The 121,896-nt window shown below is 44.0% G+C and overlaps 1 protein-coding gene across 9 annotated transcripts; it reads right to left on the bottom strand.

Moving 5' to 3' along the window:
• Nucleotides 1-23,762: 23,762 nt before the first annotated feature.
• On the bottom strand, nucleotides 23,763-62,604 carry FMR1 (fragile X messenger ribonucleoprotein 1). Of its 9 annotated transcripts, none has more exons than XM_056130197.1 (17): nucleotides 62,504-62,604; nucleotides 57,278-57,330; nucleotides 53,448-53,541; nucleotides 46,275-46,346; nucleotides 45,860-46,008; nucleotides 44,033-44,126; nucleotides 43,539-43,655; nucleotides 41,250-41,420; nucleotides 41,077-41,155; nucleotides 38,649-38,758; nucleotides 37,878-38,012; nucleotides 37,322-37,384; nucleotides 33,750-33,836; nucleotides 31,181-31,376; nucleotides 29,495-29,680; nucleotides 28,240-28,322; nucleotides 23,763-26,100 (listed from the first exon to the last, which is right to left on the bottom strand). In XM_056130197.1, the coding sequence occupies exons 1-17, from the start codon at nucleotides 62,552-62,554 to the stop codon at nucleotides 25,939-25,941; spliced, it is 1,902 nt and encodes a 633-aa protein (XP_055986172.1). In that variant the 5' UTR covers nucleotides 62,555-62,604; the 3' UTR covers nucleotides 23,763-25,938. The 9 variants fall into 9 exon arrangements, with proteins under 9 accessions (XP_055986172.1, XP_055986174.1, XP_055986173.1 ...); XM_056130199.1 differs by having other exon boundaries at nucleotides 23,763-26,049; XM_056130198.1 differs by having other exon boundaries at nucleotides 29,495-29,644.
• Between the last annotated feature and the right edge of the window lie 59,292 nt (nucleotides 62,605-121,896).

The following is a 121,896-nucleotide window of genomic DNA, read 5'->3' as shown; positions in this document are numbered from 1 at the left end:
CATGTCCTGAAAGATAGTACTCCAAACTCATAGGATATTTTCACCTACCTGGAGTTATTACTAGGTGTTCAATAGGCCAAAAGTTTTTCCAACTTCATGATAAATAAAGTTGTAAGAGAAAGTATACAATATGATGATCTGATATAAATATGCATTGTGAAATAATTCCCACCAATTCACTCCCTAGAACTAAACTCTAAGTCTATCCCAAGAACTCAAAAACACTAAATCAAAGAGATGTATCAACACACCTATATTCATTGGAACACTATTTACAACAGCCAAGATGTGAAAACAGCCCAAATGCCCAAATAAGGATGAAGGTATATAGAAATCATGGTAAATAGCCAATGGAATACTACTCAGCTATTAGATAAAATCTTGCATTTTCCAGATGGCTCTAAAGGGGGTCACGTTAAGTGATATAAATCAAAAACATAAAAAGGGCAGAGCAGTAGTATAGTGGGTAGGACTCTTACCTTGCATGTGCACAACCCAGACTAGATCCTTGGTACCTCATATGGTCCCCCAAGCCCTACCAGGAGTGATCCCTGAGCACAAAACTAGGAGTAAGCCCTGATCACAGCTGGATGTGCTCCTGGCTGGAGTGTTCACAGCGAGTAGGGCATTTGCCTTGCAATGGTCAACCCGGGTCCAATTCCCAGCATCCCATATGGTCCCCTGAGCACTGCCAGGAGTAATTCCTGAGTGTAGAGCCAGGAATAATCCCTGGGAATCACCATATGCGACCCAAAAAGCAAAAAAAAAAAAGGAGTATAAATGAAACACCTGATGATCTCACTCGTGTGGTATTTAAAGGGAAAAAATCAAGGAATTAATAAATGTGCAGTGAAAACAATCCTTTAGACTCTGCCCACAGATTACCAGATAGTTAGAGTGGACAGAAAGGGTCCTATGGATTTCGTGAGGGAATGTTGGCACTTTTGTGGTGAATGTTGTATAGCATCACTGTATCACTGTATCACTGTCATCCCGTTGTTCATCGATTTGCTCGAGTGGATGCCAGTAACATATCCATTCGTCCTTGTCACGTGCTAGTGTAGCCCAATGGCATATTGGGGGAACTTTCAGGGTCGGGGAATGAGGACCATCATTGTTACTGTTTTTGACATATCGAGTATGCCATGGGTAGCTTGCCAGGCTCTACCGTACAGGCGGGATACTCAGTAGCTTGCCGTTCTCTCCAACAGGGACGGAGGCTTTTGGGGCAGCCTCTAATCACCTTTACAGGTGATCCCAGTCAGGCATATATGTGGGCAGGATACTTTTGGTAGCCTGCCGGGTTCTCTGAGAGCAAAAACTAGACAATAAGAGGTCACGCGCTTCTGGGAGCTTGGCTGTATAGTCTCTGGATCTTGGTCATTAGTGGGGTTACACGGCAGTTGGTGGGTGTAACAGTCTAGCTACTAGAAGATGGGGTATCTGGGTGTATCTGGGTGGAGGAGGCCCAGTCCCAATCCAAGCAGGCTTGGAGATCTCAGCTCAGGGTCCCGCAGACCTGGGTTACTCTGCCGGTTCCTTCATGTATGGGGCTAGAGTCTGAGCATGTGGAGAGTGGTCTTAGCATGGCTGTGGCTGGGTTCCAGAGGTCTTCAGCTGCCAGGGCTCTGCTCAGGGCAGGGAAGGAAACTCAACCTAAATAGCATCACATAGCATAACTCCCCTAAATTGTGTAAATACACCGATATTACCTCGATTTTTTAAAATAGAAAAAAAATAAATGAACTTCCCTCTTTGCCTGAAGGTAATCTTTTCCCCTACAGAAGTACAAGCTCTATGTGAGCGGGGATCTTGTTTGCTTGCTTATTTATGCATTTAGTGCCTAAACGAGTAGCACAGAGCAGCAATCCAATTCATTTGGCTTAATGGTTAGTTTCTATTTCAAAACACGGTTCTTGTGTCCTAATCTTCATTGACTTCATAGAAGCTTCCCCTCCCCTGAAGATTTAGCCTACACCGCTGGTTATTTTTACTTTTATTTTTTATTTTTACTTTTTTTTCCTCCCGAGTGATAAACATATTTCAGGTTTTTTTTCCTCCTGAGTGATGAACATACTTCAGTTTTCTTTCCTCCTGAGTTATGAACATACTATAGCTTTTTTCCTCCTGAGTGATGAACATACTTTAGTTTCTTAGCAACTACCTCTATGTAAGTTAAGTATCTATCTTTATTTATCTAGCATTGCCTCTGTCCCAAGTTCAAGCTGAATATATTTGCAGAACCTGATGGAATTAAGTCAGAGGCCCTGGACTCTGCAAGTGCCAGTCTCGTGAGGGAAACTGGCATGTGAAATACAATTATAACACAATATTAATGTTCTTAAAACAAAGGTCAAAACATAGTTCTATAGAAACAACACTGAAGGTACAATTAGCTTCATCTTCATACAACAATTTTATTTTCTCTTCATTGATTCATTGAGATTTCCACCTCCTAGTTTTCCTATTTGCCTGACAGTTGATTTTCATTAAATCTGTAGGAACGTTTTCTTCTAGGTCCTCTTCTCGACCTTCTTTTCTGCTCTTCCCCATTAAATCTAGCTCTACAAATGGTCACAAGTACTTCTACACTTGACTTACCTTAAATACTGATTATTTACAAATTTAGGGTTTGGCTATCTCTTTGTATTTAGTTTTTTTCTAAAGTTTCAACTGACCTTTGCTTGGATTAGTCACAAGCTCTTCAAACTACTCATACTCAGAGTGAAATGATGGTCTACTACAGCCTTGTACTTTTTTCACTGTTCTCTACTCATTCAGCCCTTCCTTCCAAAAGCACAAGTGAGAAATTCGGAAGTCTTCTTTCTTTCCTCCATCTTCTTCAACCCACATTCCTTCAATCAACAAAAGCTCCCTAATATATTTCTAAAACTGTATCTGAAGGTTACTTTTATGAGTTAACTTGGTCAGAGCAGAAACAGCCTAATTTTTAGCCAAAAACTAATCTAAGTGCTACTTTGAAGAGATGTTATAGTTGTGATTAACATCAATATTCAATTGACTTCAAAGGAAAAGGTAAAGGTAAAGGTAAAGGCCCTCCCGTTGATCGTCGATTTGCTCGAGCGGGCCCAGTAACGTCTCCATTGGAGACTTTGTTGTTACTGTGTCTGGCATATCAAATACTCTCGGTAGCTTGCTGGGCTCTCCGAGAGGGGTGGAGGAATCGAACTCGGGTCGGCCATATTGGCCGCATGCAAGGCAAACGCCCTACCCGCTGTGCTATCGCTCCAGCCAAAGGAAAAAATAAACTTAAAATCTGAGTAAATATTATTCAAGGTGTAAGATCAAAACTGAATTTTCCCTGAAGTAGTTCAACCTCAACAACAACAAAACAAACCATAAGAAATTCAAGTCCCTTGCCCTGCCAAGACAACGAGTTGCCCCCCACGAGCGACTCTCCAGCACGGCCATGGCCCCAGAGGCACACGGACCTAATTTGGAACCCAGAAGCTTCTGGCAGAAGTGTGAGTTCATTAAGCTACAGCACTGTGCCCCCCTCCCTGGGAGGGAAAGGGTGTCTGTCTCTTCTGCCAGCCCTCCCACCCACCCATTGGTATGGTGGCTGTCACCCCAGAGCTTATTGGACAGTCAGGTATGAGCCTGCAGTGACAGGGCAAATGTGGCCTCATGGGATGGGGGGTGGAACCAGCACGTCCTTCTTGCCCTGCCGAGATGAGGAGTTGCTCCCCACTGAGCGGCTCTCCGGCACAGCCATGGATCCAGAGGCACACAAACCAATCTCGGAACTATTCGGCTTTTGGCAGAAATCCCTCCAGACTTAATTAGTAAAATATCAGAAATCCAAAATCACACGGCTGCTACCGTGGCCACGCGACACCATATGGTCTTCATAACCAGCAATAGAAAAATTATTTCATGATGCCTTTTTAGCAGGTTTGATTGTTGGAGGGAAATTCCAAATAATAATGGTGCATCTTTTGTCCAAATAATGAATGTAATCAAAGTAGAGAGAGAGTTAAGTGGAAATCATCTGCCTCACAGGCACGGGGAGGGGTGGCATGGGGTATATTGGGGTTTTGGTGGTGTAAAATACGGTGAAGGGATGGGTGTTTGATCATTGTATGACCAAGACTTAAACCTGAAAGCTTTGTAACTGTTCTCATGGTGATTGAACAAATAAATTTAAAAAATAATAAGAAGAAGAAATATCCATTATCCACTAGCTGCAGAAAAAATAGAAAATCAGTATACAACAAACTTAGAATTATTCATATTTTTAAAATTATGTAATTTTATTACATGTTTAATAAAATTCAGAAACATATTTTAACAACATTATGCATTCAAATATAGGCTATTTATTCCCTCTTTTCAAGGACTTTGTTTTATAGTAAAAAACTTCTAACCTTTTAGATATTGATCTTATTCAGTTTTTCTATAACAAATACATATACATTTTAATTACAAATAGGTCATGTTATATATGCAGTTCTTTCTTTCATAAACAAAATATGTAACCATCTTCTTCAAGTATTGAATATGCTTCCACATTTTTATAAATGTATGGTATATTCCATTTTGTGTATCAATAGTAATCAATCTAATTATTCTAATTAAAAAAAAAGAAATTCAATTCCAAGATGGCAGCCTCAACTCCAACCTGAGGTTTTAGACTCAGCCTATTTTAGCAGTTTTAAACTTACCAGCATCTAGTAAACAATGAATTATGTCCTTAAAATCTATCTATCTATTGATTGAAACTGGGGAAACAGTTCAAAGGGTTGAAGCATTTCTTTGCATGCAGGAACCCTACGTTTGGTTTTTGATACTCCTGCTCTCCTGGAGCACAGAACTAGGAGTAGCTCCCAAACACTGCAGAGTGAGGCCTGCCTAAAATATAGAACTGTAGCACTGTCCTCCCATAGTTCATCGATTTGCTCGAGTGGGCACCAGTAACGTCTCACAACAAATTGTGAGACTTGTTGATACTGTTTTTGGCATATTGAATACATCATGGGTAGCTTGCCAGGCTTTGCCATGCGGACAGAATACTCTCAGTAGCTTGCCAGGCTCTCCGAAAGGGTTGGATGCATGCAAGGCAAATGCCCTACCTGCTATGCTATTGCTCCGGCCATATATATATATATATATATGTATATATATATATATCATGGTCACGGTCCTCCCATTGTTCATCGATTTGCTCGAGCGGGCCCAGTAACATCTCTATCATGAGACTTGTTGTTACTGTGTTTGGCATATTGAATACATCACGGGTAGCTTGCCAGGCTCTGCCATGCGGGCGAGATACTCTCGGTAGCTTGCCGGGCTCTCCGAGAGGGGCGGAGGAATCGAACTCGCATTGGCCATGTTGGTTGGGTGCAAGGCAAATGCCCTACCCGCTGTGCTATCGCTCCAGCTCCGTGTGTGTGTGTGTGTGTGTGTGTGTTTTACATATCTGGAGAACCCTGTTTGATATACTAGGTCTCTACTACATTCATGGATCTCTGTTTCTCCTATCTCCATCATTATCTCTGGAGTATTGGGGAAATCTCACCTTATCTCTTACATGTGTCTTGCACACTTCAATCTGTTCACCACACTGTGACCATTATATAATTGTAAATCCCGAAAGTTCATCATGTCACTATCCTGCTTAACAGTTGTTACTTGATCTGACAACTCAAATCCTCAACAGTTGTTACTTGATCTGACAACTCAAATCCCTTAGTTCTTGAGAGTTCACCTGCCCTACCATCACCTACCAGCCCAGACTCAAGTCCGACCATCTATTTGTCACTCACAGGTTATGATAATATCCATAATGTCTCCAAATTTGATATATAGTAAGGACTGTACTTTGGATCCCATCACTGTTCGCTTATCACACCAAAAGGAGAGGATAAGCTACTTTGGCCTTGAACAGAGGATCTTATAGGGATGCAGAGGGAAGATATTTAACCGGACAGAAGGAACAAGATTAATCCAGCTTCTGCTAAGATGGAGCCATGTTTTGACTTTTCACTGACCATCCCTTCTCATAATATTAACACTCAAGCCCAGGAGTGGTGGCAAAGAATACTCCATCATGTGCTTTGTGTCTGTGCCCTGAGCCTGCACACCCAACCCACTTTCTCCCACCTGGTAAGCTTCAAAAACATTTCTTTCCCACCTTTACCCCTTAAAAATCTTCGCAGGGCCTAAATGAAAATTTAAGTTTTAAAAACCTAACTAAAATCAAAGCTAAAGTCCTATGTTGCTTGAAAAAAAACACTGCAATTAATCATAAAAAAGTTTTAAAATAAGGCCATCTCAAAGCACATTTATTTTAATAATATTTCAGCAGGAACAGTTTTCTTTTCACTATATCTAAGCCAAAAATATTTATTAAGGAATTATCCATTAAATATATATATATAGCCCATCTGGACGTGTGGAGAGTGGTCCCAGCATGGCCGTGGCTGGCTCCGGAGGTCCTCAGTCCCCGCGCCTGGCTGTCCTCATTGGGGCCCCTTGGAGGGGAGAGGGTTGAGTTTCTCTCCCCCCTTCCCGCCCCGAGCAGAGCGCCAGCAGCTGACGACCTCCTCCGGAGTCAGTCACGGCCATGCTGGGACCACTTTCCACATGTCTGGACGGGCCTCATGCATGAAAGAACTGGCAGAGGAACCCAGGCATGCGGGTCCCGGGGCTGAGGTCTCCAAGCCTACTTTACTTGGATTGGGGCTGGGCCTTCTCCACCCAGACCCCCCTAATCTTCCAGTAGATAGGCGTTACACCCACCAGCCGCAACCAGCGCCAGGTTGGTCCCATAAACAGCCAAGATGCAGAGACTAAAAAGCTCAGCTCTTGGAAGCACGCAGCCACGCGACATCTTATTGTTTTCCTTTGGAGAACCTGGCAGGCACCAAAAGTATCCTGCCCACACGGCAGAGTTTGGCAAACTTTCGTGTTGTACTCAATATGCCAAATACCAGTAACAATCATGAGTCTCATTCTCCAATTCCTGAAAGAGCATTGAAATGGCTCTTTTAAAATCTCAGGACTAGGAAGAAGGAGACGTTACTGGTGCCTGCTCGAGGAAATCTACGAACAACAGGGTGATCGTGATATATATTATATATATATGTATATATATATATATATATATATCCGATTCCTGGGTGGTTGGTGGAAGCAGACAGGGCAGGGTAGGGTGGGGCTCCTGATTAGAATCCCTTTGTCACCTGTGGTTGGTGGGAGCAAGCAGAGAATCTCTGTCCCTGGGTCCGCCGAGCCTGGAGTCCACGGTCTCAGAGAGTTCCGCTTATCTTGTTCTGTGGGTCTTCAGTCGTGCGTGAGTCTCGGCCGTAGTTGCCACGCGGGTCTGGTAAGCGTCCTGGAGTGTGGCGGCGGCTGGGTAGTGGAGGTAGTGTCGGTAGTGTCTGCCAGTGGGGTATTTATCTGGTCCGACACGCCATTTCGTCAGTAAAGAAACGAATAGCACCCGGCCCAGACAAGGTCAGACCTGAACACCTGAAGAACCTGCCGTCAGTACTCATCAATACACTGGCTCGGCTCTTCACACGCTACCTGTCTGAATGCAAGGTTCCGTCCCAATGGAAAACCAGCAGGACCGTACTACTGTTCAAGAAGGGAGACATCCATGACATTGGCAACTATCACCCGATCTGCCTATTGTCTGTCATCTACAAGTTGTTCACTCGAGTCATCCTAAATAGGATTGGCAGAACACTAGATGAAGGACAACCATGTGAGCAAGCAGGGTTCCGCAAAGGATTCAGCACCATCGACCATATGCACACGATAACCAAGCTCATTGAGGTTTCTCGGGAGTTCAAGATGCCACTCTGTTTAACGTTCATTGATTTAAAGAAGGCCTTTGATTCTGTTGAGACGGAAGCAGTCATTGAAGCCCTAGCCAATCAGGGCATTCAAGCCCAATACATCAAGATCCTCCATGAGCTGTATTACGGATTCACTACCAGGATCTCACCATTCTACAAAGAAGTAATCATTGATGTCAAGAGAGGGGTGCGGCAGGGTGATACCATTTCACCGAAACTCTTCAGTGCCACCCTCGAGAACATCATGCGATGACTGGAATGGGAAGGAATGGGAGTGAAGATAGATGGTCGGCAACTACACCACCTCTGCTTTGCTGATGACATTGTTTTAATAACACCAAACATCAGCCAAGCGGCACAAATGCTGGCCGACTTTGACCGTGAGTGTGGAAAGGTCGGACTACAGCTGAATCTTACGAAGACAATGTTTATGAGAAACAGCCTCGTTCCTGATGCCCCATTCGCTCTCAACGGAAGGACCATCTCCGAATGCAACAGCTATGAGTACCTAGGTCGAGAAGTCAACATGACAAATGACCTGGCATCCGAGCTACGCAGGAGGAAGAGAGCAGCTTGGAACGCCTTCAAGAACATTGAAGAAATAGCTAAGAGGACGAAGAACCTCCGGCTCTGGGCACATCTCTTTGATTCCACTGTTCTTCCTGCATTAACATATGCCTCAGAGACCTGGGCCCTACACAAACAGGATGAGAACGCTATTCAGGTCTCCCAAAGAAGAATAGAAAGAGCTATGCTTGGAATATCACGTTTCACTTAAATGAGAGAAAGAATCCAGAGTTCCAATATCCGTCGATGATCAAGAATCAGGGACGCTGTCTCATTTTCCAAAAATCAGATGGGCTGGTCACGTAATGAGATTTAAAGACGACTGCTGGACTATAGCTGTTACCAACTGGATTCCACGGGATGTCAAAAGACCGCATGCCCGCCCACCTACCAGATGGTCAGACTTCTTCGTCAAGATCATGAACAATCGGTTTGAGGCTCTTCATGTTCCCAGAGCAAACAGATGCCATTGGGCTACACTAGCACGCAACAGGAACAAATGGAGACATTACTGGCGCCCACTCGAGCAAATTGACGACTAAGCGGAAGTTAAGTGATTAAGTGATATATATATATATACATATTAAGGAAGGATAAACTTCCTGGGCAAGGTTTTCAATGCTGTTGTCCTTGAGCATAAGCTTATAGGTCACAAATGCTGCCTTAATATCTCCTTGTTAATGCCAAGTCAAATATCCTTGGGGCCCACGGCATATTTTGCAACAACATAGGAACCTGGGAGAGGACCCCTTGAGTACCAGAGGCTCTGGAGCCAGAAGATGGAGTTTCCCTCTCATGGATGACAAGCAGTTGCCTTAATTCACATTGTCTAAAGGAAGTAACTGACTTCATCTTGACACAAATGAATAGTTCATTACATGTCTATTATTTGACTGAAGTATTTCTGAATGTATATCAGGTTTTTGTAAGGTAAGTTATGAAGGGAAGGTATTTTGTTAGTTTTTTGTCTCGGAGTACAACTGTCTGTGAAATGAAATTTTCAGGGAAGACAGAATGTTACGGAAAGCAATCAAAGGAAAATTTGACCTTCACGCTAAACTCATCCAATCTAAGGATTTTCATTTCTTTTTTTCTCAATTGTTATTCTTAGAACTCTGTTACTTTGAGGATATAATCTCAAAACGTGTATTATGATACTTTATGATGATGATCTGGACTGTATATGTGACTGAAAAGAACAAAAGCTTCCACAAAACTTTAATTTACATAGGAAATATGAAAAAGTACTTCTCTTGCAGCTGCACAAAATAAAATGTAACTGACCTTGACTGTGGATAGCGTGACTGAATAGGAAGGCCCAATTAGTCACAAATGGGAAAAATGAGAGCAGAATCACTTGAATAGCACAGACTTTGGGCTGCAGAGATAGTACAGCAGGTAAGGAGTTTGCCTTGTACGTGTCCCACCTGGCGTCAGCATTCCATCTGGTCTATAGAGCACCCCCCAGGAGTATTTCCTGTGTGCCCAGTCAGGCGTAACACCTGGGCATCACCAGGTGTGGCCTAAACACTAAGTAAATAAACACAGACTTCTACAAATTTACTTGTTTTTGCTTTGGGGGGTCACACGCAGCAACGCTCAGGGCTTCCTCCTGGCTCTGCACTCAGGAATTCCTCCTGGAGGTGCTTAGAGGACCATATGGAATGCCGGGGATCGAACCTGGGTCAGCCGCGTGCAAGGCAAACGCCCTACCCACTGTACTATCACTCCAGCCCCGAAACACCGACTTCTAGAAACACAGACCTTGACTTTAAATGTTCATTGGAAATTAAGCAGTCTAAGTAATGAAAAAAAACTCAACATACGTGGGGAAAATGTAAGAAAAACAGAATTCTGTAGGTATAAAGGACATAAACCTCAAATTGAAAGGGGGAAAAGAAAATCATTTGTGAAAGATATAACAAAACTCGTTGACCCTGATAAGTACAAGAAGATCCACGTGCTGGCAGAAGTTATAGGAGAAACAGAAAGGGCTCCAGACCCCGCCAACCTTGGCAGAGAAAAGCCTTCGAAGCCTTTCATTGCCAGGACTAGGCAGAAAAGGATGAGAAGGGATCAAAGGGCAGGAAGGAAAATGCAGCTGTTGCCTGCCTCGTTGGAAGCTACTCAAGGCTAAGTCCAAGAAACCCTAAGGAAGGAGAGCAACCCCAGAGGACCTGCCATTAGTGTGAAGGCAGATTTTCCTGTGCTGGTGGGTTTTTGAGAGTTGTACATAAGATTTGCATACAAAACTCGAAGAATGAAATTGTTTATTGTACAGTTTAAGTAGATGGGTCCGGGTCTCTCCCAGATATGTAGACCTCGCCCTCACCCCTGATCAACATCATCAGTACTGTCCCTGATGTGGCCTGGCCCGTGAACAACCTCCCTGCCTCGTCCCCCAGAGTCCACTGGCATCCAGTGTTTGACAGCCAGGTTCCTCTCCTCTCTGTCTTGTGTACACTTTCCCCTGTCTCTGTCCATGGCCAAATGCCTGTCACTGGGCCTCCAACTGCACCCTAGTCGTTTCTCTCATCCTGTCTCAGTTTTCCTCATCTCTGGATAAGACTACTGTGCTCAGCACTCTCTCACTTCCTGGGGGTCCAAGCTCTGCCCGAGTCTGGGCTCTCCTGCTTCTATCCTGAACTTCTGGGCTTCCAAGCACTGCCCACATTCTGCCCCTGTCTGGGCACATGTGGCCTTGTTGTACCGGGACATCAGTACAGGCGCGTAGCCCTACCTGGTCCTGCAGGAGATCAGGACAGGAAGGTGCTGGTCCAAGACAAGAAAGAGAGAGAGAGAGAGCAGCAAGAGAGAGTGAATAGATCAGTAGGTCGGGATCAGGGAGATGCTGGTTTAGGAAGGAGGAAGAGTGAGAGCAGTGAGAGAGAGCAAGATGGAGCTTGGGACTTCCTTTTATCTCATGCCATATCTCCTCACCTCCAGTCTATCCCATAACCTACTCTGATTGGCTACTTGTTTCATGGGTGAGATTTAAAGTGATGACTAAGTCTACCTGGTGCTCCACCCTTCAGCTCCTGCTGTGTCATACATATCATATATATCATCTCATCCAGATGGGAACGTGTTGACCCAGGGATTGAGAATAGGTTTCGGCAAGCACCAATGGGCATCCTTCTAGAGACAGGGACCATGGCAAAGGGGCTGTCCCTGCCAGCCTGAGTGGGGCGACAGAGTGGCAGCCTCTCAGATGCGAGAGTCACTCCTACTGGTCTGGGGACCTACCAAGGTCCTCCACCATTAGAGTCCATCGCCATCATGCCAGCAGGGCCTAGGCATGGCAGGTGAGAAATCTTAGAGCTTATTGGATACTGATGTCACCTAGTGCCTGTGGGTCCTCGTCCCAACGGAGACTGATGACTAGAATAGACGAACGATCCAAGTAGGATATTTTGCCTTTCCCTTCCCTAAGCGGTCAGGCAGAGTAATCCTGTGCCCTTTCCACCTTGACTAGATAAAACTATGAAGGTCAGCAGACTTTCCTTAAAGAAAACAAAATGTCAAGTGGCCTTCCTTGGTGGCCAGATTTACTCAAAGCCTTATAAAAATCTTGAGAATAAGTTATAAACTGTGCATATCCTGTTACCCTCAGAGATCTAGAAAGGTCGGGGGGTTGAACCAGACTATCATAAAGGCGATAGTAAATGTTGCGAAAAACAACCTTGACAAGAGCCTTGGTTAAAAATGTGTCCCATGGGGCTGGAGTGATAGCACAGCAGGTAAGGCATTTGCCTTGCACATGGCCGACCTGGGTTTGGTTCCCAGCATCCCATATGGTCTCCTGAGCACTGCCAGGAGTAATTCCTGAGTGCATGAACCAGGAGTAACCCCTGTGCATCACCGGGTGTGACCCAAAAAGCGAAAAAAGAAAAATGTATCCCATGGTCCACCCCAGAATTCAGAGTACCCAGTAACCACCTCAGTCCTAGTGTGGACACTCAGCAAACCCTTTCTCCCAACAAGGACTTCTGCTAGATGGAGAGACAAATGAAAAGCTAATGCCCTTATTAACTTGGGACAAGTTCAGAGGCTTGTCTTAGAATATGGTAAAAAAATATTACCTTCCCCCAGAACTGACGTGATCACTGCCTGACTGCATCTACAAGAAGACTTACTTAATAGTTGGAAGGAGAGCTCCCCAGAGGATTATCACCCCAAGGAAAGAACCCTAAGAGTGGTCTTGGCCACCCCAGTGACTGGGAAACTACATGTGATTCCTCTTGGGATGGTCCTCTCTAGAATAAATCCTCTTCCCCATGAAACTTTCCAGTTGCAGGTGGAGAGATATTATTAGTCCTGCAAAAGGCCCTCAAATATTTGCTCGAGCGGGCCCAGTAACGTCTCCATTGGAGACTTTGTTGTTACTGTGTCTGGCATATCGAATACTCTCGGTAGCTTGCCGGGCTCTCCGAGAGGGGCGGAGGAATCGAACTCGGGTCGACCATGTTGGCCGCTTGTAAGGTGAACGCCCTACCACTGTGCTATCGCTCCAGCCCCGGCAAGCTACCGAGAGTATTTGATATGCCAGACACAGTAACAACAAAGTCTCCAATGGAGACGTTACTGGGCCCTCAAATATTTGTTCAAAAAAAATCAACTGATAATGTGGTGAATGGACTTGAGAGTTTCCCTCACAATACCTGGCATCTTATTGCTCATCTGACAGTTTCCTCGGTCTTCTCCCTCAGAAAGGCATCTCTCGTGCCTCTTATCCCTTATTTCTGTTGTTGGAGATGGTCAGAGGTCCATGAAAAGGTGCCATCCGTAAGAACTGTCTAGCACTAGGCCATCTCCTAGACGAACAGGGATTCATTTACACAGTAACTAATACTTCTTACTAAATCTGGATTAATACCACCGGGTATGGCAAAGTGAATATAAAAGCATCTATAAACAGGCAGAATGGTGCCATTCTCTTGGCCAAGGAACTGTCTCAGCATCTTCCGATGGGCGGCAATCAAAACTGCCATTCCTTCCACTAGTAACCCGTTCCCTTTGATCTTTGACCCCTGCCCTTTAGCCTCTTGGGAAAATTGCTTCCTAAACACTTAACAGGCTACAACAGTTCCATGTTTAAGATTGCAATTCATGCTTCAGAAGAAAAACCTGGGTCCCTACAGTATAGTATTGACCCTTCAGTCGAACGATCAGGGAAATTCCCACCTGGAGGGTAGGTTCCAAGGTGATTCCTATTCAGGAGAATGTAGCTTGAAGAGAGACCCTTGGCCCTTTAGATCCTTAAACATAGATAGTTTACAATAGAAACCAAGAAAATCCACCGGGATAATACATGGCTATTTCAAACCATTCAATCACAATCACAACCATCCTGTTATTCGTCGATTGCCTCGAGCAGGCCCCAGTAATGTCTCCTTCGTCCTATCCCTGAGACTTTTTTTAAAAAGTGCCATATTCAAGGCTCTTTCAGAGTTAGGAGAATGAGACCCTTCATTGTTACTGGTATTTGGCATATTGGGTACACCACGGGGAGTTTGCCAGACTCTGCCGTGTGGGCAGGTTACATTCGGTAGCCTGCCAGTTTGTCCAAAGTAGGAATGAGATGATAAGATGTCGCTTCCGGGAGCTGGGATTTATAGTCTCTGAGTCTTGGCCGCTGATGGGATTACACGGCACCAGGGGGCCAGTTGGTGGGTGTGACCCCCGCCTACTGGAATTTGGAGGATCTGGGTGGAGGATGTTCAGACCCGATCCGAGTAGGCTTGGAGATCTCAGCCCCGGGACCCGCGTGCCTTTGTTCCTCTGTCGGTACCTTCATGTGTGCAGAGAGTGGTCTCAGCATGGTGGTGGCTGGTTCTGGAGGTCTTCGGCTGCTGGGGCCCTGGTCGGGGCAGGGAGGAAAACTCAACCCGCTCCCCTCCAAGGGGCCCCGGCGAGAACAGCCAGGCACGGGGGCATTGTGTGTTGCAAAAGTTTCCGAGCAATGATGGGAGACATAGCAAACACTGAGCAGATCTTTCCCAATTTCCCTTATTAGCCGAGAATCCGATTTTTCATACTCAAGCACCACAGGATGGATCGTTTTATAAGTAACCGTATAGTAAAGTACCTTTCCAATAAAAGGCCACTAAAGCGGCATTGAAATCCCCACCGTCATCAGTGATCTGAGCTGCATCTTCTGCTGCACTTGCTGCAGCTTCTCTATCAGCACGGACTGTTGCCGTTGTCTGCTGCCAGGAAAAGGGGCTGTGTTCCTTTCACCCTGAGAACCAGGCTGCCTCGTCTTCCCGCAGATGCCTTGCTTTTCTCGCGATGTGTTCCTTTGTAGGAAACACAGACAACTGTGACTTATTAGTTTGTGGGCAAGTTGCAATTGTTTCCATGGGCAGCAGCAGATGAGTAAGACTTTAATAGTCTCATCCTGGGTGACCTAATGGCCAGTGTGGGGAAACCGCAGTAAAGGACACTGACCACTCCTCAGCCTCTTGGGTGGGAAGGCCAGGCTGTATTAGCTGCAGCTGTCTTGGCCCATCTCATCTTCCTCAAGGTCGTATTGCACACACCTGTTTGTCCTTAAGCTAGAATGTGTCTATAATGGCCCCTGCTATTACTGAGGCACAGAATTGAGGCTGGCCCACTGCCACCAGTGCCTCTGTAAGTCACGGCTCACCCAAGTCCTTCACCGCTAGCCCTCCAAGAGCTTATTTTATTTGCATGTCGGTGATTATTATACACAGCCTCTCCGTGATCTGGGTCTATTGCGAAAGAGCCTGATTGAACAGCACCGTTATTAACAGCAGCCCATGAGTCTGTGTAAAGGTCTTTCTCATGCATACTGCTTTGGGGTCACAAGCACCACTTGGAGTTCCACCCATTGTGCAGGGCAGTCAACGCCTTCGGCTGTCAGGACTAAAGTGCTCGCCCTCAGAATAACAGTTAACTTAGTGTCCACTGAACTCCAGCCTCATATGCTTCCCAAGTTTGAAATGGAGCCACCAGTTGGGCCAGGAGCTGTTGCAAAGCAGGCAGTAGGGGCATCTAAGGACCTAGTGTTTGGGCAGCCACCTGTTCTTGCAAATACTTGGCCAATTGGACACACCCATTTCACTTTGTTTCAGCGTCTTGCACTTTGCCCATGGTTACCCTACTGTCTCTCGGTTGCAAACCATCTTTCTGCACTGAGAAACGGGGGCGGGGAGGGAGAGTACTCTGCACATCACATTTCTCTGTTGCCAGTGTTGACTGGCAGGTTCTTCTGAGATTCTAAAAGGAAACTGGGAGGGCAGGTTCTTCCGGCCAGAGGGAAGGCTTGGCTTCAGGAGCAGCATCTGAATCCAATGTCCACTTCCCTGTGTCCTGCTCTCACAGTCTGTGACATTGTTTCTCTTAGATGCCAGCTGGCCAGCAGAGTCCCAACCCCTGAGCAGTCTAAGGACAAGCACCATGCATTCTGCTTCTGAGTGACTAAGGTGTCAGTACTAACCAAGAATGCCGCTTGCTGAGTGGTCTGGGTTTTAATTCGGGGGGCATCTCCTTCGGACTTTGGGGTTCTCGTCCTCCCAGCTGCACCCTTCCATTTCCCCAGATCCCAGGATGGTAGGGATTTCCTGCAGATCCCACCTCTGGGCTGGGATGGCTGGGACGTTCATGTTTCTCTTTTGCAGTTTCATTTCCTTGAATGTGTTCAACCAATCCCTCTATTGCATCCTGTTAATAGTCCTGTTTTATTTTTGCTTATTAGACTCACTGTGTGCCCATCTGATGGAATTTGATTCAGTGACAACACATGGAAGGCTATTGGATGTGATGGTCCCACTTTTCCCTTCAGTAAAACAAGCGGGAAATATATTTGTTCTAAAGGCTTGGCCCACGCCCAGTATGGCAGTCTTGCTGCTATGGGCACCCGCCTTTCCTTCCACACTTCATAAGGTCATCAGAAGCTGGAGCAGGTGCACACTTGTCATTTTCCTGCTGCCTGGATTGTTTCTTTACAGACCCCAACCCAATTCGGCTTGCATTCTGTGCAGTTTCTAATAACATTGCTAAGAATGAGATGCACTGACTATAGAGGCCTGGAGAGATACACAGACTGAGCCCTTGCTTTGTACGCAGCTAACCTGGATTCAACCTCTTGCACCCCAGAAAGTTCCATGAGTTCCTCCCAGAGGTGATTCATGAGCATAGAACCAAAAAAATCCCTGAGCACCCCAGATGTTTCCTCCCCACAACAACCCAAAAAAATGTTAATTTTCACAGTTTTTTTTTTCTTTTATGGGTCACACCCAGGGATGCTCATGGGTTACTCCTGGCTCGGCACTCAGAAATTACTACTGGCGGTTCTTGCGGGACCATATGGGATGCCAGGGATTGAAGTCGGGTCAGCCGTGTGCAAGGCAAACACCCTACCTCCTGTACTATCTCTCTGGCCCTATTTTCAAAGATTTTTTTAAAAAAATTTTATTAGTGGGGGGCTGGAGCGATAGTACAGCGGGTAGGGCATTTGCCTTGCATGCAGCTGACCCGGGTTCGATTCCCAGCATCCCATATGGTTTCCTGAGCACCGCAGGAGTAACTCCTGAGTGCAGAACCAGGACTAACCCCTGTGTATTGCCGGGTGTGACCCCCCCAAAAAAGCAAAAAAAATTTTATTAGTGAAACACCATGAAGTACAGTTGTAGACTTTCAAATTTTTGTGCTTGGGTTTCAGTTATACAATGACAGAATACCCATCCCTCCACCAGTGCCCATTCTCCCACCCCCCCATCCCACCCATCCCACCCTACCTCTGTGGCAGGGCATTTTAAAAGAGGCCCAACATGCAATCAGGGTCCCTTTTGATTTACAAGGACTGTCTCTTTGATCTGCTACTAATATAGCATTAAGATTCTTCAGTAGCATTAACATGGTGTCTATCCTCATTCAAGGCTTGGCCACTTACGGACAGCTGTGTTCAGAGAGCTCGCTTTGTGGTGATAATGGTATCCATTCTGAAAGCAGCCATCGAAACACTGTCCTAAACACCCCGAGTGTCCAAACACATGACTGGCTAAATAAACTGTGTTCTATATACACAATGGAATACTACTTGGCAGTAAGAAAAGATGAAACCACGCAGTTTGCTGCCACATGGATGGAATTAGAAGGTCTTCTGTGTGAAGTCAGAAGGAGGACAGATACAGCACGATCTCTGTCATGTGTGAGATATGAAGAAACGTAGTACAGAAACAACATATGGCCAAAGGCCACAGAACCTGCGGACCGATCAGCAAAACTGAGCTTACTAAGGATGGGCATTGGAGTGGAACAGATGAGAAGGAACCCTTGAAACACTGGAGGGCGCAGAAGCTCTGGTAGAGGATTTGGTTGTGGTTTGGGACTGTTGTACACATGAAACCCTGTCATCAACAGTGTTGTAAATTGTGCTGCCTCAAACGGAAAAAATGCTATGTCTTGGTTATGAGGGAAAAACATGTCCTATAGTGGACTTGCCAGCGTCTTACTGATAGCCATCAGTGAGTAAGTATTGCTGGAGAAGTTCAAGGAAGGACAATAAAATTGAATTTCATGTTCTGTATGGTGAAAAGAAAGGGGCATTTGTTTTCTTCCAAGAGAAATCTGGAGTCCAGGGAGATTCTATACAGCAGTTATCTGATGCTTATTTAAACATTTTAAGTATAGGAGCCAGAAAGATAATACAGTGGGTAGAGTGTTTGCCATGCATACCTCTGACCCAGGGTGGATCCCTGGCACCCCATACGGTCCTCCAAGCCCCACCATGAGTGATCCCTGAGTGCAGAGCCAGGAATAAGCCCTGATCATTACCAGGTGTGGCCCCAAAACTGAAAAACTTTAGAATAAGATTGCAAGTATGAACAACTATGTTAAGGCTATAGAAGAAAGATATCGCTAATTTGAGTAAAATATTTTTGTTATGATTAAATATTATGTATACATTTATATAGAGATAAAACTATATATAAATGTTATGATTAAATATTATTTACAATAGATTAAAATATTAGCAATTCAATGTGGAAGTAAATTTTTCCTTCAAATTGACACTTCAAAATCCATTAATGTGTAATCACCACGTGACTAGGAATCCCGTGGCTCTCTCTTGCAGCCTCCGTCCAGTGGTCCCGGGACACTTCCCCACTCGGGATGGCCAATGCCATGGGCGGACAAAGGAGGAAACGAAGGCCAGGCTGGCTGGTGATCAGTTGTCATTTATGCCATTCTCCTCGGGTGCCTGTTCCAGTCTCACTACTAAGCTCCCCATTCCCGGCTCCTCCTATCCCCCTCGCTAGTCTCTCCACGCTCAGACTCGCCACCTTGGTCTCTCTCTCACCTTTCATCAACTCCCCGCATCGGGAGTAGCAACCGTACACCCAGATCTCTTAGCACAATCAACATATAAAAGTCCTCCACTCAAGGGCAAAATACCACCTAGGGTTTTTTCTCCTTAGTCTAGTAATTAACATCTTAGTTAACATCTTAATTCTACTACTTCTTAATATTAGTTATTTTGTATGGATACAGTAAGAGATACATTAAGCTTGTAAGGTGGCTCTCCTGGAGGCATCTCACTATAGATCTCAGACTACAGTGCTCAGGCCAGATTAATCTTTCCTAACCCTAGCAGGGTCCTAATCCAGTTATTACTCTTTGGATCATGACAAAATTTGTCCATGACCTTGCTCTTAATTTATAGTTAAGTATTTTGGCACTAGGCCTGACCTATTTCAATGCCAGGATAGCTCAGTGCTTGCCCTGGGTCCATCCAGTCCCTCGTCGAGACCCAGCTTTTGGGGTGCTAGGAAGTAAAGGCAACTGAGGCTTGAGAGAACAGATGCCCAGGAGTGAATATCATTCAGTCAATTAACTCCCAAGTTACAGAAGCATAGCATTAACTGTCATCCTGTGTCTATACAAAAAAGACATTGCTCTGAAATAACTATGCAAAGGACTTAAGGAGAAGAGAAAAGCAATATTTACAAGTTAACAGAGTCTGATTAGGAGATAAAGGTAATTGACCTGCTGGAGAAGCAGAGCACAAAGAAAGAGGTTACAAATAAACACAGAGGAATGAGAGCACTATGATGGGAGTAACCCAATAAACCTAAAAAAGCTCCCTGTGGCAAGGCAGAAAGGACAAACCAATGTTATCCTACACATTAAGGTATTCTACTCTTCGCCCTTTGTTATTTGGCATGTCGCAGTTTGGTCCAGTGGGGTTTCCAGTGCCCTGTCACTGAGAATGACTCGGTAACTGGAAGAAGCTCTAGGGTCCCCAGGGGCTAGCAATGGCTGCCCTCAGTGTTGGTACGTCGGCATGGAGAGTGTCATGGTACTACTCTCAGGGCCTGGATGTTTCATCGCTGGGGGCCACAGACACTGAATTCAGCCACTGGCTAAACTGGCTTATGGAGTTAGAAGATAATGTGGCCTATACCTGCCTCTAGACAGTGAGGTAAGCCGTGTTGAAGTGTGTTAGAGGAACTCTGAGTGAACTGGGTTGGGATCAGCATGTCCCAATGCAGCCACTTTCTGTTATAGATTAACTGAGCTATGATTGGATGGATGTTAAACAAATATTTCACTGGGTTACTGTGTAGACTTGCATAGATTCTGATGTGGAATATATGGGCAGTGGGATGTAAAAATTTACAAGGAGGTCTGACTTACTTCACCAAGAACTTTGTGCGTCATTGGGCTACAAAATAATATGTTCTTTAAGATGTTTTGATCCTATGTATTTTGATCTTATGTACTCTAATGTATGATGGATGTTTTGATCGCAAACCCAATAAATAGGGGCTGGAAAAGCCAGTCAGTGCTAAATGGCCTTAGTGAGCTTCACCCCTCCATTTTCCAACATTCCACACACCTTTCTTATCTCTGCGCTCCCAACCCACCACTCAACCGAGAACTAACTAGAAGTGTTTCTTTCCTCCCCCGCTTATATGTGACCGTCTTTGAACTTCATCCCCTGGCAGGCACTGGAAACACAGAGACACTTCATTTGCCCAGGGGGTGGCGGAGCTTACCACAGGCGCGTTTTGATCAGGCCCTAACTGTATGCAAGGACAGGTCCTTGGGTTCCTTTGCCTGGTAGGTGTGGCTTGGCTAAGCCTTCCTTGCACGAATATTCTAGGCTCCGCAAACTAGGGCAGGGGGTCCTGAATCTCCTTGAGGAGGGCAGATGAGGGAACAAGGCCAAGCTTGGTTTTCATTGGAACAGACTCAAATCTGGACTCAAGGGGCACCCCAGCCGTTGGACTGGAAATTTGGTAACATGGATGGTGCTGTATTGTGGCTTACTACTTAGCTTCCTCCCTGGACCCTTCTCAAAGGGCAGGTGGCCTTGGAGATTTGCTAGCCAGGAAATGGGGAAAATCAGAGCCTCCCATCACAAAGGCAATCGCCCGCCTGTGATACATCTGCAGCAGCTGTCTCCTTGCCAAATAATCCGTTTGTTCAAGATCCAGAGCCTGATGGAAGCTCAGAAACCGGGGACATGTGTGTGTGTGTGTGTGTGTGTGTGTGTGTGTGTGTGTGTGTGTGTGTTTCCACTCCCTTTTCATTTTCCCTGAGGCGCGATCCCTCACAGGGGCCCTGATCTGCCCTTTGGGATGCTGGTAAACCAGCCCTAAAGAAATGGCATCCCTACTTCCCAGCAAGAACAAAGGAAGGGCTTGCCTCATATGAGCCCATCAACTTTTTTTTTAAATTGAATCACCATGACATACAGTTACAAAGCTTTCACGTTTGAGTTTCAGTCATACAATGATCTGATGCCCATCCCTCCACAAGTGCACATTTTCCACCACCAGTGTCCCCAGTGTTCCCCTCTCCATCCCATCCCTCCCCCTGCCTCTATGGCAGAAAATTTCCCCCATACTCTCTCTCTACTTTTGGGCATTATGGTTTGCACCTCTTCGTTGACCAACAGCTCAACAATCCCAGCCATTCCTTCCGGCTAACGCCTCCAACCTGTCCCGTCTTCCAGAATGCACTTTCCCCGAGAAGCCCTCAACTACACACATCGGGGGGCCGACCTCGATTTAGGTTGAGCTTCTCAGAGGTGCTGCCTGTTCAACTCTGCATCTTAGCACTTCACCCAGCAGATACCGAACCACTGACTCAGACAGCTCCCTGCACCGGACACAAAGCCCGAAGGCCTAAACTAGTAAGTGCTCGCCATAGAGTTCAGTAAATACTTGAGAGCAGGATGAAGTCACATGGATGGTCCGTTAACACTTGTTCTCTGTAACCTTCTGCCTACAAATATACAAACACCTTTTTGCAGTTAGGATAGCTTAGCAACTCTTTAACCCAAGAAGAAACAAACTGGTGAGATCAAGTGTCTTATGCAGTGCCAGAGATATTTTCTGCCCTGACCGTTTAACGCCTTTGGATTGTTCAGTATCTATATTGCATTTCTAATTTGTCTCGGGGTCACAACCAGAGGTGCTCAATGCTCTTCGCTTGGAGATCATGCTGGCAGGGTGGGGAACCCTATGTTGTTCGGGGAACCACGACACGCAAGGCGCTGTTCCCAGTCCCTCCATTTGTAATTTTAAATGACACTCTTGGAACACTAATGTTCTTGGTGCAACTCTATAGGATCAGGCCTCCAGGACAACCGAAAAGCTTTTATACTTACGAAAAGCACTTTGTACTTAAAAAATAATTGCACTTTTTCCTGTTTTAGCCGATTCTGAATTTTACTCCAATCCCTGGGATTCTTGTAACCTTGTTAGCCAACTTCTTGTGGACACTTTACAGTCCTCTCTACGTTCAACTTTGCCCTGAATGATTGTGTGGTATACACAGGTTGGAGAGACTCAATATTTAAGTTAATATTTAACACAATATTGAAGTGGGGTGGTCTTTACATATGTCAGGGGGGCCACATCTAGTACATTTCAAGACTTGCATGATTCTACCTCTAAACATCCTTGGCGTTTGAAAAATAAATTCCCATTTATGGAAAATTCTGGAAACTGGAAAGATTTTTAAATAACCCCAAATGGAAATTTCCAACAGTCCCAAATAAGCATGTAGCGGGAAAGATGCTCAAGATTAAAATCCTGGTACCTGGTAAGCCTTTCAAGTCAATCAAGCTAGCACGTGGTAATAATGGTTACCCGAGAATCACCAGCCATTATGGTAAGGATGCTGATTGTGGTCACGCATGAAAATGCCTCAGCAGAGATCAAGAAAGAATGCGAACCTGAGGACCACATGTCTGGAGAATGTCCAAGTGAACCTCCAGCTCTGCCACTATCGCTGTCACTGTGTGCCCTGGACACTTGCAGAACCAAGACCATCCGGTCAAAGTCCTGGAGAATCGATCGCTTCAGCCCCCACCTGTAACAGACTGTCGCTCAGCACTTTGGGCTCTGAGAGGCAGAGCAGTTAGCAGAAGCAGAAAAATACCAGAGTGAAAAATCATAACAGAAAACAAAGGTGGATTTTCCTGAAAAAGTTAACAGCGCTGAAAAAGGGAATGCCCTGCCACAGAGTCAGGGTGGGATGGGTGGGATATACTGGGACCCGTGGTGGTGGAAAATGGGCATTGGTGGAGGGATGGGTACTCGATCATTGTATAATTGAAACTCAAGCACAAAAATTTCTAAGTCTACAACTGTACCTCATGGTGTTTCACTAATAAAAATTTAAAAAAAAAAGAAAGAAAAAAGTATCAGCATTGAAAAAACTCAAGCCCCGGAGCCATCCTGGATCCTGATGCCAGCTTTAAACAGTCACCGATTCCTTTGTTTGCTCTGGGCCACATTGGGTGGGGGGGCTTGGAAGGACCAAGCTCAGGGGCTGAACACGGAGCTCCAGGCTGAACCACCTGCCCAACCCCGTTACTATCTTTTTCCCCCCCAAGGTCCCATAAGTCAATGTAGAGGATAAATTACTGCACTCATTTTCCCCAACTGACAGGGTGTGTGAACATCGAGACAAAAGTACGTTTTCAGAGCAATTTGTGGCATCGCTGAACTATCTGCCTTGCCCTGTTTATGTTCTTTTATTCATGGTACTTAAGTTGATACAAACACAATTTAAATAAAAAGTCACTGTATTTCCTTTCTCCCAAATGGCAGGGTGTGTGTCCATGAAAATTCTATCTTCAGTGCAGTTCTGTGGCATCCCATGCCACTGAGCTGCTGGGGGTTTAGGAACTGGAAACATGGACAATTTCCAAACTTCGCCATGTTTTCCTTTCAAATGTGCACAGATTATGCTCTGCATAATTCCCCCGTATCACTTCTGATGTATTTAGAAACTGAAAATCAGGAGCAAACATCTGTCAGACTAATTTTTTGCTTTTTCATAAGTGCAACTTTTTAATAAAAATTTACATCTAGATAAACAATCTTTAGATTTTCGAAACTTTAATAAGATTTTAAAAACATGACTTTGAACTGAAAAACATACACGTTTAGTACACAAATATTGCAATATGAATCAACTCCAACTCCATTTGAAAACGTGAATCAAATTACAGTTTTAGAAGTTAGTAATTCACATTTAAGCAAGTTAGCGCCTTGCTGAATTCAGCCTTTGTAAAAAAAGAGACTTAGTGCATATTGTAATGGTACAATGTGCTTTTGTACCATTTTAGATTTCTCACCTTATTAAATATGATCAAGTTTTCAAAGTTGGTAATATCAGCTAACTTCCTATTACAAGTGTAATTTCCAATGGTAACAGTTACTTTTGTAACAGAACACTTTCTATAGATTTCGTCTACCTTAATTTTTTTCAAAGCAATCATTTGTAAGGATTGCATCAACATCAATGTAGCAGAGGAAGATCAAACTTTATTGAAACTGCTTGCATACAAAATATATTGCACTATAACCAAACAAATGTTAACATAAAATCCAATCTGTTGTCGCTAATATGTACAGAGAATATTGCCCAAGAGCAGTTACATTACAAGGTCATTCTACCTTGGTTAATTATCTACAGTATTTTAAACCAAACAGCTTACAGATGATGTGTGTGCAAGGTACCAATTTCTGTTTCAAATACTATACATTCCCAGAATAAATAACTAGAAATCAACATTAATGTTTGGCAATACTTTTAAGACTTTTTAATATTCTTGGAATCGTGTGCAGCTTGTTGCCCTTTTTTATGCTTGTTTGTATGCAAGGAAATGTAACTGTAAAATGAAAACTCAGAGAAACTTACAAAATACATCAGAGGCAGAACTTCGGTTTGTACGGCTCTGTGCAGATTCAGTGGTACCCCGGGAGTTATTTGTTAAGAAAAATATAACATCTTAGAGAGTGAAGGTCCTTCACGTAACTTTCCTCGGTAAATTTTCTTTTTTGAAAACAAAAGCCAAAATAATCTGAACCCAACGCATCAAAAAAAATTTGAGGGGTGGAAAAGTATTTGTCAATCCCAGTCTGCTTTCCAATTCTGCTTATACATTAGACCTAGTACTTCCAAGTTTACAGAACGTTTATTACCTGCTCCCAATGTTTCTTACACAAAGCACCTGTACTTCACAGGATTATTATGCACACATGAAAATGACCTTCCTATCTCCCCAAAATCAATTTGAAATGAAAAAAATGAAAAACTTCACAAAACTTGGGGAGGACAAAATAAAGGCTCTAAGTTAAAACTGGTCATCAGGCCAAAGAGCAGGCATACCCTACCAACTTTCAGCCAGGAAGATTCGTTCCCCGCCGAAACAGTTTAGCCTCTCTCCAATGAAAAGATAATTATTTCTTCTCCTGTCTATACAGAAAAATGACACATCTTTCTCAATAACACTATTTGTCAAACTTCAGTGCAACGAAACGAAAACAAAAACAAGTCCTATTCTTCACACTGCCTAACCTGATGTTATGTTAAGGAAAAGAATACGGAAAGCATGCATTTCTCTATAAAGTACTAATGTTTGACAGGGTTTGCTACATCTTTAACATTTAGTGTTTCCAACTTATCTTCCCTGAACTCTGCATCCAAATATAATATTCCTACCTGCCAAGATATAAAAAAGGCACAGATCATACAACTTTTTTTAGTTTTTTGCTAATGAAAATGACAAATGTCACGTCACATACATCCCAGGGTCCACTAAAATACTGAAAAAGTGGACCGAAACAGAAACTGACAGAGGACATGAAATGGCATAGTATTTCATGGAAGACTTCTATATGAGATCGACAACCGAAGTCTGATCATGATAAATATTTAGAAAAAGTGAGATGTTCTGGTGACTTATCACCCAATGCAGGAGGAGTCCAAATTAACAAGGAATATCACTGCTCAGTACTTCAGAAAAGAAAACAAACTGAAATTCTGCTGTGAGGTGCTGAGTATGCTTTAAAATTTTCAAGGTTATCTTTTTGTGCGATCTGGAAATTGTTGCTTATGGCCAATACCAAAAAAAGGGAACATTCTTAACGGATTTGTGTTCATTTCATGCCCTGTGCCATCTTGCCTACTATTTGTCTTTGGCCTAACAAAGTTTTCTAATATGGAAGAATTCCGGAAATGTATTGGAAATATAACTTCAGGATTATGCAGTTTAGGGGACTCCGTTCACAAGTGGTTGCTGCCCGTCCACGGCGTCTGGCTTTTCCTTCTTCTGGTTGCGATCTTTGCCCGTGCGCAGCCGGCTACCTTCACTGGAGGTATTCTGTAATGTTTTAGTGTGGACACTCCTTTCATTATTGCAGTCAACTCTGATCTAAAACAAGTTATAGTTGTTATATACACAAACCACAGCCTACTTCAATGTGTGATGGGCCTCCTGACAAGAAATTTCAGTCTCAACATTTGTAAGGTACAAATGTTAAGAGGGGAAATGGAGGTGGAGAAAATACAGGAAGTTCAAGAAATTATGGTCAAGGATTGGTTCTTTATTGGTGTGGCTTAGGGTTTTTAAAAACACTCTTCTTCTTTAACTGGAACACTGCTCATCATTGCTCCCAATGTTAGATAACAACTCACAATCCTACAGTGTCTTCTTCTAAGCAGAACAAAACAGTGAGAGACAAATGGTTAAAGTGAATTACTATCATTGCTTACCAAAAGATACACTTATGCCTACTAGTGTTTTTAATACTATTCTTCACAGACTGTGAAACACTAAGACATAAATTAATATCTATTCTGATTTTACCAAGGCATCAATGATTTCAACTAACTCACATATCAATCTCTCATTTACACATTACAATCTAATCCTGTGGATAATTATGTTTTATTTTTCTCTAATGACTTATTCCATTGAAAAGTGAGCGTTTTACTTTCTAGTAGCTTATGTTATCAGTAAGGCAAGGAAGAAGGTCGTACAACTTGAATTCTGTCCGAAGAACAAGGATGATACATAGGGAAATTCTGAAGCTACTTGTTGAAATGTCTGGAATTCTAAGATAAAAGTAAATCCAATAAAAATAAAAGTATAAGGCTTCCTAGTATTTTTAAACCTCAACAATACTTAAAATTCTGGCTAAGGGACTTCTAGATACTGGGAAAAGGAAGAGAACATTGAATAATGGAGCAAAAGCAACTGTAAGTATTGATGTGTTTCAAGTACAAATGCTAAATGAATAGACATGCATATCCCAAACTGGCTAGCCATATAATTTTAGTGTGTTTAAGTGGTGGGTATGGTTGTATGTTTTAAATGTTTGTCAATGGTTCTGAATCAACCCTCACGCTCGGAGTAAATCACTTCTGATGTGGTGTTCCACTTTGCTTCTGAACAAGAAATATGCAGCCTTTTTGGATTTACATGGCGAGCAGACTTCCCCGGTTCATTCAGCTCAACAGTTTAAGTAGGGAACTACAAAACTGGTACATAAATGCCTTCTATTTCTGCAAATCAGTGAATATATGTTATTTCATTCATCTTTATCTAGGTCAAAGTTCTTTCTTATTCTAGTCCTTAACACAGCAAACTTAACACCTACTTAGAACTTCTATGACTTCTGTTGGAGAGCTGCTGTTCCTTAAGTATCTCTCACTGAACTTAGATGCTGATCCCAAAATAACCCATACTACAGAAGAAACTCTGACTGGGCTGAAGCGATAGGACAGCGGGTAGGACATTTGCCTTACACTCGGCCGACCCGTGTTCCATTCCCAGCATCCCACATGGTCCCCTGAGCACCGCCAGGAGTAACTCCTGAGTGCAGAGACAGGAGTAGCCCCTGTGCATAGCTGGGTGTGACCCAAAAAGAAAAGAAAACCAAAAAACCCTGATTTAAGCGTTCAAAAGCAGGAAGTAAGAGCATGGGTTCTGGGTATCAGAGACCAGGGTTGAAATAGAACTTCACCATAAATGACTCCTTCTGTGTCCTCCCCTATGAAATGGAAGAGAGGAACTACTCACCTCAGGGAGCCGCTGTAAGATTAAGCAAGGTAAATACACATAGTGCCCTGAGCAAAGGTACCTGGATATGCTCCAGGGTGAATTTAGAATTCATACCCAATACCTTCAGAACAGGTAATGACCACTGGGGAGGCATGCGCAGAGCCTGTACTAAGCGGTCAACACCTTATCCTTCCGCTCCTTTCAAAGAGGACACCTTAGCCCTGAAATCCAGGGGACCCACAGAATTTACTCCAGGGTCTCTGAACACCCAAGGACGTTTGTTCTCCTGGGGGAAATCAAGAGATTGCCCCACAGGTGCGGTATTCAAGTCACCATGGGACTGGCCAGTCCTGACACTTAGGCTGCAAATGGGACAGGAATGGTTTTTGTATGGTCTGTCCCAAAAGGCCAAGTTTGGCCACCACAACTGTGGTGCTTTTTCTTTGGTTTGGTAAAATAATCTTAATCTCGACAAACAATGCGGATGCAAATGGTGCACAGGGTTACCTGAAGCGACCCGTCCGCTGTCCTTCCTTTAGCATCTCGCAGGTTCCGCGGGCGGTTATCGGTGCGAGTGTGGTCTTCGTTCCCTACAGGGGCATGGGCAAAAGGGTCAGTCAGCATACCTGAGGCACTTCTTGGGACTTCTTTATCCTCATGTCCTTGAGTGATTTATGCCAACCACAGAGCCTCAAGCAACCTAGTCATGCTGCCTGCATCACGGTTAATAATCTGGCTAGCATGCGACTCACCACCACCTGCGCTACGGGTCAGGCTGAGCTCCTGCTAAGATACGATGTTCAGATGACCCCGGGAGAGCTGAATTAAGTGCTTCTTGAACTATTTGGCCCAAATTAAGGCAACATCTACCCAAACCTGGCCATGAGGATGGCTGACGGGCTGTTCATTTCTATACAAACCTTTCCTAGGGTGCTATGCACAAAACTGGGACAACGGTCGTTGGGGAACAGTTTTTCCCCAACATGCCCAGATACATTGCGCACTGGGTCCAGGCAGATGTGGGATGAAGGATAAATGACAGGTGTGCAGAGAAACCACTCCGGGAGACAACTGACAGCCGCTCGCTTTATTGCCAAATACATACGTATTTTATAAGGGTCTCGGCTTAAGAGGGTGGTCCAATCACATAAAGTTTAGCATTGCTGACTATCACCTTTCCAACTCTGCTCTGCCCCGGCCTGGCCCGGTCCGGTCTGGTCCCAATTAGGGCTAGATGCTGCAGTTAGGAATGCAGTTATGTGATAATTCTCAGTGGCTGGGACTCAACACCAGATACCTGGTACTAGTCAAGTGCACCCAGATGCTCCGTACCGAGTCACTATGCAGGGACAGACCTTATCTGCTATGCAGGCACAGATCTTATCAGCTCTGGTGCCTGGCGCCATGGCAGTGAACCATCAAGAGTTTCCACAGAACTTCAGACAGTTGGTACAATTCACTGTGCTTTTTTTTAAGGTCTCCCAAACCCACGAGCCCCTCCTGGCAACTGTTGGCCAGCTGGGCAGGTGGTTCACTGTGAGTGGCCCTGGAGGTGGTCAGCTCGGGCCCTGCAGGGCTGGGATTACCTGGGTCACCCTGGCGGCACCGGGGGTGGGGATGTCTCTAGGGACACACTTGGCAGTGCTTGGGGCCATGCGGTGCCGGGGATAGAATTGGGGTCAGCCACATGCAAGGCATGCGCCTTAAGCCACGGACTATCTCTCAGCCCCCACTTGGATGCCCTGAACGAACACCTCCATACCTTTGAAGCTGCCTCCTCGGCCTCGTCCTCCTCCCTGTCCTCTTCCGCCACCTCCGCGTCTTCGGCCGTCTCCTCTGCGCAGGAAGTTCTCCCTTTCTTCCTCTGTTGGAGCTAATGACCAATCACTGAGTTCATCTCTGTGGTCAGATTCTGTTTCAGAAGCATTTGATGCTTCAGAATTAGTTCCTATCGAGAGTTAAAAGTTATACACCGTTGTCCGACTTCAAAAAAAAATTGGTTAACAGAAGCTTCCACAGACGTTTTGGGGGTGATCCAACCGTTTCCCCAATGGAATAAGACCAAAGAGTATTAACACCTTCGATTTTGTCAAACAGGTCATTTTATACTCAAAATGAAGGTTTCAGGTTATTGGAGGTCATTTTGGTCGTAACTTTTTTGACCCTCATTAGAAAGTGTACTTGGTTGCATTTACCTGAGAGGGTTTTCTAATGCTCATCTAAGTTCAAACCTGAGTACTCCCCATCATTAGCCAGCTGTGTTTCTCTAACAGCTGCGCTCTCTGGAGGGAAAAGGTGTCTACAATAGTTAAATTGCAATACCTCATGACAGACAAGGACTCGACCAATTTCTCTTGGCAAGGTCAGGCCCCGAGACATGCTCTAGTCTCCTCTGAGAGGGCGGACAAAGGCCACCATGGCAACTGTCCTAGGGAGGGGTTTCTTTGTGAGGTCAGGGACTAGACCTAACTCTGCTGGCCGGAAGTGTGGGCCACGTCCTTCCCTCCCCATTCCCTCGTGACCAATTTGTCATTAATAAAGGAATTACTACAATGGCCTCGTAAGGTCTGAGGGGATGGGCTAACCATACAGGGACGAGACTGGGGTGGGTTGAGGTGGGGGGGGAACCCCACGGTGACGATGGGCCTTTCTCAGCAGAATGACTGTGGGGCGATGAGTTAGGGGTCAGGTTCCAAGTTGGCCTTTGGAGTGGGTGCCTCTGTCGCCCACTCCAGGACATCAGCTCTACTACCTCTCGCTTCCTCTGTTGGAGCTAATGACCAATTATAGCTTCACCATTCTAGCTTCATTCCTGTGGATCTTGAAGGCTTTTCCATCTTAAAGAGTTCCTTTTTGAAATGCAAATATTTGTGAGATGGATTATACCTTAGACCATCATTAGCAAGTCACAAAGTAGACACAGTTGGCAAGAGACATCAGGTACCGGGGGTGGGGGGGGGGGACTCCTTTGGGCGGAAGGTTGTGGGAGAGGAGAAAGCACCGCTGAGGGAAGAGCTGGGGGCAGAGGCAAAGCCGGCCTGGTCCACCGCCTAGGGCCGAATAGACCCGCTCCTCGGACCCCGTGAGCCACAAGTTACACAGGCTAGCCAGCACGCCGAGCGCTGAGCCGCAGGACACAAGTGAGAAAATGTTGGGGTTCTACAGTAATAAACACCAGGTACAGCCTTAAGGAAGTCAGCAACACATGGGCTCCAGCTTCCACCCCAGTCAGGACACAGACAGAACTCCCAGCTGCCCTGGGCAATCTTTGGGTTACGTAATCGGGTTCCCAACTTGCTTTGTCTCTTGCGATATACACTCTGGCCCACTGTGAATCAGAAACCATGGAGGGAGAAATGGTAATCATGGGGTTCTAAGGAATAGTAGAGATTAGCAGCTATTAAGTCTAGGAACAGATACAGTTACTAAGTAAAATGCTGATTTGTACCTGAAGCATATCCGGGACCGCGTCTGCCGTGCCCCCTATTTCTGTAAGGTCTACTACCTCGACCCAGTCCTGGACCATCATCAGTCACATAGCCTTTTTCCTTATCTGTACGATTTGGTGGTGGTCTAGAACTAGCTCCAATCTGGCGCAACTGCTCATCAATTTGTAATCTCTCCAAACGCAACTGGTCTACTTCCTATTTAAAATATACAAGATAACAGTAAAAATAATTTGACATATTACTTAATAATACCTTTCTCCTTTTTATCAGATTAAAAAGATATACTGGAAATATTTGTGTTTCAGTTCTAAATTTACCGTCAACACTGTTATACAGGATTATCAGAAAACTGAATTGCCAAGGTCCTTAAAATGAAGATTACTATAGATAACAAATTACTGATGTCTGGAATTAGAGAACAAAAATACTCAGCATTAAAATGATAATGAATCGAACTATAAAGTTTGATTTGGCAATATTATCCAATAGAATCTGTTATGACAGATATGCTAGATTCGGGGCTTTTTATAATAGGATGTTAACTAAAACAACTCTAAAATATATAAATACAGATAAATAACACTTAAGGTCTAACGAGATAACCTTAAAAAAATCACACATTCTAAGTAATCTTAAACAGGTCCTCCAGTTAATACCTTCATTTACAAAGCACTGAGTATGGGGCATCTTCTGTTTCCAAAAAAATATTTACCGTGCTAGATCTTTAGATGTGATAAGGAACAATTTTCACGAGCTCCAAATGCTTATGTTCCTTCTATGGGAAGGTGGGAGCTATTTAATAGCTGACAAAAAGTTAGGTCTCACATCACCATCATGCCTTTAAAACCTCTGAACTATATCTAATGCTGGTGCAAGTATGACAAACAGTATAAAATCAGTTGAGCAAAAATAGATTCCTAGGATCTATGCTCAGGCTTTATGTAAAGCATTTTCCGTATGTCACATCCTACCAAAGCCAGATCAAGCCTAACCCTGTCCTTCCAATCTACCCATACACAACCTCATTCACGGGCCACGGGAATTAGATCTATGACTTAATAGCACTAGAGACTGTCGGCGGGTTAGCCGCAGACACGTCCCCGTGTGAAGCCAAACTCCTCCAATCTTGTCATTGTGGCTTTGAAAAAAAGGAAGGGCAGATCAGGATCTACGTGAGTTTCATCTGCACTCTGAACCAGAATTTCAGTTCTACAAAGAATTTCAAGCAAAGTCGAGACCGCAGCTGCGTGAGCGGCTTACCCTAAAGGTACAGGGGAAAGCTCATGGAAGGGGCAACGCTTGTAAAATGGAATGGCAGCCCAGGCTATCCCACTGGGGCAAAGCAGTTGCCTGCCAGTGAGAGGTGCCAGGCCCAAGCAAGGGAAGATCTGGGGATGGAAAGAATGGCAACAGGACAACTGCTGATAACAAAAAAATTTTAAAAAAGTATTCGATTGTGAAGAATCCATCAAAAGGTCTAAGAATTAACTTTAATCCAAAGAAAAAGGATTTAGTACAATGCAGCTCTAACTCTACAGGGCTTCATGAGTATTTAAGCTTAAGAAGATAAAGAAACATACACAGACACACACAATTATACATAAAACACACTTTAAAATCCAAACAAATAAGCAGATCCATGAGGTCTCCTAACCATGTAAACCCTGCTGGAGGAAACCTTCCCAGTTTTCTTACTGAGCACCTTAATGAATGCCTTCCTAATGCATTTCCTTCTTTATTTGCACACAAGTAGAACTCAGCAGAGAAAATTCTTAAGATAGCACCACAAAGGAAAGAGAAAGTTGGTTTACTCTGCAAACACTTGAGAACAGTTAGAGTTTGGGTACATGTGGATATAAATACTTATATTTAAAAACTGATGTACGTAAGACTACATTATTTCACTCAATTACAGGACATTTCAGCCAACAGAACTTTTGAAAGGCAGATGTCTTTCATCCATCAAGTGACTTGCCCAAAGTCACACAGCTGTGGTGGCGGAGACTGGACGCCAAACACGGGCCTGCCACCCCAGCGCCTGGCTCCTGCTCTCCAGGGCACCATCTTCACGAGCCCTAACTGTACAGACTCTATATGAAACGAGCAGTTACAGCAAGACATGAACCGTTTATCCTCTGCATAATGGGGCAGTGAAAAATACTAAAGTTAACATTTAAACAGAGGAAGGGCTTTGGAAGAGGTCAGGAGTTCCTGGATATTGTGACATAAAAGGGACAACATAGGCAAGTGTTACAGACAAAATTTAGCCTGGAAAAAACTCACAGGGTCTAGAAAGATTTAAGTGGATAAGACTATGCGTGAGATTATCTCCATTGGCTAAGGGCTTAACAGTAGAAAAAAGGGGAATAGAAGTTATTCACAAATGGGTTCTCAAGTTCATAATGATGAAAACATGACTGTTTATGAGATTGAGCTGAATGAAGAATTTCCTCTGTTATCATTTATTACAACGTAAAGACTACAATGAACCAAACTGCCAAAATATTATAATGAAATTTTCCTATTTTAGTACAAATGACCAAAGAGAAAGATCTTATTTGCTCTCACCTTTAAATAGTTCAGGTGGTAATCTAAAAGAACGGTAGCATTAGCGATGCTGTCCTTAGTTCCCACAAAAACAAATGGTACCATGCCCTGAAAAAGAAATAGTGACAATAATCCTATCAAATTAATGAATGGATCGGAAAAATGCAAATGATCACTATGTCCCTAGCATTCAAAAATAGATTACACCAACACTTGTTGAAATGATACATCGACCCATGAAAACAAAAGTAGTTGGTACAATTTACACAACTACTGTGAATAAGATCAATAAAGCAATGCCTGAAATGTATCAGCCATTACGGTTTAAACACTACCATTAAACACTGGCAGAATCACAAATCATGTGATTCAAAATTAAACAGGTCTTAACATGAGATGCACAAACAAGATAAATAGCATAAAATGCTCCATTCATTTATCAGATTCTTTAAACTTCATTCTGAATCAGACACTAGAGTTCAAAGGTAAGAACTAAATCATTTTTACTAACCATGTCAACACAATACAACAAAATACAAAAAGGAGATAAAATGCACCAAGTAATTATTCTGTGAGAAAAAATTACAAATCCACGGTCATAGCATTTAGCAAGCCCAGATACATTTCAACCACATTTTCTAAAACTTATTAACTGCTGAATCACAAGGGCAAAAGGCACAGCTTTTAAAAGAGCATACTAAAAATTATACTTCTAAGTCCATTCATCTAAGTGGAGAAAGCCTTCGTGTGTTAAACTAGAAGGAAGCCTGGCCACAGTCGGACAAACCAAGAGCCGCAAATAAGACACAGGTGAGGGACGGTTTAGTATTTTGCTACTGAAAAATACATTTACTGGTAGAACAGGTCAACCGCGGAAAACATATGACGGCTCTCATGTGACCATGGCTTGCTAGGTGTGTGGAGCCAAGAAATGGCTCCCGTGGCAAAGGATTGATGGTTCAGAAAGAGAGTTCGGTAGACTGCATTGTCAAGGTAGGTGGGGGCTGAAACATGCCCGTTTTTCCTGTCACCCGGACATGGCTGTTGACGGGGAGCAAAGAAATACAAAATTCTGTTTGCATACTGACTTTCACCTGGCAGACAAGGCTCTGCTTCCTAAACTACCTCAAGAATCAGGTGCGGGGGACTGAAGGGAGAGTGCAGCGGGTGGGGCATTTGCCTTGCACGCGGCCAACCCAGGTTTGATCCCTAGAAACCCGTATGTTTCCCCAAGTACTGTCAGGAGTAATTCATTAATGCAGAGCTAGGAGTAACGCCTGAGTATCGCTGGGTGTGTCCCAAAAAGAAAAAAAAATCATATTCTTGGGGCTGGAGCGATATAGCACAGCAGGGAGGGCCGTTTGCCTTGCACTCAGCTGACCTAGGTTCGATTCCCAGCATCCCATATGGTCCTCCGAGCACTGCCAGGAGTAATTCCTGAGTGCAAAAGACAGGAGTAAACCCCTGTGCATCACCGGGTGTGACCCAAAAAGCAAAAACAAACAAACAAAAAGAATCATATTCCACTGAATATCTATGGGGTTTTAGATGGACTCGTGAAGAACGTTTTTCTCAAGGCTGTTTCTGCCAAGCAGTGAGTTCCATTACTTCCCAAAATGCCAGGTAAAAAGGTGCTATGCTCTGGCTTGAGCGATAGCAGAGGGTAGAGCGTTTGTCTTGCACACCACTGACCCAGGTTCAATCCCCGGCATCCCATATGGTCCCCTGAGCACCGCCAGGAGTAATTTCTGAGTGCAGAGCCAGGAGTAGGTCCTATGCATCGCCAGGTGTGAAAAAAGAGAAAAAAAAACAAAAAACACCCAAACAAAACAACAACAAAAAATGAAAAGTTGCTATGCCTGTCTCTGCGGGTCACTGTTGGCCAAAATGTCCCCACCACGACAAGGACAAGGGGTGGGGAGGGTGCCAGGGGCTCCGGGTGCCCTTTTAGTCCCTTCGAGAAGGGAGAATTCTGATGTACATTGTGTGGTTAGGCTGAGTGATTTTCTCTAAAGGAGATGCAGGCCAAATGGGAAGTTTTGTTCTATATGAACGGTAAGAAGTGACAAACCAGGGGCTGGAGCAATAGTACAGTGGGGAGGGCGTTTGCCTTGCACACAGCCAACCTGGGTTCGATTCCCAGCGTCCCATATGGTCCCCCCTGAACACCGCCAGGAGAAATTCCTGAGTGCAGAGAGTAACCCCTGTGCATCGCCGGGTGTGAGCCCAAAAAGCAAAAAAAAAAAAAAAAAAAGGAAAGAAAAAAAGGAAAAAGAAGAAGTGATGAAACCCTACGGCAGATTTCGGTAGAGCCACTCTGGAAGTAGTAATCTGGGATCCTTCTCTTTGAACATATCCAGACTTGAGCGTCCTGAAGCACTACTCTACGTCATACAGGCCCACTGGGTCAGAGCAGAAAATTCAAACAGGAAGGTGAGACGAGAGCGGCGGCGCTCTTCACCATGCACCGATGAAGGGAGTTCCTGGGTGAGGGACGAGGAGCTCGCAATGCAGCCCGGACTACTCAGGCCACTTCTCTTAACAAAGTGAAATTTGGGGGCTGGAGCAATGGCACAGCGGGGAGGGCATTTGCCTTGCACGCAGCTGACCCGGGTTCGATTCCCAGCATCCCATCTGGCCCCCTGAGCACGGCCAGGAGTGATTCCTGAGTGCAGAGCCAGGAGGAACCCCTGTGCATCGCTGGGTGTGACCCAAAAAAAAGAAAGAAAAAAAAACGAAATAAAGTGGAATTTTTGCACTGACTCTTGTGGCAATGTGACCTCCTCCCCGCCAACGGTTCCTGAGGGCCTGAGGGTGAGGCCTGCGAAAGAATATATGACACAACCAAGGACACAGCAAGGAGCTGTCCACGTTGTGGGAGTTAGATGGGGCCCAGCACAGTGGGCCTCTGGCCCTGGAACCCTTGGGGAGGCAGCGGCATGGCGTGTTGGAGGGGAGAACAGACTGTGCTGGGGAAACGGGGACACGCTTCCGGGAGCAAGAATGTCAGTTAAACTGATGGTTCTCTAGGGCCGAGCTTCTTCGCCTCGAGCTGCAGGCCCACGTGGGTAACTAACGGTGATGGGGGGGGCGGGGGGCATGACAAAGTGTTCTAGAATGAACTTATGATGAGCAGGAAAAGATGTGTAACACAGAGCATGGAAGCATGTCCTGGGGAGGGGGTGGAGACACAACACAGCAAGGAGGGCACTAGCTCTGCACACAGCCAACAGGCCTTTGATCCCCTGCACCACCCGCCAGGAATGAACCCCGAGGACAGAGCCAGGAGGAAGCCCCGAACGAGTGTCATTGAGTGTGGCTCAAACAGTGAAAAAAAATTCGTGGACAAAAAAGGGTGGTGGGTAGCCAATATCTAAGAAGCCTTGCTCGACAGAGCAAGGGGGTGACGAGGGGAGACTACGGGAGGGGAGACGGGGGAGGAAGGTCTCCTAAGCACGCCTGGGCACAGGGTCCACGCACCCACACACGCCTCCACCATCCCCCAACCTCGAGGAGCCGCAGGCTATCTTAACCAGGGGGAAAAACAGCAAAATATAAAATTAAAACATATTTTTCAAGGAATGTTTTCCTACCTGCCAAGCCTTGAGTTCAGGTTTCTGGGATTCCCCTGCTACAATTGGTGAAACCACTAACACCTAAAGCAGTATAAGGAATGCAAGTGACGTCATTAACTATAACAAATGATACACAGAAGCCTGAACGCAGGACTTTCACTGCAGGACTTCTAAAGCCATTTACAAACAGGTTAGTTCAAATATTCAAGACCAGTTTCTAAAATATGCTATTAAGTTGTAACTAATGCATCTAACAGAAGACATATTTTGCGTTACTACACAACCTGCGAATTTTCAAAAGATACTGCATGAGAAAAATAAAAGTCCACCCTCAAAAGAAAATGTCACCATTAAATGCAACCCAATATTTTATGCTCACAGCCTAAGATTTGTCACTGTGAACAAAATGACAAGTAGGTACGACTCTGGGTTGTAGTATCTCATAAGCTGGCAATCAGATTTGAACAAAATGAAACATAAGTTACCTAACCAAAGAAAACACCCGAAAAAGCAATTTTGACATGATTCGAATAAATTACTTTTCAAATAATTCAACGTGACAAGTAATTCTTACCCTCTGTACTTTTGTGCTGTTAGACTGAGAAAAATGGGCACTGTTTTCCTTTGTGTCTGTATGCTTTTTCTCTTCTGAGGGAGATGGTCCAACCCTTGAATTAGTGGAAGGTAGGGAATTTGGTGGCATAATTTCCTTTGTAAAAAAAAAAACACAAAATATGAGACAGACCAATTTTCACGTCTATATTAAATTTTATTTATTAAATTTCATTTTAAACAATTTCATAGAATGCAAAATGCTACGCACTAAAAACCTCAAAAGCTGTAACCTCAGCCAAAAGAACCTTTCACCAAGACAGGCCAGGCGATCTGTGAAAATTACGACCGTCGGGCTGGGGCTGTATTATACAACGATTATATAGTGGCACAACAGCACATATCCTCACCGCCCACTGGCACATGCAAATACATCAATACTGCTTCCAAAAAGCACATATTCATGAAATGAGGGCTAGACAGTCTCAAGACTGGGGAAGAGATGGCACACCCAGATAAAAATCGAAAGGACACAAAACTGAACAACCACCCAAATGAAAGAAAACCTAACCAGCGGCAACATGAATACCTGGGAAGTATTTTTGTGTCCTTTTACATTTGTGAACCATTTTCAAGAATCAGAGAATGGACAGACACCGTAATCTCCAATTTCCACATGAACTGGCATGCCACACAATCCTAACTATTACAGACTCGGGAGACTTCGAAGTGAATGCCATATAAAATAACAAAATCTCATTACACAAAGCCAGAAATGTGTGCTACAACATACCTCTTCTTGTGGAACATTTTTCTCATTTTCGGCTTCAATTCTGACTCTCACAACTCCTGACTTGTCCACAATTTCCTGAATTAGCTTTCCATTTTTTCCAATTACTTTGCCTAAGTTAAAAAAATGGATAATTCATGTTAGTTCAATAATTTATTTTTGGTTTTTGACCCAAAAGTACTCAAGACTCCTGGCTCTGCACTCAGGGATCACTCCTGGCTGGGGATTGAACTTGGGACAAGCACCATACATGCACTACGATTGCTTCAGCCTTTGTGTTCGATTTTAAAATCACATACATCGCACCAGCAAGAATACACCCACTGTATACTACCATAACCTGCCCTGCCACGAGGCAGGGTGGGATGGGGGAATGGAGAGTGGGAGGGATGCTGGGACCCGTGGTGGTGGAAAATGGGCACTGGTGGAGGGATGGGTATATGATCACTGTATAATTGAAATCCAAGCACAAAAATTTGTAAGTCTACAACTGTACCTCATGTTGTTTCACTAATAAAAATTAAAAAAAAAATAAAATAAAATTGTTACATTTAAAAAATTCAAAAGGAAGTTTAAGTGGTTTTCTATTTGCAAAGGGGTCAGCATTAAAATTCTTCAGCCAGAAATTCGAGATGATTAATACCTATATGCTCTTATTTTGCATAAAATGACTTACTTTAATCTGGAGGTATAGCAATGTGTTTCGCTCTTTCCATGAAGCTGTATAGCAACTGCTTACTTATTAGACAGTTTCAACTCTACCAGATTTTAATCTGCTGCCCACAGTTCTGCTCTACTAAGCTGATTGAAGTAACATTAGAGAAAACTAATACGGTCTTCCACTACTCTATGCAAAACTTTGAATGTGTAAATGTGTGTTATCCCGAAATCATCCCATTTAGGTGCAACAAATGCATCAAGAGGTGGACACAATTACACACAAGGGTTACTCCTGGCTCTGCACTCAGGGGCGGTGCTCGGGGAACCCTATGGGATGCTGGGAATCGAACCCGGGTCAGCCTCATGCAAGGCAAATAAATGCCCTACCCGCAGTGCTATCGCTCTAGCCCCTACACATCTGTTTAACGGACAGTCAGTCTCAGAGTTAGTAAGTTGCCCTTTGTGAAATAGCTCTCAATGCTGAAGTAGGTCTGAAATCCAGATTCCACTCTACTGCCTGCCTACACCCATACCTGCATTTGGAGACCCCACCTCAAGCCCCAGCAGCCCAGGCTACCCGTAAATGTTAGTCGCACATTCACATGCTAGGGGAAAAGGGAGCTCAGATAGAGAAGGGAGCACCAAATAAAGGGTGTTGGGAGGATCCTCCCAGGATGGGAGAAGCATGCTGAAAGTAGACTATAGACCAAACATGATTGCCACTCAATGCCTCTTTTGCAAACCACAACACCCAAAAGGAGAGAGAGAACAAAAGGAAATGCCCTGCCACAGAGGCAGGGTGGGATGGGGGGGTTGGGGGGGTGGGAGGGATACTGGGATCCGTGGTGGTGGGAAATGGGCACTGGTGGAGGGATGGGTATTTGATCATTGTATAATTGAAATCCAAGCACAGAAATTTGTAAGTCTACAACTGTACCTCATGGTGTCTCATTAATAAAAAAATTTTTAATTTAAAAATTGAAAAAAAAACACATCACTCATGTTCTTGGTAAACTCGTACGTTATTTGGCTGTTTTCTACTAAGGGTCCTTGCAGCACGAGTACTGAAGAGACGCTAGGGACTGTGGGCACTCTCGATGGAAGGTCACAACCAGAACTCCCAGGAAATGCAAATTACCCATTAATGTCAGTGAGGACAGTGAAGGCACTGGGAGTGACTTCGTGCTTTGTGACGTACTACATCTCCAACCAAGATTATTAAAAATGCTATTATTGTAGAGAGCCGTTAGATCCGGTACCAATCTACTCCAAATTATAAAGCACCAAGATGTCATTAATTTTGAAAAAAGCACTATTTTAATATTATTTTTGGCATGTGGGCCACATCTAGCTGTGCTCAGGGTCTACTCCTGGTTCTGGACACAGAGACCACTCCCGGAGGATTGGGGGACCATAAGGGTTGGGTTGCCAGGGACATCAAACCAGGGTCAGAGAGGTGAAAGCAAGCACCTTACCCGCTAAACTATCCTTTCAGTCCCCAAAACAAGACACTTTAAAAATTCACAAATCATACAAATCTTCTTTCTCAGGCACTAGCAGATTTGAATTAGCAAAGCGGCATCTTCTGCCCATCTTCTTCAAAAATGAGGTTCCTTCCTTACCAAGTATTTTATGCACACTGTAGTAACGGATTATGTTACACACTAATCATCACTTAAATTTCGCTGCACGAGGGGAAATGAATTCTAGCAGTAAAAGACTTGCTGAGTTTTGGTTTTGTCGCATACACCAAGAGCAATTTCGGACTCACCTACTAAGTTTCTGGGAACTTGGATAACATCCTCAGCAAACTCAAGAAAGCTTCGTGCTTTTTTCACTGCATCCTGGTCCTAAGTGAGAAAGGGGGGACGTTCTCAGGTGAGTGACCAGACAAATGGACGAGGGGCTCCTTTTAGAAGAAAGCTATGGAGGCAAGCGCTTTACCTCTCCGTAAATATGGAAGGTGCAGGTGTCCTCATCGAGATCAATAGCAGTGACCCCTGCCACTTTGCGCGCTTGTTGAATATTAGCACCGTGAGTACCAATCGCCAGGCCCATCAGGTCTTCTCTCACAATAAACTGTTCATGAAATCTGGAGGCAAGCTGCCTTGAGCTCTGAAGAGAAATGCACACTTAATTAATATGAAGCTTTATCAGATGGCCAAAGACCTCTCTTTAAGTCAGCCATGGAAACGGTCTCACCCCTTAAGATTAGGGGCCTGCACATTCATTTCAGTCAGAACCAAGGTTTTAGAAAATATCTCCCACCATAGAAGCACTTTGTAGGCTACAAAAGGCCTACTTCCGTTTGATTTACTTTAGTTAATTGGGAAGGACTTGTCGGCAATTTCCAAAATAACTTCAGAAAACCAATTGTCAAGGCTGCCTTAGTAAAATCAAAGACATCAACAATAATCAAGCAACCGAGCAAATATCCCCAAATTTAAAAATAAAAATACAGCTCACTGGGTCTGACAGACTCAATGTTATTTAAATAGAAAAACTTAAATACCATCTTCACAGAAAACGGTATTCATTTCATCGTGATTTAGAGGACATCAGTATCTATGTATTTTTCCTGCAAACAGTGCTAATCTCAGAACTTCTTAGGTACTGTGTCCAGATCCTGCGTCCATCCCATAGAAAGGATGCCTTTTCACCCACACCTCCTGAGGGAAGGAATCAAAGAACTGCTGGTAGGGGAGCCCAAGTGGGTGATTACACAGTGCCCCAGATCTGGCAGCAAATTGAACACAAGAGCTGGAAACCCCAACTGAGGTCAGTCTGTAAGACCTTGTGATCTGGATCCACAAGTCTAATGAATTCCTTCAAAATTCAGTCCTGATAGAAGTAGGTTCCACTGACACCCCAAACTTGTGGATCATTTAGGTTTCTTAAAAGACTATGTACTACATAATGTTTAGTTCTAGCATGCCATTAATGAAAACCAAACATATTAGTTGCTCATGTGGAAAAATGGAAATTTCTTATCTGAATATGTGGATCACTTTATTAGTAGTAGTGTGGAAACAGAGGCATGCACACGCATTTCTCCTTACTCAACACACCTGGTCATTTGAATGAATGTGTAACAATTTATAAATTTGAACATCCATTTTGCAGATCATACTGACAAAAATGTTTCGAATATTCCTAGGACTTTTCAAGAAGTCCGTTTTGGAGTACTTTTCATTGATAAGTCACTGCTAAGTAGTCAGCCAATGGGAAGATAACAGATCACGTAAGAATCAGATGCTTAAGACGAGGCATATGTTTCAATAATACAACGAATGGAGGAGGCTGTTCTGGTTTAAGAGTTGCGAGCACTGCTATGGACACCACATACTTTGTGAACAGAGGACGTCGAGAGAATGAGAATAAGCTCAATTAAACAGACCTCCAAGGATATACAGCAAACAAAGCAGCACAGGAGTTGTGACTGTCTCCTCTCTGGCAAAGAGTCCAGCAACTGCACATGGACGTGGAAGGCAGCAAGTTCCACAGGGCCTCATACGAAGGCCGCCGTGACTACCTTCCCTCTTTAAAATGCAGTTTACAAGTCGTTTTGTCGAAATTATTTAAAAAGCATGGTATTTCTGACTAAAGATATGATAATGATGAGGAATTCTAGAATAATTTGACTGCAATGTACAGGAGTTGGTATGTTTAAACTGAAATTTGTTTAGTTTCTATAGTAATGGATGGAAGTACCAGTTATCAATGAAATACATGTATGGTAATGGAAATTATTGGAGAATTAATAAAAGTAGATAAAATGCACCTTAAGAGACGAAATAGTAAGTTAGGGAAATAGCCTCTGGCAGGAATCTGAAGACAGGAGTTTTAAAGAGTGACAACCAATTAGAATGAAGTTCTATACCCCTTTAAACAGAGATAAACATACATAATGAAAGGAATATGATTAAATACTTAAAGTACTCTCTAGTATTTTAATGATAACATGTTACATGGAAGAAGCATTACCTCATTTTTTTAGCAGTTCTGAAAAACTTCGGTAAAACTGAGTTGACCAGAAGTTTCTTAACCTAGACAACTGCTTGATGAAACCTTGCACAAAAACTTTACAATGATTATGCTCTGGACATTTTCCGAAACAGAGAACGGAAGGACTGGCTAAGAAACACTAATCAAGAGAAGCTGCCAGCGCTCAGGCTGCAAGTGCGTGGCTGCCCCTGTAGGCAGCCCACAGCGGCGCCCGCCAAAGCCTCCTACCTCCAGTTGCTTGCTTGCCTCTTCATTCCTCAGTATCAGGGAGAGTTTAGTGCGCAAGCTCCGAAAGTGCATGTCAATCAGCATGTGTGCTCGCTTCGCAGTAACTTCACTGATGGACTGGTGCGACACAGATGAATGCCGTTATTATCAAAGCAAATGCCCTAATCAAATACACTAACGCAAGCCCGAGGAACAGCTCGGCGAGCCTGGGCATAGGCTCTGCACACAGAAGGCCTAGACTTCACCCCTGGCTAAGCATATGGTCCCAAGATCACTGCCAGGAGTCATTCCTGAACACCAATGCACAAACACAGGCCCGCGAGTGTGGCTTCGGAAACATGCCTGGAATATGTAAAGCCTTAGGTTGGGTTCAGCTACAAAGGGTCCCCTAAGCACCACCCGGTAGGACCCTTCCCTGCCTCCCCGGTACTATCAGATGTGCCCACACCCAAAATAAAAAATTATACCACCAGAGACACCTTGGAGACACTCACCAAGATGACAAGTTGAAAACTTTCTGGATCGTAAGTTACAGAAAAGGCACCAACTGCCTTTTTGAAGTCCTTATGTGCAGATTCTTTAGCACACCTAGACATAAAAAAATAATTCCCACTGTGAGGTTAAGGTAAAAGATTTGCAACTACTGGAAAAAAATGTATGCAGAAGTATTTGCAACTAGAAGCACAGATTCACGTTAAACATTAAGAAAAATATGCCTATCTGAAACAATTCAATCAAGCATACCATATTATAGAGAAAGGAACAAGCCAGTTCTTCTCTTAAAAGATTGGGGATAGACTCAAGATTTCAAGAAACTTTAAGGGGAGCGTCTCTGCGGACCTCCTGATTTCAGTTAATTGTGGTGACAATCAACTGCTGAAAACTTTCAGGGGTAACAAAAGGGTACGGATCTTGTATGTTTTTTACTTCTCTTCAGGGGTTGGAGAGATAGCACAGCAGGTAGGGCGTTTGCCATGCATGCGGCCAACCCGGGTTTGAATCCCAGCATCCCATATGGTCCCCTGAACATCGCTAGGAATGATTCCTGAGTGTAGCGCCCCAGGAGTAACCCCTGAGCATTGCTGGGTGTGACCCAAAATGCAAAAAATAAAAAAAAATTCAAAAAACCTGTCAATCAATTTAAGGGAAAGATGAAATGCAAATTCATCAAAAGACAAAAATGTGTACATATCCGTAATTCTTACGACTCAACAAGGATTTCTATATTTTGAAGTACAAGTGAGCATTCACTTAAATTGCAATATATTCAAAACAACTAACCATATTCCCTTGACTAAAATCTTTTAAGAAACTAGCTAAAGGCCCATAAACCTTGGCTTAATGAAATACAGCAGGGCAGTGACAAGGAACAAACGCAAAAAAATGGGAGCACATAGCCACAAAACTAGGGGGGAGGGGAGGACCGCTGAGGTCCTTAGGTGATGGGAGTGGTGTTGTAATGTGTGTATGAGAAGCCATTATTAATAGCACTGCAAACTACAAAATCTCAGTGAAAAATATTTCAAAGATTCTGAGAACAGACCAAAAAAAGAAAGAAAACTCCACTGAAAAGAAATAAAGGCCTGTAAGCCTCACTCCAAATCAAGGATTTTTAGGAAAGAGCAGAGTCTGAGGGTTCTTTATGGGTTTACTTATGACATATTTACCTAAACACATTAACTTAAAAAAAAACATTACATTTCCAAAGTCGAGAATTAGATTTCTGTCTTTTCACAGAATTTCTGTATGGATCAGTTCCAAACTCATAAAACTCCATGAACAAAATCCCTTTAAACGTGCAGTGCTGGGGCGGAGCGACAGCACAGCAGGGAGGGCACAGGCCTTGCACACGGCTGACCTGACTTCAATCCCAGGCATCCCACAATGTTCCATGAGTCTTATCTGAGTGCAGAGCCAGGAGCAACCCCAGAGCATCACCAAGTGCGGCCCAGAAACCATAAATGAGAAATCTTCTGTGTACTCTATAGTCATATACCTCAGCAAGTATGTTGGAACACAAAAGTACACTGCTGGTTTCAATATTCTTTTGCAAACCAAGACGATGTTGCCAAAAACAGATTTTTATCTAATTTAAAATACATACTTTGCTTTGGTTTGGTTAGGTTTGGGGACCTTGCCCAGCAGTGCTCGGGGCTTACTCCTGATGGGCTCGGGGCACCATGTGCAGTGCAAAGGATTAAACCTGGGATGGCTGCACGCAAGGCAAGCTATACTCTCACTCAGGCCCTTGAGGTCTCTATTCTTTCCAAAGTATTCCATACCACCCACAAGCCAGCAGTCCTTTTTGGACACCAACTTACATTTGCCGTAAGTCTTCTGGCACATCCAGTTTGATCTTGTGGAAAGTATCTTTAGTGGCAGGTTTGTTGGGATTCACGGATCTTAAACGTTCAATTGTTACAATTTCATTGTAAGTGGCATCGCAGGCAGCATATTCGATCACATAGAACTGAGAAGTAAAGAAATATTACTTCTTGTCATAGTAATAAAGAGCAATAAGCGAGACAGGCAATTGTTCTAAGTTCTCCATAAGAGAAAACTATTCTATATAATCAAATAGCTGAAACTAATAAAACATAAAGAATGCAAAGGCAAACATTCAATACAAGGATTCCATTAAGTATTACTTTAAAATAGAAAACCGGACTGAAAGGTAGAGTACCTGAGTTTAGAAAAGAGAAAGAGAATATAAGAAATTAAATATGCATTTCCTACCTCACCCTTTATCATCCTCACTTTAGCTAACCACCAGCAGCAAGGTTCTTTTTCATTTGCTCTGGAATAAACCTACACGAAATTATAACACAGAACATTTCAGGATTAATAACATTCAGAAACTTAAAAGATTATCAGACACTAAGGAAAACTCCGTAACTTGACTCTAGATGTCTTACAAACACAGTATGTTCAGTACCGTAAACGGGACTGCAGCCCCTCCCCCACCACGCGAGCCGCCGGTATGCAAAGCAATCACCAAATTATGTGGGACAGCCGTGGATAATGTCCCTTTCCAATTTCTCTGCTTCCATAATATTAATTTACTAAATATGAATGTTCAAAAAAGTTGACTCTTCATAAACCTGGGAATACGTTCCTTGAATGCTCTGAGCTACTGAAATGCACCTCAAAGTGTATCCATTTGGCATTGTTTTCTTCCGATGAGGAAGTGACCGACTGGGAGTTATTCAGTCGGACTGCTGTCCGGGTACTGGGTGAGGTCCACGGACTACTCCACCCACAGAAGATACAACTGATGCCCCCTAGGAGGCAGGTCCCGGGTCACTGGGCTTTCCTGGGCCAGTCCCAGGATGGCAACTCTCTATGGACCACAAACTGCGAGGAAGAGCTCCTATCCATTTCCCTGTGATCACTTAAAAATTCAGGAGGGTGAATTTTAGAGCTAAGTATTAGAGGGAAAGTCCGTCCATCGTCCATGTCTTGTACACGCCACCTCGATTCCATCTCTGGCACTGTGGAAAAAGGTTTAATTCACTCATACCTGGGATGAAACACTTATGAAGACTCGTAAATCAAGGCTAACGGGAAAACACACATGACGTGGCCAAAAAGAAATGGTCAAGCAGAAGGAGTAGAATCGGATGCAGGTGAAAAGCATACAGAAGAGGGGGAAAGGGAATAGAGCCCAAGACTAACGAGGGCCTCAATGTCCCCTGAGCAGCCGAAGCTGACACACTGTGGCCACCCCAGAGACCCTGCAGCCCTGCCCACTGCTACGCCCCCGGGTGAGACCAGACCCCTGGCATTTCCCCGGCCCCACATGTGCAACAGCTTCTCATCAACACAAGGTAGATTTCCTCTCACTGGGCAAAGGTGTACAGGAGAGAACTAAGCAAATCCCAGCTGGAGTTTTTAGAGCGTGCGGGTAGGGGGTGTTTGCCTTGCACACGGCCAGCCCGGGTTCGATTCCTCCGTCGCTCTCAGAGAGCCCAGCAAGCTACCGAGAGTATCCCGCCCGCACGGCAGAGCCTGGCAAGCTCCCCGTGGCGTATTTGATATGCCAAACACAGTAACAACAAGTCTCACAATGGAGACATTACTGGTGCCCGCCCGAGCAAACCGATGAACAGGAGGACAGTGCTACAGTCATAACTGCAAAGACTCATTCACCCTCAGCACAGCAGAAGCACTGTAAGCCTGACGGGTAAGACACGTACAAGCCCACTGAGGTCAGTGAGAAAAACCAGTAACTTGGGGAAGTCTCACCCAGCACCAAGAGGCTCTGTGAAGTCCCAACAACTTTAGTTACACCAGGGAGAGGATTTGTAATGAGCTCGAGAAAAGGGGTAATCAGAAAAGCACTGGAAAGCGTGAGAGCGGAAATGAGAAAACTACAGGCAGAAATGAAGAATACGGTAGATGATATTTAAAAAAAGAAAACCTCAATAGAAAAACTTGGAGCAGCAGAATTAACAGCAGCTGAGGAACAGATGGAGGTGCTCTAAGATGAGATGGAAGAAACCACTAGAAAACCAGTGAAAACAAAAGTCTGAAAAGAAATAAGCAGCACACCACAGAACTATGGGGTTAACTCAAGAGGGACAATATTTGAATCACTGGAGTCCCTGAAGAACGGGAAGGCAGATCTGATGAAGAAACAATATTGAAAGAAATCAGAGATAAGAAATTCCGAGAGTTGAGGAAATTTAGGCACCAGTATCCAAGAGGTCGAAAGAGTCCCTGCAAAAATAGCCTCAAATAGAAGGATTCCAAGACACACTGTGCCCCAAATCTTAAGACAGAGACAGAATGCTGAAAGCAGCAAGATAAAAATCAAGGAACTGGAAACTTTACATACAAAGGAGCCCCTAGGAGTCGGAAGAGAATGGAGGAATACAGTACAAAAACTCAACAAAATGAACACCTCACCAAGAATATTCTACCTAGTCAGACTATCATTCAGATTTGAAGGAATGATACATACAGAGCTTCGGGGACAGGCAACAGCTTGGGGAATTCAGAGCCTTAAAACCAGTTTTGCAAGAAGTATTGAAGGACATTCTTTAAGGGACAGGATACACTTCACAGTATGTGGCACTGCGTATGGCACTTATGATGTGTATTGTTGCTCCACACTAGATTAAGGTTGAAATCATACAGCGACGGTCAAACATCAACTTCTGTTGATTTCTTTCATGGTAATTCCTTTGGCCATTCATTTAAGAGCAACAATATGATATAAATGTTATGTGCCAGCCAAGCAGACACATTGGGGGCTGGGAGGGAACCCGGGGACATTGGTGGAAGGAAGGACACAGTGATCATGGTACTGGCGTTAGGACATGTTATGCCTGTAACAACTCTATTATGAACAACTGTGGAGATCATGGTGCCTTAATGAAAATGAAGTTCAAGAGAGACGTGAGGGGAGAGGTAAAAGTATAGCTGAAAGCGCCCGAATATAAGCTACCCTGTCCCCTTGTCACCACTGACCTTTCAACTTTGCTCTACCCAAAACTATAACCTCAGTTTATCAGATGTAATTCAATGAAGTCACCAGAACAACAGATAGTCTCAGGCCCCACATGTTGTGGTTAAGTTGGAGAAAAGCATCCCCAATGTTAGCGTGCATATTCCTGACACAGACCAACGGAAATGGCATCTCAAATCCCTTTCAAACCTAAATAAAAGGAATGACTAAATTGATTAAATACAGTGACTAAATACAACTTAGCTCAAAGAACCTCATGCTTTTCCACCAGTAACTATCTCAACTGCACTAGCCACAGCACAATCTCAGATAATTGTGATGTTATACCATCAGGCCACTAGCAATCAAAGCTTATTGGTCACCACTTGGCCTGCAACAAAATGGTGCAAAAAGCACCCTTTAGGGGCTGGAGCAATAGCACAGCGGGTAGGGCGTTTGCCTTGCACGTGGCCAATCCGGGTTCAATTCCCAGCATCCCATATGGTCCCCTGAGCACCGCCAGGTGTAATTCCTGAGCGCATGAACCAGGAGTAAACCTTGTGCATTGCCGGGTGTGACCCAATAAAAGAAAAAAAAAGCACCCTTTATATCACCATTATGAGCATTCCTAATGTAGGCCACGCACTGGTATCTCCTTTATCCTCCTAAATTAATGATCATGCAATTCAGTATCTGAATACACCTGACCACAACCTACCTATCCATCCTGTCACCATAAACAAGGTCAATTATACTCTAACCACAGCAATAACCTCAGTTATGATGTAATACACTGAGGTCATCCTAACAACAGAATCTCACTGGGCCCCTGCTGTCATGAGACTAATGGGCAAAAGCGTCCCGTATCACCATCACTATTGTGTACATCTCAGGAATGGACCAAAAGAAATCTCATCTCTTTCCCATCTAAGTTAAATGACACATAATGCAGTGACCAAATACAACTAAACTTAACATTCCCTTTATCACCATTAATAAACCTCTAGTCTGCTCTAGTCATAGCTATGACGCCAGTGAATTACAACATAATACAATAAGGTCACCAAGCAACAGTATTCGCTGGGCACCAACTGGCCTGTGACCAAAGGGAAAAGATACCCTGTATCCAGCCCAATCACACACATTCCGGATTCACAGGGGAGTCTGGGGGCCTAGTCTCCATTTTCCTACCAGTTCAAGGACAGTTATTAAACTGATCTTGCCAAAACTTCCCCTATTGCCATCATTAACCATTCACTTCAACTGTGCTCTAGTCAGAACAATGAGGTTATATGCCAGGAAAAGAATCTCACTGGGTGCCACCTGTCAGGTGACTGGCTTGGAGAAAGTGTCCTTTCTTTATCCATCACTACTGTGAACATTCCTGATATAGACACGTAAAAATTGGTTATTCCCACCTTCAATGTCCAATCTACTGTGTATACAACAGTGATTGAATCCACCTGACCATAAGAAAATTTTGTCTTGCCCTCACTTTGACCATTTCATCTTTGCTCTGGCAGAGACAAATAACCTCCATTAATTTTGACTTAACTTGAAGTCAGTCAGCCATCCAACTTCACAGGAGCCACGTACACAAAGAACCCTTCATCCTTCACTTCTTTGGGGAGGAGTGTCAGTGTTCAGATCGTACTCGCTGCCAAAAAAAAAAATCTAGGGGCTGGAGCAATAGCACAGCGGGTAGGGCGTTTGCCTTGCACGCAGCCAACATGGCCGTTACAGGTTCGATTCCCAGCATCCCATATGGTCCCCTGAGCACCGCCAGGAGTGAGTCCTGAGTGCATGAGCCAGGAGTAACCCCTGGGGATCGCTGGGTGTGACCCAAAAAGCAAAAAAAAAAAAATCCAAACCCACGAAGGTTAAACTGATAGATCCTGTTCGTTGTGATATGATGAAGTCACTCCAGTGACAGGATCTCACTGGGCATTGCCTATTACGGGGTTCTATTGGAGCAAAGTAATTCTGTACTTTCCAGACACAGAACAGAAGAAACGGTACCTGGGGCTGGAGCAATAGCACAGCAGGTACGGCATTTGCCTTGCACGAGGCCGACCCGGGTTCGAATCCCAGCATCCCATGAGCACCTCCAGGACCAATTCTTGAGTTCAGAGCCAGGAGAAACCCCTGAGCATCGCCAGGAGTGACCCAAAAACAAAACAAAAAAAGGGTATCTCTGGGGGCAAAGACGCTCGCCCTGCATTCAGTTGCTCTAAGATCAATCCCCAGCCTCCCAAATGGTCCCTTGAATCCACCAGGAATGCTCTCTGAGTACTACAGGGTGTGGCCCATAACAAGAGAAATGCTATTATCACCTCTGCTTTTATTTTCTTCAAACAACCCATTTTTTACAAAGTAATTCATAGTCGACTCTGCTTTTCAAAGATATACAATACAGAGACAAAACACCCCTTACCTTAAACCTACCCATCCATCAACCATCATTAACGAAACGAATCTATTGCAGACATAGACATAACCTCAGTTCATTGTGACGGAGTGTAACCAAGTCACGCAAGCAACTGTCAGCTACACTGTGGAAAAGTATGATTCGTCGATGACTCTTATGCACAGTCTTGATAGACTAAGGGTCTCTTTGTTTCCCCTCTTCCACCCTAAGCTAATGAATATAGAATACAGTGAAAACAAATCTACCTTAACACAAGTTATCTCTCCTCTTACCACCATTAACCATTTTGTGAGTATTGTTTGGGGGACGTATCCAGCAGTGCCCAGGACTTATTCCTGGCTGTGCTCAGAAATCACTCCTGGGAGTGCTGGGGATTGAACCTGGATTGGCCGTGTGCAAGGCAAGCGCCCTGCCCCCTCTACCATTTGACTAACCATTTTAACCAACTCTACGGAGCCAGCGCTAGAACCTACTGGGATGCAAAAATGAGCTTCCCCTAGCAACCAAATCTTAGTGAAAAATCTACCCAGCAACGAAATCTGAGTGAAGAAAGTACACTTTGTCCATCCAAACAGGTTTGGAAACCCTACTCATACCACCTGACCAAAGCCTTAATCTTATCTCCACTGTTAATGTTTTCTTCTACTACGACGTGGACAACCAAAGGTTCTCACACACAGACTTGTGTTCTTGTTCCTTATTGGGAGTAAGGAGTCATCACAGAAGCAAGTGCAGTTCCACATCTCATACTTCCTGATTTATTTAAGCAAAATATACAGTATTTCCTCTTCTAAAATAGGGGCAGTAGGACACGAACACACCTTCAAGGAATACTCTTGCTCCTCCCTAGGTCACCTTCCATTCTCTTCTCTGGAAGACTGAGGCTTTGGAACAAAGAGGCTGGGCCACAGCCAAGACTGATCGGGAGCTCTCCCAGGCCCTATGGTCAGGAAAAACCCCTGGCCATGCTTGAAGGACCACATATGGTGCCAGTGATTCAGGATCAGGTTGAGCCGCATGAACCTTACCTGCTGTGCTATCAATCTAGCCCCTCTACAGAAGGCTGAGTTTTCCCTGTCGTAATACTAGCAATTTTCACCATGGGCCGATGAACCAATCAAAGGCAGGGTCCTCCTCTGGTTCACGGAGCTATCAGTACCACGTTTTGAAAATCCCAGTACTCTAACTTACCTGTAGAAACAGCTGTTTGTGAGCAATTAACCGAGACTGGATATAAGCCAGAGAGAAAATGACCTGGCAAAGGGTGCCTCATTTTCTAATGATAGGTGGCTTCGAATGATCACCCCAAACACTGGCGTTAACTAAAGTATGCGAATATGTACAAAGGAAACTTAAAATGGTATACAAAAAATAAATGTCCCTTTAGTTGCTTCCTTACTCTCACAGATGTTCATAATGCTGCAACTAGTAACGATGAAACAAGACAGAGTGCCTAGAATTGGGGAACAGGAAGCTGAAAGTGGAGTACATGAAAGAGAAGGAAAAGATTACCAGACAAGCAACAGAAGAGCAAATGCCCAAGTCCTCAGGTAATGTTTAGGGTGTAGAGAAACCACAACCATGATGTTTATGGCGCATTAGATCTCCACAGCCCCTCTTGGTCACACACACACACACACACACACACACACACCAATGGCATTTAAGCAGATAATTCACAGCGGCAGGTTCAATGAAATGAAGGTCTAACCTCCATGCGCGTACATTAAAACTCATCCATAGGTTGCACGATTTACCGAAAGGTCTTCCTGTAACAAAAAATTCTGTTACACAGCTTAATTTTTACCTTTGTGAGCCTCGTTTTCTTAATTCAGAAACAGACGAGGTTGTAAGTTAGTGATCTCTCACTCAGATATGCAAAGGCTGAGTACCAGTGGGCAAAGGAAATCGTGGTGGCTTTCAAAAGATGGTGCCAGGTTAAAAGAACATTCCAAAGACAGGCGACTCGTGCACAGACACATTTCATGCTGCCGCTCCGTCAGCACCGAACTCGCTGGTGGCGATAACTTACCTCCACCTCGTCACTTTCATTGATATCTTTATTATAGCCCACAGGTGGTGGAAACCGCACATCATGGAACGGAATCTGCCTCTCCGGCTGCCAACTGCAAGTAAGCAAACGTACAATGATTTAATATGCTTTTCATCTCTGATGCAAACAACGCTTCTCTTAAGCCTGGTTAAGTACGACCCTCTATTTCCCTTGTTTCCAGAGAGTAAGTGCTGGAAAGCTCTCAGCGTTGACCGGAGTGGGGACGACGGCGGTCAGAAAGGCACTGCAAGCGAGTCTGCATGCAGCATGGCAGCCTGGGAGATCCGGGTGGACTTGGTCTCCAAGCACAACAGAGCGACAATTCTCCAAACAAGTCTTCTTTCCACTCATTTCCAATGTCTCAGAGTCCAGAGTCCCAATCGTAAGGCAACAGCAGCAATTTCTTTTGATGCTCAAATTAATGTTAGTATCCGTGTTAGTCAAATCATCACCACACTTCTTTGTATTTGCGAAGGCTTTTTTTAACCACATGACAACGACCACAGAAACTGGTCCTAAACGCCCTCTAATTCCCAAGCAAAACAGGGCAGTCAGCACATGAGCAATTGGCAACTCACTTTTCCCCCTTTAAGTCTGAGATCCCGCGAGGTGGTCAGCTCTCGTCGTGGGCAGCTGGCTGCTGAACGCGGACGGGCTAGCAAGGCACGGGGCCGCTGGGATCTCTCAGAGCACACAACCCCGAAGGAAACAGCCTAGAGGACTTTGGTACGTTGGCTACGTTTTTTTCATTGGAAACGATATGGGGCAATCTTGCAAAGTGCCATATTATTTTTTTCACACCCACAAAGAGAGAAGGTCACTTTTTCCAAGAACTGAAAGCCAGGTCAGAGAGAAGGTGCAATTTGCCGCGCATATGCTTTCGGGTTCTAACCCCCGGCACTGTGTGTTCGTTCCCCAAGTACTGCCAGGAATAACTCCTGAGCACCAAGCTGGAGTTACCCCAAAGCAATACCAGGTATGATTCCCCCCAAAGAAACTCACGGAATAGCTGAACTGCTGGAAGTCATTTCTGGAACATTTGCCAGGGGACCTTTGAAGTACGATACTACTGAATAAAGTGATAACTTGGTTTCATTTTACAAAACCGATCACGTGAGAGCACAGAATTTGTGGGACTCTGTGTCTTAGGGTCTATGGATACCTTTTCCTGTATTATACATACTTGGAAAATATAAAACTCAAAGAAAAAAACTCTCTAGGGTCAGAGAGACAGTACAAGAATGCTCCCGTGGCATGCCACTGACCCCAGTTCAAATTCCCAGCACCACAGCACACCCCTGAGCACCGGTAAAAGGCACTCCTGGGCATAGAGCAAGAAACAGCCTGTGCTTACTACCAGATGGGAATCAACCCCCTTACCCCCACCCCCAAAAACAACCTGTCTTCACTTAAAAAAGGACAAAATATTTACTGGAAATGAGTGAACCTTATTACAAATTCACGGCAAAATTTGATTTCTTTGGTGGCCATACTCAGCTGTGCTCAGGGTGGATTCCCCTGCTCGTGCTCAGGGAAGCATGTGGGGTGCCAGGGACTGAGGGCAGGCCCCTTGCCCCCTGCGCTATCTCTTCACTCTCTCTCAAGTCCGACTTGCAAAACACAAGACATAAGGTAATTAATTTATCTGGGTCCCAAACTCTTCAATGTACAGAACTGAAAATTCCAATACTTCATTAGAACACATGGAAGATAAAAAGAAAGCATGTAAAATAATCTGGACTTTGTGGCTGAAAACAAAGAAACGGTAAATGCAGTCTGAAGTACTCTAAAATTGTTGTGTGGTTTTTTTTCTTAAGTAGAAAAAACCAACAGGAAGGAGGGCCAGGGCAGACATGACACTTTGGTGGGGGCCGATTCAATTTTAATGATGTGTCCAACCCACTGCTGAATCTCAAACACACCCCATTAATCAAAGGAAAAGCTATTGCTAGAGTTCAAATTTTCAGGATGAAAGGTTTTGATTTTGCTTTTCACTGATAAGAGTTGCTCACTTTAGGACCCATGATTTACAATCAGATTAACGGTAGAGTTAGGCCCATCAAGTCCTGCCAGCCTTCTAGCCATGCCCCCAGCTCACTGTGGGCCCATTAGGGCTCAGGATCAGCTGCCTCTGGGCACCTGCTATTACTTCCCTGATGTTTTTTTAGATCCCACATGAGGGAGATCATTCTGCATCTGTCCCTCTCTGGGTAACTTCACTCAGCATGGTACTCTGCAGATCCAAAGGATAGGAGTTGAAAGGGAAAGTATGCAGATATGAGCCAGGACAGTTAGAAGATCCAAAAAGAATCTAGGGATAAGTTTATCGTAGAGAGCAGACAGAAAGCCAGAGAATTGATCTCTGAGAAACAGCGTATAAAGTAGACACATTCTTAAATGCACAGAGGCAATAAGTATTTGTCTACTGCTTTAAAGACTACCCAGGAGAAACAAGAGAGGTAAAAGAAGGTAATCCTCCCTCTGTGGGAAATTAGTGTTTACCTGGTGATAGAAGGAAGCAAATAAGAGTAAAATAAGAAGAAAAAATATTACTCTCCAAATTAGCATGGACACTTAAAACAGGAAAGGGCAAATTATGAAACTTAACTGAATATAATGGAGGGTACTTAATTATTCTAAGGTGTTAAGAATTCATTATTAGTCGAAAGCTCAGAACAGGGGCAGATACTCTAAATCCTTTTTTATTTTTGTTCCTCTGAATGTTTCAGGTATCTGAAAATACCACTTGATCCTGCTGGTAGATTAAAAAAGCTGCTAACAGTCTACAATATGACTAGGTCAAGGACAATTACTTTCACACTTACTGACATAATTCGCATGTCACATAAACCATACTTACGCAAACATACATGTCATGGTATTGAGTACACCCACAGATATGTGAGCATCACCAGTCAATTCTCGAACATTTTTTTCACCTCAGAAAGAAACCCCAAACTCTTTGTCCGGGCCCCCCCCTAGCGCCAGCAATCACTGATCCATTCTCTTAACAGATATGGCATCTGCTTTGAGATACCACTAATTTTCCTGGGATGTTCAGAAGCAAAAACTAACTGTTGAGCTTTTCTCAGAGTCAGGTCAAGTCCTGAGATCATGAACACATCTACACTGTGACAAAGGAGTTTATAGACACTTTGGCATCTCCAATGGATACTCCAAGTCTTTATCGTCATTCCATATTTTTAATCAAAAATCTCCTTACGATAGCAAATTTTAGTAATTTTTTATGAGGATTTCATATAGCTAATGTTGCTAGATGTCTAAGGATTCTTATTTACTCAGAAATCCAGAAAAGATCAGTTAACACTATCATTACCACCATTCTATATTCATATATAGAATATATATCTATATATTTGAATATTCATATATATTCATATATAGAATGGTGGTAATGATACTGTCAATATAAAATAAGCAAATGGTGAAGGAAGGTCACTTTTAATATAAAATACTAGACAACTGGAATCATTGATTTTAAATGCAATGCCCCAAATTCACATCGATATACCAAACCCCAAGAATCCCCTAATTTTCATCTTTTAACAATTACTAATATTTTTATCCAAACTCTCGATCATTAACACAGAGGAATCTGGTTTCTTTCTTCACTTTCAAGGGTACTGATTCCAATGGCTTAATTCTGAATTCTTTGAAATGTCCTGACTAGTAATATGAGTGTCTTCCTGCAAAACAAACTCAACTTGAATTATTCTTAAATGAGGACTGATGCTAAAGATCAGCATAAAATATTAATATAGAAAATGAAATTATATCAATACACTTACTTGTTCTCAAATGCAACCGTTATTGAATCTTCATGAACATCTTTCACAAACGCCTGTCGGAAAAAAAATACCACAATTAAACTAATATTAAGTTTAAAGATCATTTTTATTTCTAGTTAAAATTTATAGATATCAAACACGTTAAGATCTCATGGAAGTTTGGCCGTTTTTAAGGGCCTCTCAGTCAAGAATCAGCTCTATTTTTGCCCCTGGGGCAGATCCCCAGGAAGACTGAGTAGCTCAAACAAAACACAACATTGCTGCACGAAGCTCAGTACCTAACAGTCGGAATGCAGAAGACTGGGTATGGAATGAGAGGGAGACGAGTCATTTAACATGTAAAATTCAGAATGCAGGTGAGTGCAAAGCTCCTTTATGTATATGTTAGCCAGAGTTACTGAAAACCAAGAAACTTGGTCCAGAGTCTTATAGCAGCCAATATAGAGCTGTTGGAACCTTTTTTTTCTGTTCTAAGTAAAATTTTCCGAGAGTACAATGGCACATGGTTAAATACAATTTCAAACCTACGTACACAGAAGTACGCTATGTTTTCTTCAACAATCATATGCTGCTAATACTGCTAAAAAGTTCAATTACTACAATTTAATTAAATTCTCAATCTCGAAGGAACTGGAGGGAAAAAAATCAGTTAACACAAAGCACCGAGGTTTAAATCTTTTCAATCTGATGACGCAACTGCTAGTAACCTGCAGAAAGACATAATAAAAGTAATAGCCAACTAATGATCGAGAATTTCTTAATCAGCAGGCTGTCCGTAATTCTATAAAATTAACTTTTTCTATAGGTCTTTAATAGGTGCCGCGGGTGGGGGCGGGGAAGAGGCTTGTTTTGTTTTGACAATTAGAGGAGTGGGTTAAAGGTGAAAGGAACCCAGGGGGCTTTGGATGTGAGAGCCTGAAAATGCTTTGAGAGATTTAAGCTTCTTACTCAAATTTGTTCTGTACACGTTTCCCTGCTTCTGCGGTTTCTCCAGCCTGCATGGGGATTATGGTCCCATCCCCTCCCTGTGGGGTCCGGGGCTTTGGGGACCAGCGGCACTGCTCGCCGCGCGGGGGACCCCCGTCTCCCCTTCCCACCTGGCTAGCCGCCCTCTGTGGGAGAGCACTGGATTGCAGTCCAGGCCAAACCCCTGTCACCCTTAGTCAGCTGCCTGTGTCCCCGCCAACAGTGAGCTTGGGACAGTGGGTGACAGATTCAATTTTCCTTGCCGCTGTGATTTCCAGTGTCTGCAAGGAAGGCACCGAACGACCAGTGGGGGCCAGCTGCGTATTTGCTCCTAACCTGCCCTGAAGTCGGTGCACGCTTCAATCATACTCATGCACTAGACGTGCTAAGAGCAGACACTCCCTCGAAGGAGAAAGAGCTGCAAGTGCTGTGACTCTCCAAAGAGAAAGAAACGCTTTCTGAGGCTCTCGGAAATGAGGGGAGTGACCCTCGCCTTCTCCTACACATGCATTCCTCTCCTCCTCCCTCCCGGGGGAGGGCACACAGGTGAGACTCTGGGCCCCATTCATTGTCTTGGAGGTGCATGGATCCGAATGGTGAATACTTCCTTTCTTAGGCTTTCCAGGGTCAAATGGGGGGAAAAAAAACCCGGGCTGGAAGAAATCTCATTCATTTTGCAAATGAATGAGAAAGCCAATCTGATCGGAATGCCTTCCCACCTGACTTCAAATCTCTCCCAAGTTCTGACGCCCAATTTCACTGCACAGCCAAGTCCCCGCCCATACAACAGGACTAACAGCAAAAACTCAGGACCGCAGAGTGAGAGTGAAGGAACCCAGGAAAAGGATCTTGGATCACCCACTTCCCCGCAGACGGGGACCCACTTGGAAAGCCAGACCTAGAGACTTGGGGAAAACATGAGTAGTGCTAAGTGGTTGTGCAAGCTTCTGTGTAGTAAAACAGTGATCTCTAGCACAGCACGCTCTGCAGTTAACATGATATGCTCACTTGAAAACTTTCCTCTTGAATGGGCCTTTTGTTTGGGGGCCACGCCCGGCGGTGCTCCAGAGGTACTCCTGGCTCTGCACTCAAGAATCACTCCTGGCAGGCTGGGAGACCATGTGGGATGCTGGGAGCGGAACTCTGCAAGGCAAACGGCCCTACCTGCTGTACCATTGCGCCAGCCCACTTGACTGGACTGTTTAAAAGCACGTTTGGTAACTAGCTCCAGATTTCTCCTCACCAAATGAAAATCTGTGCTCAGGCACCAAACTTAAAAACATAACCACGTTAGAATATAATCCATCACTTTCCATGTGATCTAGCATATTAAGATTATTCATTACCAGTCACATTTTTCAGAAAATGGGAAGGTTTTCTTTTTTTCCCAAGACACAATTTATTCCTTTTTAATGGTTTTCATCATCCTAATACAAAAAAAAAACTCAATCTTAGGACATAAATGTATTCATCCTGCGATAGCATCTATTACACATTCCAAACTCAGTTAATCATACTCCGTACTTCAAAACTGGTTTTTCAAAAGGCACTATTTTAGGCAGATGCCCCTAAAATACTTTGTATTTAAATATTCTCTGTCTAGGAAATGTGTTGTAAAGCACCCATGAGGTGCAGTGCAAGTGCCTTCCTGCAAGGGTCTGTAAACTCTGCATGTGATCAACTTTCTCCCGGAGAGGCCCCTAAAAGCTCCTAAAAGCCAGGCCTCCATTACTAAATGTAACTTTTTAGTTTTCAAAAACAAACACCAGAAGGGGGCCTGAAAAAGGCACTAAGTTTCTACTGTCCTCCGGGTTAAGTTTCACAGCTTTAGTGATTCAGCTAGAATTACATTTTTCCAGAAAGCATGCAACTCTTCCTAAGGCTTCCAGTTCCGTTCAGACTGCAAACTTGGGCCATGTGCTCAGAAGATGGAGAATCAGCCCCTGCAATATGGTGGATGTTCAGCACATCCAAACAGGAGTTCAATTATACTGAAGCGCTTTAGTTTGGGATGTCTTGCTGTCGATTTGACGAACGTGTCTCGCTTCTTGATAAACATGAAATATCTCACTGTTCCTTTTTTTTACCAGTCTGCATTTCTGCCCCACAAACCCCGCTCAGTTTACTTTGGTTTTACTTGTATCACTCACCATATTATGAGTCTATTAAAGCAAACGTTTTTCTTTAGAGAAACTCTTTTTTCCAATCACGCTGACCATGAGATTCCCTAAAATTAAATCTATTTAAATTCACGTAGCAGCAATTTAGTTCAGCCACATTTGTTCAAGTTTCCCGTTTCCTTTCAAGAACCTGAAGAGCCTAGCCTTTTGACTACTTTCAAATTCCGGGACTTGGTTTAAAAATTAAAACTGGGCTCAACAGTGAAGACAGGGCATTTCTGAGTTTTAATCAGTTTGCAAGCAAAAGCAGGAGAACAATCATAGGCGGCTGGAAGGGAACAATAAATCCTTCAAGTCCAGGATGTTGTACTTACCTTCTGTGGCAAGCAAAAGCCACTAAGAGACAATAAATAGTCTAACCTAAGCCGCTATCAGATCTATTAAACTATTACTCAATCATTAACTCCTGCTCCTAATTACTCTAGTCAGCTCCACAACATCCAGTGTCCCAAATTTCTCATCGAGAGCCAGAAGGCTTCTCCACAAACTCACCAGTAGAAAAAAAAAACCAGCACTGAAATCCCGAAAGCCGCCTCCTCAACTGGAACTAATTTTCCTTTTCTGCCGCCGAGTCTGGTACAGAGCCGTAAAGGCTGGATTATTTTTTTGTCCTCCCCGGACAGCTAAAGGGGTTTCACCTTTCTTTTTTTTTTTCTTTTTTGCTAAACGCCTGTAATACATCTTTGACTCGAGAACTAGTTTTCTCCATAAAATGGGTGAGCAACTCACTGCTGTATAATGAAGTTCGATTGTTTTCCTATAGGCAAACGGGTCCGCTTTACGGAAGTCACAGGTAATTAGCCCATTGGAACTTTCCCACTCCCGATGGAGAACGGCAAAGAGTTTCTTAGCCATGTGCTCGAGTGAGGCCCGAGACATCGTCGCCACCTCATCTGTCGTCAGGTGGCCGTCGCTCAGGCAACTTAGGGGACAGCCAGAGAGAACTTACAGATGACTGGGGGGGGGGGAGGGGGACAGTGATTCCCCGGGGGGGCCGGGGACACTGTGAAAATCTCTTCTAATTCCTCTTTGGAAGCGGTACCGCCTTAGTCGCCCGGGCAACGGGGTCATTTACAAACCTGCGGGCGGCCACAACCCGTGTCCGTGTGTGTGGCCTCGAGGAAAGATTCCCGGGGCGCGGACACCCTCAGACACCGGGTGCACCAAGAGTTCTTGGAGCTCACTCTGAACCTGCCCCTCATGCCAATAAGCTCTCGCCTAAAACTTCGGGAACGCGGGCGAGTCGATTTTGTCGGCAGCCGAGGAGGAGGAGGAGGAGAAGGAGGAGGAGAACGTTTGGCGATGCCTCGGAACGGGTCGTCCAGAGTGGGTCCCCCCCGCCGGTGACCCGGGACCGGCGTGTGGGGTCCTGGAGAGTGTTGGGGGTGCGCGAATAAGAACGATCGGCAACTTCTTTCATTCATTGGCCGGCCGGGCCAGGGAAGCCCTGAAACTTTCCCACCGCAAAGTGGCCTGGAAGGTTCACAAAGAGCCCCCACCCCCCACCGGGGCGCCCCGTGTGCGGCGGGGTCTGGCGATCCCCCGCACCCCTCACCCAGCCTCTCGCTCCCGCAGGTCCCCCAAGCGTCGCCCGGAGCCGCCGAGGCGGCCGGGCTGTGTAGAGCGTGGAGGGTGGGGGGTACAGACCGCGGGTGCCCCCCCCGACCGCCCGAGATCGGGGTTCCCCGGCCGCTTCTCCTCCGGCGGCCGGCGGCTCCCCAGCGACACGTTCGGCCCGGATCCCGCCGGCGAAAGGCGCGCCAGGGCGAGAGATCGCGGCCGCCCCCTTCCAGCCGCGACTCCCCGCCGCGATCCGCGCCCGCCGCCCGCCGCTCGCCCGAGGCCTCGCGCGCGCCGCGGCCAATGCTCCGAGCGCCCGGGGCTGCCCGCAGCAGGCCCCGCGTCCCGCACCCGCCGCCGCGTCCCCGGCCCCGGCCCCGGCCCCGGCGCGCCGAGCGAGCGCGCCCGGGCATCCCCGCGCCGCCCACCCCGGAGGGCCCCGGGCCTGGCGGGCCGAACCCGCCGAGGGCAGCGGGGACCACCCCCCGCCACCACCTCCACCACCCCCCGAGCGCCGTACCTTGTAGAAAGCGCCATTGGAGCCCCGCACTTCCACCACGAGCTCCTCCATCTTCTCCCGCCCCCGAGAGCCGGGCTGCGGGGCGCTCGAGGCCCAGCCGCCGCCGCCGCCGCCGCCGCCGCGCTGCCGCCGCCGCCACCCGGCCGACGTGCCGCCGACCCCGCCGCCGCCGCCGCCGCTGCCGCCCGCGCTCGCCGTCCGGGACGCCGACCGCCCGCTCGCCGGCGGCGCTCACCGGAAGTGAAAGCGAAACGGAGCCGAACGACTGACTGTGGCCGAACGCTCCGGCCGCTCCGCGTGTAAACACTGAAGCCGCGTCACGTGACCGCGCCGCCCCTCCCCCCCGCGGGCTCGGCCCCCTCGGCCCCGCCCTCCCGGCTCCGGCCGGCGCGCGCCTGCGCACTACCGACCCCGCGCCGGGCGCGGAGTGCGGAGGGGGGGGAGGGGGGAGGGGGAAGGGGGCGGGAGGGGGGTTGGCAGCGCGCGCGCGCGCGCAGACGGGCGGGGCTCGGAGCGGCTCCCAGAGGGCGGGAAGGGGGTCCCGGCGCCCCGGGCTTGCGTCTCTGCCCCCTCCCTCTCCCCCGGCGACTCCGTCCCCCACCCCCACCCCGCGTCTGGCCCTGCAGGCCCTCCTGGGAGGCGTGGGAAACGGCCTCCCGCTGCGACCCGGCCCGCTCAGCTGCTGGGGCGCGACGAGTCTCCTGCGGCCGAGCTTGCTTGCAGGGGGTCGGGATGGGTCAGGAGCCACGCGACGCAGGGATCCGGGACAGGGACCTAAGCGATCGAGGAGAGGGACCGAAGGGATCGAAGACAGGGGCCGCAGGGATCGAGGACAGGGACCGAAAGGATCTTAGACAGGGGCCGCAGGGATCTAGGACAGGGGTCGTAGGGGTCGAGGACTGGGTCCGCTGAGCGCTTGCTTTCCGGGCTCGGTCCGGACATCTCAACGCCCCCCAGCACCACCCGGCCCAGAGTGTGCGGTGCCCCCAAGAGCAGGAGTTTTGCCCAACCCCCTCCAAAAAAGAAAAAAAAACAGGAGTGACACTATTGAGAGCTTCCAAGACTGACCACACAGTCTCGGTGCGACTGTAAAGAATCATTAACGTAGAATTCGATTTTCGAACCCGACGAACGCGTGATTTCGCCACGCCAAGAGAGAACTCTGAACCAGCCAGTGGCACCCATGGGCACACGCCCTCGGATTTGAATTGAGCGCTCCTGGGGCTGTGGGAACCTCTGCACACGTATTAGCCCTTTCCCCGTCCCAGCCCCCAGCGATGCCTTCCCTCCTGGTCAGAAGTCGGGAAAGCAACAGTCCCAAGACACCCATCTGTTCACAGGGTAGTCCCCGCCCAACGGCATGCACACCCTATTCCCGCGGTCCGGCCAGCTCCGGACCGCACCGTCCAACACAATCCCAGCTCATTCCCTTCCCACTTTCCTCCTTGTCTTCTGCTTTCTTTGGAAGTGGGTCTCCTACTGAGAACGACAATAAACTGTGAGGACATCAGGGCACGGACACCCTCTCTAAATAAATAAATAAATAAATAAAACCCCTTTTGCGAAGGGCAGGTATGAGACTAGATGGACACAAAGGTAAGGATCAAAAGGATCGAGGCAGCTGTGACGTGACTTGAGATGAGAGGCGGTGATACTGAGATAGGGACGCGGCCGCGGCGGGGGATGGGAAGTTGGCGAGGAGGGGACAGGGTTCCAGCTGGAATGTGGCCCCGGGAAGCCCCCCTCTCCCCCCCCCCCCCCCCCCCCCGGCAGATCATCCAGAATGCGAGGAATCTTGAGCCTCCAGCTTCCTTCCTCACTCGCCTCACAGCCAGGGCAGCCTTCGGACTTCACGTAGAGCTTCGTGGAAGCAGTGGATGAAGCAATTGCCTTGACTTTGCGGATCATGAAGAATGCACTGAGCAGGAAGGATGCTTTGGACTAAGGTTTCTAGGGAGGTCGTGAAGACTCTAGGGCCTGGAGAGATTGCTCCCAGGGCTGAGTGCATGCTTCGCAGGGGACCTCCGAACGCCACCCACTGCCCTGAGTCCCCCACGCGCATGCAGTCTCCAAGCCTACACCTGCTGGGATGTGGCCAGCTACCCAAACCAAACCAAACCAAACCAAACCAAATGCAAACTCTAATCACACAGGAAGTGCACCACAGCGAGCATGGAAGCCAGAGCACAGCACACGCTTTAACCCCAGTGGTGTCCAATGGTTTAAGCTTTTACAAATTGCTGGCTGCAATGATTATACTCATATGCCTGGTAGGTAGAAAAGGTTACTCAATTGACCCAGGGCTTTCAAAGTCCTTTGAACCCTTCACAGCCACGTTTACCACAAGGCACCTGTACTACTAAACCCCTTGCTGTTCCCTGAACCCAGGAGCCATGGGCCGGCCTTCTGATCTCTGCACATGAGCTCTGGCAGGAGAAATAACGTTCCCTTGGGTTATCAGCTGGATTCCTGTTAGCTCGTCATTTTGCTTGAGGTATCGAGAGGTGAGTAATTTTGTTCCTTGGCATCTGTCCATTGGCATCATCCACCCGTCCAAGGCCCCACCTATATTTGCGTTTTATTCTTTGTCGGCCCTCCTCTTTCTCAATCGCTCCTTCCAGGTCCTAGCCGCAGTGTTCTTGATCTAGATCTTCCATTCCTTCCGGCCCATGGCATCTCAGGTATGACGTTCCCATTTAGAGAGGGCACCAGGCAGTCATTTTTATTTATTTATTTAGTTAGTTTTGCTTTTTGGGTTACACCCAGCAATGCTCAGGGTTTACTCCTGGCTCTGCACCCAGGAATTACTCCCGGCGGTGCTCGGGGGACCATATGGGGTGCTGGGAATCGAACCCGGATTGGCTACATGCAAGGCAAAGGCCCTACTTGCTGTACTATCGCTCCAGCCCCAGTCGTTGATTTTAAGAAAAGTTTGATGAATGAACACAGACCCATCCTCATGACCTTAATACCCGGGGTCAGGGAGCCTTCCACTGCTGGCTCATGAAACTCCCTTGTTCAAGTCGGTTCCACTGACATCAGCTCCATCCTGCTCAGCACCAGTGACCCATGTTGTGCTCTCATTTCCTGTCACTGGCAAACCTCGCTTCAGAGTCAGTTCTCCAGCCGAAAACGTCACTCTCCCTTTCTCTCACACATTTCATCCGTCTGCGAAGCCTTTCAAAGTCCGCAATTTCTTGCCCTTTGCACTGCTGAAACCATGCCCGATACCCCGACCCCCCACGATGCTAAGGAATTTACTAGCTTCTCTGCTGCACTGCACAGACAGAATAACCCCATTTCGGTCGTCAATCTGCATGATGTCGGTGGGCCCACGGGTGGCTCATGAGAAGCAGGGAGGAGAAAGATGGTCACTTTCTCCCCATCTGCCTTTGCCACCCAGGACCCAGGGTTACTAGGTTCTTGTCTCATCTCGCAGTAAAGAATTCATTGTATGATTGTAACCCATACATGAAAGCATAAGCATAACTATCTCACGGTGACTCAATAAAATAAAAAAAAAAATCACACACACAATAAATCCATTCTGAGTTTGAAAAAAAAGAATTCCAGGAGTACAAGAGTACCACACCACATTTGATGAGGTTCAAATAGTAGGCAACCAATCATGGAGGGAAATATATATATATGTGTGTGTGCTTATATATTTTCAGATGTATATAGGAAAGTTCACATCACTCAACCTTTAACAACATGTTAGTGATATCCTAAAGAAGGTCCTGATGGCCCCTGCCAAAATAGAAAAATCTTCACACTGTTTCCTCTCTGGACACTTTTTTGTAGCATTTTCAGCATAAATGAACAATTTTTTTCATTTTTTTCATAACAAAGAATACAAAATATATTATTTGGGTTGTGCTTTGGCACAGGGCTTGGGGCTTGGGATGGAAACATCCCAAGTATGGTGGTGGGAAGGTGTAATGGTTGTGGGATTGGTGTTTGAATATTAAATGTAAACATATTGTGAACTACCTTAGAAAAATTAAAAAAAAAAGTTTAAAAACACAAGAATTTCAAGAGTAGGCAAGCAGTGAAGTAAAACAGATTTTATTTGGAGGTTTTTTTTTTTCAGTGAAACAAATAGATTTTATTTGGAGGATTTTTAAGGTGTGGAGGGAGAGAGAGTGAGAGAGAGAGAGAGAGAGAGAGAGAGAGAGAGAGAGTAACATACTCAAGAGCGAACACAGGCTTCTCCAAGGACGGAGAGAGCCCCTACACCCATCCCAGCATGAGACAGGAAAGTATGAGAGTCCACATTTGGGGGGGGGGGCTGGAGCGATAGCACAGTGGGTAGGGCATTTGCCTTGCACTGGCCGACCTGGGTTCGCTTCCCAGCATCCCATATGGTCCCCTGAGCAAGGCCAGGGCTAATTTCTGAGTACCCAGCCAGGAGTGACCCCTGTGCATTGCTGGGTGTGACCCCCCAAAAAAAGAAAGTCCACATCTCCAGAGGGGAGATGGGGGAGTAACACTTGTGCTCAGCCACCTGGGCACCAGCAGCACAGGGCTGAGGGGGCAGATGTGCACTTTCTTTGTTCTGGGGGCCTTTGCAGGGTTTCTCCAACCTACCCCCACCTGGGGCTGCTACCTAGTTACAGTCTCTGGCTAAGTGGGCTGCCTAGGGGGTAGGGTTGGGAGTGCTGATGGTCTTCTTTGAAATTCCTTTCCTGGCTTTTTGTTTCTAAAGGAGCTTCTGTGGGGGGGGGGGTCCAATATCCTCAGGGTCTGCTACTTACTGGCGCCAGGTGAGGGTCTTCTTCTTCTCGGGGGGCCTTAGTTCCTGTTTTCTGCAAGGTTGGGTTTGGCAACTTCAGGGCTATTAGCTCTTAGGCAATGTTGGGCGGCCCCTTTGGCTTGGGAGGGGCCTTCCCTACCTGCTGGCTGACAAAACCCTGGAATAATGTACTAATAATGCCTAAGGGGAAACGCCAAAGTCCTTTTGTCTTCAGTGGTCTACACTCCTTGGCTTCTGTTCTCTCTGTTCACCTACCCCTGGCTTCATTCCCTTCACATCGGCTGCTGCTGTTTCTTGCGGTGTGGGGCGGGGTCCACTGAGGTTCAGTCTCCCCTCTCTGGAATGTAAGCCCCGTTGAAACAGAGCTGTTGTGATAGAGGCCAGCCGCACACGCTTGGGGGAAAGGCAGCTCAGATACAGAAGGGAGCACCAAGAAAAGGGTGTTGGGAGGATCCTCCCAGGATGAGAGATGCATGCTGAAAGTAGACTATAGACCAAACATGATGGCCACTCAATGCCTCTTTTGCATACCACAGCACCCAAAAGGAGAGAGAGAACAAAAGGGAATGCCCTGCCACAGGGGTGGGGTGGGATGGGGGGGAATGGGAGGGATCCTGGGACCATTGGTGGTGGAGAATGGGCACTGGTAGAGGAATGCGCACTTGACCATTGTATAACTGAAACCCAAGCACAAAAATTGGTAAGTCTACCACTGTACCTCATGGTGTTTCACTAATAAAAAGTTTTTAAAAAGAAATAGAGCTGTTCTGTTTCACGAATGCATTTGGAAAAATTCTTGGGACCTGCCCAAGTGTTTGACCATGGCTCTGCTCAGGTGCTAACCGACTTGTGGACACATGAACGGGAAGCATGTTGAGGCCTTGGGTCAAGGGAACTCCCATGCCTGGCTTTATCCGTAGTGGAAAAACGCTTCTGCAAGTCCAGGCTTGTTGTGGCCCCTGGCTTCCACTCAATCGGGGTTGTTGTCTTTGCATCGAGTTTTTTTCCCTCTGTTCCTTCCTGCTCCTCGGAAATGTGACTTTGCCTCTTTCTCAGGTCTCCATCCCACCCTATGTCCTTTCTAGCCCTAGAAAGCCTATGTCCCCTCTAGGACGATAAATTCACTGTGTCCTGACTCTTTCTCTGATAAATTCACCTCCTGTTGACCTCTCCTCTGAACTAGATTTCAGGAAAAATGTTTCAAGTGAAAGGAGTTTCTGTTTTAGAACAGATTTAGATTTACAGGAAAATTGAGCCGAGAGAGAGAGCAGAGACTCCTCTATTTCTCCCACATAGTGTTGGTAACATTTATTAACATGCTGCCTTGGTGAGATCCATTTGTTGTAATTAAGGGGCCAATATCGATACATTATTATTAACCAGAGGGCACAATTCACATCAAAATTTACTGCGAGTTTTCCAGTGGAGAGTTTTATCCTGCAGAATGCCAAACAGCCCCCGTTGCATCATAGTTCCTTCACCCTTAAGACCCCTGTTGTACACTGATTTTCCAGTTTAAATCTCTATACCTGCCTCCATCAATTTGCCTTTTCAAAGTGTCTTGGAGTAGAAATCATACAGTAGGCAGCCGTTGGGTATAGGGTTTCTTTTACTTAGCATCTAAAATGCACACATGTCCTATAGCTCTTTTCTTTATTTGAGAAATAAGAGTCCTCTGACGGATGAATCATAGTTTATTTATGCATTTGATTCTTGAAGGGCAATAGTGGTTGCGTCAGATTTTGCTGATTATGAAAAAAAAATTGCTGCAAACCTCCACGTGCAGGTTTTTGTATTGATATGTGTTCAGTGTTATTTGGTAAATACCTATGAGTACAGTTGCTGGCGAGTTGATGGCTTTGTTCGACCTTGTAAGAAGAAACTGCAAACTACCTTGCAAAATTCTATTTTGCATTCGCACAACAATCAATGAGAGTTTCTGTTGTTTTGTATCTTCTCCAACACCTGTTGTTATGAGTGTTTTGAATAGTGCTCAGTCTAGAAAGAGTGTAGCTTTTCTGTTGCTTTAATTCGAATTCCTAAGTGAACATCTGCTGTCAAACTTATTTTTTTTTTTGCTTTTGGGTCACACCCAGCGATGCACAGGGGTTATTTCTGACTCTGCGCTCAGGAATTATTCCTGGCAGTGCTGAGGGACACATGGGTTGCTGGGGATCAAACCTTGGTCTGCGTGCAAGGTAAACGCCCTACCCACTGTGCTATCGCTCCAGCTCCTCAAACATCTTTTAACGATGCTTCATGCTCCCTGTATATCTTCCCCAGTAAGTTCTGTTTAGATCTTTCACCCATATGGGTTTGGGATCATGATTTTCTTAAACAAATTTCATTGCCATTCGTTTACCAGACTATAAAATGTAAGGAGTAAAATTTAAATCCTCTGTATGTGTAGAAGACCCGTGGCGCCAATCAGCCAAGTCCCCACTGCTGTCACCACTATCAAAACCATCTTCTAGGGGTTTGAGCGATAATACAGTGAGTAGAGCAGCTTGCCTGGTTTGCGCCTGCGCAGGTTTCAACCCCGACCTCCCACATGGTCACCACCAGGAGTGATCTCTGAGGGCAGAGCCAGGAGGTAGCCCTGAGCACAGCCGGGTGTGGCCCCCAAACAAACAAGCAAACAACAACAAAAAAATCATCTTCTAACTGGAGGGCATGCTGGCATGCTGGAGCCGGAGGCGTGCGTCTTCCTTGCAGTCTGCACATAGGGTCCCACTGGCAGGAGTTATTTGGAGCACAGGAAGTGGCCCCCAAGTAACACAGGTCATAACCCCTCCCCCCACCGCCCCCTCTCCGCGCCATTTTTTAAAGACCCTTTAGAGACCAAATGACTCTTTTCCCCCTTCTAGGTGAAAGTTACTTTTCTTGTGCCTTGTCAGTCCATTTGCTTTGATTGTCGATATTCTACAGATCCAAGAAAATATCCAGGAATTGTCTTAACTTTTTTGACGTTTTTGACATTTTTAGACTTTTTTTTGACATTTCTTAATTTTTTCCTCCCACTGAGCATAACCACCTTAAGTCTCATCCATGTTGCGAGGCAAGGCAGAGTTTCATCTTTTGAAAGAGGTGGTAGCACTCCACTGTGCATATGTACACCACATATTTTGGGGGGGGGTCACACCCCTGGTGATGCACGGGGGTTACTCCTGGATGTGCACTTAGGAATTACTCCTGGCTGTGCTCCAGGGATCATATGGGATGCTGGGAATCAAACCCCGGTCGGCGGCATGCAAGGCAAACGCCCTTCCCACTGTCCTATTGCTACAGCCTCACCTTATCTTCTTTATTCAGCCATCTGATCACGGTGTTTTGAGCTGCTGTGAACACAGAAGCACAAATATCCTCTCCAATGAGAGTTTTTTTAATTAAAAATTTTTAATAGTGAGACATCATGAGGTACAGTTGCAGACTTACACATTTTTGTGCTTGGGTTTCAATTATACAATGATCCAATGAGAGTTTTTAAATCCTCCAAGTAGATTCATCCAAAGGGTTTTGCTGGATCATATGATATTTCATTTTTATGTTTCTAAAGTATTACCCTATCAATTCTCATAAAGACTGAACCAATTCATACCCCCCCATCCACAGTTCCTTTCATTCCACACCTCCAACATTTGTTGTTTCTAGTTTTGTTTTTGAGTTTGCTGTTTTTATTTTTTTTTTTTAATTTGAGTTATCAGCAGCTCGAGTGTATGGGGGAGTGAGGGAACGGAGGAGGGAAGAGTTAGTATGTTTTGTTTTCCTTTTTCTTTTGCTCTTTCATGCTTGGGATTGAACCCAGGGCCTCGCCTCAACCATGGGAAAGATATACTCGACAACTGAACTGTATAAACCATTCTCGGATATGAAGCAAATAACCTTGCTGTGGTTTTGATTTGCATTTCCCCCATGCCGAGAGAAAGTGAGTATTCTTTTCACTTACCCATTGGCCAGATGTATCATCCTTGGAGAGTGTCTGTTTAGAACGCCTGCCCACTTATTTTTTGTCTGTTTTTGTTTTTTATTTATTTATTTTTATTGCGTCACTGTGAGACACACAGTTACAAAGCAGTTCATGACTGAGTTTCAGTCATACAATGATCCAACACCCATCCCTCCTCCAGCGTCCATTTCCCACCACCAATGACACCAGATTCCCTCCCGCCACCCCTCCCCCAGCCTGCCTCTATGTCTCTATGTCTGCCCACTTGTTTTAATGGACTGTTTCTTTCTGTGATGTTGAGTTCTTAGTGCATTTTTAACGTCAACTCCCTTTTGGAGATGCGATGTGCAAATCTCTTCGCCCAATTAGTAGGTTGCTCCTTCTTCCTAATTTCTTTCACTGTGTAAAAGCTTTTTAATTTGATGTAGTACCAATTGTTTACTTTTTCTTTTGTTTCCCTTTTTATTGGAATTGAGTCACTGACTGCATCTCTGATATCTGCATCTTAGAGAATATCTCCACTCTTTTCTTCTATGTATCTTGAGATTTTAGGTCTTGTACCCATGACTTTGATACATTTTGAATTAATTTTTGTTTATGGTGTTAAATAATGATTATTTATGTCATTACATTAATATGCCACTTATGCCACTTGTTCCTATTCGCTGCAATGTGCATTGTTTCTTTATTTTTCTTCTTTTTCACCCTCTGATTTTAGTGGAGTGCATTGTATAATTCCATGTTCTCTACTCTCTTAGCACATAAATTATACATCTCTATGTTTAGTGGTTTCCCTAGAATCTGCAATATAATTGTACAACCAATTTAAGTTTATTTTCTAATCACCTAATACTTCTTAATGGATAGTACAGGTACGTATAGAGCATTTTCAATACCTCTCCTATCCCTTCTGTCACATACTTAACTGTATGCTATAATCACCAATACATTGTTAGTATAATATTATATTCACCGATGCTATTTTTAGGGCTGGAGAGATAGCTCAGCAGTCTGAGCACACATTTGCATGCAGGAGGCCTGGGTGCAGCTTATTTCCCTGCGTGATCCCCCAAGAACCTCTAGGAATAACCCTAGAGTGTTGAGCTGGGAGTAACCCCCAGCACTACTCTTGGGGCCACTGATCCCACCCAAATGATTTTGTTATTATTAGAAACTAGTATTTAGGAGTCCTTTGTCCTGAGAAAGAGGCTTGTGAGCCCAACAAACTGGAGACATTGTCTGGGCTGCTATTAGAGAGGGCAATCTCTCTACTTTTTTTTTTTTTTTTGCTTTTTGGGTCACACCCGGTGATGCACAGGACTTACTCCTGGCCCTTCACTCAGGAATTACTCCTGACGGTGCTTGGGGGACCATATGGGATGCTGGGAATCAAACCCGGGTCGGCCGCTTGCAAGGCAAATGGCCTACCCACTGTGCTATCACTCCAGCCCCAATCTCTCTACTTTAGACCCTTGATCTACAGGACTGAATCTTTATTCACCTGCCTCTAAATTGAACACAGTTACTCTTTAGGGATCTCTGAAATCCAGAACTGAGCCTCAAAGAAGGAAGACCAGCTGCAAAATAACCAGGCTGGGTAACTCCAGAGGAAGATGTCCATCAAGGCACATCCAGGTAAAAAAGAAACTGCTAGAGAAAGAGAGACAATTTGAATAAAAAATTAATTAGTGCATTTGACTAGATTAGTATACATCCCACAAATGTCTGAAAGCATGCAACTTGATTTCCCAACTGAGCAAAATAATGGATGAACTGAAGGAGTGAACAGTTGCAGGTGTGATTCAAAGTTGCAGCCTCAGCATCAAGTCAAAATACAAGAAAGAAGAGAGAGAGATGAACATCATGAGTAAAAAGAATGAACATTGGACAAGAAATTGGAGACTTTAATGTGCAAATGGATTGGAAATCTAGGAGATGTAAGAGGAACAGATGGATGAGAGTTTACAATAAAGAAATGAGAGAAGAAAATCGCTAAGAACGAAGATCAGAATTTATAGACTGGGTTGTTGGGAGAGCTTGCCAAAGGGAGTTAGTCTTCCCAAGACACAAGATAGGGCACACGGGTTTTATCAGGAACATTGGGGCAATGGTATATCTCCCTGCCCCTATGAAGCCCCTGTGATGCTTCCAAACAGTGAGTTGTCCTGGTGCTAAGATGTCAAGAACCAGGACAGCTCAATGTTTGCAAGCATTGCTTAAAGACATCTACCCAAGCATCTTTGGCAAATGGTATGGAAATTCCTTTAAAATGGAAATAACAATATGATCCAGTGGTACCACTCCTAGGCATTAATCCAAAAGATATAAATGGATATTTGCAGCCGTGTGTCATCCAAGAATCTCCAAGAACTATTTATAATCTCTAAAACATGGTATCCACCTAAATGGCCATAACAGAAGATGTATACATACTCTCAGTGAAATATCACTCTGCCATTTGAGAAGATGAAATGGTTCCTTTTGGGACTAAATTGATGAATATTTTGGTGGTTATTCCCAGCGAAATATGGGGAAAAAGTAAAAGAAAAATTTCAATTGCTCTTACTTACACATAGAATATGAATAACGTTTCCAGAAAGAAAAAGTAGGGGTGGGTGGGAGGAATGGGTTGAAGTATCTTTGTGGTGCTCGAATTATTTTTTTGTTTTTTGGGTCACACCCAGCGATGCTCAGGGGTTACTCCTTGTCTGCACTCAGGAATTACTCCTGGCAGTGCTCGGGGGACCATATGGGATGCTAGGAATTGAACCCGGATCGGCCGCGTGCAAGGCAAACGCCCTACCCTCTCTGCCATTGCTCCAGCCCCATGGGATTTGTTTTTAACATCTTTATTGAATCACTGTGACCATTACAAAGTTATTCATAATTAGATTTCAGTCACACAGTATCCCGACACCCATCCTCCACCAGTGTACATTCCCCACGACCAGTATCCCCAGGATCCCTCCCATCACCCCCCAGTCTGCCTGCCACTATGGCAGGTGCTTTTCTCCTCTCTCTCTCTCTCTCTCTCTCTCTCTCTCTCTCTCCTCCCCCCCCTTTGTGGTTTGCAAATATAGATGCTGAGAGTTTATCAAGAATATCCCTTTAGGAGGAGAGAGAGAACACAGGGGATTGCCCTGCCACAGAGACAGGGGGGATGGGGGGATGGGGGTGGGAGGGATATTATCCATGGTGGTGGAAAATGGGCACTGGTGGAGGGATGGGTATCTGATCATTGTATAATTGAAACCAAAGCACAAAAAATTGTAAATCTACAACTTTAAAAAAAATAAAATAAAATAAAGGGGAAAAAAAAAAAAAAGGTAGGGAAACAGTAAAAAAAAAAAAAAAAAAAAAGAATATCCCTTTAGGGCTGGAGTAATAGCTACAGCGGGTAGGGCATTTGCCTTGCACATGGCCGACCCAGGTTCGATTCCCAGCATCACATATGGTCCTCCGAGCACCGCCAGGAGTAATTCCTGAGTGCATGAACCAGGAGCAACTCCTGTGCATCGCCGGTGTGATCCAAAAAGCAAAAACAAACAAAAAAAATGAATATCCCTTTACCTACCTTTAACACTCAGATCTGTGCAACGTGATCATTGCCTGATGTTGTCATAGTGGAATTTTGGTGGTGGCTGCCATCACCTTTTTTTAAAAAAAAATTTATCGAATCACCTTAAGATAGTTACAAGCTTTCACGTTTGGGTTGCAATCACACAATGATCAAACACCCATCACTTCACCAGTGCACATTCTCCACCACCAATATCCCCGGTATACCCCCCCCCTTCCCCACCCTCCCCTGCCTCCAGCTGCCATCAATCTTTAACACACATGCGCATGTCAAGCTAAACCCAGAAAATCAGTAGTATTGTAAGTCAAGGATAGATACGGTTTTTTTTCTTAGAAAATGTTCAAATTTGGAAATTTAGTGAGTTGTCCATTAATAGTTTTGTTAAGAAAATTCCATGAAAGAACTTGAAGTTTTCATGGTAGCAGTATCCAGGCATCATTAGCATAATACCGAACTCTTTCCTTATATTGACAGTTTCATTGTTTTACCAAATTATATATATAGATAAATTATTTTAGTAAGAAAAAGAAATGTTTTTATACATTTAAAATGTCCAAGACCGGGTAGGGCGTTTGCCTTGCACGCAGCCAACATGACTGACACAGGTTCGATTCCCAGCACCCCATATGGTCCCCTGAGCACTGCCAGGAGCAATTCCTGAGTGCATGAGCCAGGAGCAACCCCTGAGCATCGCCGGGTGTGACCCCCCCCAAAAAAAAAAGAAAAAAAAAGATTTAAAATAAAATAAAATGTCCAAGACACTTAGAGGAAAGATAAAAACATCTGGTGAGACCTGAAATCAGAGGGTTTTGTAGAGACTGTGTAATATTTATTTATTTATTTTTAAATTTAATTTTTTTATGCTACACTTACTTTTTTTTTATTAGTGAAACACCATGAGGTACAGTTGTAGACTTACAAGTTGTTGTGCTTGGGTTTCAGTTATGCAATAATCGAGTACCCATCCCACCACCGGCGCCCAGGAAGCAAAAATGCATCCAAATCATGCGATTTTAAAGACCCTGGTGTGGCAACAACTCATGTAGCTTACTGTGATCTAGGAGAACCCTGCCTATAGTGAAATACCACCTCCTGGGACTGCACAGAAGGAAGGTGGAAGCAAAGTACGAGCAATGTCAAGTTAACCTGCATCTGTTCCCAGGCTGTCGAGGCCTCAGGCTGTCTCTCAAATATGTCTAGCATTCTCATTCTGGGAATGGGGTGGTACAGTCATACCTCACTTTGCTAAGCTTCACTTCAGTGTGCAGATAGCATAGAGTACTGATCACTCAGCTAATGAGAACACTTTTTAGTCATAAGGTATTTTTAATTAAGGATGTAGGCGGATTTGGGGAGACCAGTGTTATCGCACACTTACTAGACGATAGTACAGTATAACCCACGTTATGCCTACGAAACAAAAATGTCACGTGATTGACTCCATTGCAGTGTTCACTTTCCTGCAATATTCACTTTGTTAGGTGAGCTGGAGTGATAGCACAGTGGTAGGGCCTTCGCCTTGCATGCAGCCAGCCCAGTCGAGCCGGGTTCAATTCCTCCGCCCGTCTCGGAGAGCCCGGCAAGCTACCTAGAGCATCTCGCCCGCATGGCAAAGCCTGGCAACTACCCGTGACGAGTAACAACAAGTCTCAAAAAATGGAGACGTTACTGGGCCCACTCGAGCAAATCGATGAACAACGGGAGGACAGTGTTTGTTTGTTAGGTGAGCTGCATGGAAACAGCAGTGTTTCTGAGGTGTGCTGACATTTCTGCCCCAGTATTTTATTCTGCTTCCTTCACAACGTATTCCTATTCGTTAGCAGAAAAATTGATTTGAAATGCCAAAGGGGAAGTCTCATATTCAGGCAGAGTAGTGAGTAGCACTCTCTGCCTAATGTCCCATATCCTGATACCACACCTGATACGAGAGAATTAGGAATGTCTTAAAGACCATTCCAAATCCTGAATGAATGAGTGGCTGCTAATTTTTCCAATCAGAATTATGTAGAAACCTCTGCATGGTAACAGCCGAGAGGAAAAGTTTGAACTTTCCTGGAACTATCTTTTCTTATGGAAATGGTATAAATGAAGACATTGCAACATCCAGGGATTTAAGAAGATTTCTGAGGTTTTATTTTATTTTTTAAATTTTTTAATTTTTTTATTTTCTAAGGTAGTTCACAATATTTGATTACATTTAATATTCAAACACCAATCCCACCACCATTACACCTTCCCACCATCATATTTGGGATGTTTCCATCCCAAGCCCCAAGCCCTGTGCCAAAGCACAACCCAAATAATATATTTTGTATTGTTTGTTATGAAAAACTGCTGAAAATGCTACAAAAAAGTATTCACAGAGGAAACAGTGTGAAGATTGTTCTATTTTGACAGGGGCTAACAAGACCTTCTTTAGGATATCACTGACAAGTTGTCAAAGGTTGAGTGATGTGAACTTTCATATATATATATCTGAAAAATATATATGCATATATATATATTTCCCTCTATGATTGGTTGCCTACTATTTGAACCTCATCAAATGCACTGTGGTACTCTTGGAGAATGGGTAGGGAGTGTCTTATGATGTGTCACGTGGCCGCAAATGCCACCACACGGTCCAGGAATAGGTTCACTCATGTGTGAGGCTCCCCCCGAGTGTGTGGGAAGTGGCCTTGAGCAAGGCAGCGGTTGGGTTGTGGATTACTGAAGTTTTAAATGTAATAATGGGCAATTGGGGGTTCTGCAGTAGCTCAGTGGTCTTGAGTGCATGCCTTGCAGGAAAGGAAGAAGCCCGAGTCTGGTCCCTAGAACCACTAACAGTAACTCCTTCCCCCAACTCAGCACTGAGCCAAGAGTAGGTCTTGAATGTGGGCCCCCACACAAAAACAGGTTAATAATTAAGTTTGAAATGATTTGTTTTTGTTGACTTTTGTTAGAATAGTAGTTAAGGAAGAAATAAGCTCCAATTGAGATATTTCTTAACAAGAAGCTTTTAATGAAGTAAGCTAGTTTTATTTAGGAAATAAAGGAGAGAGGGAGTGAGTTTGTGTGTGTGTGAGAGAGAGAGAGAGGGAGAGAGAGAGAAAGAGAGAGAGAGAAGAGATCCATAAAGTGAAGTTAAGAAGTAACTTTCATGATATATGCTAAACCTTCCCCTCTAAAGCCAGCTGCAATCTCTGGGCTTTGTGATTTATGTATGTGAATTCTTTTGTTTTTAAATGGTGGTCAGAGGATAAGAATTCAGAAATGATTTTCTCCATGGAATGTAATCCTCCCTTACCAAAAGTATCTGCAAATGAGACATAAAACTTCCATTGGTTAATGGTACAAAAATAATTCTCTGTTTGACATTTTGCTTAAAAGATGAATGAGTGCAAGCATGTCTTTTGGGCAGGTATAGCACAGAGTTTTTAACTTTTAACGGTCCTCAATAACTGAAGTTTAAGAATTTTTAGGATGATCTATGTCCTCCAAAGTAACTGAACTGGATGGCCTTGAGACACTTTTCAGAACGGTTTAAAATAACTTTTAAAAAGGAAATGCTTTAATTTCTTTCAGGCATAATTTTATTGATAGGAGAAGATCGTCTGTTGCAGTGAACTGCAGCCTACATTGTCACCAGAGGACACGCATGGTCAATAAACCTGGACTATGGATATTGAGTAATTCCTCTCCGAAGTCATAAGTCTTGTGAAAAGAATTGTTTGTCTTTCTTGTGTTTTCTTCCACTTAGAATGTTTTCAATTCTTGGCTTGATGCAGAGGCTTCTGTGCTGAGGAATAGAGATTCTATACTATTTTCATAAGGGTTAGGGAAGTGAAGATTGTAAATGACGGGAGGTGTACTTTACGGCGTGTATTGAACTGGATGTGAATCTATCGTACTACCAGGGCACAGAGGAGTGGGGTGAGCAGGAATAATTCCAGCATAACATCAGAGAATCTTCCCTCCCCAGCTGGTCCCTTACAACCCGTCTGCTGCAGAAAAGCCGGTACCAGCATAGGGAAAGATAGCAAGAGTCAGACAGGTGAGGGAAGCATCAGCCCTCCGCCCCAGAGAAGAGTCTGAGCACAGACACACGGAAGATGCAGAATTGGGGAAAAGGGGAAAGAGACCTGCTCAGAAAACACGACTTGGGGCTGGAGCGATGGCACAGCTTGTAGGGTGTTTGTCTTGCACGCGGCCAACCCAGGTTCGATTCCCAGCATCCCATATGGTCCCCCCAGCACTGCCAGGATTAATTCCTGAGTGCAGAGCCAGGAGAAACCCCGGTGCATGGCTGGTGTGATGAAGAAATAAATAAATAGATAGATAAATAAAATAACACTTAAAAAAAACAACACAACTCGGGGGAGACATGTTTGACCCCAACCCAAATTGCCCGTGAAAGCAGGTGGTGATTGGACACGCAAAATGAGAACTGTTAGTATGACTGGACCTCAGAAAAGGGTTAATCTAAGCAGTCAAATTCCTGAAGAATCCATTACTGGCCCTGTCCCAAGCTTGTGTGAGTAGGAATTTCAAGGCCCGGTTGGGCTGTTACAGTTCAGACAAAACAGGATCTCAGACTTAAGCATCTTGGGCCCTGTTCCCTAGATTAGCTCTGAAGGACTGAAATTGCTGTTTTTGTTAATCATGTTAATCATGTGAGGCAAATACAGAATGTAAAACTGGACTATTGTGTTCTTCGGTTTGTTCTTATTATTAAAGTGCAACTGACATTTAAAAAAATGCGGTTTACTCTCCGTGTCTGGTGCTGTGTTTTGACACAGTCCTCTGAGCGTAACTCTCTCTCACTCCCAGGCGCTGGTTTCTAGTCCCCACAGTTTAACCCTTTCCAGAATGCCAACTGAATGGGCTCATTCAGTATGGAGTCTTTTGACTGAAGTTTTGTACTTCGCAAAGGAACTTTTGCAATTCCTTTTGTTGACTCTCACACTTTGTATTGCTCTGCAGTGTTTCGTGATGTGCAGTGGATGTGCCTCAGTTTCTTCATCCTTTCATTCTTTTGAGACCAAATGGGTTTTATCTTGTTTTGAGAGACTGCAAAGAAGCCTGACATAAACATTTACACAGAGATATTTGTGTGGAAACACAAATTCTGGTTTCTTTCAAGTAAGTAATTGCTGGCTTTTAGGGTGGGCATTATGCAGTTAACTTTAGAGAAATCTCTAAATCAGCCTGTTTTCAGAAGAGACTGTCTCCTCTTGCGTTTCTACCAGCAGTGCAGGTTGCTCTGCATTTTTGCCAGTACTTGGCATTGTATTGTTATTTTTTTAACTAATCATTCTCAAAACACTGTGGGTTTTTTTGTTTGTTTTTCTTTGGGGGAGAGCGACCCAGCCCCCAGCTCAGTGCTTGGGTGATCACTCTCAGGGGTGCTGAGGATGGAACACAGGCCTCTCGTGTGGAAGCATGCACACCAGACCTTTGAACTCTCTCTTCAGCCCTCACATTGGGTTTCAATTTGTACTTCCTTGATGAGTAGACCTTTTAGTTAACAGCAAATGTGTATACCTTTTTTGGTAAACCATCCCAAATCTTTTACTCACTTTAAAAATAGGTTGTTTTCCTTGCTGTTAGAGATACATGTTATTCTTTAGATAAGTGTTTTTCAAATAGTTTATCCCCACCTGTATCTCGTCTTTTCATTATTTTGTGTCCTAGGTTGAGCAGTGATTTTAACTTCTGATGAGTCTAGTCGATTGTACTTTGTTCGGCCAACCCCCCCTACCTCCCACCAGAATCATTTATGGCAAAATGATTGCCTTATCCTATGTTATCTCCTAGAATTTTTATAGTTTCAGCTTTTAGGTTTAGGTCTATAATTCACTTCAGTTTAGCTCTTATTATAATGTGGGTGGTATCAGTTGGTCTTCTTTTTTTTAATGAATAGCCAGTTGTTCCAGCATCAAATATAGGAGTTAGTCTGGAAGACAGGAGGCAAGAGGAAACAGAAACTTTTCAAAGGAGAGGGAGAGGGAAAGAGGGGTAGAGTGGGAATCTTCATTCTAAAGGTTTCATTTTACAGCCACTGGGGAAAAATGGTGAAAGGAATAGAGCATTTTTTTTTAAATTTTTATTAGCGAAACACCATGAGGTACAGTTGTAGATTTACAATTTTTTGTGCTTGGGTTTCGATTATACAATGATCAAATACCCATCCCTCCACCAGTGCCCATTTTCCACCACCATGGATCCCAGTATCCCTCCCACCCCCATCCCCCCCATCCCACCCTGCCTCTGTGTCAGGGCATTCCCTTTTGTTCTCTCTCTCCTTTTGGGTGCTGTGGTCTGCAAAAGAGGCATTGAGTAGCAATCATGTTCGGTCCATAGTCTACTTTCAACATGCATCTCCCATCCTGGGAGGATCCTCCAAACACCCTTTATTTGGTGCTCGCTTCTCTATCTGAGCTGCCATTTCCCCTAGAATACCCGGCTGGCTTCTAAGTCATGGAGTAATTCTCCTGGTACTGATCCCGGCTATTCTTGGGTATTAATCTCCGAATAGAGCATTTTGATGGAGGCCACATATGATATTTTATTAAAGAAATATGTTTGCTTGAGGAAAGGAAAAATAACAAACAGCAATTCTATATAAACAGTACATATGAATAAAGATGTTATACAGGGTCAAGCATGTCAGACTTCGCATCACAGTTGAACAGACCAATCTGCCCCATCAAAAGAAACAGAATATATAAATGAGTTAACATATACTCGAAAGGGTGAAGAGAGATTGCAACTAAAGGAAGTGTGCAAAATAGGTCAGGCAAATACAATTGAAAAGAATAAAGAAGAAATTTAAAGTTAAAGTATCAAAGAGGTGACTGGGAGATTGGAGAACCACCTAATTCCGTCTCTGATGTCAGATATTCCCAGAGCAGAGCTGGGGATACTCTCAGATGGGTTTAGTCCAAAAACAAACCAAAAAAGCACCAAAGAGATGAAGCCGCGAGTTATGTAATTATAAAAGTCTCGGGCACAATCAACATAGACCTGTATGCAGAAGCAAGGTCGAAATATATCAGTAGAGAAAGTAGATTTGGACTACTGATCTTTAACGAGAAATCATGTGGTAGGGATTCTCAGAAAGCTCTCTGAAGAAGACCGATTCAACTATCAGATTCCATTTACCATCTAACTCTGTTCGTTTTTCTGTTTGGAATGCTAGATATGATAGATGAAAGTACAATAGCCATATTATAGCTAGGGAGCAACTTTGTAGATGGGAGTTACTCTAAATTGCAAAGCAGAAAGATAAAAGGAACGCATAAGAGAACCATGTATCAATCCATGGCTTCTGTTGTGTGTGTGTGTGTGTGTGTGAGAGAGAGAGAGAGAGAGAGAATACATGAACTTTGATTTTTTAATATGTGAGAGAAAAGAAATCTCTCATATTAGTGCTGTCATTCTGTCATTTTGGTTCTTTTTCTACCTCTCAAACACAGTTCCTATCTAATGCATAGTGGTCATGAATAGCAAAATCAATAAATATGAATTCATAGTTACGTGTGGCTTGATAAGCACACGATTTTTTTGCCTTTTGGGTCACACCCAGTGTTGCACAGGGGCTACTCCTGGCACTGCACTCAGGAATTACTCCTGGCAGTGCTCGGGGGACCATATGGGATGCTGGGAATCGAATCCGGGTCGGCCGCTTGGAAGGCAAACACCCTACCAGTTGTGTTATTACTCCAGCTCCCGATAAGCACACTATTTTGTGGGAGCAAAAGGGTAAAGGGAAATTCATCCCTATTAATCATGAGTTGATCCAAACAGAACATTAAAGCAGACTTGTAAGAGCAGTTCTGCTTTAAACTTTACAATTACTGATCCAATTAATTTTTCAAATGGAATTGTTTTAGGAGTCATCTTCAATGGCATTAGGGTTCTTAATAAGAACATACAGATATCTCTTATCTACTTAGAGATTAAACACAATTTCAGAATATATTTTGTTTTGTTTTGGTTTGGTTTGGGGACAACATTCGGTAATGCTCAGGGGCTACTCCTGGCTCTGTGGTCAGACATTTTTTTCTGGTCGCAGTACCTAGGGAACTATGTGGGCTGGGGAGTCAAATCCAGCCCTCCTGCATACAAAGCATGTACTCCAGCCTTTTGAGCTATTGTTCCAGCTCTTGTAGATAATATCTGAGATCAAAGAAAGAGTGAAACTAAAACTCTTTAGAAATCATTAAGAGTAATGTATATCAAAATATTGATCATAAATGGAAAATTCATAATCATAAATGTCTTGATTTTAAGAAGAATAATCAAATAAGAAGATAAGTGCTAATCTAGAAAATACCAGAAAATAATGATGAAAGAAACCACAAGAATCTAGACAAAAGCAATTAAGAAAAATAAAAGAGGAAACTAGCAAATTAGGAAACAAAAATAGTATATAATATAGATAAGACTGTAAAAGCTTTTTTTTTCAAAAGTGTTTTCAAGTCAGATAAACCCTGTGCAAGATTTTTAAAGGAAAACAGTAGAGAAAATAAACATTTTCAAAATTAATAAGCAGAAAGTAGACACAGATACCATATTGCGTTCGAACCAAAAGTCAATAATGCATGCTTGTGTTTGGCAGTCTAGTTGAAGACAGAGAGGTTGTTGGTTTCTTTTCACTTTCTACACAATGACCAAAACTGACCAACGTGGATGAGGGAAAATGAAACAGGATTAATTTTGTAAAACAGACTAGAAGCATTATAAAAAATGGACCATGTCTAAATTCACAGGAGAATGTTGGCTAAACTTATCAGAAACATCCTCATAAAACATATCCCAGGGAATAAAGCAAATGAGCTGTGACTTTCCTGCTGGCCAGTCTCATTAGCAGAGGGATTTAGAATAAAAAGACTGTGACTGGGTGAGAGTAAGGGAATGCCATCAGATACAATGTGGAATTGAACTGAGATCCCTCCCCTCCTCAATGCAAATACATCGAACTGAGGCGCTAGAACCAAAAGTGAACTAGAAAGAGTTCATCATATAGATAAGAGGGAGAACAAGATTTGTCTGATGTAGGGGCTGGAACGATAGCACAGCGGGGAGGGTGTTTGCCTTGCATGCAGTCAACCCGGGTTCGATTCCCAGCATCCCATATGTTCCCCTGAACACTGCCAGGAGTAATTGCTGAGTGCAGAGCCAGGAGTAACCCCTGAGGATCAATGGGTGTGTCCCAAAAAGGCAAAAAAAAGATTAGTCTGATGTAGTCTGATGTAGTCAGAATCTGAGGAGATCACACATCTATATACACCTGTCTGTCCCTGCTGCAAACTACCACAGAAGTAGCGATTATCCTGGATATTTTGTCTATGTTTCAGCAAATCTCTGCTTATTTGTGGTTTAGAAAACTGAAATACTGAAGGCACCTGATGATTTTTCACTCAATATCCGGTCATAGGATTCCTTCATATTGCCGCATGGAGTTCAAGTCTACTCATTTTCTGTGCGCATCCTATTTCCCTGTTTGAATTTACTATCATTTCTTTATACTCACGTGTTGTTGCACGTTGGAGTTTTCTCCCAGTTTTTAGTCTTTACCATTTATAACTGTGTAGATCTTAGCAAGCAAAAGATATGTAAGAATACATACTCATGTGTAGCTAGGCTCCGTACCTAGGAGTGACATTGCTGTTTCACAGAATAAGTGAATGAAAACCTTTACAAAGTAGTGCCAAATTGTTTAACAAAGTTTGTATAACTGTTTTCACTCCCACCAGCTGTTTACATCCCCAGACATTTGGATCCTGACAAACATTTGGTGCTATCAGACTTCCTGTAATTTATGTTTCTCTGAACGTTCATGATGTTAAACATCTTTTGACATGATTACGTACTATTGATTTAGCCTCTTTGAAATGTCTGTTCTTTTGCACCTCTTTCTATGCAGTTTTTTTCTTTTCATATAGATTCCTAGTTTGTCAGGCATAGTTGTTGCAAATATCATTTTCAGTTTATCATTTGTAACTTTACTTCATTTTTTGACAAACATAAGTATGTTTTTTATTTATTTTATTTTATTTTATTTATTATTTTTCGTGGGTCACACCCAGCGATGCTCAGGGGTTACTCCTGGATCTTCACTCAGGAATGAGTCCTGGCGGTGCTTGGGGGACCATATGGGATGCCAGGGATCCAACCCAGGTCAGCCGCACGCCAGGCAAATGCCCTACCTGCTGTGCTATCGCTCCGGCCCCCATAAGTATGTTTTTGATCAACACAAGTAACTTTTTGATAACCACAAGTAAATTCCACAAAATTTATTGTCGTCAGTATTTTTTTTGCCATTGATTTCCATGTGTTTAGAAATATTTTCATAGGGCCAGGGCAATAGTACAGTGGTGAGGTCACTTGCCTTGCATGTGGCTTACCTGGGTTTGATCCCCGGCATCCCATAAGGCCTCCAGAGCACATTGAGGAATAATCCCCCTGTGCAGAGCCAGGAGTAACTCCTGGGAACCCCCGAGTGTGCCCCTTCCAAAGAAATATTTTCATTACTCTGAGTCATAAAGATATACCCCTATACTGGTATCCAAAGTTTTGTAAGTTTTGGTTTTTCGTACTGAATTTTGAATCTACCCGCAACTGCTGTAAGAACATTCACTGTATCACTCTATCACTGTCATCCCATTGCTCATATATTTATTCGAATGGGTGCCAGTAACATCTCCATTCGTCCCAGCCCTGAGATATTAACAGCCTCTCCTTACTCGTCTTTCCCAACACTGCCATATTGGAGGCTCTTTTAGGGTCAGGGTAATGAGACCCGTTATTGTTACTGTTTTTGGCATATTGAATATGCCACAGTAGCTTGCCAGGCTCTTCCGTGTGGGCTATACACAGATAGGGAGATTTATTCTTCAAAGTGAAGTGGCGAGTCTAAAATCTGAGGTGGGAGTGGGGTGGGGGGGACGAGGTGGGGAGGTGTGCAAGCAGGGAGGGTGTTTGCCTTTGACGTTTGCCTTGAGAACGTTATATGGAAGAATTCCAATGGTTCTCAGAACCATTTGCTGAATAACCTATCCTGTGTCTGTAATCCTGCTCCTGACATATGTCATTTCCATATATGTGTGGGGATGTTTCTCCACACTCTGCTGTTTCATTTTTCAGGGTTTTTTTTTATCCCTACAGCAACATACCATTAACGTTGCTTTATAATAACTCTTGACATCTGATACAGCCAAGGTAAACCTTGGATGTTCTTGAGCAAAAAAAATTTAGAATATTAAAAACTCTATTATGATGGCAGTTGGAATGACATTTAATTGAGGAATGACATTTAATTGAGGAACACTCCACCATGAAGAGTCTCCTTTTCTATTTGCAATATTTTCTTTAGCATCATAATGCTTTCAAGGCAATGAGAGTGGAGCATTAGAGAAAATGTCTGCTGCTTCTAGGCAGAGCTACTCTCCACGACGGCACAGGTCAGATACCTGCAAAGGGGGTCACATTCCACCACAAAGATTGTCAATATTGCTCATATTAATTCTCTCCAAGAGATACAATCAAAAAAACTTGATATAACTTGAATTAGAGCCGGAAGTATAATATTTAAAGTTACCAAGGAAACCAGAAAGCGAACTGAAAATAAGATCAACAATGAATAAGGTGTAAGAGAGCCAGTCGGGTCCTATAAATTAAGTGTTTCTTTCCTATCGGGGCTATCAAGACCTAAGTAGATAGAAATCAAGAAACTGTTTTGTTTTGTTTTGTGTTTGCTTTTTGGGTCACACCCAGCAATGCACAGGGGTTACTCCTGGCATTGCACTCAGGAATTAATCCTGGCGATGCTTGGGGGACCATATGAGATGCTGGGAATCGAACCCGGGTCAGCGGTGTGCAAGGCAAACATCCTACCCACTGTGCTATCGCCCCAGCCCAAGCTGTTTGTTTTTAATGAAGCAACGTAGTTCTTATTTGTATTTCATGCACTTAAAATTTATTTTCTTATTTTTATTTTATTAAAGAGCTGTGATTTATAAACGTATTGATTTTTTTTTTCTTTTTGGGTCAGCAAGCAAATAGCACAGCGGTACGGTGTTTGCCTTGCACGCAGCCAACATGGCCGACCCGAGTTCAATTCCTCTGCCCCTCTCGGAGAGCCCGGCAAGCTACCGAGAGTATCTCGCCTGCACGGCAGAGCCTGGCAAGCTCCCCATGACGTATTCGATATGCCAAACACAGTAACAACAAAGTCTCCAATGGAGACATTACTGGGCCCGCTGGAGCAAATCGATGATCAACGGGAGGGCCTTTACTTTTACTTTACTTGCTTTTTGGTTCACACCTGACTATGCACAGGGGTTACTCCTGGCTCATGCACTCAGGAATTACTCCTGGCAGTGCTCAGGGAACCATATGGGATGCTGGGAATTGAACCTAGGTTGGCCGCGTGTAAGGCAAACGCCCTACCCGCTGTGCTATCGCTCCAGCCCCTAGTGGTTGTATTTTATTTTATTTTATTTTATTTTATTTTTAAAGAAGTCTCTGACTTTTTATTTTTTAAATTTATTTATTTTGGTGTTTTTGGGTCACACCCGGCAATGCACAGGGGTTCCTCCTGGCTCTGCACTCAGGAGTTACTCCTGGCGGTGCTCAGGGGACCATATGGGATGCTGGGAATTGAACCCGGGTCAGCCGCGTGCAAGGTAAACGCCCTACCCGCTGTGTTATCTCTCCAACCCCAGTGGTTGTATTTTAGATCTCATGTTTTCAGTGGCCTTGAGTCTGTGTTTTGGATATATAGGCATACCAATCACCCACATCACTGGTTTCCCCTGGAGCCTTGACCCTTGACCCCATTACTTCACTTTAGGGTAAGTAAAACAATTTTTGTGATGTATTATCAGAAAATTTTGGATGTATAATACCTGGGTACATAAGTAGAAATATTATGCAAAAACCTCAGAAAAAAAAGGGGTCACAAGTAGAAAAAGTTTAAGAAGCCCTGGTTGAAATAACACATGACTCTCCCAAGGCAGTACCCCAGATATGAATGCCTCTGTCAACCCTGAGGACTGAATATACTTTCCAAAGATGGTGATGGAGCCCTAAGAAACTGTTTTCTAAGCCTCTGTCACCCACACTTCCGGGGTGCTCGAAAGGGGATCAGTAAGACTGAGCTGCTTTGGAGGAATGGTTGGGGTTCGGAGGAGGAGAGGTGGAAGAAATTGTGGCCTTCTGTCTTCAGACTTTCTGTACCTTGTAGTTTACTACCACTTACATTCATTAGTTTGATAACATAAAAACAAAGGCAATGGGAGCTGCCTTTTGTATGTGTTGTGATAAGCTACTGTGCATGAATTACCATAATTCACTCTTAGCTGATTGTGGACAGAGTAAATCTGATTGCTTTTTGAATATGAAAATACAAAGTTTATAATGATTAATTAGACCCAGATGTTTTCTTATTCTCATGACTTGAATATTTATAACAATGATACTTCCTTATAGTTTATGTTCTCGGAGATGGCTTCGACTTGAATAGATGTTTACTGAGTAGAAGGGGATTTTCTTTCATTAGGCAGATGACTTTTCTCACTTTTGTGTTATGTGTTCTATAGTAAGTGTGGCTGTCTTGTCAGACAGGACGCACTGTGATTTTTTTTTTCAGCACATCTTCTCTCTCTCCAGGGGGAATTTTCAAACCCATCGTGAATTGCAGGTCTGGGAGACGATTGCTTTTCATTTGGGACCACCGTGTTGGTGCTTGGCATGCTGACACCGCTACTGATTAACTGCTACTCCTCTGGAAAGTGACTTGGTAAAATCTAGGCCTTTTTAGTGTCCTTTCTAAAGTGCAAACAATGATGGGACTCACCACACCGAAGTTGGTGACAAGAAGTATGAGACTCTATGGAAAGTTACTTACGCAGCATCTGACACCCAACAATTTTTGGTAGGGCAGGAGGATGGACTTAACAATAGCTTTGGGGGCTGGAGCGATAGCACGGCAGGTAAGGCGTTTTCCTTGCACACAGCCAGCCCAGGTTCGATTCCCAGCAGTCCATATGATCCCCCCGAGCACCACCAGGAATAATTCCTGAGTGCAGAGCCAGGAGTAAACCCCTGTGCATCTCTGGGTGTGACCCAAAAAGAAAAAAAATACAAAAGCAAAACAATAGCTTTGTATCAAAGAAAAGGCAAATCAATAATTTTGACATATTTTAACTTTTTTGAAAATCAATTTCAAAGAATAAGCAGTGCAACATTGGTTGAATTTATTTATCTATTTATTTAGGTTTGGGGACACATCCGTGGTGCTGGGACTATTCCTAATTCTGTGATTTTGATTGGACCCGGGCCTCTTGCATGCCAAGCAGTGACGCAGCCCTTAGAGATAGATTTCTGGCCCATATCGGTATTTTAACTCCTCTGAATATCCCAGCTGACTTTAAATCTCTTAGGTAAATAACAGATAAACAAAACCAAAAATTTGGATCAAGTGTTTTGATGGTTCTAAATCTGTTTAAACTCTCCTTGGATATATATAGTAATAAGTGGTTTATTTGATTCTTCATTCTGGAAAGAGTATGACTTCAAGCTATAAAATAAGTTGATTTTTGAAAACTTTACTTCTGGGGTACTATAATCGGAAAATACATACCTCCAAGTTACTATTTGTTTATATCAGACTTAGAACACATCCATTTGGGATTCTGACTTAATATTATTATAATTATGCAAAACATCTTCCAATTTGCATTTTTATACCTGAAATATTTTTTATAAGTAAGAAATAATGTAACAGTGACAAAGAGGCAATAATGCAAGTCCCACTTTTTCTCTTTTCTTCCTTTCCCTTTCCTTTCCTCCCTCCTTCCTTTTTCTTCCCTACCCCTTCGATAGAGAAAAATAGATATGTTGAATTTTCAAGAGAAAATAACCAAAGTAAACCTTACACTAATGTGAGTCCCACATACACCAGCAGTGTTTGGAAACATTTCCCCCATTTAAATTGTGAAAAAAAATCCTGACGAATATAGAGATAGTACCTTCGCATAGAAAAGTATATAAAAATGATGAAGAAGCATTGTAAAATACTATCTGGGCAGCTTAAGATATTCCAAGGGATTTGTGAAAATTATCAGATAAGAATTATAAGTGGCTTTTTGTTGGTGGGGGAGGGAAGGCACACCTGGCAGTCCTCAAGGACAATTTCTGACTCTGTGCTCATAGGTGATGGACTAGTAATATTGGGGGTGGGGCCTAAGAGTCAAGGATTCCGAGCAGGACTGGCAAGCCCTTTTTTTTGTAATTTCTTTTATTAAATTTTTTATTAGTGAGACACCATGAGGTACAGTTGTAGATTTACAAATTTTGTGCTTGGGTTTCAATTATACAATGATCAAATATCCATCCTTCCACCAGTGCCCATTTCCCACCACCATGGATCTCAGTATCCCTCCCACCACCCATCCCACTCTGCCTCTGTGGCAAGGCATTCCCCTTTGTTCTCTCTCTCCTTTTGGGTGTTGTGGTTTGCAAAAGAGGCATTGAGTGGCAATCATGTATCGTCTACTTTCAGCATGCTTCTCCCATCCTGGGAGGATCCTCCCAACACCCTTTATTTGGTGCTCCCTTCTCTATCTGAGCTGACAAGGCAAGCTCTTTACCCATCCACTGTACTATCTTTCCAGCACGATAAACTTGTTTAAACAAACAAGTGATTCGTTGCACCATGTATCTTACAGTTCATACTTAAGAAGTATGTAACTTCTAAAAACAATACTGCCCTTTTTCACAGATATCACTAGGGCTGAATTATATATACAAAATTACTTCTAGCACAGCGGGTAGGGCGTCTGCGTTGCACGTGGCCCACCCGGTTGACCCGAGTTCGATTCCTCTGCCCCTCTCACAGAGCCCGGCAAGCTACCAAGAGTATTTCGTCCCCACAACAAAGCCTGGCAAGCTACCCGTGAGGTATTCGATACACCAAACACAGTAACAACAAGTCTCACGATGGAGACATTACTGGGCTCGTTCAAGCAAATCGATGAATAACGGGAGGACAGTGCTACAGTGCTACTTCTTGATAGACAACTAGGAGCTCTCTCTATTTTCCTAAAGATTCTGTTGAGGTTCTCATCCATTCTGGAGGCAAGATCATTTATAGGTGTTACTTGAAATATATTTTTTAAATTTTTATTTGTGAGACACCATGAGGTACAGTGGTAGATTTACAAATTTTGTGCTTGGGTTTCAATTATACAATGATCAAATATCCATCCTTCCACCAGTGCCCATTTCCCACCACCATGGATCCCAGTATCCCTCCCACCTCCCATCCCCCCATTCCACCTTGCCTCTGTGGCAGGGCATGTCTCAGGAATGCTTGCTGCCACTGCATGTACCCTTAGGAAACCGACAGCATATTCTGGTGATTACTGTCTCATTTGTTTATCCTCTTCCGAAATGCCAATAGAATGATTTATTGAATTAGTCAGAACTCGTTTGGTTTGAAGTGGCAGAAAGTTGTCTCAAATGAATTTAAGCAAGAAAAAAAATATGGGGGTGACATTGTTTGACTTACATAACCTTGAACCTCCAAAGATAGAGGTAATTAAAACAATATTCAGGCAATAGCATTTCAATTGTTTCTCCCTTTCTGCCCTTTGGCTCTTTCGCGTTGATTTCATTCTTAAGCATTTTCTTACCTTTGGCTCTAAAAGCAGCTTAACTTTCAGTGTCTGTATCGCAAACCATAATGCCTCAAGTGAGAAGGAGAAAGAGAAACAGAGAGAGAAGAGAGGTGCCTACCATAGAGGCCGACTGGGGTGGGGAGTGACTTGAAGTGGTCGGAAGGAAACTAGGGACACTGGTCCTGGAAAATTACACTGGTGAAGGGATGAATGCAATCATGAACAATTTTGTGGTGGTTGATCTCACAGTGCTTCAATAAAAAATAAATTTTTTTAAAAAGAAAAAAAAACAACCCACATGCTGAAAGTAGACAAAGGACCAAACATGATGGCCTCTCAGTACCTGGATTGCAAACCATAATGCCCAAAAGGAGAGGGAGTGTAAGGATACTGGGGACATTGTTGGTGGGAAATGTGCGTTGGTGGAGGGATGGGTGTTGGAACATTGCATGACTGAAACTCAATCATGAAAGCTTTGTAACTGTATCTCACAGTGATTCAATAAAAAATCAAAATCAAAACAAACAGACAAACAAACAGGCCCTGGTGGCTCTAAACTCACATTGCTTTCAGGTTCAGAAGAGGGCCTTTCATGACTGATGTCTGTATCAGTCCCTGCAAAAGAGCCAGGATTGGCTCAACTTCTAAACTTTGTCTTCTCAGCCACCCAACAGGCTTAAGTGTTGGAGGAAACTTGATATATCTGAGGCAAACGCACTCTACTGTGGAAGGGGTAGGAGAGTTGTGTGGTGAAGGATAATTTCCTCAGTGAGATACTGGGGGATTCTAAAATGAAAAAGATATAGATTAGTCCAACGAAACAAAAACAAATAAATGGAGGCCCATAGAATCTTCTCTTTGATATCAATGTTCTGAAACTTTTCAATGAGATGACTAAGTGTGGTTTAATCTCCATCCATGGTATTGATCATGGGATGGCTCCTTTCAAGTTGGAAAAATATCATGTGTTTATATCTGGAAAATTTTTCTCACATTTTCATAATAATAATTAGTGTTATTATTATTTCTTCTTGCTGCTGTTGTTGTTGTTGTTGTCATCGTCATTGTTGTGTTGTTGTCCTTCTCCTTCTCCTTCTCCTTCTCCTTCTCCTTCTCCTTCTTCTTCTTCTTCTTCTTCTTCTTCTTCTCCTTCTCCTTCTCCTTCTCCTTCTCCTTCTCCTTCTCCTTCTCCTTCTCCTTCTTCTTCTTCTTCTTCTTCTTCTTCTTCCCCTCCTCCTCCTCTTCCCTCCTCCTTCTCCTCCACATGTGGTGGTACTCTTGGATTACTCCCGGCTCTGTGCTCAGAGGTTATTCTTAGTGGTGCTTGGGGAATAATATGCTGTGCTGGGTATCTAGCTGGAGTTGGCCATGTGAAAGAAAATGTCTAAATCCCAGTCAATCTCTCCAGATCCTTTTATTAATAAATTTTCTGTTTCTGAGGTTGATTTTTGATAATTCAATTAGCCATTTCATTGTAACAAGTAATATAAAATACATTATTTTGTTTCTGCTAAAAGGGCCAGCTTGGGAGGGAGGGTGTTTAGAAAAATGGGGACCATGGTGGAGGGAAGCTCACTCTGGTGGTGGGATTGATGTTAGAATCTTGAAATTCCTGTAATCACTGTATTATGAACAACTTCATAAACCCTGGTGTTGAAAGTAAAATAATTTATAGAGATTGAAAAATTCATAGAGGCCTCACATCCAAAAGAACAAAAGCAACCGGTGTTGGCGCAGATGTGGTGAGAAAGGGACTCTCCTTCACTGCTGGTGGGAATGCTGACTGGTTCAGCCCTTTTGGAAAACAGTATGGACGATTCTCAAAAAATTAGAAATTGAGCTCCCATTTGACCCAGCAATACCACTCCTGGGAATATATCCCAGAGAGGCAAAAAAGTATAGTCGAAGTGACATCTGCACTTGTTTGTTCATTGCAGCACTGTTTACAATAGCCAGAATCTGAAAAAAAACCTGAGTGCCCGAAAACAGATGACTGGTTAAAGAAACTTTGGTACATCTACACAATGGAGTACTATGTAGTTGTTAGAAAAGATGAAGTCATAAAATTTACATACAAGTGGTACTACAAGGAAGTATCATGCTAAGTGAAATGAGTCAGAAAGAGAGGGACAGACATAGAAAGATTGAATTCATCTGGGGAACATCAAGTAAAAAAATAGGAGACTAACACCCAAGAATATCCAAGATCAGTACCAGGAGGTTTACTCCGTGGCTTGGAGGCCAGCCGCATTTGCTAGGGGAAAAGGCAGCTCAGATAGAGAAGGGAGCACCAAATAAAGGGTGTTGGGATGATCTTCCCAGGATGGGACACGCATGTTGAAAGTGGACTATAGACTGAACATGATTGCCACTCAGTGCCTCTTTTGCAAACCACAGCACCTAAAAGGAGAGAGAAAACAAAAGGGAATGCCCTGCCACAGAGGTGGGGTGGGGTGGGGGGAATGGGGGTGGGTGGGAGGGATACTGGGATCATTGGTGGTGGAGAATGTGCACTGGTGGAGGGATGGGTACACAATCATTGTATAACTGAAACCCAAGCATGGAAGTTTGTAAGTGTACAACTGTACCTCGTGGTGTTCCACTAATAAAAATTTTAAAAAATAATAAAATAAAAAATAAAAAGTAGGCATTAACAAAAATTTCATAGAGGCCATACCAAGTGTCCATGTGGCCACACTCAGGACTGCATAGAGGTGGCCTGAAGTCCCTGGGATCAGACTGAGGGATTGGTACATGCTGATTATGTGCCTTACCACTTGAGACATCTCTGCAGACAAAGCACTTATTCATCGAATCTACGCACCATGTTGTGGGAAAGCTCAAAGCAGGCGGATGGCCCTAGTTGGGCTCAGTTGACAGTCAACATGAGCCAGTGGACATTTGAATGAGCCTTCAGATGATTTTCATCTCTCAGCCTGGAGACAGAGCACAGACCGTAGCCGCCGGGCCCCGCCTGGATTTCTATTCCATAGAAGCCCTGAGAGAGAGCAAACGATTATTGCTTTTAAACCTACTTATCTCTGTTTATCCTTATTAATCTATTTATATTCATCATTGTCTTATCTTTATTTTCTGCTAGTTGTTTCATCTTTTTTTTTCTTACTGTCCAAGAGATTTTCTCTGTTTTACGTCTAATCCTTCTGTGGAATTGCAACTTGTCCATGGATGTGTTTAACCATAATGTTTATCATAATGTTTTACCAAATTTCATTTACAGGATGTCTTTTTAGTAGTTTTTGTATGTGTTTGGGGGCCACACTTGGTGGTGCTTGGGGACTGCCCGTGGCTCAGTGCTTGCGGCTCTGGGCGCTTCGGGGACCATGTGGTGCTTGGAATCAAATCTGGGACCCCAGTTCTTTGCATGCAGTAGGCTGCTTTGAGCTCTCTCTCCAGCCTCTCTCTTGTGTTCTGTAAATCTTCTTTGTTTCTACACAGCATCCTGTTTCCTCTATGTATCTTCTTCCCATTTCTGCAAGGATATTATAGCCCTCATTTCTGCAAGGATATTATACGATTTTTGTAGCAAAAAAAAGTGAAATATAATTTATGTGCTAAAAATGTACTCTGCTTTTCAGAATGATCTCTCTCAGATGTGGGACTTAAAGATACACAGTGAGGCAACAACAAAGAGCCAAAGGCAACTGAACGAGGGGAACTGACACACACAATGAAGTCGGGGATGCGTGAGAGGCAGGGGAGGGAGACAAGCGTACTGGGGTTGGGGATGGTGTTGGAACTGTGTCCATGAGAAGTAATTCTTTATGATATTTTCAGCCAAAAAGATTTTGAAAAGAAAATGTCCTCTTTCAAAGTATAAAACTCACAGAGCTGTGTGGCCAGCATTATCATTTAATTCCAGAACATTTTCATTACTCCCCCAAAGAACTCCATAGCTATTAGTAGTTTCTCTCTCTTCCCGCCTCCCCCAGCCACCTGGCAACCACTAATCTGTGTTCTGTCTCTAAGAATTTGCTCATTCTGGACATTTCATGTCTTGGAATCTTATGCATGTGGACTTTCATATCTGGTTCCTTTCATTTAGCATATTTTCATAGTTCATCCATGCTGTAGTATGTGTTTTAGGATGTTTGACAAAATTACATGAACCGTGATTGGCTCTTTTGTTTGTCTTTTTTTTTTCAGCTGCTTTGTATTCCTTCTTGTTGTTGTTTGTCGTTGCTGGGGATTGAACCCAGGGTTGCACACCTGCAAGGCAAATATGTTTATTTGCTTTGGATTCTCACTTCTATGTTGGAAGGTTTCCACAGATGTCTGATAATCCGTGGACAGCTGTTCACAGTAAGAAGAGGGGACAAGGCGAGCCCGAGAGAAGGTACAGGAAGTAACGCTCTTACCTTCCATGTGGCTGACCCCAATATAACCTTCAGCACCACGTGTGGTCCCCCAAGTACTTCCCCGAGTCACGCCAAAGGAAAGAGCCCAGAGGAGCCCCTGAGCACTGCCAAACCCAAACTAAAAACAAAACTAAAAAACAAGTGGGATATTAGAAATCAACTGGAATCCCTGGATGAGTCGTGTCACCATAGCGTTTCATTCGCCACAGGGAGCTAAGGCTGGCTGCACTATCTGCTAGGGTCGCCTTAACGATAGATCACAAACGGGGTGATTCCACAACAGAGACTCAATGTCCTTCAATTCTGGAGGCTAGACATCTCGTCTCAGGCCAGCTGTCTGGATAGTTTATTTCTCCAGCCTTTGACTCGGAGATAGTCAGTTGCTTCCTATGTCTTCACATCCTCTCTCCCCTGAGTATGCCCATGTCCTTATTTTCTCCTCTTGTAAGGGCATCATCAGTCATACCGGATTGGGTCCTGCCCTAATGATCCCATTTTAAAACTTAATCACATCCATAACCCGCAAGTCTACCAGTACAGTCTTATTTGGGTCAAATGTATAAAAGATCTCAACGTAGGAATTTATGGGGGAAACCATTCAGCCTGGAACCAAGCGCATTTGTGGAAGATTGATAAGATGGCTTCCAAACCTCTGTCTAGAAAACATTCACTTGGCCACACAGTTGTGAGAATTGAATAGAGGAAGAGAGCTGGAGATCGCAGACAAATATCTGCCTGCTTTTATTTTGCTTTTTTTTTTGCTTTTTATTTATTTTTTTTTTTGCTTTTTATTTTTTATTTTTTTATTATTGGGGTCTTTGGATTTCTCAGGAGATATTTCTGGCTTTGGCCAGTCCTCTGGGGACCAATATGTAGTCCTGGGGTTCCAAGCAGAATTCTTCACAGGGAAGACAAGTCCATTGCCTCCTGTACTATCTCTCCGGCCCCTCAATCTGCTTTTAACTCAGTCTTTTATCGCTCCACCGTGTCACGTGTCTCCCTGTCTAATGCGAGTCTCTTTAACCCTTTGAGAAAAGAAACTTTCAGCTCCCGAGTGTCAGGAAGGAATCTGAAGCCTTCCTTTCGTCTTAAGCAAACTTTTGAAGCGACCTTTGTTTCCATCACTCCTGAGGAATGCGCTTCCACTAAGGTTATCAGATCAGAAATGGGAGGTTCTACTTTGTGAGTTAGTTTTCCGTTTCTCGGCTCGCTGTTCCCTACTACCATTCCAGAATTTGGCTCTCGATTCCACTGTCATCATTCAAAGGCGTTCTGGCTTCAAAAATTGTTTTGCTGTTTTCACTTCTCCCATTATTTTTTCCTTGTCAGGTTGTACTTTTAAAAAATCTTTTTATTGTTGTTTTAGTGGAGTTTCAGAAAGAAATAAAAGCATCTGTGGGTGTTGAATCCATCATCTTTACTCAAAAGTCCCACACACTTTTATTTTTAAATGAACTCATGTTATACAGATTGTTCTATAACCTGATTTTATCAACAAACAAATTTCAGTGAATATATATGTCATTTCTGTTAATAAATAAAAATAGGTACCGATGGGTCTTTGTTCCCTCTCACCTCCCCTTTTTTTTCTCTTCTTATTGGGCTAGAGTGATAGCACAGCGGGTAGGGCGTTTGCCTTGCACCCGGCCGACCTGTCTGACCCAAGTTCGATTCCTCCACTCCTCTCAGAGAGCCCAGCAAGCTACCAAGAGTATCTCGCCCGCCTGGCAAAGCCTGGCAAGCTACCCGTGACGTATTCAATATGCCAAACACAGTAACAACAAGTCTCACAAGGGAAACGTCACTGGGCCCGCTTGAGCAAATCGATGAACAACGGGAGGACAGTGCCACAGTGCTACTGCAATGGCTTGGATGGCAGGGTGCTGGGCTGCTATGCTTGCCATTCGCAATTGTGCTCCTTGGGGTGGCAAACTTCACTTGCACGCTTGTATACCAGCACCCCAGGAGTTGTGTTCCTTCCAGTTGTGTTCGTAAACATTCTGGTTGCACTGTGGTGCTTGCACACATACTCACCGAGGTTGAACTCCTGTTTTTTTTGTGTGTGTGTGCAAGCTCCCTGATTTTCAGTTGCAGAGCTAGTCAGGGGTTGCACACTTTTGTTATGTCCTCACAAATTGCTGACTGTATACTGGAGGTCATATACTCTGTGGTGGCACCAGAAATACTAGACAGCAGAAGCAGCTGGACCCGCAGCAAATGTGGGTCATACTGAGGATATGACTCATGACCTCAGACTCGCAAGGCGGGTGCTTTTGGCTACTGAGGCATGCTCCATTGGTGGTTGTCAAGTTTGGTTGCTTAATGAATGTATTGTTTAGCGGGCTGGAGGGAGATTTAAAAAGTACTGATGTTAGGGCTGGAGCAATAGCACAGTGGGTAGGGCATTTGCCTTGTACGCGGCTGACCCAGGTTCGATTCCCAGCATCCCATATGGTCCCCCAAGCACCCCCAGGAGTAGTTCCTGAGTGCATGAGACAGGAGTAACCCCTGTGCATTGCCAGGTATGACCCCAAAAGAAAAAAAAAGTACTGATGTCTGCATCTCACCTCCAATACAATGGAGATGAGCTATCACCAAATTGGGGGGCTACAAATTCTTCCCAGGTTTTTCAAATCTGTAGCCAAGCTTAAGAGGTCATGTCTACCCTTTTGTTAATCAAGCCAGTACGGCATCATCACGTGAAGGGATGAAGAACAGTACATTTAAGCGAACACCTTTCTGGACAAACAGGTTGTTAAAAGTGCTCGATGTTATAAATGATGCTGCTATTAGCATGTTTGGGCATAACATTTTCTATATTTATGAGTATTTTATTGGCTAAATTCCTGGAAGAAGGATAATTGTGCCAAAGGATATGAATATTGATAAGATCTTTGGGTACAATTTGCCATGGTTCTTGCTAAAGTGCTTTGGCCAATTCTGACTCCCACCAGTAACATGCAATCAGCCGTGTCTCCCCACACTCAAAAAACACTGTGTACCATCATTAACAAAACCGAAACTGCTTGAAATGGAGTCAGTTTCAAACCTCAGAAATGACATTGTATTGCTATTCTCTTTCTTTCTTTTATCATTTTATTACGATAATATTTACAATATCATTTTATGATATCATTTTGGGATTTTTATTATAATTTCCTGTAATGATAATTATAGCATAAAGTTCATTATTTTCATCTTATTTTTTGTGGGATGGCACATCTCGCAGTGCTCAGGGTTTACTCGTGGCTCTATGTTTTAGGGATCACTCCTGGCCATGCTTGGGACCACATGTGGTGCTGGGAATGTATCTGTGTTCAGACACATATCCTCTGTATATTCTCTCTCTCTCTCTCTCTCTCTCTCTCTGTCCATTTTAATCACTGTTATGGTTTAAGTTCAGGGGCATTAAGTATATGTGTGTGTGTGTGTGTGTGTGTGTGTTGTAACCATGAACCAACTCCAGAAGTTCTCATTTCCTCCATGTGAATCACTGCCCATTAAGGACCAAATCCCTTCTACCCCTTTCTCTCTCTGCCAGTGCCTGTTAACCACCATCTTACTTTCTATCCTTATGAATTTGACATTCCAAGTACCACATGTAAACAAAATACTGGGACTTATATCCTTCTCTCAGTAGTTTATGTTTATGAGGTTGCAATTTCTTAAAAAAATTAATTTTGTATTCTGCAAGATAAAGTAACTTTTCTGCTTATTGTCCGTCCATATCTCACTCTGTGTGTGTGTGAAAAATGCCTAATTATAGAAGTACCATCCGTGAGGAATGTTTTTGGCTCAAAGTAGCTGGAACCCTCATTAACAGTGGCTTAAACTAATAAGGGTTTATTTTTTTCATCACACAAACAAGAGACTGGAAGTAATCAGCTTCTGGTGGTATTGGTTCAGCAACGCAATGATATTTTTTGCAAGATAACTGCTTCAGGCATCCCATCCTTGACAAGGCAGGAAGAACAAGGTAAGGAACATATACTCTTAATCAAGAAAGCAGATTTTTGCAAGAATTGCCCTTCTCTTTTCGCACATATGCGCCTGCATGATCATCGCATTACTTACCCTACTTGCTAGTGGTACAGGCTAGAGATCATTTGAGTATGAAATCTTTCTGAGTTCATTTAACACCACGTAGTCCTTTGCTTATTTATTAGAATGTTGGAATTTTTTCTTATTGATTTGAAAATGTGTTTTGCCTCTTAAGAATATTAACTCCTTTTTGTGTGTCATATTTGTTTGGCAACTTCAATCCTCCAGCCCCTTTTTTGCAGCTTAAAAATGTGCCCGCATGCGCAAGACTGTTATTTTGAAAATAATTGGTAGGTCCACACATATTTTATTTTCAAGATTCCTATTCTGATGCTTACAAAACCCTGATCCATTCTGAAAAAAAAAAAGAGGGCTATTTTTTTTTCTTTTTGGGTCACACCCAGTGATGCACAGGGGCTACTCCTGGCTCTGCAATCAGGAGTCACTTCTGGCAGTGCTCAGAAGACCATATGGGATGCTGGGAATCGAACCCGGATTGGCCGCATGCAAGGCAAACGCCCAACCCGCTGTGCTGTTGCTCCAGCTGCAGAGGGCTATTCTTTTACATTATCTTCTTTATCTTTCATGATTTCATTTTAATCTTCTAAAGCTAGACTGGGGTCCTGCTTGGGTTTTCACCTACTAGCACTGAATATGAGAAAAGAACCCGGTGCTACCAATTATGCATGAAAAGTACTGTAGGTTAAAATATTTAGTCTATGCAGCTACAAAAGGTAGACTGGGGAGGGGTTGTTTAAAGCAATCCACTTTTTTTGGTGGCTGACTCATCTCAAATGATGACGGGAGAGAAACAAATGAAGACACTGGCTCCATCTTCAAAATGAGAGGTAAGTGTGAATATAAAAATGCATAAACAGCAGAGATTGATTTTGCAGGCAATTATGCCATAAAAATTCCTATCAGCCTGATGTAGTGTCCAAAGATTGTCGAGAGGCCCCAGAACAGTAGAGCTGGAAGTACAAAATCATTCTGAGGAAGGGTTGAGGAAAACCAAACTTGCCTGCTTACTAAAGCAGTTTCTTATGTTCCGCATTTTTCCTACAATGAGATTAAGCTCAGGTTGGAGACTCTCTATGTCACAGATGAAATTACATTAAGGTGACAGCCAAGTGACAGCCTGGTCCTGTGTAATAATAAGAAAATATACAAATATATAAGACATTTTAGGCTTGGGAAAAAATCTCCCCATATGTTTGCATCTAATCCCATCTGTCTTTAATATAGAAAGATGACAAACTGAAATTGACAATGAGCTTTCCAAATTAATTTTTCTTGGCTCCAAATAGAAATTACAGAGTGGCCTAAAGAATAATCTGTAAATCCCTGATCTCTGGAAGCAACAACAGTGACATCATGGTGTTTTCCAGTTCTCCTGAAATGGAAAGACTGCAGTTGAGAAAAAATATTAGGTGACAAGACCCTGTTTCTCGAGGTAGATTCTCTTCCTTGTGCTGGATAGCTTATCAGGTGCGCAGACTCAAGTCGTTTGGATAGAAATGAGCAATAGTCTGGTTGAAGCTGAGCCTGGCAAGGGTTTGAGACCAATACCGTGTCCTCTGACCTCTGATCATCACTTATGCGTCACACCTGTTCCTTGAGTCGCCTGTTCACAGGTGTCTACCCCTGGAGGGCAGGGAGAGGGGCCTACAAAACATCCACTTAATGAGCCGTTCCTGCTCAGTTGTTTTTCATGGCACACATGACTTTCTAATGCGTTAGGTTGTGTTTCTTCCTGATTTTCCTGCCGGCTAGCTTCTCCAACTCAGTTCATTTCAGCAGAGGCGTGACTTGAGAGCCCGGTGCGTACCTTTCAACCCCTGGCCCCACAGGTACACATATTTTCACTGTATTTTTCTTAGTACAATAGTCCTCACATCGATGAGTTAATTTGCCATCATGCTATGTACCCATCGTATTACATTTGGTTCTCCCACAGGATGCTATTAGTGACTAATGGTACAGGCTTTGCATAATCTGTTTCTTTCAGCTTTTATCCTGATCTTTGATCACAGCTAGATCCAAACAATAACTAGCTTAAGGTACCTTATCCCATTTTTGATTCAGCATTTCCACCCCTATAAAAAGGAGGCTGTCAAAAAAAAAAAAACCCAAACACCATCCTCCCATTGTTCATCCATTTGCTTGGGCGGGCCCAGTAACGTCTCCGTTTTTTTGAGACTTGTTGTTACTGTGTTTGCCATATTGAATACGTCACGGGTAGCTCGCCAGGCTTTGCTGTGTGGGCGAGATACTCTCCGTAGCTTGTCGGGCTCTCCGAGAGGGGCGGAGGAATTGAACCCGGCTCAGCCAGGCTGGTTGGACGCAAGGCAGATGCCCTACCGCTGTGCTATTGCTCCAGCCGGGAAGATAAGGAGGCTAAGAAACATTAATAATGAGCAACTTAGAAGGGTGGGGGGTATACTGGGGTTCTTCTTTTTTTTTTTAATTTTTGGGTCACACCCAGCAATACTCAGGGGTTACTCCTGGCAGTGCTTGAGGGACCATATGGGATGCCGGGGATTGAACCCGGGTCAGCCGCATGCAAGGCAAACGCCCTACCCGCTGTGCTATCGCTCCGGCCCCTATACTGGGGTTCTTGGCGGTGAAAAATGAGTACTGGTGAAGGGAAAGGTGTTTGATCATTGTATGACCGAGACTTGAACCTGAAAGCTTAGTCACTTTTCCCACAGTGATTCAATAAATAAATATAAAAAGAAAAAAATTAAAAAAAATAAGGTGGAGTTCATGCCCAATTCAATCAGCTAATCAGTGGCTGAATAAATAGCGGTACTCCTACAAAAAAAAATAATGAGCAACCTAATAGAGAAAATTGGGATTCACATAGGTCTTCGCAATAGGTCTCTTTTTGTCTGCTGTGTGCCGAACGCTTCAGCAGTTTCAGGCGCTACCTTGTTAAATCTGGCTCCCGTCTTATTAAGTCTCACAGTGTACCTGTTGTGTGCATCTAACCTTCACAAAGAGTTTTGAATTCTGGAGCCTTGTGCTTTTTGTTAGATCTAATAGTCCCTCCACCAAGACGGTACATCTGCGTGGTAAGTAAGTGCTCGTTTCCCATGCACAGAAAAATTTATGATCCTTGTACACGCATATTCTCGACTTATGTCTTTTGCTAGCTGGGCACTTTCTCATAACTGGAGCTTCTGTTTCCTCAAGCTTCAAGCAAGATCTGTATGGCTTATAATCCTAAATTATTTCATGGAATGCGAAGATACATGTTTGGCCTGAAAGGCTCCCACACTGTTCATGATCTTTCCCTAACAATGTAGAAACGGACTTCCTTTTTTTTTTTTTCGCTTTTTGAGTCACACCTGGCAATGCACAGAGGTTACTTCTGGCTCTGCACTCAGGAATTACTCCTGGCAGTGCCCAGGGGATCGTATGGAATTCTGGGAATCGAACCGGTGTATGCTGCATGCAAGGCAAACGCCCTACCCACTGTGCTATCATGTCCAGCCGCCAGACTTCCATTTTTCTGGACAACTAGGCACTAGGTCTGTTGCTCCACTAGTCACGCTAACGGGTCCTCTACTAGGGAGACGGCAGCAACACAGCACAGCTCCTGTGAATGGTAAGAAGGTCAAAGACTTGATGGGGAAAGTGCTAAGTCTCCACAGAGTCTCCATTTGTATTCATGACCTCCTTTGCAAAGATGAAATCGAACCGTTGCCGGGGTATTGATTCATTCTGTGTAAGCCGGGGAGAGACAAGAGGAAGCTTCATGATGATGGATGGGCACTTCAGGATGATGGGCACTTCAAGCCTTGTTTAGTAGTTTTTCTTCTTAATGGCTTAATTGTGTTCAGGCCTGGTGGGTGGTGGCCCAAGAGCTTGGGTGGGTGGGGGCGGTGGAGAGGGAGGAGAGGAAACTGGAAGAGGCCAATTGGTGCTCTCGGTTTCCTTAGTTTGGTTCCTCAAAACTCTCATGAAAGCACGCGTAGATAAATGCTCAAGTATACTGTTACGATTACAATTATATGAAAAAATATGCATGGCTAAACAAGGGGGAAAATACACGAAGATGTTAACAGTTGTCATCTCGGGTGTGGGAACAAGAGTTGATGTTTTTATCATCTTTTCTGCACTTCCCTTATATTTTCCATGCTGATTATGCATTATTTTATGATAGAACCAACTTTTATAAATTACGGATGTGAAGAAAAATACCTCCGCATGCTTAAGCCAGACCAGACTATGTCTTTGTGCGAGTATGTTACGCCATGAAATATAATGACTACATATTTTTCTACTTGTTGGGATTAAATACAAACATCAAATCTTGGCTTTACTCAACGTCTTTGGAAGAGCACACACTGAAAATGAAGAAGCAAAAGCATATTGTTAACTAAAACTCTAAAACCAATAGTGATTCATGTTTTAGCGTAAAATTAATATACCTATAGGCCCTCCCGTTGATCGTCGATTTGCTCGAGCGGGCCCAGTAACGTCTCCATTGGAGACTTTGTTGTTACTGTGTCTGGCATATCTAATACTCTCGGTAGCTTGCCGGGCTCTCCGAGAGGGGCGGAGGAATCGAACTCGGGGCGGTCATGTTGGCCGCTTGTAAGGCGAACGCCCTACCCGCTGTGCGGCCAACATGGCCGACCCGAGTGATTCATAAGCAAATTAAAAAAAATAGCAAATACGTAGACTGTTAAGGATTTTTCAGAGTTACTCATTGATGCAAAATCATATATTCATTGAAATCTAATTCTCACCCCGATTAAAATGTATCATTTTGATTTATTCAGACTTACAAAAATACCCACAATTCTATAACATTTGCCTTACCTCCAAAAGAAGCCCCATTTTGTTTCTCATAAATGACTGTTAGTATTTCTCATAAGTGGACTAGTGTAATATGTGGTCTTCTATGGCAAGCTTCTATAGCTTAGCATAATGTTTTTGAAACAAATCCATGTTGAAGCATATATCAGTACTTTATTTCTTGCATTTTGCATGAAACTTTAGGCACCATGGTTTATAAAGTTGTTCATAAGAGTTGTTTTAGGGGGCTGGAGCGATAGCACAGCAGGTAGGGCGTTTGCCTTGCACGTGGCCAACCCGGGTTTGATTACCAGCATCCCATATGGTCCCCCAGCACTGCCAGGAGTAATTTCTGAGCCAGCAGGAGTAGCCCCTGTGCATCGCTGGGTGTGACCCAAAAAGAAAAAAAAAAAGAAAAAAAACAAAGAGTTGTTTTAGGCACTCAATGTTCCAACACCAATCCCGCCATCAGTGTGACCTCTCCACACTGTCCGCACTTTCCCACCTACTCCCCAAGCCTATTCCGTTAGTAGACACAAAATAATTCATTTTATATTTTTGTTGCAACAAAATGGCTAACAAAATTATCACAGATAGTTCAGTAGTCGCTTCTTTATCCCAACTGTCTTCTCCCCCAGCTGACGAGTCAGGGATAGCTCAGGATGGGAGATATGTGCTGAAAGTAGACAAAGGACCATACAAAGAAGGCCTTTCACTGTCTGTATTGCAAGCCAAAATGCCCAAAGGAGAGAGAGAGAAAGAGAGTAAGAAGGAAATTGTCTGCCATAGAGCAAAGGGGTGGGATGGGTGTGGTGGGAGGGATACTGGGGACATTGGTGGTGGAAAATGTACACAGGTGGAGGGATGGATGTTCGATCATTATATGACTGAAATTCAATCATGAAAGCTTTGTAACTGTAGCTCATGGTGATTCAATTAAAAAAATAGTTTAGGGGCTGGAGTGATAGCACAGCGGGTAGGGCATTAGCCTTGCATGGGTTCGACCCCGGTTCGATTCCCAGCATCCCATATGGTCCCCCGAGCACCACCAGGGGTAATTCCTGAGTGCATGAGCCAGGAGTAACCCCTGTGCAATGCTGGGTGTGACCCCAAAAAGCAAAAATAAATACAATGAAAAAATAACTTAAAAATAGTTTAGTAAAATAAAGTTTGTGAAAGTTGTTAAATCTCACAACGGTGTCATTAAAGCTGTTGTCTGAGGATTTATCAAGTCGGTGTTGGTTAGCCTTCTTTTGTTACTGTTTTTGCTCATGGAGCTCATTGGGCTTCGAAGTCACTGTCCAGTCGAATTGGCTGCGCCCTTCCTGGGCTGTCAGTACTGTGAAATTTGGAAGGGTCCAGGAGCTGTGGGGCTGGGATGACTCAGCAACTTGGCATCTATTTGAGATTAGTTGCGTAGCTGTGAAGTTGGGCTGTTTACATGCTGGAGGATGTGGGGGTGGGGGGGGGGTTCTGGGGGGCTGGGCTTTGTGGCAATCCAGGGACTCCAAAAGCTCCAGAGATGTCAGAGCAGAGACCCATTCACCTGGGACAATTCAGTGGCTTGCTGTGCCTTCGAGATTAGTCAGTACTTGGTTTTATAGTAACTGAATAATATTTCAGAGTAAAGATATGCTATGTTTAGTGTATCCGGTTTTTAGTAGATGAGCATTTTCTTTTTTTTCCCTTTTTTTATTTTAATGAATCTCTGTGCGATACAGACTTACAAAATTTTTTCGACTACGTTTCAAACAATGTTCAAGTACCCATCCCTCCACCAGTCCATCACCAATGGTCCCAGTGTCCCTCCCGCCACCCCCACCCCCTCCCACCCCTGCCTCTGTGGCAGGCACAGTTCCTCTTCCTCTCTCTCATTTTGGGTGTTATGGTTTGCAATATAGGCACTAAATAGCCATCATGTTTGGTCCAAAGTCTACTTTGAGCACGCATCTCCCATCCTAAGCAATCCCTTCAACCATCATTTACTTGGTGGTCTCTTCTCCATCCCACCTGCCTTCTCAGCACCTGACATTAGCTTCCCAGTCCTGGGACGATCTTCCTGTCCTTTATCTCTACTACCCTTAAGTGTTGGGCTGGAGCGATAGCACAGTGGGTAGGGTGTTTGCCTTGCACGCAGCCAACATGGCCGACCCAAGTTCGATTCCTCTGCCCCTCTCGGAGAGCCTAGCAAGCTACCGAGAGTATCTTGCCCGCATGGCAGAGCCTGGCAAGCTCCCCATGACGTATTCGATATGCCAAACACAGTAACAATTGTCACAATGGAGAAGTTACTGGGTCCACTTGAGCAAATCGATGAACAATGGGAGAACAGTGACAGTGATAGTGACCCTTAGGTGTTATTGTCCTATTATGTTACTTTATACTCCACAAATGCATGAATTCCTTCAGTGTCTGTCCCGCTCTTTCTGACACATGAGCATTTTCTTCCTCCCCCCTGACCTCATCACAAATAACATTGATGTGAATACTTGTGTACACATTTTTGCATGACTATTTATTATCATTAATCTCAGGTAGATACCTAGGAGTAGAATTGTTGGCTCGCTTCTCAGTTAGTTCTTCACCGGAACTTTTAGAGGGCTACCGCCAGACTGTTTGTATTTAAAAAGCGGCTGCACAGACATAGAAGGGCTGCACTCATTTGTGGAGTATAAAACAACATAACATGAGGCTGACACGTAAGGATAGTACATACACGGGAGAGATAGATTGCTCCATAGCTGGAAGCCTGCCTCATGAGCAAAGGGGAGAAGGCAGCTGGAATAGAGAAGGGATCACTAAGAAAAGGATGGCTGGAGGAACCGGTCGGGATGGGAGATGTGTGCAGAAAGTAGATAAAAGACCAAGCATGATGGCCTCTCAGGGTCTGTATTGCAAACCATAATGCCCAAAAGTAGAGAGAGAGTATGGGGAATCATGGGCCAGGGGGAGGGTGGGAAAGGGGGGGTATACCAGGAATATTGGTGGTGGAGAATGTGCACTGGTAGAGGGACAGGTGTTTGATCATTGTGTGATTGTAACCCAAACATGAAAGCTTGTAACTATCTCACGGTGATTCAATAAAATTTAAAAAATAAATAAAAATAAAAAGCGGCTGCACCGTTTTACATTACCCCTTAGGGGATTAACACTGCATGGAGATTTCAGTCTCTCTCTATCCTCATCAACACTTGTTATTCAATTTTTCATTAGAGCATAGATGTGGGGTGATAGCTCCTTGCGGCTGGATTGCTGTGAATGCCACTGATATTGAGCACTTTGTCATGTGCCTATCAGCTATTTCTATATCTCTGGAGAAATGTCAGTTCAAACACTTCATTATTTAATTGTTTTCTTTTGGGGGGCCACACACAGCAGTGCTTAGGGTCCACTCTTGGCTCAGTGCTGGCATTGTTGTGGGCCGTGATCTAGGAATTATGTGATGCCAGAGTGAAATTAGGGCACCGGCATGCAAAGCCCTACCTACTTTAAAGTATTTATTTAGTTATTCACTTATATTTGGCACCATATCCAGCAGTCTTTGGGGGGGGCTACTCACAGTTCTGTGCTCAGGGGTTATTCCCTGTGGTGCTTGTGGGACTGTATGCAGTGCCAGGGATCAAACCCAGGTTTCTGCATGCAAAGCACGTGTTCAGCAATGCCTATGGTCCCCTGGCCTATTTTTAATTGGGTATTCTGTTTACTGTTCAATTACTGGGTAATGGAAATGTTTCAGGTCTGACAATCTGGATTTGAACCCAAACAAGGGGGAAGTGACTTAGTGAAAGTGCTCAGTAAAAGCCATTGTTCCTGTTTATCACTGAGCTCTGTGAAGGGTGTAGTGTTTTCTGTGAAGTAAAGTAAAAAGTAAAGGCCCTCCCGTTGATCATCGATTTGCTCGAGCGGGCCCAGTAACGTCTCCATTGGAGACTTTGTTGTTACTGTGTCTGGCATTTCTGTGAAGAAATAGGATATTCTCTAAGAAGAATGAAATATTCTTTTTTTTCTTTTTGGGTCACACCCAGCAATGATCAGAGATTACTCCTGGATCTACACTCAGAAATTACTCCTGGTGGTGCTTGGGGGACCAAATGGAATACTGGAAATCAAACCCAGGTCTGCCACGTGCAAGGCAAATGCTCTACCCACTGTACTATCATTCCGGCCCCAGAATAATGGAATAATCTTTGGGGGAGATGAAATTGGGGCCCCTCTGGCCGTTCTCAGGGGTTGTTCCTGGTTTAGGAGGGAGCCTTGATGGCATTTGGGGATCATATGTGGAGTTAACTGTGTGTGTGTGTCTGTGTGTGTGAGAGAGAGAGGCAAGTTCTTTTGCTTCTGCCTTACCTCTCTGGCCCACGAATGGAATATCCTTCATGAGTGGAGAGAGTGTTATGGATGAAGGAAGTATTTTGCATGAGGGCTAGCGGATTATTTGTGAAGGAAAGGGGTATTCCCTGTGAGTGCATTTTTCACATAACTGAAGTTTATCCCTTTGCTGGCTAAACACTGGGAAATTTCGAAACTGCCTTATGGACTTTCTGTGCTTTATTTCACAGACAACACTCAACCTGACACTTAACCGTTTTTTGGACAGTTTCTTGGGGCAACTTGGATTTGACTGTATTCACTACACCTTCAGGGAACTCCCATAGCACGAGGGTGGGGAGGGTTGTTCTCTCAGTCTCTCTTATAGATTCTAGTGATTTCTAGAATCTGTTTGGGGTTCATTTTTCAGGGAACCTATTTCTCACTGTTCTTCCTCCACCCCCTCATTGTTTCTAATTTGACTGTAATTTTAGAAAGAATGGAAGGTTACCAGGGGAAACCAGATAAGGAAACGGGCTAAACATCTCATATAATTCCAAAATAATAGTTGGTACTTCAAAAGCCAGAGGATAGCTTTATTGTCCATACAATAATCAAATGCATAGTCTTAGTTATTTTATTAAAGGCAGGCTATACCTTTTCATTCCTCCATCCCTCTTGAGAGCCCGGCAAGCTACCGAGAGTATCTCGCCCGCACGCAAAGCCTGGCAAGCTACTTGTGACGTATTCGCTATACCAAACACAGTAACAATTGTCACAGTGGAGATGTTACTGGGCCCGCTCGAGCAAATGGATGAACGAGAGGACAGTGACAGTGACCTTTTCATTTATTTTAGAGTTCAGATTGACTCTCAGTTGGTTAAGTAGCTAGAAGTTACACCACTAAGCCAGGAGAACATTAAGCTCATTCCATACTTAAAAGACTTTTCTTACTTGTCAATATTCACTTATAAGTAAATTCTTTGCCAGGTAAATATGTAAAACTCAAAGTACAAACAAGTATTTAAATTCTTGTAAGCCAACATTACCTCAATAAAAAAAAATAAGTTTAAAAATATTCAATTGGAAAAGAAAAAAGCCTGAGCAGATCCCGAAACGTTTATCACACCAAAAGTTTGCTTTACTTCTTTTTTAAAGTTTTTCATATAAGGAGCCAGAGGGAGAGCACAGCAGATGTGATGCTTGCCTTGCCCATTGGCTGACCTGGGTATAACCCCCAGAACTACATATGGTCCCTGCAGCCCTGCCAGGAGTGACCCCAGAGTGCAGAGTCAGGAGTAATTCCTGAGCACTGCTGGGTGTGGCCCCCAAATGAAAAAATATTAAATTGTGTGTTTTTTGGGGGGACATACCAGCAGTATTCAAGAGTATTCTGGCCTCTGTACTCAGGGACCATTCCTCTTGGTGCTGCATCAGGACCGGCCAGCTGGTGGGCAGGCCCTTAACCCTGGACTATCTCTTAGGCAGAGAGACAGGTTTGGGGTTGAGGGCCACACTCAGAGGTGCCCAGGACTATTTAATGATCCAAAGGTAAAACTATCTTTGGGATGGCCACAGGGAAAATTTTACCTTCCTAGTAACTCACTTTGCCTGTTGGACCAACCGTAAACTCCTGGAACTGAACGCCTACTCCAAGCCACTTACCGGAACTTTCCTCTGCACGCAACCTGAACAGAGGACTTACTACACAGCCTAGTTCCCAGGGAGTCTTGGCACCCTGATGGACCTGAAAGGGTTAAGTCCACGGGCCCTGCCTGGGGGAAACTTGTGCTTCAGAGCGTGACTGGCCCGCAGGTGTCTGGCTGTGTCAGATATTCAACTGTGCTGTTTATCTGTTCGAAATATTTTTTTTCAAGGATTATGGGATTATGTTTTTTTTGGCCATAAGAAACCAGCTTGAACATTTTCTGACAGTTTTAGTAGATGTGGGGCTTAATAAACAAGCCAGTGGAATGCAAGGCAATTGCGGGGCCAGGTGTCACTCCCCCCCCACCCCTTGAGGGTGATCGTGACCTGGAGGGTTAATTGCTGTCACCACCTTGCCTGAAGTGAGTTCAGCTGCAGACGAGAGGCGAGAGTTGCCCTCCTCCCTGCTTTCAGCTGAAATCAAGACCCACCGAAGTGCCAGCCTGTTCTGTGTTCTCACTGGAAAGGTCAGTTCTTCTGGCCACAGCTGGCAGTGCTCAGAGCTTACTCCCAGCACCGTGCTCGGGGATCACTCCTGGTGAGGCTCAGAGGACCATCTGCAGTGTGACCATGATGGGATGCCAACAGGTGCCTTATTAGCTGTTCTCTCTCTGCCAACCCTGGGAAACTGTCCTGAAAAGAAATTTCTGCCCTCCCGTTCCTGTCATGGCTTGTACTATGTCCGGCGGACTTAGTTCTTTCATGTGAAGCTGCCTCAGGCACTATTACACGGATAGTTAAGTTTGCAGTGAGGCTTTTTTGGGGGGTGGGGGAGGGGGTTAACCTCGGCAGCATGTGTCACCGCTATTTTGAATATTTCCTTGGTACTTGCTAGTGGACATTGGGGGGGTGTCCCAGATTCCCACTGCGCTGCCCAGTTTCTAGGATTCTGACGCAGTCATCCACTCTCCCTGGAAGTGCTCCCCGGAACTCTTCCCGCAGCTGCTGTGCCCGCCGCCCTGTGCTTCCTCGCAGCCCGGGTTTCCTTGTGTGCCCGTGTTTCATCCCTTACCACCGCTCTGTGCCCCATCCCAAAGGGCTCCCCATCTTCCTGAGAAAGATCCGCCCTGCATCGCCTGCCCACAGTGTCCCTGCCGGCGAAGGCTGCATCAGGTGCAAGGGTCTGACCCGGCGCCCCCTCCAGAGAGCCCCGCGGTGCAATTTGCTGACTTCCACGAAGCCGTTGCCCACCACAATTCAGCTGTTTGTTGGGCTCCGCTTTTTCATCTTCTCTGTGGCTTTAGCCAGGAAGGAATAGCAGCTTCTGGGCAGCGTGCCACGAGAACGAATATTCCCCCAGGAGCCGTACTTTCTTGCCTCTTATTTTCCAGTGTTCCTGCCTGCAATCGTCCTTACCCTCCCCACCGGGGTAGCAATCCACTTTCCCATCTCCAATCACACGACCCAGGCAGCACCACAGACCACAAAAGTCAGGCACAAGACAACAGTTGTGACGGCTACATTTGGGGGTGGGCACGGGTTGCGGGGGGAGGGGTGTGACGAAGGAAGAGCACCGAGTCTCTTCTAGCGTTTCTGATAACCCTGACCTGGCAGGACTTGCACTGAAAACGTTCTCATAGACGCTGTCGTCTGGAAACTAATGTGCAACTGTGAAATAAAGCGCGATGCTTCAAGCAAGAGTCGACTTAGGACTTAGTAATATGAGCTTTTTTTTGGGGGGGGGGGCGCCCTGTGACTGCCTGGAGTGTGTGTGCTGAAACATCTAGGGGGTGGGTTTGCTATTTCACTTCTCTAATGTGGGTTTTTTTTGTCCAAATAAAAGCTCAAATTAATTAAGTCACAGTGGTGGCTTATGTGTTAAATCCAGAGAAGTCCCACTTTACAAAACGTGTATGCTCCTGAAAAGCTTTCTGTAGACAGATGCTGGGGGAAAAAAATGAGTCCGATCTTAAGAGCAGAGAGGCACAAGCTTGTGTAAGGAACCTGCATTCGGTGTGAAGTTTGCTATGTAATGTGAAGCATCTCCTCCTACTATAGCTATTTTGATTTGCTTTCCTTAAAGCCCGAATCCCTACATTTTTCTTTCACCCCAGTTTTCTAGAAGGTTTAAAAAAATCCAGAGATTTACTTTTAAATTAGTTGTTAATTGATCCTGAAGCAAACATTCATAAAAAGGCTTTAACAGGGACTGGAGCCGATAGCACACGGGGGTAGGGTGTTTGCCATGCACACAGCCGACCCAGGTTCGATTCCCAGCATCCATATGGCCCCCTGAGCACCGCCAGGAATAATTCCTGAGTGCAGAACCAGGAGTAACCCCTGTGCATCGCCAGATGTGACCCAAAAAGGAAAAAAAAGCCTTTAACAGAGGGCAGGAGACAAAAGACAGCTGCTTAGAATCTTGCCTGGTCTAACCCTAGGAACTGCAGAGGGTCCCCTGAGCCTGGATTCAGGAAGAAGCCCTAAACACCCCTAGGTATTGCCACCCCCCCTCAACTAACCAACCAACACACAAAAGAAGGCTTTAACAAACCAAGTATGGCCCCAAGGGAAAGACTTTGAATTGAATCCCTCAACAGCAGAATTCTGCCTTGCCTCTTTCTCTTTGGGATTTAAACTACTTAAATTTCTTAAGAGCTTCAAGTCACTTTTGAATATCTGACCTTGACTTTTTTTTTTTTTTTTTTTTTTTTGCTACTGACATATTCTTTGCTAGATGCCTTTAAATCCCACAATCTCGGTGGTGTTTCCTTTTTCTTTTCCGGCTTCTCTCTTTCTTTTTCTGTGTGTAAAAAGAATCCGGATCGGAATGCGGCCTGGCTTTTGAAACGCACAGGCAGGCACATGTACAAGCACGCGTGCATGCACACATCTCAGCACTTCTCTGGCGGGAAGAACTTCATAGGACGGTCTCTAAGACAGGGGGACTTGGATAGTTAATTTTCTTATTCAGTAAACATTTGTTGAGCATGTTATAAACAAGGCACTGGCATTAATTTAACATTTCCTACCTCCCTTCGGGGGAAACGATCGATTATAGTAATGAAAGCAAAAGCCTGACAAGAAAGCAAAAAAAGGGGTTGTGGGGTGGGGTGGGGTTGAGCAGTACTTGCATCCCAACCACAGTAGGTCAGCGGCTAACACTGATTTATCTCCAGCACAGCTCCAAAAACATTGAGGTTGGAAAGAACTTTGGAAATCCTCAGCCAAATACTCCCACAGTACAGAAAACTAAACTGAATCACAGAGCTTGAAAATGGCCTAGTGTCCCATGGTGAGAATGAGCACTGGAGAGAAAAATTCCTTCTAGGACCATTTTTCTAGGGTTCAGGTGAGAAAGAGAAGCAGAGCCCAAACTCCCCCATAATATTTATTGTGTACGGTTATTAAGAAGATGAAATAAGGGGTCAGAAGGATAGTTCAGCAGGTAGGGCACTTGCCTGGCATGCGGCTAATCCAGATTCAATCCCTGACACCGCTTCTGGTTCCCTGAGCACTTCCAGGAGTGATCCCTGAGCACAGAGCCAGGAGGAAGCCCTGAGCACTGCTCTTGTGGCCCCAAAACCAAAAAAAGAAAAATGAAAATGAAATGAGTTCATCTTTGTAAAGTACTTAGAATAGTGCTAAGTGGTTGGGGACCATCATATTCATATCTGCTACATCATAATGGTGATGATGAAAATAACACTATATTGTGCTGTACCTGACACAGACCTAATCTTCCCTACTCTATTCCTTCAGAGACTTAAAGAGAGGCCTTTAGAAACTTAGAGATTCAGGGGAGGAGCTCTTTTCTTTCTTTCTTTCTTTCTTTCTTTCTTTCTTTCTTTCTTTCTTTCTTTCATTTTTCTTTTTGGGTCACACATGGCAATGCACAGGGGTTACTCCTGGCTCTGCACTCAGGAGTTACTCCTGGCGGTGCTCAGGGGACCATATGGGATGCTGGGAATCAAACCCAGGTCGGCCGCGTGCAAGGCAAATGCCCTACCCCCTGTGCTATCTCTCCAGCCCCGGAAGGAGCTCTTTTGCTTTTGGTGGAATCAGTGCCCTTTCTGGGAGGTGGAATAAGTGATATTCAGAGAAGAGTCTGGAAGCTTGGAAAGGTATAGGTCAGAGAATTCCATCCATACATTCTGGATGTTGCAGGCCTTTCTCGGTCTTGCGTTCTGTCATATTGTCTTGGTAAGCATACTGTCCTCTTTACACCACTATTTAAAATGACCTCTCTTGGGCTGGAGTGATAGCACAGCAGGTAGGGTGTTTGCCTTGTACCTGGCCAACCCGGGTTCGATTCCCAGCATCCCATATGGTCCCCTGAGCACTGCCAGGAGTAATTCCTGAGTGCATGAGCCAGGAATAACTCCTGTGCAATTCTGGGTGTGACCCAAAAAGCAAAAATAAACAAATAAATAAATGACCTCTCTTCCGGAAAGAACTCTGATTTCATTGACCCCTGCACACCTTTTGACTGTTTTGATCATCCTTTTCTGATGAAGGAGTGATTTATCTTATGCCACATACTTTATCTTTTCTTCTACTCCCAAACTGTCTCTCTGCCTCCTTCCCTAGTCTTCTCTTTTCCTCCTCTTCTTCCCTCCTCCTCCTTCCTTCTCCTTCTCCCTTTCTTTGCTCTCTCTCTCTATCTCTATCTCTCTCTCTTTTGCCTTTTGGGCCACACCCGGCAATGCACAGGGATTACTCTTGGCTCTGCACTCAGCAATTACTCCTGCAGTGCACGGGGGACCATATGGGATGCTGGGAATGGAACCCGGGTCGACTGCGTTCAAGGCAAACGCCCTCCCCACTGTACTATCGCTCCAGCCCCATCTCTCTCTCTCTTAAAGAAACATTTTCAAATGTCCACACAAATTGAATAATCTATTTTCGCTCTGGGAGGATATGTCACTGAAACAGAGATTGGTACATTTACTTGATTCTGGTTTTAGAACTTTATGATTTTTTTCCCTTTCATTTTGTCTTAAATTAAAAAACTCTGGGGTCCCCAAATCAAATCAATAAAACAAATGTTGTGCAAGCTTCCTCTTTCATCCTCTCCTCCGTGTTCCCTCTATGTAGAAGTAATTTTAACTTTTAGTTAATGGATCATCTTACATTTAAGAAACGTGTTGCACAGTATTTGGGTTTTAACCTCATCTTTGTTTTGCTTTGGTTTGGAGTTAGGCCTGGAAATACCAAGGGAGTTACTCCTGGTGGAATTTAGGGGAGTAGGCAGTGCTGAGGCTCGACCCTGGACCTCATGCACACAAAGCACTGCTCCAGCCTCCTGGGGTATAGACCTGCCTCTTCCCCTCATCTACACATGTGTTTTTATCTCTTCACTGCCCAACTTCACACATGTGTCTAGCCTTACCTCATTCATGTCATGTAGAATTATTTGAAGTTGATCTTGATATGAGCTAACGTATGTAGACTTCTCTTGCCTAATTTCTTACTTATAAATCTGTCTTTATTTCTATGTGCATATCTGACTTCCCATCACCTCCACACTATAGTACAATCATATTGAATTACCTGAAAAAGTTTAGTATGTTGTGCTTTTTATTATCCCTACACCTTATTAAATGCTTCATTTTCATTCAGAATTCTCTTTGTAAATAGATCAAGGAAGTATGAGAAGTTGTAAAAAATTACCGTCAGTCATCATAGTTGGGTGCATAGTCAAACAACCTCTATAAAGGCTGCCAGATCAAATCTTAGTAATACATATATATATATATATATATATATATAATGCATTTTCTTTATCAGTCACTATTTGCAATAATAAAAGAGCTCAAACCTTCTGGCTTTGTGGGCTATTTGAATTAAGTATGGAATAGTCACGATATAGAAAAGTATAAAATCATGTCTGGAAGAGTATAAGAAAAGATTAGATATTCATGATGTTTTATTTTCATCAAGAAACCCTGCAAGGATTAGAGAACAATGCATATAGTTGTTTGTTGGGGCGTGAAGAGGATGGGAAAAGTTTGTGCATGAGGAAGGAGAGTTAATAAAATAAATTTATGAAAGCAAGAGAAGGAATTTTGAAACAAAAGTAGAGGAATTGGAAAAAGTCTTGGCAACTCTTGAGGAATCAGTCTACAAAGAAGTTGTATGTACTAAAGGGAATTTAAGGGCCAGAGAGACGGTACAACACGTAGGACACTAGCCTTGCACATGGACAACTCAGGTTCGACCACTAGTACCCCAAAGGGTCCCCCAAACCCTGTCAGGCCTGATTCCTTAGTACATAGCCAGGAGTAAGCCCCGAGCATAGCTGTGTGTGACCCCCTCCAAATCCGCATAAAAAGCAAAATAAATAAATTAAAAACCAGAACGAGTGTAACATTTTTATTATGCTTTATCTAATTCAGTTTTTCATTTCTCCCATTAGGCTTGATATTTTACATAATACATTTCATAATAGCATATCAAACAAAACAGTTTTTTTTAAATCTTAAAAAAATCCCTCTTAGAAATCCTCAAGGGCCTTCACTTTGCCTCACTACACTATGCAAATATCATTCTCCATGTGTGCCTAGTGTCTGACGGGGGGTGGGGGGTGGGTGGAGATGTAGAGCCACGGCCTTAAAGAATGGCTCCATGAGGAGTATTGCCCTATGGGTAACAGAAGTGGCTGTGTAGTCTCTGGAAGGGAGAGGCAAGCATAGGAATTCATTTGCATAAATCCCTGGGCCTCTTGGAAAAAGCTACATGGAAAGAGGACTATGGAGGCCATATACCAATTGCAGAAATACTCTGACTCTAGGGAAAAAATGGGAAATGAGCGCAGCGCAACTTTTAACAATTTTTTTTTGCTTTTTTGGGTCACACCCGGCGATGCACAGGGGTTACTCCTGGCTCATGCAATCAGGAATTATTCCTGGCAGTGCTCGGGGGACCATATGGGATGCTGGGAATCGAACCTGGGTTGGCCGCGTGCAAGGCAAACACCCTACCCACTGTGCTGTCACTCCAGCCCTGTAGCACAACTTTTAAAAAGGGTCTCTGGGTAAATAGAAAACGCGGTATTTATTACCCAGGTGATACAGATAAACTTTAAGGTCTTGAGATGTATCTAAATAATCTTTCAATCAAAACATCAAGAATATGTCTTCAGCCCAACTGACAGATTTTCCTAACCCAGGTTAGGTCTGAGTCTAATGAGATTTTGCCTCATTCTATATGCGTGATTTATTTGGAAGCTGCTAAGTTAAAAACAAATACCTAAGTTAAAAAGGCACAATGAAGGAAAGATCCTGATTTATGTTTGAGATATTAAAACATAAGTCATTAAACTCTGGTCAAGAATTAGTGAGATAGGCTAGAGCGATAACACAGTGGGTAGGGCATTTGCCTTGCACGTTGCTGACCTGGGTTCGATTCCCAGTATTCCCTGAGCACTTCCAGGAGTAATTCTTGAGTGCATGAGTCAGGAGTAACCCCTGTGAATAGCCAGATGTGACCCAAAAAGAAAAAAAAAGAATTGGAGATATAATACAGGGTTAAGCCACCTGTCTTGCATATGGCTGACTCCAGTTCAACCCACAACACTGCATATGGTACCCCGGGCACTGCCAAGAGCAATTAATTCCTCAGTTTAGAGCCAGGAGTAAGCCCTGAGCATAACCAGATCTAGGTCAACTCCCCTGCTCCTCCCACCCCAATAAACCAAAATCCGGTCAGGGAAAGATAACACCATCGAGCAATATAGGAAGCTCAATCTCCCTGTCTCTGGCAGGAATAGATGGTATCACTTGATCACTTGATCACTTGACTTCCCGTTAATCGTTGTCGATTTGCTCGAGTGGGCGCCAGTAACGTCTCCATTTGTCCCTGTCACGTGCTAGTGTAACCCAATGGCGTCTGTTCACTCTAGGAGCATGAAGAGCCTCAAACTGATCGTTCATGATCTTGATGAAGAAGTCTGACCATCTGGTAGGTGGCCGGCCATGTGTCTTTTGACATCCCGTGGAATCCAGTTGGTAACAGCTCTAGTCCAGTGGTCGTCTCTAAATCTCATTACGTGACCAGCCCATCTGATTTTTGACACCTTGGCAAATGAGACAGCGTCCCTGATTCTTGATCATCGACGGAGGTTGGAACTCTGGATTCTTTCTCTCATTTGAGTGAAACGTGATATTTCAAGCATAGCTCTTTCAATTCCTCTTTGGGAGACCCGAATAGCGTTCTCATCCTGTTTGAGTAGGGCCCAGGTCTCTGAGGCATATGTTAATGCAGGAAGAACAGTGGAATCAAAGAGATATGCCCGGAGCCAGAGGTTCTTCATCCTCTTAGCTATTTCTCCGATGCTCTTGAAGGTGTTTCAAGCTGCCCTCTTCCTCCTGCGCAGCTTGGGTGCCAGGTCATTCGTCATGTTGACTTCTCGACCTAGGTACACATAGCTGTTGCATTCGGAGATGATCGTTCCGTTGAGAGCGAATGGGGCATCAGAACGAGGCTGTTTCTCATAAACATTGTCTTCGTAAATTTCAGCTGTAGTCCGGACCTTTCCATACTCACGGTCGAAGATGGTATATATTATAAAAAACTAAACTCCCTTTCAGGATTGCATTTCTAAGTAGCAACGCAATTGGTGGCCGATAATACTTATGCCTGCTTTAACCTCTGGTATTTTCATAAAACATTTCTTTGTTTTTTACCCTTGGTTTGTTTTGTTTATTAATCTATTTCTATGCATTAGAATAGCTTTGGATATACAGGAGGTTTTCAGTGGCTTGGAAGCCGGCAGCACATGCTGGGGGAAAAGGCAGCTCAGATAGAGAGGGGAACACCAAGTAAAGGATGTTTGGAGGATTCACTCGGGATGCAAGATGCATGCTGAAAGTAGACTGTAGACTGAACACGATGGCCACTCAATATATCTATTGCAAAACACAACACCCTAAAGGAAAGAGAGAGCAAAAGGGAATGCCCTGCCACAGAGGCAGAGTGGGATAGTGGGGGACGGGAGGTGGGAGGGATACTGGGATCATTGGTGATGGAGAATGGGCACTGGTGGAAGTATGGTACTCTAACATTGTATAACTGAAACCCAAACATGAAAGTTTGTAAGTCTACAACTGTATCTCATGGTGTTTCACTAATTTAAAAAAAATTAAAAATAAATAAATAAAAGAAGGAAGGAATGAGGAAAGATTTCATACTGGAAAGTTTCCTATCATTTAAAATGATGTGCTAGCCAGAGCAACAAAGTACTAAGAAACAGCTACTAATGTCTTCTGAAATTAATTTTTATATCGTATATTATTTAAAGTCATCTACTTGAAACGTCTTAGTGTATAGTCACTATAAGATTATTAACATGGTATGGGGTATTCTCTTTTTTTCGAAAGTTTTTTAAAATCTTGTATGCATTCTTTTTTCCCACATGCATTAGAATATTTTACACTTATAGCAGATCTCAATTTAACTGCTAACCTCTTAGTAGTTAAACTGAAACGTAGTCTTAGCAAAGCCATTTAAAGAAGTTAATGGCAAAACACTTTATAGAGCTTCAGTTTTAAGATTTAAATTCAGTGCACTGTAGTACTGTCCTCCCGTTGTACATCGATTTTGCTCGAGCGGGCCCAGTGACATCTCCATCATGAGACTTGCTGTTACTGTGTTTGGCATACCAAATACATCACAGGTAGCTTGCCAGGCTCTCTGAGAGGGGCGGAGGAATCGAACTCGGGTTGGCCAGGTTGGTCACTATCTTTATTGCACCAGCAACATTTGAAGAGTTTACTAACGAATAGGTCTGCCCTCAGATAGTACGGACAAGATCGTTTCCATAGCCCTTGTTCTGTGGTGCCTGTCACTGAAACTCAACTCTGAATGTTAGCTGGGAGCCATATGGATTATAAAATATTTTTCAGTCTTTAACATAATAACTTAAGTGAATTGACAAAAGACTCAAAAATATTTTTTTTCCAGACTACAATTTTCCAGGACTTTAAATGCTGACTTGTATCTTTTTACAGTTCAGTTTTGGAAAAGCTCCAAAATTATAAAGGACTAAAAGCTCCAAACTGTAGTGGTTGAATTGTACCACAAGAGGACCTGCAAAGACAAGTTGAGCTCAAATTTCAGCCATGCTGTTATTACACTGAAGTGTAATTAGGAAAACATTTTCCTCTCAGTATTAGCAGTCTCACATATGACTCCCTTAAGATCTGAAAAGGTAATCCATTTTAAGTGAATTTTAAAATAGTAAGTGGTCTGGGAGCTATTAATGCTAACTCGAGGCTACCCAAAGTAACATTTTGGCAAGAATTAGGAGATGTGGAAAAAGAAAGAAGGAGGAGATCTCGTGGTTGAAAACATGCAGTATATTTCCATATTTTGCCTATTGTCCTAAGTGCAGCATATATCTTTTTGAATTAATGGTTTTGTGAGTTGAAGGGATATGGGTTTGAGAGGGAGGGGTGTTGGGGTCCTTGGGAGAAGTAAGTGGGTACCCTGGTGATGGCTGTTGGGTTCGAACTATGGGCATGAGAAACCATTATTATTATTAGTTTTGAAAAACCACAGAATCTCAATACTTTTTTTAAAAAAGAAAGAATGTGAAAATCGAGGCAAGAGAGACAGTCCAGCACATCCCCCTGTATGCAACTGGCCCCGGCTGGGTCCTCGGCGCCAGAGGTTCCCCACAGATGTGCAGGAGTGAGCAGAGCCTCACAGCCTCCCATCCTCAGGCCTTCAGTTGAACAGCCCACTGTGCTGAGATTTTGTGAGAGGGGTCCCCATGCTCCCCTGAGCACTGATCAGAAATAAACTCCTGGGGCTGGGGAGATAGCACAGCGGGTAGGGCGTTTGCCTTGCACGCGGCCGACCCGGGTTTGATTCCCAGCATCCCATATGGTTCCCTGAGCACCGCCAGGAGTAAGTCCTGAGTGCAGAGCCAGGAGTAACCCCTGTGCATCACCAGGTGTGACCCCAAAAGAAAAAAAAGAAAGAAACTCCTGACACACATACACACTTGAACATGGGCTAGCCATACAGGATAGGGTCAAGTTCTGATTTGTCCTCACTGCAGCTTTGTGACCACATGAGAGAGCCTCTTTGTCCTAAAGCAGAGCTAATTATGGCTCTTACACCCTAGAATTGATTGGGAATCGAATGAGAGGACATCAAAAGTGCTCGTCACCGTGTACATGCTAACAACTTGAAACGCTTGTTATTATTATGATTATTGCCTTTTACCGGCTCTTTGTCCTCTTGGGATGTAGAAATGGTC

The sequence above is a fragment of the Sorex fumeus genome, unplaced genomic scaffold (genome assembly GCF_029834395.1).
Source record: "Sorex fumeus unplaced genomic scaffold, SorFum_2.1 ptg000075l, whole genome shotgun sequence".
Classification (NCBI taxonomy): Eukaryota; Metazoa; Chordata; class Mammalia; order Eulipotyphla; family Soricidae; genus Sorex; species Sorex fumeus.
This window is presented reverse-complemented; position numbering and strand designations above follow the sequence as displayed.

Bases quoted from the DNA above. Each gene is read 5' to 3' on its own strand.
- FMR1 (XM_056130197.1), bottom strand. From the start codon at position 62,554: ATGGAGGAGCTCGTGGTGGAAGTGCGGGGCTCCAATGGCGCTTTCTAC. The intron at 53,542-57,277 runs GTAAGTGTATTG...GCTTACTTGCAG, and splicing joins ACGGTTGCATTTGAGAACAA to TTGGCAGCCGGAGAGGCAGA. The intron at 33,837-37,321 runs GTAGGAAAACAT...TTTCTTTTTCAG, and splicing joins CTGAACTCAAGGCTTGGCAG to GGCATGGTACCATTTGTTTT.